The sequence below is a fragment of the Bubalus kerabau genome, chromosome 16, assembly GCF_029407905.1.
Source record: "Bubalus kerabau isolate K-KA32 ecotype Philippines breed swamp buffalo chromosome 16, PCC_UOA_SB_1v2, whole genome shotgun sequence".
In the NCBI taxonomy this organism is placed as follows: domain Eukaryota; kingdom Metazoa; phylum Chordata; class Mammalia; order Artiodactyla; family Bovidae; genus Bubalus; species Bubalus kerabau.
The window spans coordinates 74341430-74455978 of record NC_073639.1 but is presented as its reverse complement, the minus strand read 5'-3'; the positions used below and the strand labels follow the sequence as shown (position 1 = coordinate 74455978).

The following is a 114549-nucleotide window of genomic DNA, read 5'->3' as shown; positions in this document are numbered from 1 at the left end:
AGCCACTGTTGCCACTGTTTCCCCATCTATTTGCCATGAAGTGATGGGACCAGATGCCATGATCTTCATTTTCTGTTTAAGTTGGCTTAAAAGTTTAAGCCAACTTTTCACTCTCCTCTTTCACTTTCATCAAGAGCCATAAGGGTAGTGTCATCTGCATATCTGAGGTTATTGATATTTCTCCCAGCAGTGCTGGAGGTGAAAGCAAAACCCTGACTGTTTAATAGCAAGGCGTTGGGGTGGGGCGGGGTGGGTGGGGGGGTGGCGGAGTCGATGGGGAGGTGGATGGGGCGGGTGCCTGTGTGCAGATCTCTTACTCCCTTGTACCACCCCTGCCCCCAGGCTTTAGCCTCATGGGTGTGAACTGCTTGTTTTCAGGCTTTTTCTAAGATGCCCTTTTCCCAAGGGAGGCCAGGCTCATCTTCCTCCACCTGCAGCAGGCGTAGGATTGGAAGCAGGAGTGCAAACTGTGCTGTCTTCCCGGGAGCCAGCTGGTGAGGAGGAGGCTTCTCCCTCGGAGATCAGCCAGTCCTCATATCCTTGCCCCGCCTCTCCCACCTCTGTCCCACAGGCCGTGTGTCACGCGCATACCCACACTCCCACCCTCCTGCCCTCATCCTGATAGCTGCTGACACCCATCCATCCAGTCTATACTGGAAAACCATTCTGATTGCTTTACTCACTTCATTCAGCCTCAGCACAAATCAGTGGGGTGGGAACGCCTACTGTCATTATCCCCATTTTACAGAAGGGAAGCTGAGGCACAGAGGTCACTCCTCCTGGGGAGAGCAGCCTGGGGAAGGGCCCTAAAGCACAGATGATAGTGGCGAAGATGAAGAAGGTGGCCCTTGGAAATCCTGTCAGCTCCGTCTCCCAAATACATGCTGCTTATCCTCCATCTGACTGCCATCACCCAGCTCCCCTGTGCCAATCTCCCTCCTGGGCAAACTGCTCCCCTACTCTGCCCCACATTGCAACCAGATTTTGAAGATGCAAACAGGATTGTGTCTCCTGCTCCTCTGAACACATCCACGGGGGTGTCCAGCGCTCTGGCCACCTCTCCACTCTCATTTCCTGCTTGCCCACTCCCTCCTGCCCTGCAGTCTGACACAGCTTCCTTTCCGTTCTTGGTACTGTGCACACTCCCTTTGCAGATGCTGTTCCCTCTGCTGAACAGACTTCTCCCCACCTACGCCATCCCACCCCCCTCACCAAGGCCCCTCCTGCCACAGCTGCTGCAGGCACCCGTGGTGAACCCACCCCTGGGGCTCTGCACCTTCCCTTCTGAGCACTGCATTCAGTCTGCACTGCAGCACTCACCTGGTGACTGCGTGGTACCCCAGCCCCCCACCACACACACACACACACATCTGTGAGTTCTGTTAGGTGGGTTTTGCTCACTGTGGTATACCCAGTGCCTGCACACAGAAGAGCAGAATCCATGCTTGTGGGATGAGCCACAGGTGAGGAAGTAAAGCCAGGCACTAGCCTGACCCGGAGAAGGCAATGGCAGTCCACTCCAGTACTCATGCCTGGAAAATCCCATGCACCGAGGAGCCTGGTAGGCTGCAGTCCATTGGGTCGCTAAGAGTCGGACACGACTGAGCGACTTGACTTTCACTTTTCACTTTCATGCATTGGAGAAGGAAATGGCAACCCACTCCAGTGTTCTTGCCTGGAGAACCCCAGGGACAGCGGAGCCTGGTGGGCTGCCGTCTATGGGGTCGCACAGAGTCGGACACAACTGAAGCGACTTAGCAGCAGCAGCAGCAGCCTGACCTAGGCGGGAGCCACATGCCCCGGTTTGCTGGGGGAGGCCCAGTTTTCACCTGTCATCCGGTGTAACAATCATAGTGCTCTTATTTGCGCCCCAGTGTCCCAATTTGGTGACATATTAAATGGTCAACCTAGTTATTAGAAAGGAGAAGGGCTTTATCCCAGAGCTTCTTTTCCAACCCCCACATTGGCTTCCCATTTTTTTCCCTACAGGCCCAAAGCTTTTACATCTGGTTCTTGAGATCTTTGTAATAGCTCCCTACATTGCCCCCCAAGCCCCCAGAAATACATAAGAATTCTATTTGCCCATTTTACTGCAGAAGTATCCTCCTGGAGGGTTGCCATGGTGATTGAATGATGTCACTGCCTTAGAAACTGTTGCCTAGGAGATGAGTGATGTCACTTCCAGGAGATGATTGCCATGGAAACCCTCTTGGTGGAACTAGGGGGTGGCCAGGAACGCAAAGTGGGGTGTGGAGGGCGGATGCAAAAGGGACAAATGTGAAGGGCGGAAGGAAAAGGGAGGGGGAAAGCAGGAAAAAGGCCAGGAAAAGGATGGGGACCATCCCAGAGCAGTTGAAAATAACAGAATCATAGAATCTCCAAAATGCAAAACTACCCAGAGACCACCCCAAGCATCCGGCTCGTTTTTAGAGGTTGCTGAGAGGTCAGGACATGCTCAAACCAGTTTATAGGTGATGTTAGAACTAAGCTCAAGGACTCATGACTCTGTTTGGTTTTTCTTTTTTTTTTTTTTTTTTTTTGGCTACACCACTAGGCATACAGGATATTAATTTCCTGACCAGGGATCGAATCCGTGTGCCTTGCACTGGAAGCATGGAATCTTAACCACTGGACTGCCAGGGAAGTCCCGACCCTCAGTTTCTTAAGTGGCTCATTGGTAGATTTGGGTGTGGAAATGAAGGATTCCTTCTGTTCACTTTTCAAAATTTTGGTCTCAGGTCAGTCATTTACTCATGAAGTCAACAAATTCTTACTCTGAGTTGTGTGCTAGGCCCTGAGAACTTGAGTGGTATCTTTATAGTTACTATATTATGTTTGTATTGTATCCCCCGCCCTAGTTTTAGCCCCACAAGGACAGGTAATTCACCAAGGCATGCACCCCCAGCACCCTGACCAGTGCCTACCACATGGTAGGTAATGGGTTGTTGACAAGACGGGTGATAAACGCCGCCATGTGGTGCAGACCCACAGTACAGGAGCCCGGGGGCAGCTAAAGATGAAGGAATCCACTATCAAGTTCATTTTCCCACAAGCTGTGAGGCGCTTAAACCATTCCTATCTTCCAGGGTCTCTGTAAAGACTCAGAGACCAGGTACTTAGTGTCTGGAACACAGAAGGTGTTCAAAATGGTTGTGCCCATCAGCCTAACATCTGCCTTTTGTAACAGAAGATGATCTACTCAGTCCCACCCAGCTGTGACTCAGTGCCTGGGCCTGCCCCATAGCTGGGGGTTGGGGGGAGGGGGGGTCCTTTTGAGAACCGAGGACTCCCTTGGCCTCTGGCAGGGCCCGACAGCGGAATGCAGCCTACTTTGCAGAACCAAGCAGCGCCCTGAGCTTCCCAATCCCAAGTGATCTGAGATGGCCAAGCATTTACCCGACAATAGCGCCATTATCAAGAATCCTCCCCTTTCCTCCCAAACAAATGGACCTTTGAGCAGGGTTTGAGGAGTTACTGAAAATCTGAGTATTAGCACCAATACTCTTAGAGATGTTCCTTGCCAAGTATATTTCGTTGAACTGTAAGTGAAATATTAAAAGCACTGAAAAGTGCCCCAGAACAAGATGTGTGTGACATCCAGTTTTTATTCTCAACCCCAAGACTGTAGCCCAGTGAAAAAAAAACCATGAACAAGGATTCAGGGGATCTGAATGCTAATCTCGGTTCTGGCACTAACTTTGCAGTGTGACTCTATTCATTTCTCTGGTCTCATTTCCCCTGCGGTAACACTGAGATGACCCTATTTCATTCCATAAATTTATCTTGACAAGCTTTTTATCATTTTCCTTTGATCTTGACAAGTTTTAAAACATCAGAGCATGCAGAACTGGAAGGAAGCCTTTGAGACCACGCAACAGAGATGCTTTCAGCTTTACATCATGTGTAATTTCAGGTCCTCTCAAAGAACCCTGTTTATTACTTGTGGGATTGACTGGAATTATGTGTCCATACTTCCCCACACCATGTTCCCAGACCCAAGAGGATGCCTTGCACATGGTACTTAAGAGTTGAATTAAAATTTATATTCCAAATTAGATGAGGGACCTGAACCTAGAAGGTTGTCAGCTGCCTGGGGCCCACCAGAGGGCAGTTAGGACTCTGAATCAGAGACTGTGGATGAAGACAGCCTTAGATCATGGGCAGAGGCTGTCCTATGATTCCAGAGGTCTGCCAGCTCTGCACCTATTTCCTCCCCCTGTAAGGGAACCAAATTTTTCATAAGATGGCTGTGAAGTGAAAATGTGAATGCTTTTTCTAAATCCCTTTTTGTGAGGGGCATTCCTAATGTAAGAAGTTATAACATTTGAAGTATTTTCATCAAAGCCAAGTGCCTTAGCCACATAAAGCTTGTAGCTTTAAAATACCTGACCTACTAATTGAAGCAAAACTCACTAATGATTTTTGCTAGCAATTAGGTCAACCTGAAATAGCTTCCTGAGGACAACTCATTATCATGTGGGTCTATCAGGATGAGAAAACAGGTTAAGTGTCCGTGCTGATGAGTTCTGTGCCCCACAACGTAGGACCAAGGACAGAGACTGGGCATGGCCACCTTCACCAGCCTAGCGTTAAGCTTCAGTCGAGAAGGCCCTAAGGTGCTTAGGGCCTTCGTGTAACTGAACCAACCCACTTGACAAGCATATCCAGTCCCGAGTACCAGGCTGGCAGTGCCAGAAATCATAAGGGGCTGGAGTTCAAGGGTCCAGTTGGTGACACAGGGCTTCAGGAGTGGCCTGGGGAGGAGGCAGATGGCGGGGGGAGCGTGGGGGGGCTGGGGTGGGGGGAGGTGCACGGGGAGTACACTAGGGGCCAGGCCTTTCTTGTTCTTAAAACTCAGAGGGAGTTCTGTTACCCTATTTTAAAGAATACTCAGCTTTCTTAATAATGATTGCTAAAGATTGTATTGGGTATCCAAGCTGTGTCCCTAGTTAACATTTTATTCCACGTAGTGCAGAAAAAATATTAAGAAAAATGGTGAACACGTACCTACTTTGTGTGTTAAAAAGCAACCAACGTTCTGTGGGGTGGCTGGAGCTACACCCTTGAAGTCAGACACAGACCCACCTTCCAGAGAGGCTGTGCCTCAGAAGACGCACTAGGGTCTTCCGTTTAAAGGAACCAGCAACAGGAAAAGGGGACCAGAGAGGCCACATTACCTGGGTTCAGAGAAAACTACTTAAAATTCATGAGTCTTATGTGTATGCCGCAAAACCTGTGATGGAATCGGGGGGCACAGATTCTATTCCAGAAATGCTTTGGAGTTTGGAGAGATCGAATCAGGGTTCAGAGCGGGGAGCTGCGACAGCTCTTCAAGAGTGAGAGAAATGAAGACCATACACGTAGAGGTAATATCCCCAAAGCAGCATTTTTATTTACCCACTGAATTCCAAAACATTTAATTTAGGAGTCTGGCATTTCATAATCACCCATCTTGATTGACATGGGCTGACACACATGGCGCTGTCAGGATACACAAGGACGATAGCCAAAGAGTTACAAAAAATAAATCCATGATTCTTAAACAATTGCAACCAAAAAAAAAAAAAAGTTACAGGTATCAAAACTTTAGATGCATTGCATTGAAAAGAAGGTTTGTGCACGTCATAATTTAAACAGGCGAACAAGGTGCTACTGAAACCTCACGTTAAAGTTTATTATTAAGCTGATGGAAAGGAGCAAGTGGTCTCTCGTCCCAGCTTCCCTTAATGGTTTTCCATTAGCTAAGAAAGAAGAGGGAGGGGTGAATTCACTTTTGCATGCACAGATGTACTGCTTTAACAAAACACTAGCAGCTGGTTTGAAGTGGACCATTTAAATACCAACTGTAGCCTGTGTGGCTAATTCTCCTCTCTAACTTTCTGAGGCTTTCGCCTGCAATTCACCTAAACAGGCAAGCAAACGACAATGCCTTCTTCAGAACGCACCTGTCTGCACAGTCCAAAAAGGGAGCTCCTGTGGGCTCAAAGCAACCGTCAGTCCAGCAATGCCCATGAATTAATTTATCTGGAACTGCTTCCCGGGGGCGGACAGCAGGTCTGAGTAGCTGTGCTGCCGTACAGATAGGTTGAGCACTGGATACTTAGTGAGTGTGGCGAGAGGGGACTGGTGGTGATGGGGCGGGGGCGGGGCAGGCCAAGGCGCTCAGTTGCCTTCTCCGGCTTCCTCGTCCTGCTGGTCGCTCGTCCAGAGGGTGAGGTTGTCTCGCAGCAGCTGCATGATGAGCGTGGAGTCCTTATAGGAATCCTCGTTTAGTGTGTCCAGCTCGGCTATGGCGTCGTCGAAGGCTTGTTTGGCTAGGAGGCAGGCCTGCTCAGGCGCATTCTGGATCTCGTAGTAGAACACGGAGAAGTTGAGGGCCAGGCCCAGCCGGATGGGGTGTGTGGGCTGCATGTGCTCCTTGCTAATCTCGAAGGCTTCCTTGTAGGCCGCCTCTGAGGCCTCCACCACACTGTTCTTCTTCTCGCCAGAAGCCACCTCGGCCAGGTAGCGGTAGTAGTCGCCCTTCATCTTCAGGTAGAAGACCTTGCTCTCGTACTGGAAGTCATTGCAGTTCTTGATGAGGAACTTGTCCAGCAGCGCCAGCACGTCGTTGCACACCGTCTCCAGCTCCTTCTCAATCTTCTCCCGGTAGGCCTTCACCTTCTCCAGCTTCTTCTCATTCCCATCAGCCATGGTCTTCTGCTCGATGCTGCTGATGACCCTCCAGGAAGACCGCCGGGCACCAACCACGTTCTTGTAGGCCACGGAGAGGAGGTTCCGGTCTTCGTTGGAGAGAGGTTCATTGAGCTCAGTCACCTGCAACAGCCCCGAAAGATAAACACTGAGACCCAAGTTCGAAAACCTGGGAGAGAGATCTTCCCTTCAACCCCGTCAACAAGCCTCCTGAAAAACAGGGATTATGTGGTACTTCCCTGGTGATCCCATTGTTAAGATTCCATGCTCCCAGTGCAGGGGGCACGGGTTCGATCCCTTGGTCAGGGAACTAAGATGCCATATGCCGCACACTATGGACAAAAAATATCCAAAATGAAACAGAATTAGAGAAGCCACTCAAGAAAATCCAACTGGACAAGGACCCTATAGTCTCAAGGGAGACTACAGTCTAACAGAAGAGGCAGATACCAACTCAAAAATATTAGCAGTAAGAACTTTGAGAGATTCATAATTCAGGCCTTGTGCCAAGTTCTTAAAAAGTGAAACAAGCAATTGTCTATCACCACTTCCCTCCTCAATAAATCCCAGACAAAATATAAACACCCTCCCTCTTCTAACTTCCCCCATTTCCCTATCCCCAGGACTCTTCCTCTTCTGCTACAAGACCTTAGCCGGAGATGGTCTCCCCTTCTGCCCAGTCCATCAACCCAACCACACTTCATTCTCCACAGCATCTTCAGCTGCAAGCTGCCCGACATTCCCCAGGAGGCTTGCCCACAAGCTGGGCTCCTCAGTACCACCACACAGATAGGAGTGGTGTCCACACAGGTCTGAAGTAATCCCCTAGTCTCTACTCATCCACATTCCCAGGTCCTTCAAGACCTGGAACCCCACTTGTGTTCTCCAAAGACTGCCTTTAGACACTCACCTACTCATATCGCTTTACTACAAGTATAAAAAGATTTTATATTTTCCTGATAATTTGGCCTTTTATGGAAGCAACCCATATAAATCAAAATTCTATCTCAAATACTATGACAAATCTCAGAATGCCTGAATCCTTTAGAATGACACTTTTCTAGGACAATATTGCATAAAACAAAATGTGAGGCAAGAACAGAATTTGGAAAGCTCCTCAGATCTTCCAGTAAGCAAATCCCAACTAAGGCCACTTGATATTAAAGTGCAAGTGACATCCATAAGGAGTCACTATATAATATACTTCATCCTGTGACCAATAAAACTGCTTTTGTTGGGCTATTGCAAAGACACCTCAAGATATGTCCCCAGAGTATATCATTAAAATTGAGTGCATACCTGAAATATTTATATATCACACAGTGTTTGTATAAGAGGCAGTATCATTACTCAGAAAAATCCTAAGACATCTGGAGCATAGCCTGAGCTAGTTGTGTGACCTTCAACAGAATACAACTTTTCTGGGCATCAAAAGTCAAATTAGTGAAGCCAGCCCAAACAACCTCCAAGGATTTCTTCAGCTCTAAAACCCTAGGATTGTTCTTCCTGAACAGTAACAGGTGTGGTTAAGGCCTGAGGTTGGTACTATAACGTGTGGGTGCATCTGTGGGTCCCAGGAATCCACAGGTCTGATCCTTTCTCCATCCAGAATAAACCGCCAAAAAAGGCTACTGGGTAATATTTGTAATGACACCTTCACAAGAAACACTAGGGCCTAGGAGTGTCAGTGTTTATGTAACGATCACCTGGTCGCCTGCCAGTCTGAATGAATCACTATCAGCATCAGCTGAGTGTGACTAACAGCTAAACAAGCATTGTTCTCAGAACCCCAGCCAGGGCCTAACTAGGAAACAACTGCATATGTTTAAATATAGTGTTTTTTAATACTCCTGGATTACAACTTGGCTAATAAAAGGAAACTTTTGGGAGGAAGCTAGCTTTATTACTTGATCAGGTAACTAAAGAAAATTGGGAGTTTGCCCCAGATTGGAAAATTATAGACTAAAGTGAAATCCGATGGCCTGTTGTAAAACAAGATTTACAGCCAGTCTTGGCTGTTGATACTTACTGCAAATAACCTTCGCTAATGTTTGCTAGTGCGAATTCTCAACACTTCAACTTCCAAAATACAGGAGCCAGGATACTTAAAGACAAGTCTGGTCACCCACTAAGAGGGGTAGATCCTGAGGACAATGCGATGCAGGACAGCAAAGTAGGAACTGCTTGTCCCAACCAACCATCAGAGGAGCCTAGCGGGACAGCCACCTGTGGATTCAGCAGAGATTACTTCCTGCATCTCTAGGATTACAAGTTTCCAAACAGCTAATTAGGAACAGAAAGAGTAGACACGGAATTCTCAAGACAGGAGAGACCTAGACAAGGATTCTCGGCCTTCTTTCTCCTCTGATGCTGGTTCCAGCACTCTCATGTCCATCACATGCCAGCTGTGCCCAGAGCAACAACCCCCCGACACTTAGTCCCCACATGGCCACGCCAGCTTTGAGGGACTCCACCTCTGCTCACTGCCCCTCTGCCGTCTGGTTCTCCTGCCCCACTCCCCACCCCAGGTAATCCTACTTAGATGCTTCCTGAAAACCTTAAGACTGTTGAAGCTTTCCCATTTGGGAAGGCTCTCCTCCCACCTCCTCTGAGGACCGGCCTCCCTGCCAGTCATTCTGTTCATGTCTGTCCTCACCAGGGAGCCTCTGGCTGCACCAGCTCCCTTCACCCTCTGAAAGCATCCAATGACCTGGCTAGTTACGAATTCATTTATCTTCTTGTGACACCATTGGCTTATTCAACAATCCCCAAGGGCCTCCTCCCACTAACTCAAAGGGCAATAAGCTATGTGTTTGTGAGTAAAAATAGACCTGCTGCCAAAAATAGCGCATGAACTATTTGGGAAAACTTAAAGTTCTCAATCTGGGAAACATCCAACCTCAAAAGTAACACTGAACAAACAAGTTTAAAAAAAAAAAAAATCACCCCTGAGCTGCCAGACCACATGGCTCAAGCTGTTTAGATACTCCTCCTCCCCAAGAAGCCTTCTCATCCTTCATGGCCACATACACTCCTACCACTCATTACAACCACCCACACCCGCATGCTACCAACAAGCTTGCTTTTGATATAGAAGTTTACAACAGGGGAAAAAAAAAAAACACCTCAAGAACAATTACATAAACATAACTACATGATAGTCTTTAAGCCTCTTTGGCAGAACCCTGTATAGATTTTTAAAAAAGAAAAGTGAGCTCGAAGAATGAAAGCTTTTTTTAGGCTGATTCTTTCCCAAGTTAATGCCCCCCAAAGTGAGGATTCTGCCTGGTGCCCCACTGGCAAGGCACCCATCATTGGTCTCCACTTGCCCTGACCTGGAAAGACCACCTTCTGTCCTCACCAGGCAGAAGCTGCAGGTCCTGCAAGGCCAGGAAGGGACCCGGCTTTGAGATCACAGCAGGTTGAGTTCAGCTAGTGACTATTCCCTCTAAGCTCACTATTGGTCAAAATAGCTACCCTTGTATCATTAAGAAACCACTGTTGTCTTGCTCTGGGCTTTAAGTAGACATTTTCATGGGCCGTGACCGGCATTAAATACAACCCCATCTGAACAGGGTTACTGCACACTACTGCCCTGAGGCAGCAGGTCTGAAATCTTCAGCAGCTGTGCGGATTCCAACCACAGAAGTGCCAAAACCCACCACTAAGGAGGGGACACCACTGCAGGGTGAGGAGCAGGAGGGGCAGTTTTGACTGGCTTCAGCCTGGACACTTGGGAGAATCTGACCAACCTAAACACTGAAACTTAGGGGGTCTCTAGGATTGTAAAATATACTGAACACAATATGGAGAAACAATCTTTTAAAACTATAATTTAACATAGTCTTGCACTTCTCAAGTCATAGCAGGAATTCAATTAATACTTTGCTTCCTAAGCTTAAAAAAAAAAAAACAAAAAACTGGTCTTTAAGAGACCAAGCATAATCCAGTTATGTTCCCCTGCTGTACCTAAGACCCATAAGAGGCAGATTCTGTTTTTAATTAAACTTGACATAAATGACTTCTACCTAATAGAGGGAATTATTTGTCCCGTAAGCCCACTTATGTGACTGGCTCGGAACCTAAGTGACCAATGATGACAATGGCTATAGAACCAGAAAGTATACGAGAAAGAAACTTGATCCCTCAGCCTCATGGGGCATCATCACTGAGTTAAAGGGAGAGCTCTAAACTTGAGAGCCGAAATCGTCACTTTACAGCTCGACCTTGAGGAAATTCATCTCTTCAAATCTCGTTTGTAAAATGGAGTTAGTAACAGGATCCATCCAGAGTTGTTCTCAAGAGTAAATGAGAACGTACACATGGAATCAAAGCTACCCTTTACTGAGTGCCTAGTAGGTGAAACGGTAAATTCAATAAACCTGATGACCTGTAACATGGAACACACACTTGGGGTATCACCCCCCCCCCCGTCATTATTTCTGAAAAAGTGTGACACTGAAGTCGTATCACTAGTATTAAGTTCCAGACAAAGATGAGAAAATACATTTTTGTTTTCTTTAAAGGAAAGGTGGGGTTTTTGACAGCGGGAGCTCTTCTGGGGATAATTTAGCAACCCCAAATCCAGATGGGGACAGCTGTCAATGCAGCAAAGCTATGTAAACTGCTCACCAAGTGAATGTCTTTTAACTGAGAATATTGCAGGACTAATGCAGAGCCCTCTTTCTTCCTCAGCCGTTAAGACAAAGTGATACTTACATGGGCAACACGGCTTGATGGTTCACGCACATTTCAAATGGTAGTACCAATGTGGCTGTATGATGCCACACTGATCACAGTTCTGGTCCACCTCAAAATCATCCTGTTTCCATATCTGCAACATGGGTTAAGTCCCACCTAGGACACTCAGCCGTGCTCTAACCTTTCACAGAGCACTTGCTCACTCCCTACTTCCTAAGATCTTACAGCTACGGCACTGGGCTGGGCCTCAAAAGCTGCAGCTTTGTTGCCTGCACGTAAGATTTCTACAGATAGCCTTCAAGTCCTTCAGGTATATTTCTCTCCGTCCTTTGTCAATGACTGTGCAACAATATTAGAACACACCACGCCATGCCAAGTAATTTTGACATTTTATAACTTCATGATTGCCACCTCCGTTTCAGTATGACTAAGGGTAGTGACATGACTGAATGATGTCTATCCATGAGTATTCACTAGAAATCTATCTGATCAATTACTTTCCTTAGATCACTTAGTTTTATGCATTAATATTTTTATCTCACATTATGGGTTTATCTTATAGTTCTCATGAGAAACTAGGCTCATTTTATGAGGTGATGAACTGTATAAGATCATTCTAAGCCTGGTCTGAAAAGGATTTGGGTTCCAGAATCTTTCACAACTTTTCTTCCCACTGTTTCACTCTATGTAAGCAGCTAAGTGTGAGATGAGCTGGAAGATACACCTTTACTTAACTTCAAAAACATTTCTTGCCTCTTCAAATTAGGGGATGAGGCAGGGAACTGCAGCTCTCAACTGATGTGAACAAACACCTTTGTTTTCAACATGCGTGATTTTTTTTAGGCCTTACCGACATCCTCCTCCAGGTGACGCTGGTAGCATATGGAACATCAGTCATTACAGGCAGGCAATATTATTAGGTATCATTTAGATGATAAAGGAAACAGAAAACAAGTTAGAAAAATGAAAGCTAAAAACTCATTTGACAGGAACACCAACATAACTAGTTCTGACCCTCAGAGGACCAGGAGACAAGAGATGTGCGCTTCAAGGTCACAGAGTGGCCGCATCAGAGCATTCCCTCACTCAGGCGCCTTACAGCAGTCTACTTACCTGCCCTGAAGAGAACCCCCATAAACCCAGAGAGTTAACAGAATCCCAAATCCTCCCAAAACCTGTATTTCAGGCCTAGGATATTAGTGAAATAGGGACTAAGCCTTCTAAATAACATTAAAAATTTAACGTTCAAACGTCAACTTAGGTAAAATGTGAGAAAGTTTTCCACTAACCTTGCTGAGTCCTTTCCAACAAATATATCCATTAATTTAGATGAGAAAAAAAATGTTTCTTTAATAGAAGAAACAGGCATATTGACCAAAAAAGTTCTCGTTTTAACAGGAGTTACCTTGAGGGACTGGTCTCACAATTCTGAGATGACTAGAGCTTGGATTGAATTTTCAGGAGCCTATCCAACCCACCAATTATTTCTGATACCGATGTTATGTTTCCAATACACGTTTGCAAAATCCTACCTTAACGTCTCATAGAAAATCTGTGGACACAAGTAGGAAGCTACAGGAAAGCATTTTTCAAGCCTGCTTACAAAGAGCAGAAAATCAATTATTTTTTCTCTGCAAACTCTATTCCTTTCCTGTTACATCTCTGCACTCTCTCCTTACTTCTCATTTCAAATTTCCTGTTTCCCACAGCTCCACAACTGCCTTCTAGTCATTTCCCCATAATCTCAATCACTTTGTTTCCAGCTCCTTTTTTAGTCCCCAGAAGGCTTCTAACACTGCAGTCTTCAGGTCCCACTGGCAGGACAGGGGAGGGCCTCACTAAAACGTCCAAAGAGCAGCCTCAACCTGCACAACCCCAGTGCCACTCAGCGACTAGGGAGAAGAGGCGCACTTTAGTGTGGCTTGCTGAGTGGACAGAAGTGGCTTTATCCCAAAGATTAAGCTCAGGACTCCTTGCGAAGAAATGCACTCATAGTCAATCTTATTTCTGTAAAATCTGCTAAATTATTAAATCTTCTTTTTTCTTATGAGACTCTCAGAATTACATAGACTTCAGGTTCCAAACCTACATCGTCCCTGGCGTGGATGAAAAGCTCCTTCTTATCTAGCCCATAACACCCTGCTTGGGCTCAACTGGAGATAACCAATGAGTCAACAAATGGGCGGTGGTGATAGGCGGTGGTGATGGTGGTTTCCAGACACCTGGTTCAAGGTATGATGTGGAGGACATGGAAAAGATAATGCTTCAAATACCCTCCTTACCTGGATAATCCTAAATTTGGACCCCCACAACAGATTTTGTATTAATAACAAAAGCCTTAAAAGGAGCTTTTCACATGACTCTGAAATTTTAGAGAGCCACTGTATTTGAGGATTTTTCAGTACCAAATCCCCTCCCAAGCCAGGATAAAAGGGCAAAGGAGCTAAATAACACAGGACAGTCATTCTTGACCTTAAACCCACTGGCACTTGCCTTGAGGGATGGGTCAAGGGCAGCTCTGAGTCCCACCCCCCGAGTATCTGAGTCTGCAGGTCTAGGGTGGGGCCCCAGAGGATCCGCCCCCGTCTCAGGAGGTTGTGCGCTGGGTGAACAGGGCAGGTTGCCCACTGTGGCTCTAGCCCTGTGACCTTGACGCAGAGAGAAGTAATGTTCATTTAGAGAAGACATGAAATACTACGAGGAGACAGAGCAGTGAGGGGGTCGCTGGAACTCTAGGTCTCAGACACGCAGGTGGTGTCTAATCCAAGGCACTGGGCAGGGTGTGGCCGGCCAGGCTTCCTTCCCCGGAAACGGAGCTGCAGGCGGGTCTCCGAGGATCTCGAGCGGGCAAAGGCACATGGGTTCGGCTCGCCCAGGAGTCGCAACCCGTTTGGGGTTCCAGGCAGATGGGCGCAGCATCCGACATGGGAGGGGGCCCCACGCCCTCGCCTGACTGCAGGGTAGGGGTCTCGGCACACAAAGCGGACCCCGGGCGTGGGAGGATGGAACTAGAGTGGTTCCGGAGAGCAGAACGAAAGCGCATCGGGATTACACCGACTTCGGGTCGTGGCAGCGGAAACCAGTGGAGACAGGGCGCCACTCACTAGGTGATTCTTTATTACAAGTTGGGGTGCATGGAGGAAAGCGAGAGGGGGTGCCCCAGCCTGGCGGAACGGACCGGAGGAGGAATGCGGGTCCCCCACGCTCCCCCGGGCACCCTCCCCCATTCGGGGCTCCAAGCTAGGATGCCGCGCCCCCCATCCGCCCGCGGGGTCCCCGCTGCGCCCCCTCCCTGGAGACCCCACCCCGCCCAGCCGCAAGAAATGGCGGGACGCGCGGCGGGCGCGGGAAGCGAGGGCTGCGGGCCGGCGGCCGCGCCCAGCCGGGCGGCGGGCTCGCCCCGGGCCCGAAGGGGCTGCCGCCGGGCCGCCCACCCCTCCCCTACGCCGGGCCCCCGGCCGACCGCCCGGGCTCCCGGCGCGCTCACCGCCTTCATGGCGGAGGCCATGTCGTCGTAGCGCTCCGCCTGCTCGGCCAGCCGCGCCCGCTGCAGCAGCTGCTCGCGGTCCCCCATGTCGCTGAGCCCGGCCTCGATTCCCGCTCCGCTCGCTCGCCCGCGCGTCCTCTCCGGTCGCCGCGGAGGCCGCCGCCGCGCACGCGCAGTGGCTTGCCGGCCGGCCGAGGCTGCAGGCAGCAAGCAGCGCCTCTTGCCCTCTCGCTGGCTCGCCCGGCGCTCTGTGGCTCGCGCCGCGGACGCCGCCGAGGGAGGACAGGCGGCCGCGCGGGGGGGGGATGGGAGGACGAGAGGACGCCTGCGCAGTGGGAGCTGCCGGGCCGGGCGGCGCGGAGCGGCGCGAGTGGGAGGGGGGGAAGGGCGGCCCGGCCCTAACGGTCTATTTCAAGGTGACGTCACCTTCTATAAATAGCTGCGGCCACCGCCCCGCCCCAGAGTCGCGCAGGCGCCGTGCGAGTGCTGCATTTTACCGCCGCAGAGGTGGGAAGTGCGAGAGGGGAGACTCGGGGTGGGGACTGCGGAGCCGGGCCGCGGGCCGCGGTAACGGAGGCCTCGCAGGCCGCGCACTGTCACGGCCCCAGCCGGAAAGGCGGCTCGGAGTTCAGGATAGACGTCTGGCTTGAGGAGGGACCCAAAAGCAAATACACTTAGTGCTTGGGAGAGCCAGGAGGCCGCGTGCCCGAGGGGCGGGCGGACAGACTCGCGCCCGCCCAGCCTGGCGGTTGGGCTGCTGTGGACCACACCCTGCGCTTGGGTCCGCGCTGGCCGGGCGGGGTGGTGTCCGGTCTTCGGGGACAGCCCCACGCACATTCACTCACGGGGTCCCCTCCCTGGGAGGTGGCCTTGTCGCTTCCACCACGGGAGGAGGGACTGAGAGGCCCCGCTGGAACGGGTAACACCACACACCTGCCAGGAGCTGGCCTGGTGGTATAGGCCCTTGCAGGCATATGCTATTTAATGCTCACAACCCCACCCTCGTGGGCGCTGCTGGCTTCCCCATCTTTCAAAGCCAGAATAGTGACGTGCTGATGGTTACACCGCCTGTAAGTTGTGGCACGATTCCACCTGTGGGAAAGAGGAGAGTGGACCAGCTGTTCACTGAGCCCAGTCCTGGCGCTCCACGCTGAGGACCCCTGGTGCCAGGCCCTGGGGAAGGGAGGAAAAGCCCAGTGACTGAAGCCTGGCCAGACTTAGTAAAACATGCCAAGGGAGGTGCAGGAAAAGGGAGGGGCCTTTTGCTCGCCGAGGATCTTATTGAGTGCCTGCTGCATGCTCAGCACTGGGGAAAGGAGTAGCTACAGAGCAGGATACAGTGCCTGCCTCTGAAAATCAGAGACCTAAGTACTCAAGAGCAGGTGGGCCAGACGTTGAAGGAGGTGAGTCAGGGAAAAGGTCTTAGGGAGTGGGGTCCAGCAAGGGCGAGGGCTTGGCAGTGAGGAGAGAGTCCTGGCAGTGGGACCTGAGGTTGAATAGAACAAGATCATGGAGTGTTTTCAATGCCAGACTGAAGATCTGAGGCTTTACCCTTGGGTGATTGAGAAGTACCAGAGGCATGGAAGAGATATTTTGGGTCCAGATTCTTGCTCTGCAGGGTCAGATGCATTAGAATGGAGAGGAAGGGGACTTCCCTGGTGGTCCAGTGGTTGGGACACCACACGCCCGTTGCAGGGGCCAGGGTTCCATCCCTGGTCAGAGAACTAGATCCCCCATGCCACAACTAAGACCTAGCACAGCCAATACATATTTTTTAAAAGGTGGGAGGGCCTCCCTGGTGGCTCAGTGGTAAGGAATCCATCTGCCAATGCAGGAAACATGGGTTCGATCCCTGATCCTGGAAGATCCCACATGCCATAGAGCCAACTAAGCCTGTGTGCCACAACTATTGAGCTTGTGGTCTGGAGCCTGGGAATTGCAACTACTGAGCCCATGTGCCCTAGAGCCTGTGCTCCAAAACAAGAGAAGCCACTGCAATGAGAAGCCCACACACTGCAACTGGAGAGTAGCCCCACTCACCAAAACTGGAGAAAAGCCAGAGCAGCAGCGAAGACCCAAGGCAGTCAAAAATAAATTTTAAAAATTATTTGAAAAGAAGGGAGAGAGAGGGACTGTAGAGTGGTCCTTTTCTGGACCTCAGTTTACCACCTGTAGAACTAGAACTGTATAAAGTACTGTAGAATAGGAGAAATCCTGGAATGTCAGAGCTGGCAGGACCCTTAGATTCACCACTGTCTGACCCCTCTTCCTGCATCAGGGGACAGTGAAGTCTCAGGGAGGAGGGGTTGGCCCCAGTTTGCACAGCCAGCAGAGCCAGGGCCTCCACACTAGGTCTTCTACTCCTGGGCTGCCTTCTTCCTGCTGTGATGCTGCCGTGAAGACCCATGACACAGCATTTGAGTGTATGTCTGGAAGGAAGCCCCCATCCCAGGTTTCTCCATGCTTTGAAGAGCCACCTTTGCTAACTACAAATGGAATCAAGGTTAACGAACCAGGCTGATCTTTCCCCTAGTCTTTAAAGTGTGTGATGAGTGACTGTTAATTGCTCAGTTGTGCCTGACTCTTTGTGACCCCATGGACTGTAGCTCCCTAGGCTCCTCTGTCCCTGGAATTCTCCAAGCAAGAGTAGTGGAGTGGTTTGCTATTCCCTTCTTCAGGGGATCTTCCCAACCCAGGGATCGAACCTGGTTCTCCTGCATTGCAGGCAGATTCTCTACTGTCTGAGCCACCACGGAAGCCCAGAGAGTAATAGATACTAATTTATCATACATCGGGGGCCCCAAGAGAATGGGTTCCTATGAGAGGTAGGAGGAGGGCAAGCACTGGGGGGTGCTTCCATAGTTCCTTCCAGTCCTTAGACGGATTTGAGCCCTTCTGGCTTCTGCTCATGTTGGACTGAGAGTGATTTCAAAACAGTGAAAATCAGGTAGACTGGGGCATTCTAAGTAACTGATGTTGACATTCATACATGTCATATGGGGAACACTGGTTCTCCCATAAGGCTTTTTTCTTTACTTCTCACAAAACATCACTGTCTCCACCTCCCACCCACCCCTCAATCCAGTGTACTCTGGCTCTACACCCACTCCTCCACCTAGTTGGCCCTGGCTGTGGCCACCAGTCCAGGGTCACTGCACAGTCCTCCCCTTCCTGGCCCTCTTTTCTGCACTTGGCACAACTGCTCACCCCTCCTTAGCAGGTTCTCCTCTTAGCTTTTATGACCTGCCTCTCCTGGCTCCTCTATATTGCTCCAGCCGCCCCTCTTCTGTCTCCTGTGTGGGCTCGTCTTCTCAGCCTACACAGAAATGCTAGGGCTTCTCAGAGCTCTGCCCAGGCCCTCTGCCCTATCCCGGGTGACTTCATCCACACCCGCTCTTGAAAGGAAGGGAACTTCTACCCCATTGCCAGCACTGGGCCAGGGGCTTTGCAGAGGTGGGCATATCTTTTCCCTCAAGATAGTCCCTGTAAGGTCAGTAGGACCTCCATCCCCATCTAACAGATGAGGAAATTGGCTTGAAGATATTCCATGACTTGAATAAAATCACGCAGCTGGTAGTCAGCAGACCCAGGATTCAAGCTCAAATCTATCCACCTCCTGGGCCTGATGGCCCCACAATGTCTTGAGGTGTAGCTGAGAAGGGGTCAAGGTGTGACTCCCCTTTTAGCAGTCATTCAGATTGTGAAAAGCACACACAAGCCTCCCTCTTGTAGCCTACACACTTAGCAGCATCCATCTCCTTCACCCTCAGGAGAGAGCTGCCTGCTCCCTAAAGTCTTGTAAACAGAGACCAAGATGGCCACCTTAGACAGGCTACCTACTCCCAGAGCTCAAAGTCCCATCAAGCAACGTTGCTTTTGAGCAATTTCCAAGAGGGCCGCTGAACCCGGGGATGCGGGCTGATGATCACGGTCAGACACACTGTGTGGCCCCTCGAGCTCGGAGCAGGTGCCCAGAGCAGGGGCCAAGTACGCTGCATCCTTACCTAGCAGGATCTCACCCGGGGAACAGAGCAACACTCTCCCCATTGCTACATGTGTGTGTCGGAGATCTGGAGATCTGGGCTTGGGTCTGCTCTCCCAGTTACCAGATGAGCATCCTTGGGAAAGCCACCTGTCAGGAGAACTGACCACCCTGTTTCTTAGGATTGGGGATCAGCAAGAACAAGTTCCCACCCCGCCTGCACCAGCCATCACAGCTGTAGAAAATTCCATGCCGTGCCCCACCCTGAGCCAGTGGTAACGACTGTTTCTCACGCGGGACTGGATTTCCAAAGCATCACCAGAACCCTCCGCCGGAGCCCAGTGAATAGGTGACCCAGAAAAGGCACGCCCTGCTTTTATTTTTTTTTTCCCCTGCTCTGGGACACTCTGAGCTCCCTGTGAAGTCTCGACACCAAGGGACGTGTTACAAAGAAGCCCTAGTATTGTTCTGGAGAGACGGCGTTCACACTGTCGGCATGGTTACCAGCTTGAGCAGGAGGGGCTGCCCGCCCACAGATTTGTGTCACCTAGATAGAATTTTCAATTTTATTTTTCTCCCAAATGCAAGCCTCCTGCCGCTTGAGTGACCTGGCCGATTACAAGCCAGGGATGATATCACCACCAGCAGCAGCAGCAGCTCTCGCTGTTAATTGCTGGCTCTCTGCCTACCTTGGGGATAAACACTTGACCCCCTCCCCGGACCAGCTCCCCAAGTCCTCACATCATATGCATGAGGAAAAGGAGACCTAGAGCAGTGAGGTGCTTGCTCAGTGGTCAAGGCGGTCACCCCCGGCCTCCTTGCCCACGCCCACTGTCTGCCAACTGGCCAGGCCCTTTTGCAGATACCAACTTCCACCCGCTGTGTCGAAGGTCAGATTTCAGGATCTGAGTGCACAGATTTCAGGATCAGCCAGAGTATCCTGCTGCTCTTTGAAAGCCCTCTTTGGGAGCAGATCAGCTTCCACGGCAGTTTTTGGCATTAAGTGCGAAAATGTCCTAGTAGCCGCAATCTGTGAGCTGGTGGGGAGCTCGGAGCCCCGTTCTCAACAACCCCCATTTGCCCCCCCCGCAAGCTTGTTCAGTGGAGCTTGGCTCTGGGGAAGAAGGCCAAGCTGTCGCCTATAGAATCATAGTTAAAATGAGAGCAAAAAAGGCTTCTGCTTCAGTTCCACAGATGGTCAAGGAGATTGTGTTTCTTAGCCAGAATTTTCTAGATCCTTTGGCTGGAACCATCTGGCTAATTGCCTTCCGTGTGGTTCTCAGGAGGTGGGCCCAGGTGGGAGAGGCTGTGGTGGTCCAGGGAAAGCTGGAGTGCGGTGACTTCCCTTCTCAGCCTTCGACTTCCGGCTATGAAATGGGAGGCTTCTGTCTTTTTTCCAGCTCTAAAGGTCTAGGGTGTGACACCACTGGAAGTTCCATAAATGGCATGGCAGCTCAAGAGGATGAAGCAGTGATGCCTCAAAGGCCCAGTGTCTGGCCCACATCTACACAGGGAGTGGAAGAGGGTAGCAGGACCTACTCCTCAGCAGGCCATAGGCAGCAAGTGGCCAGTGAGCTCCCACTCAGTCAAGGTAAGGACAGTGTTGTTGTTCAGTCAGTAAGTCGTGTCCGACTCTCTGGGAGTTCTGTGGACTGCAGCACACCAGGCTCCTCTGTCCTCCACTATCTCATGAAGTTTGCTCAAACTCATGTCCATTGAGTTGGTGATGCTATCTAACCATCTCATCTTCTGCCATCCCCTTCTCCTTTTGCCTTCGATTTTCCCCAGCATCAGGGTCTTTTCCAGTGAGTCAGTTCTTTGCATCAGGTGGCCAAAGTACTGGGGCTTCAGCTTGAGCAACAGTCCTTCCAACGAATATTCAGAGTTCATTTCATTTAGGATTGACTGGTTTGATCTCCTTGCAGTCCAAGAGACTCTCAAGAGTCTTCTCCAGCACCATAATTCGAAAGCATGAATTCTTCGGCGCTCAACCTTTTTTATGGTCCAGCTCTCACATCCGTACATACATGACTACTGGAGAAACATGAAGGTTTGGTATTTCCGTTCCGATTTTACAGAGGAAGAAGCCCAGGAGGTTAAGATTGTCCCACTGCAGCACAGGGAACGGGGGGCGGGAACCCGGATCCTGACCCACTCCACCACCATCACCATCCTTCCCGTGCCTGCCCTGACCTTGTGAGCACCTGAAAAGTTCTTTCGGTTGTTGAGCTGCGCACATAACTATCATTAACTGCTGCTTGAACCATAACCTTGGAAGTGAGGGTGAGAGCTGATAAGTTTCTACCAAGGTTCTCTGCCAGGCAACTGTGCTCAAAAACAGCTTTTCCTCCCCAGTATGTTAGTAGGAGGCAAGCAGATTGCTGCAGCCTTCTGTCTGCTTCCAGACGACAGTGGTGGGCTGGCCGCGACTCGGGAGAAAAAGGGATCTAGAATCGCCAAAGCCAGGGGAGAAGCCTGACTCTAGGGGGCTGGTCTCTGCAGATGGCCCTCAGTGGCCACTGGGGTCATAGGTAGGAAGGCCGTTTTCACCCTTAAAAGATGCAAACCCCTCTGCCTGGCCCTTTGTGATCTGGCCCTGGCCCACCTTTCCAAGCTACTACCTACTGTATGGACATCCTAAAACCACTGGGTTCACAGACCCTGCCTGCAAGTTTCTGCCGACTTTCCCATTCTTTCACCTCTTCCTCTAAGTCTTTAACACTCAGCTGAAAGCTCACCTCCTCTCAAGATCTTTCCCAGGTCTCCACCAAGAAGCACTCTCTCCTTCCACTCACTCCCACCATGACTCTGGTATCCACCACCTGCATGGACTTCTTTTGGTAGGATTGGTATTTCCTGGCCAGCTACTAGGCATCAAGCCCTGTGTTATGCAATTTAATCTTGTTTAATCCTCATGACAACTGTGATGTGGGAGCGTCCTCTTGTACCCATTTAAACGGATGAGGAAACGGAAGCTCTCATACCCAAGGTCATGGAGCTAATGGGGGCAGAGTCAGGATGTGAACCCTTTCATAGTCAGGCCTTTCTGACTACGAAGTTCACGCTTTTTGTCACTTTTACCAGCTGCTTCCTAAAGGAAGTTGGCATTTCCCGTGTAAAAAGTAAACACCAGAGGACAAGCCTGCATTTCATTTCGTTCACCATCTAGGGGTCCAGGGTGCCGCTCTTCATGAATGCTCAATCAAACCTGATCACACCTTGTGCCTACTGCAGAAATGCCACTACAAAGGACTTCCCTGGTGATTCCGGGGGTTGAGAATCACCTTGCAATGCAGGGGACGAGGGATCGATTCCCGGATCGGGGAACTAAAATCCCACATGCCACAGGGCAACTAAGCTCATGCGCTGCAACTACTGGGCCCACACACTCCAGCTGGGGAGTCTGTGTGCCATGCAACGCAAGGCCCCATGCACCGCAGCTAAGACCTGACACGGCCAGATAAGTAATTTTTTTTTTTTTTTAAAGAAATGCCACCACCAAGATCCCTCTTTGTAAGTGACCAAGGTCTTCCAGGAGGGGAATGTGCTTTATACTGGCTGACAGCTGATTGGCAGCCTCGTGCAAGATAAGACAGGAGGGAGCTGAGGGAGGAAGGCAAGATTGCAGGGCCCAGGAGGGGGCTGCAATGAGGAGGAGGTGGTCTCCCAGTTGAATTTGGCCATCTTGCAGTAACTTGGGGTATAAGATCCAGAGTTGCCTGACGGGGCCTCAAATCCCAGCTCTTCTGCAGTAGCTGAAGTAGTCTGGACAAATCGTTGCACTTGTCTGAGCTTCAGTTTCCTCGTCTGTAAAGTGGGCTTGTTGCTCACCTGGCCCTGATGCCGGGAGGAACAAGGATGAGGAGGAGAGTGGGTGCTGCCTGCCTGGCACTTGTCACTGTGCTGTTACCTCCTTTATGTGAGGCATCAGAGGACCAGCCCAAACCGAAATGCCCGCCTCGTGAAATCTCTGGGCCCTGCAGGCCTGGGGAGCAGTACAGAACTCACTGAATCACAGACTCATAATAGCGGTCCAGCAGTTAAGACTCTGAGCTCCCGATATAGGGGGTCTGAACTGTGGTGCTGGAGAAGACTCTTGAGAGTCCCTTGGACAGCAAGGAGATCAAACCAGTCAATCCTAAAGGAACTCATCCCTGAATAGTCATTGGAAGGACTGATGCTGAAGCTGAAGCTCCAGTACTTTGGCCACGTGATGTGAAGAGCGGACTCACTGGAAAAGACCCTGATGCTGGAAAAGATTGAGGGCAGGAGAAGAAGGGGATGACAGAGGATGAGATGGTTGGATGGCATCACTGACTCAATGGACACGAGTTTGAGCAAATTCCAGGAGACAGTTAAGGACAGGGAAGCTTGGCATGTTGCAGTCCATGGGGTTGCAAAGAGTCAGACATAACTTAGTGACTGAACAACAACAGGGAACTATATCCTACCTGATGAAATGATCTGGCATGGCCAAATAAACAAATATTTAAGTTTTCACTATTTTTCCTGACCAGGTGTTGAACCTGGGCCCCCTGCATTGGGAGTGCAGAGTCTTAGCCATTGGACCGCCAGAGAAGTCCCTAAATAAATGCATATTTTTTTAAATAATAAGGATCTTAGAGACAACTGAGGCTGGCTTTCCTACTCTGAGACCACACTGCAAGATGGGCTGTTAGCCAGCTCTGCCAGCAGATGAACCTGGCTCCAAATCCAGCCCCCACTTGCTCTGTGGCCTGGCTCCTCATCTTTAACAAAAAATTAAAAATAATTCCTTTGCCACAGCTCTGTTTTGAGGATCAGAGACCCAGGCTGGTGTTAGTGTTAACTATGGGGAACTGAAGCTCAGAGAGGGAAGGAAATTCACTCATAGTCACACAGGAGACTCCCAGCAGAGCAAGGCCTAGGCCCTGCCCCCCACCCCAAAGCCAAGGCCTGGGCTTGTCCTTGGGCAGCTGCAGCCTTAACCTCAAAGAAGGCTGAGGAATTCACACAGAGATCTCTCATGGGATTCTGGGTCTCATTGAGCTGAGACCCCAGCTGGGTTGCCTGTGGCTGGAAAATGTCAGAGAGCCCAAGTCAGAGCCTGGGGTCTTATGTCCAGCTGGGGTCTGATCCGCAATATTACCCAGGGCTTGTGATGTCACCCCTCTGAGCCTCAGTTTCTATGCTCCCCGAATCAGGGTAAGGATCCCTGACAGGGTGAGGAATTCTATGAAGGCACAGAGCTATTTTCATAACAGCTGCTCCTGAGTTCTCGCTGGGCATCAAACCCTCTGCTGTCATTAGCTCTGGCTTCCTGGAGTCCTCGTAACAGTCGGTACAGTGGAAACCCAGCTGCAGGTAAATGACCGAGGAGGGACAGAACTCGGGTCTGAGATCTGATCCTAGTCCTTCTTGCTAAAACCCTCACCGTCCTCTTTTCAGACCTAGCGGGCTCCTTCTTTGGGTTTAGCTTAATCCTAGTTTCCTCTGGGAGGATCCCTTGGTCACAGGCAGGCTGGGGTGGGCACCTGCCCTGGCTCACAGCACGGGTCTACCGTTCTGCGTTAAGAGAGTTTCTCCCTCTCCACCACCAGACAAGAATGTCCCGTGATGAAGGAGCTCATCACCCTCATGACTGCCTCCCCAGAGCCTAGGCCTGTGCTTGGCATACTTGTTGTTCAGTCGCTAAGTTGTGTCCGACTCTTTTGCGACCCCATGGACTTCCCTGTCCTTCAGCAACTCCTGGAGTCCATTGAGTCAGTGATGCTATCTAACCGTCTCATCTGTTGTACATGCTTGGCATACAGCAGGTGCTCAATAAATATCTAACGAATGACTGAACGCATTGTGCCAGCATCAGGATGCTACCAGGGTCCCGAGGGAGCCAGAGAGATGGGAGGAAAGCTCCTGGACTCCTGCCACGTCTTACATTAGCGGCATCTTCTCCAACAGCCTGCCCCCAGGGACACCATCTGAGCCAGCTGAATTCCGGGCACTGCTTCACCTTGGAAAGGAGGCCACAGCTCTCTAGAGCAGCCCGGTAATTGACGTCACAGCAGTGCCGGGAGCGGCCCCGTTAATATTTAATGAAGACTCCGCTGCGGCAGAGCTGCAGGCTAGGAGGGCTGCGGGGCCATGCTGAGTCCCCACAGGGTCGTGAGGAGGGCACAGAAGGTAAAGTTTCCTAAACCGGAAAGCCCCCCCATCAGATGAGCATCACAGCAACTAGTTTTAGTCCCCCGGCTTAACTCAGAAAGAGCCAGGGTATCACGTGCCTGCCATGGGACAAGGAGACTGCTGACCAAGCCCCGGCGATAAATGTAGGGGGATTAGGGGCTCCCGGGGACGTTTCCTGGAGATGGTGGGAGGACAGAGCCCTGGCGCCGACCGGTCCCAGACTCCACCCCAGGTTTGCCTTGCAGAGCTGGGCAGCAGCTGCACCGCTGAGCCTCAGTTCTCTGATCTGTGCAATGGGAATCATGATACCCTCCCCGAGAGGCTTTTGTGAGAATTAACGGAGATGAATGCTGTAGATCGGGAAGTTGCTGGTGGCTCAGTCGGTAAAGAATCCGACAGCAATGCAGGAGACACGGGTTTGATCCTTGGGTCGGAACGATCCTCTGGAGAAGGAAATGGCAACCCACTCCTGTATTCTTGCCTAGAAAATCCCATGGACAGAGGAGCCTGGAGGGCTTACAGTCCAGGAGGTCACTAACAGTCAGACATGACCAAGAGTCTAAACCACCAGCCGTGATATAGAGGACCCAGCCCAGCACACAGCAGGACCTCAGCAGACAGGGTGCCTTCTCCCAAACCAGTTGTCGGGGTGTTTCATGCATTCATCGGCTGGAGTGATGTGGGAAGGGAAGAAAGAGCAAAGGGGCGAAGGAGGGGAACTTGGAGCCAGCTGTCTCGGGTTTGGACTTGTCACTGTGGTGGGGCAACGTCCCAGAGAGATGTCAGACGGAGGATGGACGGAGTGCCCAGGGTGGCAGGAACAGAAGGGCCCTTGTGAACTGTCTCTTGTGATTATCTATCTGACCCCTTCACTCGACAGAAGAGGATGCTGAGGGCCCCGGAGGGAGCAGACCAGCCCGGAGGCTTACACTGCAGAGCCGGGGTCTGACCTCGTCTTTAGTCACCCACCTGAGACAGCATCAGCTGAGGGATTTACCCAGGGCCACCCACATGGAGGCAGGTGACGCAACGAGAGGCCCTGTTTCCGTCCTCTGCGTCTCTGGCCTGGACAAAGCAGGGCCTCATCATCCCGCCCCCTTCCCGGTCTCCCGTCAGTGTGTGTTCCCACAAATCCTGGAAGTTTCACAAAATGTAAATCCAACCGTGTCATCCCCTGCGTAAAATCCCTCTGTGGGCCCAAACTCAGGGTTGCCAGAGAGAGTGCAGGAGGCCCCATTAAAACTGAATTTCAAATCAACAAGTAATGGTTTTTAGTATAAGAATGTTCCACATATTGCATGCCTATAATTATACTTAAAAATGTATTTGTTGTTTATCTGAAATTCAAAGTTAACAGGACAGCCTGTATTTTTTTTTTTTTTTTGCTAAACCTAACAATCCTATGCAGACTACCTTCAGGAAAATGCTGGAGTCTTTTAACTGGCCTCCAAGGCCCACTTTGACCCCATTCGTGCTTAGTCACTCAGTTGTGACTCTTTGAGACCCCATGGACTGTCATCCACCAAGAGCCTCTGTCCATGGGATTTTCCAGGTCAGAATACTGGCCATTTCCTTCTCCAGGGGATCTCCCTGACCCAGGAATTGAACCAGGGTCTCCTGCATTGCAGGCGGATTCTTCTGCATTGCAGGTGGATTCTTCACCAGCTGAGCTACCAGAGAAGCCCTGTAAACTCCTCCTTTCCCCTCTCTGCTTCAGACACAGCTCTTTGCTTTTACCGGACAATCCCCAGCTCTCCTTCCCTCTGGTCTTTGCAGCTGCTGTTTTTCCGCTGGAACAATCTTGGTGTTTCCACACCCCTGCTGCCCCACTGTGCTTGACCTGACATCCTTCAGGCCTCCAAAGGATCATTGCTTCGTCATGGAAGACTTCCTGGCTCTCCAGGCCTGGGTGGTACTTCCTCTGGGCTCCCACCGCACCTGAGCAGGTCCCCCATCTGTCCTGGTGCCTTGATGCAGAGTAGGGATTCAGCAGACATTTGTTGCATTGGATTGCTAAATCCCACAGCCCCTCACACTTTGCCTATCAATTGTTTCCCCTTTATCCAAGTTCTTTGCGCTCAGATATCACCTCCTCAGAGAGGCATTTTCTGACCATCCTGGCTGAAACAGGAAACACAAACCCCGTGTCCCAGCCAGCCACTCCCTGTGCCATTACCCTGTCTCATCCAGTCCACAAGTCCTCGGTGTTTTTTTGTTTTTTTTTTTTGGCCGTGATTTGTGGCATGCAGGATCCTAACTCCCTGATCAGGAATCGAACTCACGTCCCCTGCATTGCGAGCACAGAGTCTTAACCACTGGACTGCCAGGGAAATCTGTCATTCACAACGTTTACTGCTGTCGGAAATCACGAGTTATTCACTTGTGGTCATCGTCCATCTCCTCCACCAGGCAGCAGCTTCCCTGAGGGCAGGGCTATAGGGACACATTCCTGTCCATCTCCCTAGCTCCTGTGGGGTGTCTGGCCCAGGGAGGATGCTGCAGACTTACTGATAGCAACTCCTGAGCGTGCCCCTTACTGGTGTGGCACTTGGGGTGCAGAGTGACGGGCGTGAGCTCCCGCCTTCTGTGTCCTCCAAGAGCCTGCCCTTGGGAGGGCAGGAGGGCAGGCCAGGTGGCTGGGCTGTGTTTCAGGGGCAAGAGCTTCAGGGAGCCCGAACTGAGCAGGAAGGAAAGAAATCTGCCAAAGCATTCATTTTCAGCTGGGGCTGAGATTCCAAGCAAGGACACCACAGGGTTTTTCCTTCCTCCAAGTCGATGGCTAAGTACCAGCCGCCCAGCACATCCTCCTGAAGGATCACACAAAACTGAGACCCTAGGCCACAGGAGACGGTGTTGGGGGCACTGGGTCGCTCCTCAGGGGCCAAGGGTTTCTAAATCCCTAACACAAAGTAGATCCTCTGAGCCTGCCTTCTCCAGCACCGAAAAGGTCCAGCCACTGCCTCCACTGTGGGAAATGCACACGCCAGAGCAGCAGCATCTGCTCTCCGATGCCTCATGGAGCTGCCGTTCTGCCTCCTGTGGGGGCAGAGAGCCCGTCACACGTTGAAGTCAGCCTGCTTTCGAGTCAGGTGGCCTCCTGTCGGAAGTGTGGCAGCACTGCCACCTGCGTGACCTTGGCGTGCAGGCCGACCTTCCTCGGAGCCAGCCTCTGCATCTGCAAACAGTGGACAGTGAAGACCCAAGGCTGCAATGAGGAGTCAGGCAGGCCCTCAGCTCAGATTCAAGTGCAGAGCAACATTAAACTGACTGTAATGTTTGTGAGTGTATCTTCTTGAGTCCATGTAGCAGGGTGGACAGCAAGGTTTGCAGTGAAACAAGAACCTTTCCTGGGAACTGGAGCGGCATTTAAGAATTGCCTGGCAGGGACTGGAGTTTTGATGTGAAACCCTTGGTCCATGTTAGAGACATTGATTCTATTCAGCAACTGTTCTCTAAACAGATGAGAGAACCCCTCGGAGCATCCCTTCAACCCTCCTGGGGGCCCCTGGTATGGATAAGCCAATGGTTTGGGGGTAGACCCCTGACAAGGATTCAAGAGGCCTGGGTTGGAGGGCCAGCCCTGGCATGAATATGATTTGTGACCTTAAAACAAAGTCTATTTAAAAAAAAAAAAAGGACCCCTAGATTTTCCACCAAAGACCCTCTAAAGCCTTTATTTAAGTCAGGCAATATAATGAGGGTTCAGGTCCTAACTTGTAACTTGTGTGACTTTGGGCAAATGAATTAACCGCTGGCACTGCTACAGGTTTGATTTTTCCTTCTGTGGAGACGGTAGCCCTGGGGCAAGAGAAGGATTGGGAACGTGCTGCAAGATACAGGATAGATGAGAAGAGAAGAAGCTCAGCAGCCTCCCAACACCCTGGGCAACCAAGAACTGACCCACCTGACTTTGAGCTGAGGTGGGGCTACCTGTTCCAGTTTGCATCCCCTGCAAACAGCCCTCTGGATCTCAGCCCCACCCCAGGTAGAGAGTGACTCAAGTTGTTCTGCAAAGACTGGTCCCTCTGCCCCTGTTGCCATGGCGCTGCAGCACCAGCCTGGCCAATCAGGAAGGAGACGTGTATCTGAGCCTCTGTTGCTAAAGCCAGAGCAGGACACCCAGCCAATGGGAAGGGCGGCAGAGTGGAGCCACCATGGAAACCTCAGCCGTGAGGTTCCAACCGGGTTTTTGTCTCCATATCTTGTATGCGGAGGTGGGGGGCGGGGGCTAGGCTGGGTTTTCTGAATTCCTTTTTTGCAGAGAGCATCCTGCAGCCTGTGGAGGACACCCAGGAGTCACGGCAGGGGTGCATGACAAGAAGACATCTTCAATGAGTCAGAAAGGACCCCAGCTTAGCAGGACATAGCTTCAGATGTCCCCTTCATCACTCTCCCCCCAGATGCTCAGCATTACCTGTGTCTGTGATCTTACCTTATCCCCACAGCTCTGCCTAGCCCCATCTGTCCTAAGAAGCAGTGGTAGGCTGCAGAAGACTCCCCACCCCCAAAGTAAGAAGAGGACAGTGGGGCTAACCTCAAAGGGCGTTTTTCTGCCTTGTAGCTTTGTGGTTCTATGAAAACTGTTCCCCCTGTTCTGCTACATGTGGGGTCGGGCAGGAGGAGAGAGAAAAGGATCAGTTAGACACAAGTGCTGCCCCTCTGTAAAATCAGAGGATGGGGCAAGCAGGCTCTGCGAGTCCTCTGAGCTCACATGCTGGACTCGATACTGATTTTTTTGTTTTTGTTTTGTGAATATTTATGTATTTGGCTGCGCTGGATCCTAGGTGCAGCATGTGGGCTCAGTACGCAGGATCAGCCTTCGGTGCAAACTCTTAGTTGAGGCACGTGGGATCTTGTTCCCTGGGCAGGGATCGAACCCGGGTCCCCCTGCATTGGGAGCACATAGTCCTAGCCATTGACCACGAGGAAAGTCCCCTTGGTGCTGTTTTAACCTTCAGGCTCTAGATAAAGGGGATCTACAAGGAATAACTTTCCAAGGGGGAGCCCTGTAAATAATGCCCGTGGACACAAGTAAGACTCAGGTTGCTTTATGCCCTTAAAATGCCACATGCCTCAACTAAGAGTTTGCACCGAATGCTGAGCCCGTCCATTGCAGAGCCGAAGCTCACAGAGGTGAAGCTGCCCCCTCAGGTCACACAGCTGCCCTGATGTGGAGCCAAGCCTGGAAGGCTAGCTAGCTCCCCAGCCCAGCTCTGCAGCCTGCCACGTGCAGTCTCCTCAAACCAGCCTTCCCACCCCTGAGCAAGCGTGCGTGCGTTCGGGGAGGGGTGCACGCCCACACTCCCGACATCCTTATTTTGCAAACACAGACATAATAACAACAGCAAGGGAAAGTGTGTCCCACCCCTTCCCCCGCGCTCTTCTGGCTTTCACTCTGTTGCCTGGCAACAGCTCCATCCAGAAACCTAGGTATCATCCTAGGCAGCTCCCTCGCCCTCATTCTTCCCACCAAAGACATCGCCCAGTCACATCCCTTTATCTCCTAAAGGCCTCCTCGCCCACTCGTCCGCTCCCCACCCCTTCCCAGCCCGGGGTTCCATCATGGGTTTCCTGGCTTCTCACAGGTCTCCTGCTGTTACACCTGCCTGTCCCACCCCTACTTCCATTTTCTATAACCACAGCCAGACAGCCTTTACAAAATTTAAATCTGATCATGTCACCTGATGCTTCCTTAGAACCTTTATGGATGAAAATTGAAATCCTAAACAGGCCCAGGAGGCCCTGCATCAACAGGCTGACACCCCACCTGCAACTTCCTCTTGCCCTGGAGTGTGCTCTGCCCTCTCTGCCTGGAACATCCCCCAACACACTTCCAATCCTTCTAGTTACTCCAGCTCACCCATGAGTTCTCACTTGCTTGGGGAGACTTTCTGACCTCGCTGAATAGGTTGAATCGCTCTGGTTTGGACTTTCCTGGCACCACGAAGCCCTCTGACCGTGGCACTTCACAGTTGCAGGTTTATATTTATTCATGTCATTATTTGATTCGTATCTGTAAGCCCTGTCCCACTTGATGTAAGATTTGAGTGGCTTTTTCTTGCTCTCTGCCTGAAACATACGGATGGAAGAATGGATGTGGGTATTGTTGGATGATGGACAGGTGTATGACTGGATGGAAGAATGCTCTCACTTTCCCCGGGTCACTTAGATCTAGTCATATCTCCCTCTATTCTGAGCCGTTCCCATTCATTCAACATGCACCAAGCATCTCTCATGTGCCAGGAATGTGACCACAGAGCTGTGACAGCCCAGGGAAAGAGAGAGTGCTCTGCCCTGGAAGCTTAGGTAATAATAGCTGCTTACTAGACCCATACTTCGGAGAAGGCGATGGCACCCCACTCCAGTACTCTTGCCTGGAAAATCCCATGGATGGAGGAGCCTGGTGGGCTGCAGTCCATGGGGTCGCTAAGAGTCGGACACGACTGAGCAACTTCACTTTCACTTTTCACGTTCATGCATTGGAGAAGGAAATGGCAACCCACTCCAGTGTTCTTGCCTGGAGAACCCCAGGGACGAGGGAGCCTGGTGGGCTGCTGTCTATGGGGTCGCACAGAGTCGGACATGACTAAAGCGACTTAGCAGTAGCAGTAGCAGACCCATTCTTGGGCTTCTCTGGTTGTCGGACGATAAAGAATCTGACTGCAATGCAGGAGAACCCAGGTTCCATCCTTGAGTCAGGAAGATCCCCTGGAGAAAGGAATGGCTATCCACTCCAGTATTCTTGCCTGGAGAATTCCATGCACAGAGGAGCCTGGTGGGCTATAGTCTTTGGGGTGGTAAAGAAACATGACTGAGCAAGTAACAACAGACTTAATAGACCGCTGTATGCTCTCCTCCCGGGAAGCTGCCTACCCTTTCCTCTCTACTTGTCCAGCCTGGGAAGTGTCTCCAGGTTCAGTTTAAGTGTTACCTCCTCCCCTGATCACCCGTCCTCAGAAACGCCCCCGGCTCAGAAGTCTGGGCCACTCTTGCAGGGCTTTGTTGGTAAACTGCTACACACGATCCTTTCTCTTTGAGTCTTCTGCTCTCTACCAGAGTCTAAATAAGCTCCCTGGGGGCAGGATTCACCCTCCTGGAAGGTCTCACTCCTTTTTTGAAACCTCATGGGACCCTGAGGGTGACAATGATTACCCCATTTTAAATAGGAATCAGACTTGCCCAAGGTCTCACAGGTAGTAAATGGTGCAACTAGTGCTGGAAGCAGGTCGAATCTAAGACAAAGATTCTTAATTGGTCCCCCTACCCCGGCCCTGGTCAGAATATTTTCTCTCCCAGCCCCTAATGGAGCCGCCCCAGCTGTGCCTGGACAACTGTGATGGGGTGACCCGCTCTATGGTTGAATAATTGCCTGTCAGAAACTATTCTAAGCCTGGGACATGCCCATCTGAAACTGCTCCCCAGTGACCCCAGGATGCAACCAGAACAAACGTGTCTCCTCTTCCACACGGCAGCCCGTCAATAATTCACAGCCGGCTCCTGGGTCTCCCCTGCGTTTCATCCTCTCCATGGAGGGGCTGCAGAGTGGAGAGAGCGTTCACCCCTACTCAGCTGCTGTCCACGGACCAGGAAATTTCAAAAGAAAATTAAGTAGATAATTTGACAAGTGGTGACATTAAGAGGAAAAAAAAAAGATGGAAAGAAAACCTATCTCAACCTCCATCACCCTTGTTTCATAAAAGAAAGGGCATCTTGACACACAAAAAAAGGAGGGCAGACAATCTGAGAATTAATTTAGCTTTACAAGAACTCCCTGTAGTGTCCCGATTTTTCTCATTTTGGCACATTCTGGCTCAGACTTGGGGTGGGGGGGACCAGCCCAGAGCTGGAGCCTGCAAGGACCAAGCAATCGAAGGAAACACCATCAGCCAGAAAAACAAGGATATCGGGACCCCAGAGTCACCCTGTTTCGAGAGGGAAGGAAGAGTTGGATATCTGGCCGTGAGCCGGCCAAGCTCAGGGAGCCAGACAGACTTCCCCATAGAGTCGCTGCTTCATGTCCCGTTTCTATCTTGGCCTCGCTGAGCAAAGGCTCTCCTGATGCCTGTGACCTTGTGGGCACCGTGTGGAAGAAGGCAGCCTGCAAGCAGGGGCTGCCCCTGGCCACGCTGTGAGCAAGTGGACCCTCCTGGAAGTCGGGAGGGCTGTTCCTGCTCTGTGGCAGGAGGCTGGTGAGAGAGACCGGTTGGTTCTGCAAAGGCAGCAGATTTTTCTCTCGGGGCAGTTGTGTGTGCAATCCAAAGGCTGTCTCCCCACTCCTTCACTTAATATTTACCGTGTGCAAACACCGTGAGTACAAAGGTGACAGAGGATGACTGCATCTCTGCTCTCGTGGAACTTAGGGTCTCGTAGGAAAGGTGCACATCCACCCAGGGCAGGCGTGCGTGCCTGCTCATGGCTGTGACAAGGGTGGCAGAGAAGTCTCCCCGTGCCAGGGTGGAGGGGTGCAGGAGGGACCCCCTGTCAGGGGTCTCAGGAGGCTGAAGGGCCATGACCAAGTGAGGAGGCCCCAAGCAGGGGCAAGAGGAGAGAAAGGTCATTCCAGGCAGAGTGCCTGGCATGGGACAAGCAGCAGTTGAACAAAGAACTGACATGAGGGGACTTCCTGGTGGCCCAGTGGCTAAGAATCCACCTTGCAACTCAGGTTCAGTCCCTGGTCGGGGAACTAAGATCTCGCATGCCACAGAGCAACTAAGCCAGTGCAACACAACTAGAGAGTCTGCGTGCCACCATGATATATCCCACATGCTGCAGTTAAGTCCCAAGCAACCAAAAAATAAATACTTAAAAAAAGAAGAAGAATTAACATGAGGTTGGTGTGATTACAGAGGGTTGAACAAGAGGGAAAGTTGTGCAAGGTGAGGCTGCAGAGGGAGGTGGGCCTGCCAGGCTGCTCCCAGGGGTTTGGTCTCTCCCCAAGTGGAATATGAAGCCCCCGGAGGGTGCCATGCAGGCAAATTGGCCAGATAACTCCAGTTATTACCTGGAGGCAGAGAGGAAACAAGAGTTGTGTCTTTCAAGAATCAAACTAGTGCCAATGGTGGTGAAAATCGCAGTAGAGGTAACAGTGGAGAAGGAAATGGCACCCTACTCTAATATTCTTGCCTGGAAAATTCCATCACAGAGGAGCCTGGCAGTACAGTCCATGGGGTTGCAAAGAGTCGGACACAACTGAGCGCGCGCGCGCACACACACACACATTCACCTATGAGGTGGGCACTGTTACTACTCTCACTTTACAGTCCGCAAAACTGAGGCCCAGAGAGTTAAGTAACTTGTCCAAGGTCACAAAGCTTGTAGAGGGTAGAGCAGGCAGGTAACTGAGCGACCTCTGAGCACCTTAAGAAATGACTGCAGTAAAGAAATCAAAGGACAGGGGAGTGCCGTCTTGCAGGAGAGTCTGGGGACAGCAACTCAGGATGAACCTGACGTGAAACTCAGGCCCTTGTGTTGGGTTCTGTGATCGGGCACTCACTGAGCACCTACTGCATGCCAGGCACCTTGTTACTGTAAGTACTGAGGCAGGAATGGAAAACAGTCCCCGAACTTACATCCCGCTGAGGAGAGGAGACAGCGCGCGAAGGGGCCAGTGATGCGGGGGATTCCGGTGACATCAGAGGTTGCGAGGGAGATGATGGGGGCACGACGGGCAGTGGAGGGCAGGGCGAGGGTGTGTCTTTAGACACGGGAGTCAGGGAGGGCAACAGCTGACACCAACAATGAGGAGGCAACGGAGCAACGATCCTGGGAGGAGGATTCCAAGAAGAGGGGAGAGTCGTGCAAAGGCCCTGAGGCAGGAGGGGAGAGTCATGCAAAGGCCCTGAGGCAGGGGCAACCTTGGGGCATCCATGCAGCAGAAAGAGGAGGCACTGCATCTTTCAGAACGAGGAAGAGCAGGTGAAAGAAGCGTTCAGAAGCCCAGGCCCCATATTGCCGTGTGGGTCATGGCAAGGAGTTGGGATTCCATTCCATTGATGGGATGCAGGAGGACCAGCCAGGGGCTGCTGCTTCAGATAAAGGTGGAGATGGGAAGAAGGGTCACAGTACATTTTTGCTAATGGATTAGATGTGGGGGTGGAGAGAAGGAACTAAAAGATATCTCCAAGGCTTTCAGCCTGAAAACTGGGCAGATGATGGTTGTTATTGTCATTCAGTTGCTAAGCTGTGTACAACTCTTTGCAACCCCATGGACTGCAGCACGCCACCCTCCTTGGTCCTCCACTATCTCCTGGAGTTTGCTCAAATTCATGTCCATTGAGTCAGTGATGCTATCTAACCATCTCATCCTCTGTCATCCCCTTCTCCTCCTGCCCTCAATCTTTCCCAGCTTCAGGGTCTTTTCCAATGAGTCAGCTCTTCCCATCAGGTGGCCCAAGTGTTGGAGCTTCAGCTTCAGCACCAGTCCTTCCAGTGAACATTCAGGGTTGCTTTCCCTCAGGATGGGCTGCAGATGATGGTACAGTGACTAAAACTGGCACGGCTGTGGGAGGAGCAGGTTTAGGTGGTGCAGGGAGGATGCAGCTAAATCAAGACCTGTGTTTTGTTTTTTGGTTGCTTCTTTTTGGGGTCACACCGCATGGTTTGTGGGGTATCCCTGACCAGGGACAGAACCCAGGCCCTTGGCAGTGCAAGCGCAGAGTCCTAACCTGGACCAGCAGGGAATTCCAAAGAGCTGTGTTATGGATACATCCAGCTCGTTATGCTCTCGGGTCTCTAGAGAGGGCCAAGAAGGCAGCTGGACAGACAGGCTGGAGTTCGGAGTCAAGGCTAGAGGTCTCAAGTGGAGACTCACAGGCATGCTGATGGTGGTCAGAATTACAGGACCGGGTCACTGGGGGAATGAGACGCAGAAAGGAGGTCGAGGGTGCCTGGGCTGGGATTCTCCAACAGGAAAAGCTTGGACAGCAGCCCAGAGGCCAACAAGGGAGGTCACAAAGGAGACACAAGGAAAGCCCACCCGACCCGGGTCTGCACCAACTACCCTTGTAACCTTGGGCAAGCTGCCCTTCACCTCCAGACCTCGGCTTCCTCTCTGAAACCAGAAAGGGGGCCCCAGCCCCACCCCCACTCAGCACTGAGGTGCCTCCAGCCTGTGGCCCCTTGCCGGATGAAGAAACCGAAGCTCAACCTTGCCCACCTCGCTTCCAGGCCTCCTACAGTCCCGCTTACGTCAGATGAAATACAAAAATATAGCAAAATCCAGCCCAAAGGGCCACCAGCCAAGGGGCGGGTGCCAAAGCAAGATCGTGGTGACCTGGATTAGAATCCAGACTCTCCCACTTGTCAGCTGGGTAACCCCGATCCCCAGAGGGTCCTCATCTGTAAAACTGGCCAGTGGTCCCCAGCATGAGGGGTTGTTGCTAGAAAGGAGCCAGGTAGCGAGTAGAGCACCCACGTGGCTCCAGGCACGCGTGCCTCCGGGCCAGCTCCTTTCCCCGTCTAGGGAGATTCTTTCCCTGAATCAGAAGAGAGGGGTTCCAGGTGCCTCTACCCTTGCAGGATAATGTGGTCCTGCTGCATTCAGGCCCGGGGCTGCGGGCTCTGCGTCACCCCTGCCGCTCACCTGCAGGCACATGGCTGCCACGGCAGGAATCAGGCGTCCGCAGAGACCAGCTGGTCAGTCATCTGCTGGATCCTGCCTGGGGCGCCACGGGGACTAGAAGGAGGGAGGGGACATGGGCTCCTGGTCTGGCTGTGGCTATGGACTAGCGCCACTTTCCACGCATCATTAGCGTGACTGGCAAAGCGCAGTGATGTGACAGCAGGGAAACACTTTAGCAGAGAGCAAGCTGGAGCTCGGGCCAGTGTGTTCAGCCTGATGACGGCTCCTGGCTCGGTATTTCCTGGAAGCACCCCGGGGGGAGGGCGGGTGGGGGAGGCAGAAACTGCAGCCACTGGAGCCTGGATTCCTGGCCCGGCTCAGTCACAATTAGACTAATGACTCCACTTAGGGGGCACCTCCCCCATGCCAGACGCCGCGCCAGTGCTCTGTGTAAGGGCTTGTCAAACCCCTGCAAGGACAGTGAACGTGTTCTACTGAAAAGATGAGGAAACTGAGGCAGGGGGAGGAGAAAGACTTGCCCAAGGTCCCCCAGCCTTCAACACACCCCTGGAGGATGCACCAAACAGGTAGAACCTTTGTGAAGCCTGTAAGGTCCTTTGTGATCCAGCCTCTGCGACGACATCGTCCCCCACTACCCCTGAAGCTTCTTTCTGTCACAGGGTCTCAAGTCTCCTCCAGCCAGGAGCTCCCCTGTTTACTGTCTCTGCCCTTTGCAAGCCCTGCCATCCACCAGGGTTCCATGGAGGAGCCTCCATGAGCCCCATTCTCGGTCAGGTATCTGTCAGATCCCGCACAGTGGCGTCTGCATGGCCTTTGGAGCATTTTTCCCACCTATTTTTATTTCACAGCCGTCACCATATATATTTGTGTGGCCTCTGATCGTGCCCTTCTCCCTCCTGTATCCACTCAAAGCCTGGCACATAGATGGGTCTTAATGTAGTGATGGATGGGAAAGTGGAAGCTGAAGGTGTTAACAGTGAATGAGTGAACAAACCACACACACCTCCCTCCTGCAGTGACGGGCTGGCTGTGGCTCTGCCTGGAGACCAACCCCCTTAGCGCCTAAATCATAAAACTGGGTAGAAATAGCATCTTCCAGTCACAGGGATGCTGCCCGAGGCAGCGAGCACAGTGGGAGGTGGACCCCAGCTCCCTGTGTGGGTCCCCACACCAGGCTGGCTCCTCTCTGTCGTCCCCCAGTCTCAGACCCCAGCGGTGCAGCCAGGCGCCCGCTCCTGCAGGAGGCGGTGGTGAGGGGTGGGCCGACTTGCTTCTTGTCTCGCAAGGGGAAGTGTGTCCCATTTCACTTCTGCTTTGAGGCAAGACACATCCTTTGTGTTAGACCACCCTGGAGCGTTCTCATCCTCCCAGCACCAACCGCCAACGGCGGCCAGTGCGGTGGCCAGGCCCTGGGGAGCCCGGAACCCAGCCCGCACCCGTGTGTGGGAGTCCAGGCTGGCAGCCCTGTCCTCCCTGCTTCCAGGACGCGGCCGCCCCACCGTGGAAGCCTCTGTGGGCCGCTGTCTCCCACGTCTCCACCCTGGGGTGGCGAATCCTGAGTCCAGTCCTTCCTGTGTGCGCGCGCGCTCAGTAACCCAGGCTGAGTCCCTCCAGTTCCCCGAGGAGCGGGGGTGGGGGCGGGGGTGCTGTCCTCAGGCCCCAGCACCCGGACAGTGGACGCACACCGGCTTCGAGGGGTCAAGGTTACCTTTCTTCTGCCTTCTTTCCTTCCCTTCCCAACCGGCTGGTGGTAACCTCTGGGCACATTCAAGTCAGAACTTCTGGATGGGCACAACAGCCCTCGCCCAGCTGCCCTGTACAGAATTACGCCCCCTCTTCTATTTCTGTCATGCTTTACGCATCTGCTGCCCTCCACCAAGAGCGCAGGGCCGCCTTGGTCCAGCTTTGCATAAATGTTGGCTGAACGAATGAATTCAACCCATTCTAAATGAGCACCCGTGTGGGGTGGGCACCTGCAGTGAGGGTACACGGTGAGGGAGATCTGCTGTTCTCGAAGAGTGTATACAAAGCTGGAGAGGCAAGCCACGGGTACCACGAAAGGGAAACACAAGAGCCACCCTGAAAACCAAGCCCCAGGTTGCTTATCCAGGCTCCATTCCCATCCCCCCACCTGGATAAGCAACCTGGGACGTGAGATTCCATTCCCACCAAGGCTGCTGAAGGACCAGGAAGGGGGCACCAGCCTTCTCAGCGCTTGGCTTCCTGCCGGCTGAGAAGGGAAGGTCTGGAGTCCCACAGGCCCCCAGGTTTCACCCAGACTCGAAGCAGAGGAAGGAAGTGCTCAGAGCGCCAGGGGCCTCCGAGAACGGCGCTGCAGCTCCCCTTCTACTCCCACCCCCATGGGGAAGGGGGCTCCTTCTCGGAACATGGGTGTGAGGATCCATGGAGAAACAGGTGGCTCTTGCCGCAGCCACAGAAGCGGGCAGAGGTCAAATGTACGGGCTGGGGGCACTGAGTTCTCCGCGCCCGCACATTCCAGGCCAGGCCTGGGGCCAGCCTGAAGGCAGGGGCTGCCTAGAGCGCTTGCAGGCTGACGTCAGGGGCTTCAGGCCAGAGCGGGGGAGCCTGGGGGAGAGGAAAGGCCCTGCCCACTTCCCACCAGAGCCACACTGCACCTCGGCGGAAAAGTCAGCTGGCACAGAGGGCCCCCAGGATGGAACGGTGGCTGACGCCTGCCTGTCCTAGCTCCCCGGGAGGGGAGGGGCGCAGGGCAGTGGACAGGGCCTGGCTGGGCTCTGGGGTCCCACAGACCTGATTCCAGCCACGGTCGGCTGTACGGCCTGGGTGTGTGGCCTCCCACCCTCATCTGGTCATGACAGCGGTTAAGATTACAAGATGGACAGGCGTGGCAAGTGTGCTACACTGTCCAGAACACAGGAACGCACAAGAAATGGTGCCACTATCATTTCACACATCTCAGGTCTTCCAGGTAACCAAAGAGGCCTTTAACCGGTCTCTGCTGTCTTCTCCCCGACTCCCTGCACGTGAGCAGCGCCTCGGTGTCTCAGATGTGTATCGTGTGCTTGTTTCTTGTAGAACCTGAACCTTCCATCTTGTTTTAATGGGTCTCTTCCAACAAACGGGCTTCCCTGGTGGCTCAGACAGTAAAGAATCTGCCTGTAATGCAGGAGACCTGGGTTCCATCCCTGGGTCAGAAAGATCTGGCAGAGAAGGGAATGGCAACCCACTCCAGTGTTCTTTTGCCTGGAGAATTCCGTGGACAGAAGAGCCTGGTGGGCTACAGTCCATGGGGGGTCAGAGGAGTCAGACGTGACTGACAGACTTTCACTTCACTTTCCTACGAATGGAGACGGGCTTCTGTGCCTCTCTGATGTAGAACTTGGCAGTGTTGGCCCAGCCTTTGGGGGGGGGTCCTGTGCCTTTGGGGTCCCATACCCTGGGCAGTCCTTGTGGCTCTCCATCTGCCCCTACTGCCATGCAGCCGTCACTTGTCATTCACCCTGCTCCCGAGTCCTCTGCCTTCTGGGGTGCGACCTTTGCTCTGCTTTGGTCTGAGAGCCAGATTTCCAGGTGGGTTGGGGCTGCAGGTGAGGAAAGTGGGAAGAAGCCCACAGGAGGGGTCTGGGGGCAGGGCTTCTCAAATGGACCATCGAGAGCTGGGTCACTTGAGCATCACTTACAGTGCAGAGTCCAGAGCCCCCAAATCAGAATCTCCAAGGGAGGCTGTGGAGCCTGCAATTTAAGGCGCTCCTGGGCACAGGAGCCTTGAGGAACCACGGCTGGGACTAAGGCGGCCCCTTCTGCTCTGAAGCCCCACTGCCTGAATTCTTGATGCTTCAGTAACGGGATGCATTTCTTTCCCTGCCACATTTTCCACATCCCACCCCCATGCGGTTCTTCACCCCAGGCTCATTTCTATATCCGGGAGGCTGACGGGGGCTGCCCAGGTGTATAGGGGGCCTGTGTGCACCCCCTGCCCCCGGTGCAATCACAGAGCTGGGAAACGTCTCCAGAACTCCCAGCCTCGGACCACCACCCTGTTCCCAATGGGCAGGAGCCAGGAGGCCCTTCTTTCCCTTCTCAGCTCAGAGATGACTTTCAGCAAACTCATAGCCACACGCCCCAGGTGGATTCTGGAGTCCTCCCCAGCATCCACGGCCATGTCATCAGCCTCCAGGGCCCCAGCGACGGAGCATGACCACCCGGCCCAGGATGGGGTAGCTGCCGCCGGGGACCAGGCTGGGGACTGAGATGCTGCCCGGGGCACTTTATTCCTGCTTCTGCTCTGTACAGGTATATACAGCGGTATGAGCTTATGGTACATTATTTCACAAAATTATACATCCTGTGAGCACTCCTCCTGTGCGGGAAGTGGCAGATCCCGCTCTGACAGACTGCGGATGTTCACAGGGCCGCCCTCAAGCCTGCTCCTGGGGCACAGCGGCTCCTGCAGCTTCCCTCCGGGAAGAGGATGGACGCTGGTGGGGGACAGGCACCCCCACAGCCCCCACCCCCCCGAGCCTGCCCAACTGTCCCGCCTACGAGTCTCACGGGCAGGGGGACGCCAGCCCCAGCCCCCGGCCTGTCACGGGGCACTGGCGTGCATCTTCTCCAGGCAGCTGGCCCAGAAGGCCACCAGCCGGCTGTCGCGGTTGCCACAGAAGTCTGTGAAGTCCTTCAGCAGCCGGTCAGCGAACCTCTCGTCGCCGGTGGCGCTGGAGCGCCAGGTCTTGGTGAGCATGGTGTTGTAGGCCCAGTTGTAGCCCACGCGCTCCTCGCAGAACAGGGTCTGGCTGGCGGAGCTGGTGGAGTTGCGGCGCCGCCGCGGCTGCCCCGAGAACTTGCGCTTGGAGTAGGGCAGCTGCAGGAACACTGTCCCTGCAGGGACAGGGCCGGGTGGCGGTGCCGCCAGGACGGAGGCAGGCAGGGGACCCCGGGCCAGCCCGTGCACACCATCCTACCCCACCCTACACGCCGCGCCCGGGGCGCCTCACCTGTGACATGGATGTACTGGGGCTTGTTCTCGGCTGGGAAGTTGAAAGCGGACGCAGAATACTTATCTTGAACAAACCCAAACCTAAAGGAAGGTCAGGGAGACACGCTGCTGAGGACCTCCTGGGCCGAGTGTGGCTGACACGACCCTCAGGTGGCCCGGCCTGGGACAGGGGACCTGGAAAGTCTCCCATTGGAACGTCCCTGCTGCTCCTCTCCATCCTCACCGCTTCCCACCCTCCGCCGCGCCCACCTTTTCCCCTCTGAGGAGCTGAGAGCCCCTCACCTGCCTGGCCCTCCTTCCTCCAGCCTTCATCCCCCCAGCCACCCCCCTCCATCACACTGGCCCTGCCTCCCTCTCCCCTCCACCACCCCACCCCCGAGACCCTCAGCTCCCCGGGGCAGGCCCTTGTCTTCACTCCACTGAGTTGCCCGGCCTCACTCCCCTTCCTGTCTGGGCTCCTGCTCTAAGTGCAGTGTTTCTCAATAAAGGCTTCACATTGAGAAATGCCGCAACTGGAGCCATTTTCCTTAAGGCGAGAAACACATGGGGCCCTGCCTCACTGTTCTGGAAACAGGCAGGAGGGGCTGTTTTCCATCCATGGCAGGTTCTGTGCCTGGTTGTTCTATTTCCACGAAGCGCATTCATCACAGCTCTGCCTGCTAAGTGCTGTGGAGGACGTGCTGGCGAGTGCGGCCCCTGCCCTGAGTTGAGGGGTTTATGTAACAAGAGCTGTGAGGAGGCAGCACTAAAGCAGGCATAGTCCTGTCTCCTCTCTGGACTGAGCTCTGGGGAGGTGCTGTGTTGCATCCTCGGCAGAAGCTCCCGGTTTCACACAGGCACCTGATAACTCTTTGCTGAAGGACATGTGAAGTCGGATGTGTAGATTAAACCCTCGGCTGCTTGCACCGTGAGCTCATCACCATGAGCCGGTTCTAGCACCTGTGGGCACAGCGCCGGAGTTCGCGCTTCCTCCTCTCAACTTTCCCATCAAGGCTATCTGCTCAGCATGGATCAGCACGACCTGCTGACAAACTCGGCGGGGGTCTTCCTAACAGTAACCACCATCTCCTGGAGGCTCACTGGGTGACAGGAATGTCAGGGAACCCCGCCAACAACCCAGGAGAACACGAAGGCAGAGTAGCTCATGACTCCTCGGCCGGATGCTTGGTGGAGGGGTGGGCGGGGCAGAGGTGAACCAGGCCTGTATGCTCCTTGCATCAAAGTCCTTTCCCACTGACCTCTTCACTCGACTGCCCCGAATCGTACACCCTCCTCCTGAGGGGAGGAAGTCAGGTCCTTGGCACTTATTTCACATCCTTTACCAGGCATCAAAGACAAGGGCAGAGGAAGATCTAAGGCAGGCCTGGGCCAGTTTGGGTGGAAGAGGCTGAACAGTCTGGACTTCATCTTGTGGTTGTGGAGTGTGTGTACAGTGGGGGTGTGTTTGTGCATGATGGGGTGTGTGTACAGTAGGTGTGTGTGTGTGTGTACACGGTGGGTGTGTGTGTGCACGGTGGGAGTAAGCATGGTGTCTGTGTGCATGGTGTGTGTGTGTGCACGGTGTGTGTGTGCACAGTGGGATGTGTGTGCACGGTGGGATGTGTACACATGGTGTGTGGGTATCTGTGTGCATGTGTGCACATGTACAGTGAGAGTGTGTGCATGCACAGTAGGTATGTGCATGTACAGTAGGTATGTGTGTGCACAGTGGGGATGTGTGTGCACAGTGGGGATGTGTGTGCACAGTGGGGATGTGTGTTCATGGTATGTGGGGGTGTGTATGCATAGTGGAAGGGGTGTGCACAGTGAGGTCTGTGTGCATGGTGTGCGTATGTGTACAGGGTGTGAGTGTGTGTGTACAGTGTGTGCGTGTGCATGGTGGGTGTGGGTATGCACAGTGGTGTGTGCACGGTGGGTGTCTGTGTGCATGGTAGGGGTGTGTGTGTGCACGGTGGGGCTGGGACAGCTGAAGGCACCTAAATAAGGTGATATGACCCTAAAAGCAGCACAGGAGGCTTTGATTTTCTATGGTTAACACAAGGCAGCCACCAGACACTGAGCTAGTGACATTCTGGAGACAGAGCTGGACTGGCCTGAGCCTAGGACAGGCCTTCCTTGGTACACATAGTAGATATCAGTAAGTAGCCACTGAATGTATCTATTGCTTTTTAAGTGTTCATTGTCTTCTCAACATGGGTCAAAGGGCTCCTGAAAAATTCTACAGGTTTTCATCTCCTGGCAAGTTTGGCTCTGGGTGGAGGCTGAGGAGACAGCTCTCTGCTCTCCCACCAACACGAATGAGAGGGAATCAGGCCTAAAAAACCCCTCAGCTCCAGGAACTGGACAGGAAGTGCTCATCTCTGGAACCGCAGCAGAGGGACCCGTCGGAGATACGCAGTAAATCTGTTCTTGGTGGACTGGCTCTGTCTCCCAGGAAAGGGAATGGACTAGCTTCATTGTTTGAGACAAACACCGAGGCCTCCCCATGCTTCCTTCTTGCTAGGAACAAACCTGTGTGCAATGGCTTCCTGGAAAAGGTGCATTCGGTCCCAGTATGTTTCTGGTTCAAAGCCTGAAAGGAAAAAAAGAATAAACACTGAGTTGCTATTCCAAGGTTTGCAATCATCCCTGGGTCCAGCCTCTGTGATCCCTTACTACTCTTGGCAATTCTCCCACCTTGAGCCCGAGCTCTGCTTTTCCACACCACCAGCTTTCAGAAGGACTGGCCTCCACCCCAAGGAGGGACGTCCTAAAGAGAATGACAGCCCCCAAGCTCCATCAAGGTCTAGAGAGGGGAGGAACACAAGTCCTCAGTGACCCGCGTGAGCTGCCAGAACTTGCTATGAGACTCATTCTAATGAAGTCTATGCCAAAAGCATAAAGGAGCAGGATATTAAATCCAAGCAAAGGACAAGCTTTAAGTGCATGCTATTTGCTTCCAAGGAGAGAAAAACGATTTACCAATCTTCCAGTTTAGGGGTGGGGAAACTGAAGCAAATCAATATAAAAATGGTTTTTGGAAAAGTGATCAGCCGGGGAGGGGAGTGGCGTGGGGTAAACGGGTGCCCGCCCCCACCGCCGACTTCATGCTGCGGCCTGGCTGGCGTGAGAGGAGCAGGGCAAGGAGGTGGCAGGGCTGAGGCAGTTGTCACACGGCCGAGGCCATGGGCTGGGGCTGCTCTTAGGGTCGCATGCTGAGCGCAAGAGCAGCAACCGCTCAAGACGGTGTCCCAGAGGCCAGGGGCGCCTGCAGGGGCTTGACTGCTCTTTCCTTCTTTGGAATTTTATATGTATGATAGATGTGAGGATTCTGGGTAACCAAAGAAAGAAAAAAAAAGACCTTGGCTTTAATTGGTAAAAACAAGACACAGCACGTTCTTGTCATGTTTTTAAGATGTTGAATTCCTTATCAGAAGGGGAGAGGACAGGAGCAGAGATGGCACAGAAGCAAGAAAATCGATTTTCAGATTCAAGTCCTTATTCCTTTCAACTAGGATGCCTTTCTTTCCGTTGTAACCATGGCAACCAACAGAGGATGCTGGTCTTGCAGACTGGGTTACAACTGGCAGGGAGAACCATCAGCTCATCCGGGGCCAGCCCTGTGAGCACTCCTGCCCAGTTACAGCAAAGGTGGGAGACCCCAGAAGAGTCTTTGGATGGTGCGGGTGAAGATCTCGCCTTCTCCGCAACACATTAACAACAGCAGTAGGAGGCAGTGCCTGGCTTAAAGTCATCAGACACGGATATAATCATCTGGCATTTCAGGAGTGCAGAAGACGGTCCCTCTGCAGCCATACCACAGGAGGAAACAAGAGCGTGGGGGGTGGGGGGAAGTCATAAACTCTAAGGATCACGGGATCTATGGCCTCCAGGGGTCATGCAGCTCGCCTGGATCCCCAACTACTGCTTAAAATGCTGTCTGTACAAAAGTGTCTTCCAAGATGTAAAAAACATACAGATGTACCTTCAGAACAAAAGTTCTTTGCACCCCGGCATGAGGGTGGGGGAGAACGGTTCTCTGCCACCAAGTACGCCACAGACTCACGAGAACTCAGGGAAAAGCACCTCCTTTGCCTCAAAGGTTTCTTCTTCCACAATGATCATTTCTACACCTAGGAAGCTAAAGGGCTTGGATCACCAGCAGTGACTCCAGCTTTTCCTTATAAAAAGGTCACCTGTGAGCTTATGGGACGCTTTGCAGGAACTAAGAATATGCTCACTGCAGTGTGCTTGGTGGTGAAAAGTCCGTGCCGTGTGAACGCAGCTCACCCCTCGATCTGTGCACACCTGCCCCTGGAGTCAGGCGGGTGAGGCTGGCCCCGTGGGCTCCGTTCTGGGGGAGGGCTGGGACCAGGGGCCCCTCGTCCTCCTGCTCTGCCTTCCTGTGCTGTGGGACTGGAGCCCTCCGGGTACTGAGGCGCCTCAGCCGTGCACACAGCGCACCATGTCCCGCTCTGCTTTCGGAGCCTCCCCTCTCCAGCCCTGCAGCGTGGAACAGCAGGTGCAAGCCTCCCGTGCAGCTCAGCTTCCTGCCACCCACGCCAGTCAGGCTGGAGTGGAGAGAGGAGGGCACGGGAGAGCCCAAACAGCAGTGCCCCTCCTACCCACCATGCTACCCCGGCCGCACGAGGGTCTCCCTGAGCTGGCAAGGCAGCTCTGGCCAGAGTCATTTGAGAAACAAGGCCATCTGAGGCTCAGAGACATTAGGTGACTTGTCCAGGGCTGGCCAGCCACTAAGTGAAGAAACCAGGATTAAATGCTGGTCCCTCGCCAGAAGCCCCTTCTTTTCACCACCCACGAAAAGCTGAGCTCCCTCCTGGCGCCTCGGGAGGCAACCCCGGCGGGTGGGGCAGGGGGCGGGCTCTGTGCAGGTGACAGCCCTCGGGAGGCGGGTGTCTCTTACTGTCAAACAGGTGCTCGCTGCCCTCCTTGAGCAGGCAGCTGACGTTGAGTGGGATGAACAGCTGGGCTCGGAGCGGGTCGCCGTACAGGTAACTGGGCAGAGCAAAGGGCCCCTCCAAAACCGGCACCAACAAAAAGCCACAGGAGGTGGCCTTGCGATGCCAACCTTGGACCTGGTGGGAAGCACAGAAACACAGAGTTTCCTGTTATGCACAACTTTTTTTTTTCCTATACCAAGCAGCATGGCAGAATCTTAGCTTTCCAGACCAGGGATCAAACCCGAGCCCCCCTGCAGTGGAAGTACCGAGTCTTAACCACTGGACTTGCCAGGGAAATCCCACATATGTTAACGTTGTTTTAAGAAACAACGTTATTTTAAAAAACCTTCCCCCCAAAATGAGGCAAAGCCAATTAAAAAAAAAAAGAGGCCGACTTATTTATACAGAAGATACATAGGTGACAGGAAATTCTCAGAAAATTATCTGTTAAAAAAAAAAAGTGACAGGGCCTCTACCTGCACAGAATGTCTCCACGGTACCCGGAAAGTGTCAGGGCAGCAGATGGAAGTTCCAAAGAACAGGGGAGGGTGGGAGAGAGCGTTCCTTTTTGCTCTACACCAGGGATTCTCAACTGGGGCAATGCCCCCCTCCCCGGGGACACTAGCAAAATCTGGAGACATTTTTGGTTGGCACAGGAAGGGGAGCCACTGTGGGCAGAGACCAAGGATGCTGTTGGTCTCTACATCCTACAGCGCACAGGCCAGGCCCCCTACTCCTGACAGAACAACCCGTCCTACATGTCAGGAGCCCCAGGGCTCAGACACCCCCTGATCTACACCTTTTCCGACTGTTTGAGTTTTTCACGGTGTTTAATTTTTTGAGAGAGGCTATTGCAACGGTCCAGGTGAAGGTAACAGGAGCCTGAACTGAAAACAGTTGTTTAAGGGATGAGAGTCCCTACACAGGCCCAACCACACACAGGGGGCTCACCATCTCAAAGAGCACGGCGGCGGTCACAGCCATCCAGTGCAGCTTGATCTCGAAGGCCGCGTTCAGAGAGAAGTTGCCATGGTAGTAACAGCTGCACCACTCCAGCCGGTCTGTGCGGTTGTTCACGTCCACGTCCAGGGTCACGGTCCTCTGCTCCGGGACAGTGGCGGCTATGTCCACGTGCAGGCGGGGGGCGCCCAGGGAGGGAAAGGAAGGCAGAGGGTGAGGAGCAGCAAACAGCCGAGCACATCGACCTGAAACCGCAGGGTCGAGACGCTTCCTGGAGATCGTCTAGTCCAGGGCTCGGAAAATGTTTGCTATGAAGGTCCAGGTAGCAAGTATTTTAGGTTGTGCAGCTATAAAGTCTCTGTTCTCACTACTCAATGCTGCTGTTAAGAGTGCAAAAGCAGCCAGACATTACCTAAATGAATGAGCACACTGTGTTCCAATAAAACTTTATTTACAAAAACAGGTAGATTTTTAGGGCAGTGAGACTACTCTGTGTGATACTATAATGGTGAGTGCTGCTGCGCTGTGCTAAGTTGCTTTGGTCACGTCCAACTCTTTGCGACCCTTTGGACCGTGGACTATAGCCCGCTAGGTTCCTCTGTCCATGGGATCCTCCAGGCACGAACACTGAGTTGCCCTGCCCTCCTCCAGGGGCTCTTCCTGACTCGAGGACATAACCCGCATCTCCTATGTCTCCTGCATTGGAAGCAGGGTTCTTCACCACTAGCGCGACCCGGGAAGCCCCATAATGGTGAGTACATGTTGTTACACATTTGTCTAAACCCATAAAAGGCAGAACACCCAGAGCAGACTTGAAGGGAAACCATGGACCTGGTTGATAATGATGTGCTGGTGTAGGGTCATTGACTGTAACAAACATCCCACTTCAGTGGGATATGTCGATGGCAGGGGAGGCAGGGGCGGGCAGGGAGTATACAGAAGCTCTGTACTTTCTGCTCAATTTTGCTGTGAACCTAAAAGTGCTCTAAAACCAAAGTTATTCTAAAACAAACAAATGAACAAATAGGCCTGTTTGTTCATAGCTTGCCTCCTCTAATCTAATCCAGCCCCGGATCTACAGATGAGGAAACAGCAGCCCATGGAGGGGAACTGCCCTGGCCAAGATCAGAGTCAGAACCTCAGCCAGGCTGAGCCCCAGAGCTTCCGATTCCAGAGACCAAGCAGCCTAGACCAGAGTGAGGAGGGGGTGTTGCTTTTTGGTTTCAACCCAGGAAGGCAATAGTTCTATAATCTTTTCTCAAGAAATGGAAACTCTTACTGAAATCTAACGCTCTATCCCAGGCTTCCCAAGTGGCCCTAGTGGTAAAGAACCCTCCTCAATGCTGGAGACACAGGTTCGATCCCTGCGTTGGGGAGACCCCTCTGGAGAAGAAAATGGCAACCCACTTCAATATTCTTGACTGGAGAATCCCCACGGACAGAGGAGCCTAGTGGGTCACAGTCCATGGTGTTGCAAAGAGTCAGAGATGAATGAGCATATATATGCAATGCCCTGTCCCAGTGACTGGGTGCTGCCCACTGATGCCAGGTCAGCACCAAAGTAGCTCATCTGATCTGGGCTCCTGCTCACAAATCCTTCTCAACCAAGATGGGTGTTTTAGAGACGGGTCAGACGTAGAGTTCCTGACCAAAGGCCTGAAGCTGGCTCAGAAGTAAACAAAAGCCAGGGCTCCGCGCTGTCTTTCTGGGTGAGGCCGGACCCGGGGCTTCTATAAACTGAGATCAGCCCCGTTTCCTCTCTCCCCCTCGAATCCAGTGGCATTTCTCCATGGGCAGCAGCCCACTCTAACAATCATGCGAGCTCCTGAAATAGTAAGAGTGTTTTCCCAGAAAACATGCACACATGAAAGATTCCGCCTGGTTCCAGAATTATCGAACCCCTGATGCCCAGGGTGTTCCTGAAGAAACTGTCAAGAACCAAAATGATAACACTTCTCCCAGAAGCAGAAACCCTAACAAAGGAGTAAGTGCAACACACGGGGCCCGGCGCCCATGCCCTGGGGGGGGCCTTGGTGATGGGTGGTGCCCTGCCCCTACCTCTCACACAGGGCACTGGCCATGCTGGCTCTGAGTGACTCCGACAATCTGGAAACCAGCAAGGTTTCCATTCCACCAGCCAGGCAAGAACTCGAGTTAGCCGGGCACTTCCAGGCTGACCAGGTAGAAAGAGGAATTTCACTGGAGTCTGGCCTGTGTTATGTTTGTTCCCCTCCTCCTGGGGGCTTTTCGGGGTTGCTCCAACCTGCCTGTTGGAATCTCATGACACTTTGCCTAGAACTCATATCTCAACTCATCAGTCTGGTTCTCATAATCAGGTCACCACCACTGAATAAGCATGTATTCACCCCACCTTAGGGAAGGGTCCTGGGGTGCATGCCCCAAGGTAAGCACATTTAGTGGGGAGGACAGACGGGAGGTCCATGCTCAGAGTGAGTGCCTGGAATGGACCACCCCTGAGACCCCTTCCTCTTCTGAGGTCCTGAGATGCTCTGGTGTGGGGACAGCCTCTGGCAGGGGTTAAACCAGCAGAGAATAGTCGCTCACACCCGCTGTGTCCTGACCCCCACCCCCTGGGAAAAGTGACCACACTGTCTGTCTGGTCCATGCAGGACTAGCACCGGGCCCTGATCTGACAACTGCTGAGCCCCGTTGGTTGGCTGGGACAGTAATGCGCGTGCTCCACTCAGCCGGTGGAAGCTGCACAGGAACCCACAGCATTGACAGTCACAGCATGACAGCCACGGCGGCCCTAACCCTGGTTCCCACGGCATCGCCCTTCTGGCTGGCTACGCGCCAGCACTCCCCGGGCCCCACCGGCCCAAGCACCTACCCAAGAGCGCGGCAGCCTGGCTGCGGCCCCCGAAGCTGCGGCTGAAGGAGCTGTGCCTGCTGGCGTAGGAGGCTGGCCGGCTGGGCAGCCAGGGCAGCAGGAAGGCGGGGATCTCTGAGTGCAGGAGCTCCTCTGCCACGAAGGCCACCTCGAACCACTTGCGCTGGAAGCTGGCGAAGTCGTCCACTGCCGTCGTGTGCCAGGTGGTGGGCTGCTGCACAGCCACTGCGGAGGGCGGTAGGGGGGCCCTCAGCACGGGTGCCTGTGTTCTCACCGATTCACGCCTGACGCAGTGAATCTGAAAACACGGCGCTAAGAAGCCAGCCATGAAAGGCCGCGGAGGCCGTGAGGCCACTTGGGTAGAAATGTCCAGAACAGGCCAGCCTTTAGAGACAGACAGCTGACTGGTGGCCAGGGCCTGGGTGAGGCAGAGTTTGGGAGGGAGCACCCATGAGAATGGGGTTTCCCTTCAGGGTGATGAAAAGGTCATGGAAGTAGACAGAGGTAGTGGCTACTCGACACTGTGAGCCCTATGTGCCACTGAACTGTCCCCTTTAAAATGCTTAGTTTGGGGGAACTTCCCAGTGGTCCAGTGGTTAGGCACTTTCACAGTGGTGGTCCTAGGTTTAACCCTTGATCGGGGAACCAAGACACCACAAGCCACGTGGCATGACCAAAAAAAAAAGGCAAAAATAAATAAAATGGTTAGTTTCATGTTACATGACCTCTATTTCAATTAAAAAACTATTTTATCCTCCAGTGTTGCTCAAGTAAGTACAGATGCTCAGCGAGGTTGACATGTCCATCAACCAAGGGGACAGCATCACCCAAGGAGCCTGAGAAGCCCTATAGCTGGAGGGGGCGCATTGCCAGGAAATACCTGCTTCGTAGGCAATAGTCAGCCTCACCTCGCTCAGGATCTCTGTCCATCACAATCTTGTAGAAATAGAAGCCGTAGATGAAGGTCCGCCAGGCTTCACCAGAGGCGTGTGTGATGAGCTGCTCTTCCAGCATTTTCTAGGAGGAAAGTCAGCAAAACTCTGAAATTCCTGCAGGGGAACCCCTCAGACCCCACTCTCCTCGCCACCAGCTATATCGGATGCACTGTGTTAAACGCTGTGCCTGATACAGATTACATTATAAAATGCAAACGCATAACACAGTGTCATTAGATATTTCAAACACACAGACAAGTACAAAGAAAACCCAGGTCATACCATCAGCCACCTTCGACTAATTTAACTTTTTGCTGCTGCTACACTGCTAAGTCACTTCAGTCGTGTCCGACTCTGTGCGACCCCATAGACGGCAGCCCACCAGGCTCCCCCGTCCCTGGGATTCCCCAGGCAAGAACACTGGAGTGGGTTGCCATTTCCTTCTCCAATGCATGAAAGTGAAAAGGGAAAGTGAAGTCGCTCAGTCGTGTCTGACCCTCAGCGACCCCATGGACTGCAGCCTACCAGGCTCCTCCGTCCATGGGATTTTCCAGGCAGGAGTACTGGAGTGGGGTGCCATTGCCTTCTCCAGACTTAAAGAGATTTTTGTTTAAGATCCCGCAAGCCATGCAGCGTAGCCAAAGAAAACTAAACAAAACTTTAAAATCTCTATGGATTCTCCCATGTCTCACTCCCTTCTTCTCTATCCAGAAATAAATGGTTAGTGTAATATAATTCTCATGTATGTTTTTAATAATTTCATTATATGGACACATATCGGTCAAACGTCACTGATTCTCCATGGGGGCCTCTGTGTGGACAGGACGGTGTGCACTGACCTTTCCCTTGCCCACTTCTCGAGTTTAATCCCAGTTCCGAACGATGTCATTAAATTCAGCAAGGGCTGCCTCAGTGCCTACCACATGCCAAGCAATACTCGGGCACTGGTGTCGTGGAAACACATGGTCGGAGCTGCCCTGTTCTCAAGGGGCCCGGTCAGGGCAGAGGATGAATGAGATGCAGACAGACCACACTCGGCTGTTCCCGGCGCTCTGGGAAGAGCAGGGAGCCAGGAAGGCGCTGAGGCAGAGAGAAGGCTTTGCCTGGGCACTTTTCACAGGGACTCCCCTCCGAGGGTCAGAAGTATAGATTCTGCCCAAAACACCTCAGTGCACATGGCAGATCCTGCCTAACGTTTAAGTCAGGTATAGAAGTGCCTTTCAAAGCAAGATGGGCCCGTGAGGCATCGGTCGGCCCCTCCCCGCCCCGTGGCCTCACCTGCATGATGTTGATGGCCATGGCCCCTCCCCGCCCCGTGGTCTCACCTGCATGTCTTCGATGGCCATGGCCCCTCCCCGCCCCGTGGTGTCACCTGCATGATGTCAATGGCCATGGCCCCTCTCCGCCCCGTGGTCTCACCTGCATGATGTCGATGGCCATGGCCTGCGTCTGTACCCCCTCCACGTTGTTCACCAGCCAGTGCACCACCTCCGCGCTGATGAAGCAGCTCGGCGACAGGCCCTTCTGCTCAGGGAGCAGCTGGACACCTGTCCTGAGTTCCAAGGAGGCAACAAAGAGAGAGAGAAGGTAAAAAAAGAAGAGATTCCCCCACTGAAGTGAGGACTCTCACAGTGCAATCTCTCCCCACTCTTCCCAGACCCAGAGAAATCCCTGTGGCGGGATAAGAAGGTGTGACGGGGGAAAGGAGAAGCGGGAGGGGAAGACCTGGCCTTCAGAATACCTGTGACTCAACCACTGTAGTCCCGCTTTACAAACAAGGTAACAGGGCTCAGAGAGGTCACGTAACTTGGCCAAGGCCACACAGCTGTTGAGGAGTCAGGTATAAACCCACCAAACCCCACTGCCTGAGCGGCACCCTGGCTCATGCCATGGGATCCTCTGACCCCCTGCATTCAGCCACTTACGAGGGGTGCTTCATGGCCTCCAGGATCTCCACCAGGGTGGAGGAAGATGTCAGAGAGCTGGCCGCCAGTTGCTGAGCGCTGCAAAAAGAGAAGGAAGCCAGGATGATCTGGACACTGAAGACACTGAAGCAAAGTATGGACAGCTACATCCTGGGGATATCTCAGCGGGGCTATCCTGCTTCCAAAGCGTGTGTGTGTGTGTTAGTCGCTCAGTCATGTCCAACTCTTTACGACCCCATTTACTGTAGCCCACCAAGCTCCTATGTCCATGGAATTCTCCAGGCAGGAATACTGGAGTGGGTTGCCATTTCCTTCTCCAGGAGATCTTCCCAACCCAGGGATTAAACACCGCAGGCAGATTCTTTTCCATCTGAGCCACAAGGGAAGCCCTTTCCAAATAAGTGTGTGTGTGTGTGTGTGTGTGTGTGTGTATAGATATGTATTTAAACCCCATCCTTGGGTCCCCGTGTCCCCCAGGGACTATATACGACATCATGGCTGCCCTCAAGCTGGGCTGGTTGGGCTGATCTGATAAACCTATTTGTGGGGCAGAAACAGAGACTCAGATCTACAGAACAGACTTACAGACCCAGCGAGGGCAGAAGAGGGGGGGATGAATTGAGACAGTAGCACTGAAATATACACAGTACCACATGTGAGATATTTAGTTAGCTAAAGGGCAGGTGCTCCGTCACACAGAAGGCTCAACCCGGTGCTCTGAGACAATCTAGAGGGGTGGGATGGGAGGGAGCTTCAGGAGGGAGGGGACCTGGGTACACCTATGATGCCTCACGTGGCTGCAGGGCAGAGACCAACACGACACTGTAAAGCAGTTACAGATAGTTATCCTCCAATTAAACAAATTTATTAAAAAAAAAAAAAGAATTCAAAGTGGTTTTGTGTCCTAACTTGCTTCCTTTAACAAGCATCTCCCCTTTGAATAATCTATGTCAGGCCCAACCACTTCCAAGATATTTCCCTGGAGGGAAGCTCTGGGCCTCCCACACACCACATCCTTCTTCCCTGGTGCCTCAGTGGTAAAGAATCTGCCTGCAGTGTGGGAGCTGCAGGAGACGAGGGTTCGATCCCTGGGCTGGGAAGATCCCTTGGAGGAGGGCATGGCAACCCACTCCAGTATTCTTGCCTGGAGAATCCCCATGGATAGAGGAGAGCCTGGTGGGCTACAGTCCAGGGGGTCACAGAATTGGACACGACTGAGCAACTCAGCACGCACAGAAGCACCAGGTACTGTGGTCAGAGCACGGGGGCCAGAATCCCATGGTCATCACCACCAGTGGGAGGGCCTCTGGTTTCGCTTGGCTTCAGTTTCCCCATCTATAAGCTGGGAGGGACACTGTTCCTGTCCTCCAGGGTTGCTGAGAGGTTAACGTGTGTAAAATACTGAGCAAGGACTGACACCCACCAAGTCCAAAGCAGTCAAAGATACTAAACACAACAGTAACAGCCACCCTTTTGAACTTGGAGACGTGAAAGATGCTGGTGAAGGGGACTTCCCTGGCAGTCCAGTAGTTAAGACTCCGAGCTTTCAATGTATGAGGCACAGGTTCAATCCCTGGTTGGGGAACCGAGATCCCACATGCCACATGGTACGGCCAAAAAAAAGAACTGGTGGAGGTCAAAGAGCCAGGAGGCATCAAGGGTCCACATTTGAATCCCATCTGCCTGCTCCCAGTGCCCAGAGCTATCCATCACCTGCTGCGCGAGCTCTTCCTTGACGATATGACGGATCATAAAGATGCTGAATACTCAGCAACTGAACCCAGGTCCCTGGGCACAGGACACACAGGCACGGGTCACACCAAACCTGGGGCTTATCCGGAAGCTCCTTAACCTCCACCCCCTCCCTGGGTGCCCCTGTCTTGGTCTCCTCTTCCTACTTGGTGGGTCCAGGACCCACCAGAGCATTTCAGAACCTCAGGGGTTAAAGGAGCCTTTAAAGAAAGACCCTGGAAGTGAACTTCCTTCCAATGCCTGAGTCCCTGTGACAAGCATTTGGACAGAGGCCACCCCGTCGTGTGAACATCATCAGCGGCAGAGCTTGGTTCCCTGAGGCAGGACCAGCTGCCTGGGGTTCTCTGCCGTGAGATGGAGTACGTTCTCTGTAATTCAGCCAGGCGTTCTGACTCGTGTAGGTCCCGGCCTTCTCCAGCCTAGACATTCCCAGTTCCTCTTCCAAAAGCAGAAGAGAACCTGCTGTTCTACCCTCGTGAGCGACAAGGAAGCAGAAACGTGCATGCCTTTCCTGTGCCCCGGAGCTGAAGCGTCCACCGGGCTTGGTGGGCACGTGGGCCTAGAGACACTAGAGGCCAGACGAGCCCAGATCCCGCACAGCACCTGATGTGGTGTCTCTACAGGAGCCTGTGAGGAGGGCAGGGCACGGACCACCAGCCCCGTCGGAAGGTGCCGGTGAGGACTGACTGGTCTGGGCTCCCAGACATAACTCGTAGCCGAGTTAGAACTCCGGCCCGAGATCCAGACCCCCGGCCTCTGCGGCCTCTGAGGTCAGAGCATCCCCACCGCCCAGGAGCACAAGTCTCATCCTGAATCTCATCCTGAGTCTCACCCGCTATCGCTGGAGTTTGCGGAGGGGAAGCCCTGTTCCCCCAAGCTCTGCGAGTTCCCGAAGGTCTGGCTGTTGCCCCTGTCCACGGACTGGCCTGTGCTCACCCCCAAGCTGCTGCCGTCCAGCACCGGGGCGGCCGTCTGGTCCAGAGACACCTGCAGGAGATTTAAAAGTTAATGCCAAAACCCAAAAACCTTTCAGGCTGTTCACATGTACGGTCCTTCCTGTCCCTCTCCTTCCCAGTCCCTGCTGGTCCCTGGGGGAAGAGCTAAAGCATCCAGGGACCGAGCTAAAGCATCCAGGGACCACCCCCCACCAGGCATGCACCCCCTGCCATCAGAGTAAGGGGAGTTCATGCACCCCAAACGGAGGCCATGGGAGGCCACTGTGCACAGTGAACCCCCCAGACCAGCACCTGACTCAAACCACAAGGTTTACACTAAAGAAAACCCCCAGAGGAGGAGTGAAGAAGCTGGTGTCGTCCCCCAGGGCTGGGAGGAGGGAGACAGCACGGAGACAAGCAGCTCTGCCCCCCAGCCCTATCCTCCTCGCCCACGTCCGTCCCGGGTGCGGTCAGTCTTCTTGTTTATCCAGGTTCACACGTCAGGCACACCTGAAGCTCCCTTCTCCCGCTTCACCCCTAAGGAGAGGCCTCGTCCTGTGGCCTCCCCTCCGCTGACTCCCAGAGCCCACCAGATGTGCCCATGAACCACCTGGCTCCCACTGACCCCACCCCACACACACCCTACCTGCGAGCGCTCCAGCTTCACCCTCCTAAAGGACAATTCTAACCCCATCACTCCGTTACCCTGATATCTTTCCAGTCTCCCCACAAGCTATCGGACTGAGACCCGACTCGCAGAACTGGGGGCTTCCGCACACACCCCCCCACACCCACGGCTGCATTTCCAGCAGAGTCAACCCTGGTGTTCAATCCTGTCTGTGTGCCCTGCCGGGACGCCCTTGCCCACCAATGCGGGCTACGAACGCTGTGTTCCAAGTGCTGCTCCCTTAGTGAAACGCTCCCTGACTCACTCTGGTCCCCAAACAGAAATCTCCTTCTCTACTTTCAGTCTCAGACCCTCGCCTGGGGCTGGCACGTGTTGCTTCATGTCATGGTTTTCTGTCTCATTCCCTCTAAACAGCCTGACGGGCAGGACGATGACCTGCCCACCTAGAGAGGCTGCACGGGACAACGGACATCTGGAGAGAATGGCAAGCCTTCAAGAGCGCTTCTGGCAAGATACAAGATGCCTGGCCTCTCTCACACAGGGTTCTCGAGTACTTCCAGAAGAATAGTATCAGATACTCTATTAGACAATAAAAAAAATATCACTCCTAAATAAAACAGAGCATCTCAACCACGGTACTGCTGCCATTAGGGGTCAGATAAGCTTTTGTTGTGGGAACTTCCCAGCTGGCTCAGCTGTAGAGAACCCACCTGTAATGCAGGAGACACAGGTTTAATTCCTGAGTCGGAAAGATCCCTTGAAGGAAGAAATGGCAACCCACTCCGGTATTCTTGCCTGAAGAATCCCATGAACAGAGGAGCCTGGCGGGCTACAGCCTTGGGGTCGCAAGAGTGCCTGAGCACCCATGAAGCCTTTGTTGTGGGGACTGCCGGGTGCACTGTGGGCGCTCAGCAGCATCCCTGGCTTCTGCTCACCAGACCCTAGCCACGACCCCCTTATCATCTCCCTCCGCTCCAGCTGTGACAAAAATGCCTCCAGGTATTACCAAAGGTCCCCTGGGAGACAAAGTCATCCATGGTTCTGAAAGAACCAGTGTGCTCTTCTACATCAGGCTCAATAAATTGCCAAAAAAAAAAAAAGGACCACATAGACTTTGCCAGCCGCATAAATACACAAAGAAACGCAGCAAGAGGCAGCTTGCAATTACCAACCACCATCTGCCCTCAACCAGCAAGACTTAGGAAGAGGTTTCACGCCATGAAACTAAGTTAGAAGCTAATGGAGGGGACCAGACCCAGCTCTCTGGCACAGGTGCCCCTTCTGGGCCTCTCTGTGGGTTATCTCTTGTCTACCACTCCTGAGTCAGAACCCCACCACCAGCCCACACCAGGATATGGTTAAAGAGTTATCTTCTAAATCAGAAGTTGGCAAATATCTTCTGTCAAGGACCAGATGGTAATTATTTTAGGCTTTTTGGGCTATAAGGCCTGTTGAAACTGCTCAACTCTGCATGAAAAAGCACAAAAGCAACCATCAATGATGTGAATGAAGGGGTGTGGCTGTGTTTCGATAAAACTTTATTGACAAAGCAGATGGTGGGCCAGACTAGTGTTTGTATGATTACATGGTTAATCAATATAAAATAACAAGTTAAAAAAGATAAAACTTCCCCTGTCCTTATGACACTTACCAGGAAAAAAAATAAGAGTTCAACCTTTAAGTCAGGTTGCTACATCATATGGACAAAAACACCTAAAGGGGAAGATACTACCATGTGACTGAGTCAGTGGCAACCACGTGGGCAAAGACGGGGACACTGATACCCCTTGGTCGCCACCAACAGAAGGTACTGCATCTCCAAGATCAAATTCAATTTCAACTGCCCCTCAAACTCGGCTTCAGCCCAATTCCAGGTGTTTTCAGAACCAAGCTGAAGGCCAGATCAAGGCTTCAGCTGACAGACAGGCATGCATGGGCTGCAGGGCCCTGGGGTTGGACTGACCTGCGGGTAAAAGGCGGATGATGCTGTGCGCGGGCTGCGGACAAACTCCATAAAGAAGGCCCCGTCCTGAGGTCAGAGCGGCAGGAAGCGGCGGCAGGTGCAAGGGGGTGGAAGATGGCACGTGGCCCAGCGGTGACCCATTGCAGGAGGAGGAAGGGACAAAAGAAAAAAAAAAAAAAAACAAGGAGGGAAGGAGAGAAAGAAGGGCACATGAGGGGAAAGGGAAAGAGAGAGAGAGAGAGAGAGAAAGAGAGACCCATCCACCCAGGAGGAAGATATCCAGATGCAAAGCGTTAGCAGAAACCCACACCTTTCCAGGCACAGCATCCCAGCCATGTAGGTGCAGCACCTGGGGGAAGGTGTGTCCAAGCACCTCAGGTCTCATCAGAGCCAAGCTCGGACGCCTGCTCTGAACGTCCTTCAGACCCATGCCGAGGGGACGGGAAGGCCGCAGGGCAGCTTGTGTGTGGGGGGGCACAGGGCAGGACTGGTGGCAGGGTCCTGGCCTGGTGGGGAGACCCCCAGGCTTCTGGGTGATATGTGGACACCTGAAGCTTGTGCTTCCACCTATTACTAAACACAGCAGCAGATGGGAGAAAAGGATTCAATGCAGGAAAAGTTCTTGCTAAATTTTCCAAGCGAACCAGGGACACAGAAGCAGCAGTACCTTCTCCTCTACTGGTTGTGTAACGACACCACGAAGCTGCTGAAACATTTATAGTGTCAGACACGTGTGTGCTCACCAGGAGGAGCTCCTGGAGTGGCCTCCCCGCCATCCCTGCAGGGTTCAGGTTGCCGTGGACTTGAAACATAAACGGCAGAGAGAACTTTTCCGATCACACCTCCCTCCCTCCTTCCTTCTTAAGGTCAAGACATATCCTCTTGTCTCTTCAAAATCTTTGCACTTTTTATGTCATCACTGAAATTTGGAAGTAGCACTTCATATACTGAAGGTCTCTGCTTGCCTACAACTTTTCTTTAATTCTAAAAGGAGAATCACTGAAGCATTTCACTGTCTGTTTTACCAGGACTGCTATCCTGGCCCACCAGCCACAACAAGCTCCAGTAACGAGCGGCGGAAACGCGGATGCCGGTACCCTCCACACGTCCTGACATGTAGGAGTCTCCCTGGAGACAGTGGGGGCCGTCTCCTGACCCCTCTGCCTCCCCTGGACCACTTGGAAATCTACACCTGGCAGACCCATGGCCACCTGTGTGGACTTCACTGTCTAGCCAGATGATAAGGGGAGTGCTGTGGACAACAGTCTCCCATTTGGTCACTGGCATGTGTTAACCCTAATCCTTGTGGTTCTGTAAGCTCTCACTTCTCAGTTCGGTCCCCACACAGCTTCTAGTCCTGGGGACAGCACAGGCACTTGTGTGTCCCGTGCTCTGTTTGCACCCCTCCTCTGCCAGAGCACACAGAAGTGGAGATGCTGACATGAGGCACCTGAAGACAGACGAAAAGACTTCCTTCACTGACGGTCGTTCCTGACGCACAGACTCCACTGGGGACTGGACCCAGAGCCACTGTCTCAGAGCTGGGCTTGCAGAACAGCCTACAAAAAAATCTGGTCCCCTGGCTGTTCCAGTCTGTGAGTTGCGAGCTTTTCAAATTTTAAATGGTGGAGGAAGAGTCCACACGATAACCTGGGTCCTGCCTCTCAGCCCACAAAGACTAAAATATTTCTTAAGGTTTGCCGTCTCAGGTCTATGAATTCCCCAAGTTGCCTGCAGCCTTGGCTGCTACTTTTCTCAAGATTTCAATCCCTCCATCCTAGTCATCTAATTCTAGGAACTTATCCTGAAGAAATAATCAGATGTGATCAAATAGTTATGTGCAAGGCTGTTGCAGCATTATTTGAAATTGTGATACACTGCAGAATAATTATAAAAACCTTACGGAATACTTACCAAAAACTTTTTAAAAATCAGAAACCACATACATGTTGTTTTAAACCAATAAAGGTCTAGTCACATGATGAAATATTATATAGTGATTTTTTTTTTTAATCATGCTTTGGAGAAATAATGAGATGGGGAAATCTTCATGATGTGGTAGAAAAATAAATAAATAGGCAGATGGATATATAAGTTGGCCACAGTGTTGAAAAATAAAAAAACCTACTGAATCTGCTTAGTCTCTGAGTGAGAGAAACCAGATGAGGGAACGTGCGGCCACATGAGAACGATCTCAGGTTCTGAATTTCTGGGGAGAAGGAGCTGACAGAGTTGTACCTATTGGTCTTCGAAGGCAGGACAAGCCTGCCCTGTGGAGTTTTCAGCCCCTCTGCTGTACTCGCCAATCCTGTGCAGGGGCCAAAGTCCCAGGTTTTGGTTTCTGTCTCCCAGGACACTCCCGTCTGACTACTTCTCAGGAGTCTATGCTGACTGATGGGCGTTTCGTTCACCAAAGAGGGAGCTCTCCTGGAATCTGCTTCAGCCGTTTTCTATCCTCCCCCTGCCCACCCACCCCCATCCCTTCTTACCCTCACCAGGGAGGGCTGAGGATGGAGCTGAAGGGAAACCAGAGGCCAGCGTCACAGCTCAAGCCAGACCTTCAGGCTTGACTGACCCAATTAACCTGACTAATACACCTGCTTTCCTCAGGTAGTCAGCTTCCTTACAAGTCCCGCCGTCAACACAGTGATGCTACCAAGGGTTCACCAACTCCTCAGCACACTTGGTTCTGGCTCCGAGGGCTGTCTGCTACCTTCCACGGCGAGGCCCTGAGTGCACAGGCTGGCCCCCTGCCCATCCGAGGGGCTCCTTTACCTTTCGCGGGCTGTCCACGTAGGTGGGAGTCATGGCTACACCGCCACTCTCGGCCGGCAGGGCGGAGCTCTTGACCCCGTGTGCCGCTGCCTGCTGCTCTCCCAGGCACCTGAGAGGAGGAAACACACACACAGGCGGTTCTGCTCAGAGCCCGAGCAAGGACCAGCGTCAGCCACGACGAGCCGAAGGCTGCTCTGTGGCCCTCATCTCTGAAACACGCTTTTCTCTTTGTTTCTCCTCAGACCCTGTGTGGTGCCCTTAATTTCATTCACTGTCCTGAATGATTGCCAGCTGCCACCGAAAATCAGAAAATAGCTCAATTTTAAAAGCATCTTGGTGGTCCAGTGGTTAAGATACAGAGGATGTGGGTTCAATCCCCTCGTGGAGGAAATAAGATCCTGCATGTCACACAGTGCAGCCAAAAAATAAACGAGTAAATAAAAGTATCTTGGCACAGCTTAGGGTTTATGTATTCCTTTGAAAAGGCAAGTGACATGGTTTGAGTCGCTCCATCCGTGAACACCATGCTTTCAACTCTCTGGGACAGAGCTTTTCCTCAGTTTTTATTAAACAGACCACCAGAAGCACACTCTGAAAATTAGGGCTGTGTTACCGTTCAGCACAACTAAATAGGGTGGACCGTGTCAACTCTTCACACATTTTGAAGATTTGTTAATCTTGCAAATGCACACATTTAATCCCTCCCCACCCCCTAAAAAAAAGCCACGCACATAACAGGCATTATCTCAGACACAAGACAACTATGGTTTTCTTATGACATCTCCTCCCATCTTGGTTCTGGAGTCCACAAATGCCTACTTTCATATTTATTTTTCTAATTTCTTTTCCATACTAAAATAAACCATGAATCATTGTAACTTAGGGCTTCCCAAGTGGCTCAGTGGTAAAGAATCCACCTGCCAATGTGGGAGATCTGGGTTTGATGCCTGGGTTGGGAAGATCCCCTGGAGAAGAGAATGGCTTCCCACTCCAGTATTCTTTCTTGGAGAATCCCATGGACAGAGGAGCCTAGTGGGCTACAGTCCATTCAGTTCAGTTCAGTTCAGTTCAGTCGCTCAGTCACGTCCAACTCTGTGACCCCATGGACTGCAGCACGCCAGGCCTTCCTGTCCATCACCAACTCCTGGAGTTTACTCAAACTCACATCCATTGAGTCAGTGATGGGTCAGTCCACGGGGTCACAAAAAGAATCAGACGTGACTTAACGACTAAGCAATAACAAACTGTAACTCAAATGAGCCCCCAAATTAGACTTTTCAAGTATCACTGAATCTTTATTTGGTAAGTTCCAGGAGGCTCACATCCCAGTCTTAAATGCTTTGGTGTTACCGTGACACACCCTACTCATGGTGGGCACTGTGAGGCTCAGACCCTCGTGTGGCCGCACTGCATCAGGAGCTGCCGTGTTGTCCAGCGGCCCCCCAGCAGCCCTCCAGGGGGGGCCCATGCCCCTCCCCAGGCAGCCCCATCACCAAAGGGTGTAAACGCCTGGCCCTGGTCTAACCCGGCTCACTTCCAGGGGGAGACCGGAGGTGTCAGGGGCTTTTCCTGCAGCGGGGCCTCTCCCTCGGTCCTCTGCCCCCTCCCTCCCCTGGGAAACCAATTCGTGACGTTTCTCTTGTCTTCAATTCTGACACGTCTGTTACTGATGGTGAGGTGAACTCATATCGGAGATTAAAAACTGGTTTCCATAGTAACCTGCTACACTTTCTCTTTTTGGCTTTTATCATGGAAACTTTTCAAACCCATATGAAAATACAGGATAATGTAATCAAACCCATGATCTACCTGGACCCCAGGATCATTTATGATGGAGCCAATCTTGTCCCATCTATACCTACCCACCCCGATTATTTGGAAGCAAAACTCACATATGCTATTATTTCATCTGTAAACACTTCAGTGTGTATTGCATCTCTAGAAGAAAATAAAAGAATAACAATCCCATCAACACACTTAAATTTTTAAAAATTTTCTAGTATCATTATTTCTCTAATTGTCTCCAAAAAAACTTTCTACAGTGTGTTTGCTAGATGCAGTTAAGGTCCCTACGCTGCAGTCAGTCATGTCTCTCGAGCATCCTTTGAGCCAGAAGCTCTTTTCATCTCTCCATATCCTGCAATTTATCTGTGGGAGAAAGGAGCTCACTGGTCTTGTAAATTTACCATCTGGATGTGCTCATCACATCCCTTTATTGTTTACCCCGCTCCTCTGCGCCCAGCACTTCCTGAGAACTAGAAATTGTATCTAGAGGTTTGAGCACATTTAGGCTTGATGGGCAGGAACTTCTCAAGCATGCTGTGTGCTTCTATCTGGAGGCCTTGGCGTCTGGCGATGTGAGCAGTCACTGGTGATCTCTGCTAGATCCGTAAGCGCATAGGAGCCCACACGTGGTAATGTTCGAGCACTCCTTCTGGACCCATTAGCTTGAATACTGGAGAGACAGACACCGCCCCACACCAATCGCTTGGCTACTCGGAAGGGTGATTCATATATGAAGAGCGGACTAAAAGTTCAACTCTGCCTGAGCCCCGTACATTGTGCCGTCTCTGTATCACATCATGGCATGTTCCTCTGGGCCTCGTCCACACACACCCACTGGGATGTCCTCCTATGCTTCCTGGGAGCCATGGCCATTTCCCTGGCTGTGCCCCAGTGTTCCTTCGTCTGATGCACGTGACAACCCTCGTGTACTGAGCTGCAATCTATGTGCTGACCTATGGACCAGGGGTTGGGGATTCAGAGACACCTGGGACCTATCCTTGCCCTTGGAGGCTCCACAGCTCAGGGGAGGGGATGCCACCAAAAAAAACTGCTGTGCTGTGCACGCCCACACGAGACACGTATGGGACACGCTGCCTTCTTCCCAGAGGCCACGATGACTGCCACGTGGGATCGCTCCCTGCTCTGACTCCCTGATGTCAGTTTCTCTCCATCAAACGGAAGCCACAGAGCCCATACTGCCCACAGCCCTTCTCCCGTGGCCCCTGCCTCTCACGAGAGCCTGACGCCATGTGAGCGCCTCCAGGCAAAGACTCAGGGGAACCGGAGGAAACCGAGACACGTGATAAGACGGCAGGCCTACAGGTGAAACTTCTAAAGCTCTTCTTCATACTGCTGCCACACAGTTTTCCATAATAAAACTGGATCTGCTTGGTGTAGCAAAAAATAAAGAAAAGCACAAGGTAAAAAATGCCACGTGAGCAAACATTACATAAAGGCCTGGCTCGCTCTGCTCGGCCTCCAGCTCTGAGAAGAGGCACCACGTCGCCTGGGAGCAGCCATCTGGGGGAAAATACATCTCAGGGCGCCCTGTTCTACCTCCTGCTATGGGGTCAGCTGAGCGCCCCCCACACATTAGGGGACACTGTCACCCCAAGGCATCCCTCCTCTTTCCATCTGAGCAGAAAGAGGCTCCATGGAGTGCTTGGAACAATGACTCACTGACACATTAAAATAAGACTCCCCCACCCCCAGCTTCACACCCCTCCCAGCAACATATGTTCCTTGTTCTTTTTTTCCAGCAGGAAAGGTCTGTGATTAGCTAAGGGACAATCTGCAGGCCGAGTTGTGGGGTCTTTCCTGGGTCAGATTTTCTAGAGGCCCAAGCACCCTCAATCATGGGCCTAACCTATCCCAGCTTTGCCTGTCATCTGTCCGCCCCCGCCCCCCCACCGTCACCCTGGCCACTCTCTTCCCTCCCCACTGTATCCCTTTCTCTCTACCCCATCCTCGCCTCCAGCCTCTGTTGCCTATCGCCTGGACCAGTGAGGCCTCTGCCTCCTGAGACCATCCACCAGGCCTTCCAATATGCAGGACCCATCATCTCTGAAAACACCACTTCTGCCAAAGATGCTGCATTAATATTTCACGATATTAAGGAACTGCTGTGACTTCTTAGGTGAATTATGATATTACGGCTTTAAGAGTACTTGTCTTTCAGAGATGCACACTGAAATCTTATAGAGGAAGAGATGAGATGTCTGGAGTTTTGTAAGAAATAAAAAAGAAGAGAAGCAAGTGGGATATAAATGAAACAAGATTGGCCCTGAGTTAACAATCATTGAATCTGGGTGATGGGTAAACGGGGATTTATTATGTGAATCTACTTTTTTTTTTTAATGTTTGAAATTTTACATTAAAATAAAGAAACTTTCAAACGACCGCTCTTGCTATGGGAACATGTAGGAACAGCTTCGAGTCTGACTTCCCACGCTGTCTTTGTAATTGTATCTCCCGCTGGGCCACAAGCTCGCTCACATTACCTTCTGAAAGCTCAACATATGTGGGCTCCTGCAGGCACAGCTCGGAACCCCCCAGCCCACTGGATAGACACCGGGGGGCGCAGAGGGGACTTGATCTGGCTGGAAGGGTGGAGGGGGAGGGGTTAAGGCGTATGGCAATGTCTTCTCCTTTTCCCCAAGTCCCACCTCCCCAGAAATAAATGCATCCCTTCCTACAAAGACATCTTAAATCCCACATCCCAAAGCAAGATGGGATCCCTCTGGGGTCCTGAGAGCTGCAGCGCCCGCTCTTCATGAAGGGACCACACTCACTAACGCCTAGAGAAGCTGGTCGGGTGGCGGACTGAGGGACCAAGTCAAGCCCAAGCACAGACGCTGCGCTGGCTCCACGGTGAACCAGGGCACAAGCCCACCTAAAGGGCCAGCCCGTCCACCGCGGCCAGGCTCGAATGGGGCCCAGTGCTAACTGAGTCTCCACTAGCTCAAGCAAAGCAAATACTACATGTTATATGTCACGTATCTTTCTATGACATTATCTATATTTTTCATATAACCACGTGTCATGTAGGTATATGTTTATCTATTTTTTCATATAGGAATTCACTAAGAAATTAAGATTTTTTAAGGTGTTTTTTTTTTTTTACTATTTACTTATTTATGTATTTTGGCTGTGCAGCACGTGTGATCTTAGTTCCCCAGTCAGGGACTGAATCCATGCCGCTTGCAGTGGAAGCACAGAGTTTTAACCACTGGACCACCAGGCCCCGGAAGTCAAGATTTTTATATGAACTCTTCAAACAAACAAAAAAATTGTTCAAATATTGCTCAAATATTCTAAAAATATTCTGTGTTTTTTGGGTAGAGAAACTACTCTTTAATGGTGGCTATGTGTCATTGTAAGTTTATACCGATGGACAGAGGAGCCTGGTGGGCTACAGTCCATGGGATCGCAAAGAGTCAGACACGAATTATGACCAGACTAAACCACCACCACACCCACAGAGTGTGCAACACCAAGAGTGAAGCTCAATGTAAATAAACAGTGCACTTTGGGTCCATCAGTTGCACCAAATGGGCTGCTCAGTGAGGGACGCGGATACTGTGTGGGGAAGGGTGCATATGGGAACCCTCTGTACCTTCCGCTCAATTGTGCCTTGAACCTAAAACTGGATTAAAAATAGAAAAGTCTATTAAAAACAAAGACAAACAAAAAATCAACCCACTAACAAAAAAAAAAAAAAAACATTGTGGGGAAAAAAAAAAACAATTGTACATGTATTTCAAATCAAGCTCCAGACTACAAGTTCATAAATTCTGGCCTATTTCATGACATTCAACACTTACCATGTATTAACCTTTCTTTTCACCTGCCTGTCTTTTGTCAATTACTGGCTCCTTGGCAGACAGCACCAACATTTCACCGCACTTGGGCCTATGGGGCATGGAGGTGTCTCCCTCCACCGGGCACTTACTTCTGACTGGCCTCCATCTCCAGCAGGGCAGACAGAGCTGAGGTTCCCTTCTTCCCAACCGGGGGGCCGGCCGACTCGAGAGAGTGCGTGGGGATGGGCCCGGCCATCTGCAAACCTTTCATGGTGGCCCCTTTCTAGAGCAGAGAGAAGGAAACAGGCCATCAGATGCTGCTGTGTCCGCTGTGCCTCAGGTACTGGGAACCCATTAGTACAGTCCGGGAGGATGAGATCCAGGAGCTGGAAATGCCAGGAAACAACTTTTTACCAAACCAAAAGTCCCAAGTAGCTGTCAGACTCAAACTGTCTCTTTGAGGCGGTTTACTTACATTTTACTTTTATCACAGTTTGAGGAAGTAAACAATGTTACATCTACGTTATGGAAAAAGAAACTAAGTCTCAGAAAAGTGAAGTTCAGTTCAGTTCAGTCCAGTCGCTCAGTCATGTCCGACTTTTTGCGACCCTGTGAACCGCAGCACACCAGGCTTCCCTGCCCATCACCAACTCCCAGAGCGCACCCAAACCCATGTCCATCGAGTCATGATGGCATCCAACCATCTCATCCTCTGTCGTCCCCTTCTCCTCCTGCCCTCAATCTTTCCCAGCATCTGAGTCTTTTCCAATGAGTCAGCTCTTCACATCAGGTGGCCAAAGTATTGGAGTTTCAGCCTCAACATCAGGCCTTTCAATGAACACCCAGGACTAATCTCCTTTAGGATGGACTGGCTGGATGTCCTTGCAGTCCAAGGGACTCTCAAGAGTCTTCTCCAACACCACACTTCAAAAGCATCAATTCTTCCGCTCTCAGCTTTCTTTATAGTCCAACTCTCACATCCATACATGACCACTGGAAAAACCATAGTCTTGACTAGACGGACCTTTGTTGACAATGTCTCTTCTTTTTAATATGCTGTCTAGGTTGGTCATAACTTTCCTTCCAAGGAGTAAGCCTCTTTTAATTTCATGGCTGCAATCACCATCTGCAGTGATTTTGGAGCCTAGAAAAATAAAGTCAGCCACTGTTTCCAGTTTCCCCATCTATTTGCCATGAAGTGATGGGACTGGATGCCATGATCTTAGTTTTCTGAATGTTGAGCTTTAAGCCAACTTTTTCATTCTCCACTTTCACTTTCATCAAGAGGCTCTTTAGTTCTTCTTCACTTTCTGCCATAAGGGTGGTGTCACCTGCATATCTGAGGTTATTGATATTTCTTCCAGCAATCTTGATTTCAGCTTGTGCTTCCTCCAGTCCAGCATTTCTCATGATGTACTCTGCATATAAGTTAAATAAGCGGAGTGACAATATACAGCCTTGACGTATTCCTTTTCCTATTTGGAACCAGTCTGTTGTTCCATGTCCAGTTGACTTGACTCCAAAACCAAGGTTCTTTCCACTACACAGCTCTCCTGGAAATGATGCTGTGTACAGAAGACAGCTGAACTTGAGGTTAAAAACAAAAAGTAAAAACACAACTGATGATGAAACACTGCTCAGCAATGGAAAGGAATGAACTGTGGAGTCAAGCGACAAGTTAGATGAATCCCAAGTTATGCTGAGGGAAAGAACACAGCCTGGAAAGATTATGTGCTGTATCATCCCATTTATAGGATATTTGGAAAAGACAACTGTAGAGTGATGGAGAACAGACCAGTGTCCACCAGGGTTAGAGATGGAGGGATAGTGTGACTCTAAAGGGTGCTGGGAGAGCTTTCCTTGGAGTGATGGAACTATTCTGTGTCCTGACGGTGGCGGTGATGGTGGTGGCATGAAGCTATACGTTTATAAAACTCACAGACCTGTGTGCACAGTCACACAGGCGTGCACACGGGCCGAATCATCCCAGATCAGCCCTCTGTTAGCTGGGTGTCCTGAGACACATCCTCCCATCACCGCTACAAGCCTCAGCACCCTCACTGGGGAGTGAGTCACTGAAAGGAGGCCCAAGGGTGCGGGAAAACTCTACAAGTGACTGAAGTGACATGGCTGCTGTTGAGCAATCCGGCACCAGGGCACACAGGCAGCTGTGCCTGACGCCGGGAACCCTGCAGGGAGCTCATGGAGGGCTTTGTCTTCGGGTGGGGAGCTTTCCCCCGCTTCCCCCACCACCAACCACTTCATCCTGCACTGAAGAAGAACCCACTCTGCTGGACTGAAGATGATCTCTGGGCGGCTGTGGGGTAAAGAACTGGCCGGGGAGGGGCTGCTGACGCGAGAAGAGGCGGTCGCTGCAGCCCACACCCGGCTCAGCCCGCGAGGGGCCCCGGGGCCTCACCCGCATCATGCGGTCCGAGCGGTGCCGCCGGCGGATGCGGTTCAGGCCCTCCACGAAGCGGATGAAGCCGTCCAGGAGCTGCCACTCCTCCTCGTCGGCCCGCGGCCGGTCCCCGTAGATGTCGCAGTGCGCCTCTCCCTCCGTGATGCGCTTGGTGGCGGTGACGCAGGCCGGCAGCAGCAGGAAGCGTGTCCTCCAGAACTTCAGGGACTCGATTAAGCTGCGGAGGGATACAGTGGGAAAATCGACGGAGGTGAGACGAAGCCAGTGGAGGTGAGACGAAGCCAGTGGAGGTGAGACCAAGCCGGTGATAGAAGCACCTCCAGCGAGGTGCATCCATCTCAGCAACCCCACCCCCACCCCCACCTCCAGAGTGGGGTGTGGAGGGTCCATCTGCCTGGGAGCACGTGCCAATCTGAGGTTGCAGGCTCCAAGGGAAGACCTCCAAGGCTGCTCTTCCCTTCTACCCCAGAGACGCTGGAGTGCTTGTGTGCGCCCGGGCCCAGTGTCATGGCAGCCTTTTATCATTACAACCATAAATCACACATAAAAATGAAAAGTTAAAAACAAGACATCAGAAAAAGAAAAGCTTTTTATGTAGAGAATGCATATACAACAAGGTCCTACTGCACAGCACAGAGAACTATATTCTATAGCTTATGATCATAAAAAAGAACGAAATACTAGCCAGGTCAGGGAATCAACCTAGATGTCTGTCAGCAGACGAATGGATAAAAAAGCTGTGGTACATATACACAATGGAATGTTACTCAGCCATTAAAAAGAATGCATTTGAATCAGTTCTAATGAGGTGGATGAAACTGAAGCCTATTACACAGAGTGAAGTAAGTCAGAAAGAAAAACACCAATACCGTATACTAATGCATATATATGGAATTTAGAAAGATGGTAACGATGACCCTATATGCGAGACAGCAAAAGAGACACAGATGTATAGAACAGTCTTTTGGACTCTGTGGGAGAAGGCGAGGGTGGAATGATTTTAGAGAACAGCATTGAAACATGTATATTATCATATGTGAAACAGATTGCCAGTCCAGGTTCGATGTATGAGACAGGGTGCTCAGGGCTGGTGCACTGGGATGACCCTGAGGGATGGGATGGGGAGGGAGGTGGGAGGGGGGTTCAGGATGGGGAACACATGTACACCCATGGCTGAGTCATGTGAATATATGGCAAAAAACACAATATTGTAAAGTAATTAGCCTCCAATTAAAAAAAAAAAGAACAAAATACTGCCATTACTGTGACATGGAGGGACCTAGATATTATCATAATGGATGGAGTAAGTCAGAGAAAGACAAATATCATATGACATCACTTAAATGTGGAATCTGAAAGAATGGTACAAATGAACAAAACAGAAATTGAATCACAGATGTAGAAAACAAACTTAACCAGTTACCAAGGAGGAAAGAGAGTGGGGAGAAACAAATTGGGAGACTGGGATTGACATATACACGCTACTATATACAAAATAGGGCTTCCCTGGTGGCTCAGTTGGTAAAGAATCTGCCTGTAATGCAGGAGGCCCGAGTTCGATCCCTGGGCCGGGAATATCCCCTGGAAACGGAAATGGCAACCCACTCCAGTATTCTTGACTGGGAAATCCCACAGACAGAGGAGCCTGGCAGGCTACAGACCATGGGGTCGCAAAGAGTCAGACATGACTGAGTGACTAAACCACCATATATAAAATAGATAACTAGTAAGAACCTACTGTACAGCACAAGGAATTCCACTCAATACTTTGTAATGATCTATATGAGACAAGAATCTAAAAAAGAGTAGACAAATGTATGTGTATAACTGATTCACTTTGCTGGATGCCTGAAACTAACACAGCACTATAAATCAACTATACTCCAATTAAAAAAAAAAAAAGAAAAAAATGTACATTTACATGAAACTGTCACACTGCACACCTTACATATATACTATTTTTGTCAATTATACCGCAATAAAGCTGAAAAAAGACTTTTAAAAATCCTAGGATAAACCATGGCGGGGCTTCTCTGGTGGCTCAGATGGTAAAGAATCTGTCTGCAATACAGGCGACCCAGGTTTGATTCCTGGGTGGGGACGATCCCCTGGAGAAAGGATTGGCAACCTACTCCAGTATTCTAGGAGCCTGGTGGGCTACAGACCAAGGGTTGCAAAGAGTCGGACACAACTGAGTGACTACACTTTCACTTTCACAGGATAAACCATAATGGAAAAGAATATTAAAAAAAGAAAGTATATATATAACTGAACCACTTTGCTGTATAGCAGAAATTAATGTGACATTATAAATCTACTATACCTCAATGAAAAAATAAAAGTAACAAGCACTCAGGAAGATGTGAAGAGCACGGACATTCCACCAAAGGGCACATCTTCACCAGGTTTTTTTGCTCTTTGTTGTTCCATATGGTAAAACACATGTAACACCATTTAGCATTATAATGATCTTAAAGAGCACATTCAGTGGCGCTCAGTACATTCACGCTGCTGTGTAATCGTCCCCGTCCATTTCATCACTGAGTTTTTAACCCAATCCACATGTGTTTTTCCCTCCACTTTTTTTTTCCTAAAAATGTCCTCATTTTACAATCAGGAGGAAGGACAGAGGCATTAGATTACAGACATGTGGCAGGCCACGATGGGAGGAAGCCAACTCGGGCTCTCTGACCTGAAGTCCTCGGAGCCGGCAGAGCAGATGTACTGATCTAAGTAATTCCACTTGTACTCCTCCAGTCGCTCATGCGAGAATTCCACCCAACAGGAGACGAACTCTGAATCGGAGTGGGAGGGGCAGAGGCTGTAGGTGTAATGGATCTGGGCGGACTCGTACGGGTACCTGAAAAACAAAGGTCCAAACAAGGATATCCGCCAACTGTTCTGTACCTTTTCTTTCTCAGTATACTTGGCATTCAAGCACAGTGACCAACTCATCTCAGGGGGCTGGTAATGGAGATTTCTCAGTTTTTAAACCAGAAAAACATCTACTTCTGCAGTATTGATTATGCCAAACCCTTCAACTGTGTAGATCACAACAAACTAGAAAATTCTTCAAGAGACGGGAATACCAGACCACCTGACCTGCCTCCTGAGAAATCTGTATGCAGGGCAAGAAGCAACAGTTAGAACTGGACATGGACCAACAGACTGGTTCCAAATTGGGAAAGAAGTATGTCAAGGCTGTACATTGTCACCCTGCTTATTTAACTTATATGCAGAGTACATCAAGAGAAATGCTGGGCTGGATGAAATACAGGCTGGAATCAAGATTGCCAGGAGAAATATCTATAACCTCAGATACGCAGATGACACCACCCTTATGGCAGAAAGTGAAGAAGGACTAAAGAGCCTCTTGATGAAAGAGAAAGAGGAGAGTGAAAAAGCTGGCTTAAAACTCAACATTCAGAAAATGAATGGCATCCGGTCCCATCACTTCACAGCAAATAGATGGGGAAACAATGGAAACAGTAAGAGACTTTATTTTCTTGGGCTCCAAAATCACTGCAGATGGTGACTGCAGCCATGAAATTAAAACAAGTTTGCTCCTTGGAAGAAAAGCTATGACCAACCTAGCTACTGCTGCTGCTAAGTCGCTTCAGTCGTGTCCGACTCTGGTGAACCCATAGACGGCAGCCCACCAGGCTCCGCCATCCCTGGGATTCTCCAGGCAAGAACACTGGAGTGGGTTGCCATTTCCTTCTCCAATGCATGAAAGTGAAGTTGCTCAGTCATGTCTGACTCTAGCGACCCCATGGACTGCAGCCTACCAGGCTCCTCCGTCCATGGGATTTTCCAGGCAAAAGTACTGGAGTGGGGTGCCATTGCCTTCTCCGACCAACCTAGACAGCATATTAAAAAGCAGAGACATTACGTTGCTGACAAAGGTCCGTCTAGTCAAAGCTATGGTTTTTCCAGTAGTCATGTATGAATTTGAGAGTTGGACTAGAAAGAAAGCTGAGCGCTGAAGAATTGATGCTTTTGAAGTGTGGTATTGGAGAAGACTCTTGAGAGTCCCTTGGACTGCAAAGAGATCCAACCAGTCCATCCTAAAGGAAATCAGTCCTGAATTCATTGGAAGGACTGATGATGCTGAAGCTGAAACTCCAATACTTTGGCCACCTGATGCGAAGAACTGACTCCTTGGAAAAGACCCTGATGCTGGGAAATATTGAAGGCAGGAAGAGAAAGGGACAACAGAGGATGAGACGGTTGGACGGCATCACCGACTCAATGGACATAATTTTGAGTAAGCTCCGGGAGTTGGTAATGGACAGGGAAGCTTCATGTGCTACAGTCCACGGGGTTGCAAAGAGTTGGACATGACTGAGTGACTGAACTGAAACCTTCTTATTCTTCTATCATATTCTTTGTTTTTAATTGGAGTGTTAAGACTCATGCTAAACATTGTAAGCTGAATCAAATCCCTTTCAGAAATAGGTGAACTGCAACCATAAAACACAACCCTGGAAAGCAGACTTTCCTGGTGGTGCATGGAAATCCGCTGCCAATGCAGGGGACACTGGTTGGATCCCTGGTCCAGGAAGATTCCACATGCAGCTGAGCAACTAAGCCCATGTGCCCCAACTACTGGAGCCCAAGCACCTAGAGCGTGTGCTCTGCAACAAAAGAAGTCACTGCAGTGAGAGGCCTACACAGAGCAACTAGCCCAGACACCAGCCCAGCCCCTGCTGGCCTCAACCAGCCCTTGCAAAGCAATGAAGATCCAGTGGGGCCAAAGATAAATACATAAAAATTAAAAAAAACAAACCCTGGGAAACAAAATAGTAACTCCAAAACAACAACTACTCACTCAGTCTCCCCGGTTTGAATATACATGTAATTCAGTATGTGGACAGTATGTGTTATAAACATCACTTGGTAGGTGGACATGATCTAGGACAGAAGCTGAAAATGTTAAACCCCCAGGACTCACTTGGGAAGGTAGCGGGTCACTGTGATCATCTTGTCTTTCAGTGTGACTTTGTGGAAGGTTCTGCCCATGCTCAGCCAGTACTGGTCTTCCTCTTCCGGGCGGTTTCGGGACACAAGGCCTAATAAGGAAAAGAAGAATTTCCTCCATCTGGTTGAGGGTCCTTCCTTTAAAAGGCAATTGCTTCTCTTCCACATAGATTCAGAAAAGGAGAGACAAAAGAGGCAACACTTTCAGTTTGACAATTTCGTGGAAAAGAAATAACTCTTGGTTGGAAAAAAAAAAGAAGTCCTGAAGGTGGAAGATTTTTCTGTTACTGAGCCAGACAGCAAGGGGTTGGAGTCGGGGGTACCGACAGCATCCGGATGATACACTCGAGGCTGAATGACCTGATGCCTCGTCCTCTGTGAAGGGAAGTTCTAAGCTGGATGTTAACTGACTAAAACAGAACTCCACCCTTCTCAGGCATGAGCTGCCCCCTGGCATCTGAGACCCTCGCCCCTGGGGCAGCCAACCCAGCCCATGACGCCCACTCTGCTAAACCATGTTTCAGACTTAAAGGATCACTTATTGGGGACTGCCATGGCAGTTCAGCGGCTAAGACTCTGTCCTTCCACTGCAGAGGACATGGGTTCAATTCCTGGTCGGGGAACTAAGATCCCACATGCAGTGCCGCCAAAAAAACAAAGGAACCACTTATTTATTTGCTCAAATTTCCTTCTCCAAACATCTGCTCCTGTTGTTTCTTCTGCCTTCTCTTCCATCTCATCTCTGCCTTCTCACCATCAAATTCCTAAAGATTGTTTAAGGTCACCATCAAGTGCCACCTTCTTCAGAAAGCTATCAGACCCCATCAATGGTGAATTCTACCCTGGATATAGCTCCTTGTGGGTGTGGGTCTCACTCCCGACAAAGTAAAAGTTCCAGGAGGCCAGGGCCCAAATCTTGTTCATCTTTGTATTTTCAGTAGCACCTTATAAAGTGCCTGTTCAGGGAAAAGGCAACCTGGATGGGACCACTAACATGGAAAGGGAATTAATACCACTGTGTTTAGGATAAGAACAAAATCCTTCACATGGTCTGTGCAGCTTGGGTGTCCTGATGTCTCTGGCCATGTTGCTGGCTTACTTGTGGTACTCCCCACACTTGTCTTTTAGGTGCCCATAAAGTCTCATGAGGCCTTTGCACACACTAATCCTGCTGCCTAGCGTGCTCTGCCCTCCACTCCTCTCCTCTCACACTAAAAACTCCTGCGTGTGTTTCAGGTCGCAGCTCAAACATCACCTCCTCAAGAAGCTGCCCCTGACTCTCCAGACCTCCAGACCAAATCCAATCCCATATTAAATACTCTCAGGCAAGCATTTTGATTTTTCCTTCATGGTCTTTATCATAACATGGCATTGTATTTCATAGTTTGACTAATGTTATTTTGTCCTATAGAGCAGGAGCTTCAGAAATACTAATGAATGAATGAGTGAACTAATGAAATAATGAGTGAATGAATGAGTGACATAATAAAATGAGTGAACTAATGAACAAATGAATTAGTGAAATAAGGAATGAATGAATAAAATGAGTGAGTGAAATAATGAATGAATGTGTGAAATAATGCATGCATGACATAATGAATGAATGAATGAATGAATGAACACCATCGTAAGTTCATAGATCCATGCTGTCCTATACCAGGCACGGTTGCTTCCATGGTGGAAGATAATAAGACGAAGCTGAAGTTATCCTAGCAATCAGAAGGTTATTAGTAGAGTCTATAATATGAGAAGGCAGCATCACATGATACATATCACAAGAGGCTTTTAGAAAAAACCCAGAGGAACCCAAAGCTTCATGCTGAACAATGGGCCCTGGACGCAAGGACCACTAAGCCTCCATTGACAGGTCCATGCTTCTTTGATCCTCTGACTGGAGGAGCTTTAATGGAACCAAAGCTGGCCTGAGGTTTGGTCCTGGCTGTCTAGGGAGCAGGGTGGGGTGCTCATTAGCTACAAGGAGGAAGCAGGGGACGAAGAGATGCTCAGTGATGGCTCCAGGAAGTGACCGCCGCTCTCTGGTTCCAGGCCCCCACATGTAATTCTCGCTGCTGGACTTGTTTCAGGGGAGACCTCCAGAGCCCAGCTCAAACTCAGCCAGCACCACTGAGTCTCTGTACTCACTAGCCTCCACCACTTGTGGATGACCCATCTTGGCTTCCAGTCACTGAACTGCAATGAGCTGCAGTGACAAGAATAGGGAAGGAGGGGAGAACAAGCATAAACTTCAGGTTCAGGTAACATTAGAGGACCTACTGTGTCAGGCACTGTGCACGAAATAAACCCAGGCCTCTGGGACAGGAATATTCACCCTGTAGTTTGACAGTTCGGCCCCTGCTCAGCCACCTGGGACCCAAGGAACTGCTCAAGCCAGGCTGGAACATTCCTGAACTTAGGTATACCCGCTTCCTTAAAAGGAGAGCTGGAGATTAAAGAGAGTTTTAAGATAAGTCTGAACTTGGAGGAGACATTAATTCTTGTATAAAGTAAAAAATTTTAAGGGAAAAAAAATGGGTAAGCAATATAGCAGAGAATATCTGTATAAATATGCCATTATATAGATGCATTAATATGTTATTATCAGGATACATAAACATATGAATATATATACATAAACATATGAAATTACTAGATCAAAAAAAATGTGTGTTGAAAAACAATGACTTTAAGTGTATGTATTCCCTACTATCTTAAGAACTTGTTTCCACAAATTGAATAGAGGAGAAAACTCAGGGTCTGCAGTGGAACCTCACCCCGGCTGTAGAGTGGGCTGCTGCTGAGTGGCGGTGGGCCAGCAGGGCTGGGCTTCTGTGCGCGGGGCTGAACGATGATCTGGTAACCCTGCATGAGCCGCTGGCAGATGAACTCTTCAAATACCTGCTGGGCCGTCATCTGCACGCCCTCCTCATCCCTCCTGAAAAGACAGACGGTGTTCACAGGACATTCCAGGAGCACAGTGAGAGAGTTCCCAGTCCTCAGCTCCATCCCCGTGAGCCCTTCCGTGGTGGTACGTGAAACTGAAGGTTTGCAAACCAGTCTTGGGAGAAGCAAAAGCCAGGCACCTTCTCTCTGTCACCGACCTGTCGATGTCAGCCTCCGGGAGGAGATCGTAGCAGCCCTCCGTGTAGTCGTTCTGTAGGCCCTGGCGGTCGGGGAAGTAGTCCGTGGTGAGGGGGAGGCACGCGGGAGTCGTGAGTGACTTCCAGTCCACACCAACTGTGCAACAGAAGCCTGGCACTACAGGGGGAGCAGACAGCGTCAGAACTGCCTCGTGTGAACAGGGAGGAAGGTAGTGAGGTCACCAGGCAGGTGTGGGATGTGGGTGGGGAGTGGGGGGGAGAAGGGCAGTATGACAGGTGATCAAATTGCCAGGAAAGGGAGGGAGAGAGAAAGGGAGGGGGGAGGGAGAAAGAGAGAGAAACAGAGGCTGTTAGACAACGCAGTGCTTATCCGATCCCACCATGCAAATGGGAGTCGCAGCTGACACTTTTCATTTTCTGCTGATCGTGAGCTGCAGCCATGAGTCCAGTGAGGTTACGGCAGGGGCAGGCCAGGCAGAGTTACACATCGAAGCAAATCAATGTCCTGAGAGCGGAAGAGAGGCTCAGGCCAGGAGCCTCCCCAAGGCGGCGGAGGGGCCGGGTGGGGAGAAGAGGGGGGTGCAGCTGATTCTGGAGGGAACAGCACAGGGGAGCAGAACTCAGGATTGAAAAGTAAGTCACAGATCCATCAGGGCAGGAAGAGGAGTCAAGGGAAGACATCTGGGAAAGTTACGAGGCTGGAACTTTAGGAGCCGGAGTTTAACAATCTAGAGATAAGAGCTGTCATGGCAGAGTGGGCCTGACCCTCTGGGTCGGTCAGAGATCACCTGCACTTTGGTGAAGCGGGGCTTCCCCACCTCAGGGCATGAGACCTACTCTGGTCAGGATAATTCTGTCATGGGGGTGGTCCTGGGCACTGCAGGATGTGAGCAGCCTCCCGGTCCCTACTCACTAGATGTCAGTGGCATCGCCTGGTTGTAAAAACCAATGGTGTCTGCAGACACGGCCACATGTGCCCCGATGAGCAGAATATTCCTTGCTGAGAATAACTGAGTTAACGCAGGGGGGCAGTTAGCTTCTTCAGTCAAGTAAGTGAACACTGTTTTTCAAATCTCCATACAAGGGAACAACTAGAAGCAGATACACTCCACGCTTCAGGCTCCGTGTCCCCAGCGAGACCCTCACACGCCTCATCTCCCGTGGCTCCTCGGCCTTGCGCCCGCTGTCCCCAACACCCCTCCTCTGAGCAGGTATGGCGCCATCATCAACCCCTTTAAACACCTGGCCGAGCTGAATCCCCCCAGGGTCACAGGACCAGAAGCCTCTCTGCTCAGGGATCTTTCTTCCTTAAAGTGACCAATGTGCCCCCAGGAAAACAGTGTCCCTGAGCCTGGGGGCCAGGGGCCAGGAAGACTTTAGAGCTGAGTCCCAGGGCGGAAACATGCCCCGCGTGCAGCCACAAGGCTTTGGGGAAGATGACCTGACCTGCAACAAGCCTAACTCCATGGTCTCCACTCCAGGTCCCGGGTGACTTCTGGTTGGTTGGTCTGAATTTTATTTTATTGTGGTAAGAGCACTTAACTTGAGATCTACCACCTTAACAAATTTTAAGTGTACAATTCAGTATGCTTAAACTTGGGACAGTGCCATGCAGCAGGCCTCTAGAGACCTTACTCACCTCACAAGGACTGAAGTTTTACACCCACCAACTGGCAACACCCCGCACCCTGCCCCCCTTCCCCTGGGACCCTGGCAACCACCACTGTGCTCTCTGAGTCTATGAGTCTGACTCCATACAGGCCTTGTTAACTCCTTAATACCCCAAGAACTCAAAACACAGCGAAAGGGAAGCAGGGGAGGGAGATGAATGAATTGGGAGTCTGGCGTTAGCAGATACAAACTGACATTTAGAATGGATCAACAGCAAGGTCCTCATGTATAGCACGGGGAACTATATGACATACCCTGTAAGAAGCCATGATGAAAAAGAATATAAAGGAAAGAATGTATGCATGTGTGTAACTGAGTCACTTTGATGTACAGCGGAGTTGCACAACATTGTAAATCAACTACGCTTCAATGAACAACAACAACAAAAGACCCAGTCCACAACATCCTAGTTAGCACCCCAGTTTCCCATATGGCAAACGAGGGTGAGTTTGTGTGAGCTTCCCGGCTAGAATCAGCAGCAGAAGGTGGGCGCCAACTGGAGCCCCCAAAGGGCGGCCGGAAGTGCAAGGCCCTCTGTTGCTGTGCCTTCTCACCGTTCTGGCCCTTGCCAGTTCCCTGACCCTTGGCACTAGAAAAACCTTTTAGAAACGGGGTCCATGGGCACACATGGAGACTTCAAACCCCGTGGTGAGAAAAGCTCCCAGTTCTTAGCTGGATGCTGCTGCTGTTTCCCTGGGTAACGAGTCTGGGTGGCCTCTTTTCCACCTCCAGTACCTCCAGGCCCTGCCAAAGCCTCTGAGGTGGTTCCAGCTCAGAACCACACAGTGACAAACACAGATGACAAAATCCAGTGCTGGGCTTGCAGAGGAGAAACAGGCTCATCTATTCAAGGCTGGCAGCTTTCTAGAAAATAATCAATCTGCCAACTATTCTTTGGAATATATTCCAAGGATCTGAACCAAGAGAAAAAAATACACCCACGGCACCATGCATTCATTATATACTATTAAAAAAAAACCCAAAAAACTAGAAATCACCCAAACGGCCACCAATAGACATGATTATCCAAATCACAATATAGTAACATGTTTGATATTGACATGAAAAATGACCAGCATGCCAGACCTGGAGAACCAGTGCAATGATTGCTAAGTTACTTAAAAGTGGGGACAAAAAAGATTTGGTGATGTACATACATCCATCGGTCACAGTGAGGTAAAGCAATGTTGATCAAGCAGTAGAGTTTCTTTTTCTGGTCTTTTGCTATTGCTGATATTTAGATGTTCAGCTATTTCAACAGACAAGGATGATCAATGTAAATGCAACCCAGACACACACTTTCAACTGCAGGGATGTAAATAGCTTCAGGTCTTATTCCTCCTGACTTCTCCCCACAGCCATCGTTAGGCATCTCAGAGCCAAGGCCAGCGCAGGGAATACAGCCACCCTTCCCGTGTGGCCTCCCCGCCGCTCCCTTTCCATCAGAGAAGCTACAGACTTTCCCTCACCACGCTGCCTTCCCGCACCTGAGACGTGAACGTCCAGGCTGTTCTCCCCCAAACAGGGCTCCCTCTTGCTCCCCCTCAGTGCCCTGACCATCCACTCACACCCCCCGCCTCCCTCCATCAGTCGCCCCCTCTTACTTGGGTCTGGAGAGGTAGACACACTGTCCTCTGGAGAATCCTTATTCTGCGTCCGAGGATTCACATCTATGGAAAGATAAAAAGAATCTGTTTCAGTGAGGCTCATTTTGCAAAAAAGTTCTGACCAGTTATAGTTTTAAAAAAAAAAGAGAGAGAGAACCTTCCACACCAGTCATTAAATTAGGATTTCTCTGAAATTTCCCTCTTTTCTCCAGAGCAGATTTTATAGTTCCAAGACTCATCTTCTGAGGAATCAATGGATCTATGAGAGCTGCCTCCCCCAGGCCCAGAATCACACTCCATGTCCACCCTGGGAAAATCCTGAAGCAGTTACCACCTGAACCCATGGTTCCCCTGCTTCAGGTCGCCAGGAAACTCGCTCTAAGCGTGGTCCCGTAAGCCCCAGAGCAGCCTTCCTTTGTACAACTTGACCCCGAACAGCCGGGAAGGTCAAACTCTGGGTTCCTATAAAGCGGCTCCTTTTAGCAAAAGAATAGAAACATTGCCCTTATCATATTCCTTTTTTATGAAGTTCTTTTCTTTTAGTATTTATTTGGCTGCATAGGGTCTTAGTTGTGTCACGTGGGATATTTTTGTTGCAGCACATGGGCTCTCTAGTTGTGGGGCACGGGCTTAGTTGCTTTGCAGATTGAACCCACATCCACTGCACTGCAAGGCAGATTCTTAACCGCTGGACTGCCAGGGAGGTCCCTTGCTTTTATCATATTCTGAAGGCACTTTACAAGAGCCTGGCAGCCAAGTAACATTTTCAGCCCCCAAGCACAGGGATCAAAAGGATCTTAGCCCTAAACTTTTATTCAACATATCTTCTCATTCAAAATGAATGATGGAAAGATGGACTAGAAATAGGAAGGAAATAATTATGATACTTTAGGAATTCTCTCACTGCCAATCCAATTTCCAAGCCTTAGCTATAGGCCACCAGAAACATCACTAGCTGAATCCACTCGTGACTGGAGGCAAACTTTATTAACTAATTTTATAAAATTTCAATTCCGTTGTCTTCCTCAAGTCAAGTTTCAGAAAGGCAAGTTAACTTACAGAAAACGAAGACATGAAATAGTAACTTCATTGTTTCTTTCAGTTTTACTGTTTTTCGTATTCATTTGGTATACTATCTATCCTTTGAGGCTTTCCAAAATCTGCCACCCATCTAAACTCATGTTCCCCTACCCCTGTAAAGGCTCTCTGAATACTGCAGAAATCAGAAACAGCAGCCAATGCAGGAGACATAAGAGAGGCGAGTTTGATCCCTGGGTCAGGAAGACCCCCTGGAGGAGGGCATGGCAACCCACTCCAGCACTCTTGCCTGGAGGATCCCATGGATAGAGGAGCCTGGCGGGCTACAGTCCACGGGGTCGCAAGGAGTCGGACACGACTGAGCACAGAAACAGCAGGACAGCTGGCTGCTGGCTGGAGAGACCAGGATAACACCTCCACATCTCTGGGTGTTAAGTTGCTACGTGTATAAAATGTATTGAACGACTTACTCCCTACAGGAATGATCAGATAACAAGTGCTTCCAAAAAGCATAAAGCCTGTATCAATCAATAAAAGCTCCTACCCTACCTGCACTTAGAATCCCTCACCTTCTAACCCTCCTCCTGACCAAATACCACCCCTTCGCATCTGAGGTAAGCCACTTCTGTAAGCCAGTGGTCCTCAAACTTTTTGGCCCCAGGGACCAGTTTTGCGGAAGACCCTCTTTCCTCGGACTGGGGAGGAAGGGAGACGGTTCTGAGATGATTCAGCACATTGCATTCATTGTGCGCTTTATCTCCATTACATCAGCTCCACCTCAGGCCATCGGGCACTAGATCCCAGAGGCTGGAGACCCCTGCGTAAGCGACAAGGCCACCCTTCTCTTTTCCAGTCTCAAACCACACTGTTCCCTCTGGGTCTCTGATCATTTTTATGGGGGGGGGGGTCCCCTTCCACATATAATTGAAAGCTTCCAGGCCTGGTGTGGCCCTCAATAGTGATCTCATAAGCAGCCCTCAATCACGACTCACTGACAGACCAATGATAAATGTGTTCCCGACTAACATGTTCTCAGCTAAAAACGTAACGTGCAGCCCATTTATAATTCCATGCATTATTAGAAGCACAGCTTCTAAATAGGTCACCCGAAATTGTGGCTGAAATGATCCCAAATAGACATGGCCCTGCTTTTCCATCCCCATGTCGCTCCCAGGGGTGGGCCTGCTCAGAGCGTCTCCTGGGCGAGTTACCTGCACCACTGCCACGGAGCAGGCTGACCGAGAGCTCCTCCGTCCCAGTGAAGCTCAAGAAGGACGTGCCGTCACCGGGCTGGCGGGAAGTGCTGTGCCTGCAGAGAACAAACAGAGCCCAGCCGCCTAGCTTAATGTGGATCATCACCTCTTTTATCCTGTTCACCCTGTCTCTGGGGGGTTTTCATCAAAAACAGGCCTGAACATTCGGCCACATGGGCTGGCAAACACTGAGATCCACATCGCAGCTGCCAGGCTTCAGGATTCAGAGCGCATGCCAGCTCTAGACTCTCACCCTGGCACCCCAGCTGCATCCCCATCACCATGCCAGATGCCTGCCCTCTCCATCCTAAGCCTGCCCCTGCTGATACCCACAGCGGGACGTGAGGTGCTTCAACAGAGGTATCACATTAAGCCGGTAAAGAGGGTCACGCCCTGCTTGTGTCCCACATCCAGCCCATGGGATGCTGGGACAGCTGGAAAGGGGCCAAAGATTGCACCTTGCAAGAGTAATGCATCACAGAAGATCCAGTATAGCCTGGGCTAGAGCACGTCAAGGTTTAAATGACTTTCTTCCTAGGCTGACTCTCTCTGGATGCCTTGTAACACATTTAGAACCCCGGTTCAAAAAGACTTGTTTCTATAAACACAGGCCTTGGTCTCCATTGTTTTAACTTATTTACTTTTTATCAAACAAAATTTTAATAATATAGAAATATATAATAGTCTTTGATCAAAAATATCACTTGAAAGTCAGTAGTACCCGTCTTGTGATTTGCAATTTGTCAACCATTGCTATTAAATAAATTCTTATACAGTGGTTATTTTGAGATCCTAAACAATACAATAAAATATGAAAAACAATTAAAAAGATAAATATTTGCAGTGAAGGCATGACTCTAATTCTTTTGGGATACCTTGCTTTCTGCATTAACCCAACAGTGGGATTCCTCAATGACCAAAACGACAAAAGTCACAGACTGACTGCCCAGAACACACAGCAGGAACCACCCGCCCTGGAATTCATTTTCACCCTTGACTGAGGATCAGAAGTAACTCATGTCTGCGGTTGACACAGCGTGTTTTGAATTAAAGCAGAAGCCAAAGCAAGGGCCTGGGGAACATCTTTGGCAAAAACACCCCAGGCTGTCTCTGTCAATGGGCCCAGGGAAGGGGACTGACAAAGGGTGGTGCTGCAGCCCCACCACGTCCCCGAGTCTCCCGGACGTGACGCGTCATGGGCAGCCCGTTCCGCCATCACCCTGGCACCTCCCAGAGCCCCAGGCCCAGCCTCACCTGCCGGCGGCCTCGTGGTACGCCAGCTCCAGCAGCTCCGCGGAGGAGTGGGTCAGGTCCCTCTGCCCGCTGCCCTGCAGCTCTGCCATATTCTGTCGGGTCTGGTGATGGATCTGAATGGCCTCTCCCGACGGTCCTATCCAGACAGAGACCCATTGACCTATCGTCCCCCCAGAAGCCAGAGCCACACTCTACCTCACACTGTCTCTCTTCCTGCTGCTAGGACACGAGCGCTGGAGAGGCTGAAAGGCAACCACAGCACAGAGGAACATCCTGTCCTCAACCCTCTGGCTCCCAGACAGGACATCGCCTTCTCTGAGCAAGGCTTGTCCTCCTGTGAGGCCTCAGCCTAAGAATATTGCAGGGGACCTCCCTGGTGGCGCAGGGGATAAGAATCCGCCTGCCAGTACAGGGGACGCAGGTTCAGTCTCTGGTCTGGGAAGATCCCACACGCCTTGCAGCAACTAATCCTGCATGCCACAACTACTGACCCCACGCTCTAGAGCCTGAGAGCCACAAGATTAGTTCAGCAAAACGAGAAGCCCCGCACACTGCCAACTAGAGAGTAGCCCCCACTCACCACAGCTAGAGAAAGCCTGCATATAACAATGAAGACCCAACACAGCCCAAAATAATAAAAGAAAGAAAGAATATTGTGGGAGGCTTTGTTTCACACACATCAAGTGAGATACAGTAGAGAAAGACAACAGCATAGGAGGCAGGGGCTCCTCCCAGGAGGCTTAACACAAGTCAGACAAGAAGAACACATGTGGCTGTCCCTGCCTCCAGGTGCAGAGAAGGATGACATCTCTGACTGAGGCCAAGCAGGGACGGGTGCTGAGGGCCAAGACTAGGAGTTCCTGGCCAGGGCTCTTTCCCAAGAAAAACTTACCCACGGGGAAAGTGTGCATCCAGCGCCTCCTGTTGGACGTGAGCTTCATGGGCATCCGTGAGGGCGCAAAGGGGTTAATCAGTGCCCGCTGGGGCGTGTACCCCCCGGGGCGGACGTGCAGCATGGACTCTGCGCTGCCCACGTGGAACCTGCCCGGTGCGCTGGAATCCCGCTGTGGCGGCTCCATCATGTTCTCCAGGACATCTGCCAGTTACCGTGGGGATGAGGGGGGAGCACAGAGAGAAAGCACAGGGTCACGGGGAAAGCAGGACTAGGCAGGAGAGTCTCTGAGGCCGACAAGGACCTTGGAGGGTGTACATGTGAGGGAAATGGCCAAATTATAGAGAAATGAAATACTGGGTTTGTTTACTTATTAAACACTTAAGAGAAGGAGGTTCTGGTCCCTAAATTACTAGCCTGGTGAAGCTACACCCAAAGCCAATGGGGAGGACCACACATTGCCTGGATACCCTGGACTCTGAGCTGGATGCAATGACTCCATGGAGCTGTCTCCTCTGGGGATGGGGTGGGTGTATTCTGTATACGGGAGGAACAATACAGGTAGGTATTTGGTGACCAGAAGCAGGGACCCTGGCAGAGACAGCCAATGTGTTCAGTTCACTAGACCCGTTTGATTTTCCTCTGAGGCTCACAAGGAGAGGGCAGTTTCCAGCCCCTTTGCACTGGGGCTACATAACAGTTCCAGTCAGCAGAGCACAGGCAGAAGTGGCCTGCTCCACCTGAAGGTCTGGACCACTGACACCTCCACTCACGATCTCCATTCTCCTCTCCCCTGCTGTGGAAACTCTGGAGACCTGTGTTGATGACCATGGCATCCCGGGATAGAAGGAACCCCAGGGCCTAGGTGACTGGGTGGACAGAAACCCCCTCCCACTGATGCAGAGGCCTGGAACATGAATAAGCAATCAATGTGACTGTGTTTAAAAAAATAATAAATTCATGGGAGGAAAAAATGAGGAAATGAGTGTATCCAGCCTTGACCAGGCATGGAGATTGCACGCTATTTAGACCCAATCCGTCCCACGCAATGGCAGACAGGTCCCTAACCTGGGTGGATCAAAGAGTCGAAACCTACAACCAGGTCCCCTGGGGAATGTCGCATGCCCACCAAGCAAACACCCAGGTTAGAAAGTGGGTCCAGGGCCTTCCCTGGTGGTCCAGTGGCTAAGACTCTGTGCTCCCAGTGCAGGGGGCCTGGAGCCGATCCCTGGCCAGAGACCTAGACCACACGTGCCACAACTAAAAGAGATCCGAACAACGAAGACTGAAGTGCCCGAGTGCTGCTGCTAACACCTGACGCAGCCAAATAAATAAGGACACAAAAGATGAAGACGGCTGCCCAGCCCTGCCCTCTGACCTCGGGTGCTGGTGTAGCCCAGGGAGCTGCTGACTTCGTACTGGTGCAGGTGGGGCTGAGGGATCACCAGGATGTTGGCGCTCCTGCCCAGCGAGCTGTCGTCAGACGCCTGGCTCCTCACCTCCTCCGTGGGCAGCGTCCGGCCGGGCAGCGAAGGGCTGGACGAAACGTCACAGGAGCTGGCGCTCTTCCGGCTGTGACTCTCCCGCTCTCGCACAGACCTGGCAGGCGGAAGACCAAGTCACTGTCTCCAGCCCGGGCTACACGGAAGACCAGTAATGATAACCCTCCATGGGATCTCTGGGTGGGAGGTGACGCAGGAGGTACTCTGTCCTGAGCAGCTCCGGGAAGAAACAGGGGAAATGATGGACAGTCCTCCCGTGGCCGGAGTCCTGGGATCAGAGCCTTAAAGAAGCGATCCCTCAGTCTGACGCCACCTCATCCCACCATCAAGCTCAAGTCACGGAGAATGGAGTTTTGACTTGAGGTCACCCAGGAGGAAGCACACAGCACCACCTGAGACATCTCCTGGCATCAGAAATTGAATCTAAATCTCATTGGGCCTCCAGAGACAATTGCCAGTTTACAGGAGACTCAGAGACGACAGGGCAAGTTAAACATAATAAGGGAAATAAAGAGCCAGAGGAAGAAAAAGCAAAACACTCTACAGTCACAGAAAGGACACAAGATGAAAGCCACGTGTGCACCTTCTTCAGATCCCAACCCAAGCAAACTAACCGTAAAAACTGCATTTTTGAGACAATTGGGAAGTCTGGAGAAGGACTGGCTATCAGAGGATATTAGCAATCAGTGTGAATTTTGTTACCAGTAACACAGGTACTGTGATCATGTTGGGTTTTGTTTTTTGTTTTTTTAATTCTTATTTGTTAGAGACACACACTGAAATATTTACAGGTTAAAAAAAAAAAGGGTATCTGAGATCTGTTTTAGAATACTCCAACGAAATTTCAAATGTGGGAGAAGTGATAAAACAAGATTGACGACATGCTGATAACTGTTCATTTCACTAGTCTCTGAAAGTTTCCTTAATAAAAGTTTAAAAAAAAACAGCATGCCTTTATTAAAACATGAAACTCCCTGAGAGGGGAGCCTCTGGAAGTGGCAGGAAGAAGGATCAGAAGGAGAGAAGTCCAACGGAAGCAAAAATTCAGAATGAAAGAGTCAGCAACTGCCCACAGGGATGCCCCTGTGATATCAGAGCTATTCTCTCTCTACCTGGAAAAGTTTTAAAGTGAGAGCTTAAATGGAGCCTGAAGATAGACCCCAAGGGCAGACTGCACATTTCATTATTCCAACAATAAATATTTGAGCACCAGCACATGCTCAGCCCAGTGGACGGACAGAGCACCGATTAGGGCACGGCCTATGCCCTCAGGGAACACAGTCTGAGTCTCTGGGACATCGGGTCTTGCCATCTTTGGTCAGAAGAAAGAAAACCAAGGATCCTGGACCCTGGACATGTTCGTAGATGCTCAGAAGAAAAGCAGCACCACGCCTGAGGCAGCACCCACGTGCAGCGAGCTGCTGCTAACAGCGCCACCCTGAGCTCTGAGCACTCTCGGGACCAGACATCAGGATGGGATGAGGGGAGTGGACACAAGAGCACGTGGCTAACCCTAACCCGTCTGTCATGATGTGAAGAGACAGGGGGTTTTTCCAGCCAGTGGTACTGAGTTACAGCACACTTTCCATACTAAGAAATACAGAAAATAGACTGGCAATGCGTGGTCAACGAGGGGAAAAAAAAAAAAAAGCTAGAACTCTGTTTCCCACATTCTAAAAAAAAAATCTACACAAATCACTAAGCATAAAAACTAAGACTATAGGGACTTCCCTGGTGGTCCTGGGGTAAGGGCTCCAAGTTTCCATTGCAAGGAGGTGTGTTGTTTGATCCCTGGGAATCGCATGCCACAATGTGCAGTCAAAAACAGACAGACAGACAAAAACCAAGACTAAAAGAACTAGGAGAAAATATAAAATACACATCTTGGATCTGGGATGGCTTTCTTACACTAGACCCAGAAATGAGTGTGTTGGTAAATCTAAACACATCACAATGAAAAACTACTGTGTGACCCAAATACCAGGGAGCAAATTTCAAACACAAGAGTTAGAGAAAGAAAAGTATCTTGCCCTCTGGGAACAATAAACCTAAGAGAAACTCTGGACGCTGGGATCGATCTATTGCTCTATCTAACTTGGTGGCTAGGACGATAAAGAATCTGCCTGCCATGCAGGAGACCTGGCTTTGATCTCTGGGTTTGGAAGATCCCCTGGAGAAGGGAATGGTTACCCACTCCATGATTCTTGCCTGGAGAGTCCCATGGACAGAGGAGCCTGGTGGGCTACAGTCTGTGGGGTCCCACAGAGTTGGACACGACTGAGTAACTAACACACTTTCACTTTATCTATTAGGGGCTGCTCAGTGAAATGAAGATTCTAGAATTCACAAATTGCTCCTCTTGACTAGAAAAAGCAGAATGCTCTCCTTATTTGTGAACACTTCATCATAGCAAACATAGCTAACCAAACAGCTAGGCCAGAGAACGGGAAAACAGACTCCCTAACGATATACATACTAAGGCTTCCATTTGGCTCATTTTAATTTAAGATATTTTCAAGTTTGCTCTAATGCAGGTCCCTCTGGGGCCTCGGGTTTTCCTAGTTAGTTTCTACGTCCACCCCCAAAGCACATCTGGCAGAGAACCTGCAGGTGCCGAGGCGCTGAGCCCGGGAGGGGCCGGGAAGCCTGAAGACTTGTGCGTCATAAGCATCGTAATCCACCTGGATGGGAAGGGCGTTCTCAGATTCTTTGGGGGTACCGAGAGCTGAAACACATAAATAATATCAACTGTCATCAAAACGCACTTCAACAAGAGGCCTTCGGATGGTCTTCATCAAAATCTGCAAGGTGTAGGTAGGTCATCATCAGCATCTCCGCGTGAAAAAAATGAGATAATAACCCATGATCAGGTTGCGAAGATTAAATGATTTTTGCATCAAAACGATAAAGAAATTACTATTTACAAGCACTAAGTAAAGCCAGATGATGGCACCATTTCTTTCTGTGATCCCATTGTTAAAAAATAGCATCTTAGTTGGGTGGGGAGTGGGTGGGAGGGAGGCTCAACAGGGAAGGGATTTATGTATCCATACGGCTGATTCGCACTGTTGTACAGCAGAAGCTAACACAACATTGTAAAGCAATTATTCTCCAATTAAAAGAATAAAAAAATCAATCATAAAAAATGGTACCTTAATGGATATATTGCAGAAGGAAATGGCAACCCACTCCTGTACTCTTGCCTGGAGAATCCCATGGACAAAGGAGCCTGGTAGGCTACAGTCCATGGGGTCGCAAAGACACGACTGAGCAACTATGTGTGTGTGTGTGTATATATATATATATATATACACAATGTGTATATTTAGTCCTTTAAAACTTTCCACCCCATTCCCATAACCAACCTATGGAAAATAAACACAAGATTTTGAAAAAAAGAAAAGTTTTGTTATCACCCACTTTGCAGTGGGTAATGACAAAAATATATGCAGTCATTAAGGGACCTTCCAAAGGTCACACAAGGGGAATTCAGGTCCCAAACTTGGCCATGAACTTTTTATTCAACCTCACAAAATCCTGTTGCCATGGCTCAGTTGACTTTTCCTAAAAGTGATGAAAGAAGGAAAAAAATACTCACATGTATCACGGCCATTTTTTGCTTTCTCACAGGTGGGCTGTAAAGTTAAACAGATAGTTAATCACTCCTGGAATTTGCCCTGCTGTTTATTTATTCAATGCAGAAGACTATAAAATCTTAAAACGAATTTCTCAATTGCTGCTCATGACCACTGGGGAACAGGGGTATTTTAGGGCCAAAATAACAATATCAGTGACAGTCCCCAAACTCTGCTGGTCAGTGAAACCTACCTTCTTTCCTGCCAGTTTAATTCGTGGTGTGAAACTATTACAAAAGAGCTGGCTTTTGGATGTGTAGAAACTGTGAAAGAAACAGACAGGGTCACTCATCTAAACCCCTTTCATTTTTTTTTTAGTTTTTAAAAAAATTTTTGACGGTGCTGCATGGCATGTGGGATCTTACTTCCCCTACCAAGAATCAAACCCATGTCCCCTGCAGTGGAAGTGCAGCGTCTTAACCACTGAACCACCAGGGAAGTCCTCAAACCCCTTTCATTCTAAACCTCCAGACACAATTGGAATCCCAGGCATCGATCAGCCCTCCTAGGAACGCTCACTCAGCCCTCACTGGTCTTTCCAATTCTAACTTTGCTTTGTAATTACTAGGAAACATTGGTTACATTTTAAATTATTGATCTATTCCTTTTCCCCATAAATTGTTTCATGTGTGCTAGTCTTGATTTCTAAGTGGTCTAGAACCTCCTCCTCGAGCTGAAATCAGCAGGAACACAGAGGCCTGGTTCCAGTCAAGAGGAGGCACAGGGAGCTTCCTACAAACAGAGGGGCCCAGGCCCAGGCATTAGTCATCTGTGGGCTGTGGGAGTCGGAAACTGGTGTGGAAATAAGTCCTTCAAACTTGGTCTCGTGCTTTTCATCACAGACTGTAATTATGTCAGGGCCATGGCTTTGCATGTAGAGAGACCTGAAGAAAATATTACAACTTAAAGTTTCCACACTTTCTTGACAAAGGATTTTATGGTAAGAGCTCAACAGGTTTGCAGAAAAAAACGGCAAGGGAGCTAACAGAATCCCTGATCACCTACGGTGAATCCGGCTCTTGCTCACCTGTGGTTTATCCAGTGAGGGATGTTGTAGTCATCCCCCAGACGGGAGTCGTGAGGGGCACTCCGATTGTGCAGCTGAAAGGGAACAGAGCATGGACCAGGTGAGCTGGGAAGCAGGCGGGACCTGGAGCCACCCAGCTTCTCCGATTCTCACTATTCAAGACCACCCTGCACTGGAGGCTGGCTTTTAGCAAGCAGTGCGAGATCAATCACCTTGAACAATGGGACAGCGTGCAGCGGCTGCTCCCCCATGCACACCAGGTCCACACCGATTCCTAAGGAACAAAAGGGAGAGTTGGGGGGTGCACGTGATTTAAGTGGGGTCAGGGTTCGAGACACAGCTGACGTATCAGCGCTGCCCATGGCAGGTCAGAAGGAAATAGGTGCATTCCGTCTTTCTAACTTTCACCAAGTCCACCTGCAGCTGCCACTAATCAGCGCTTGACAATCCGCCTCTGACTGCCTTGCAGGTCGTGATCTGTCAAGCAGACCACCATGCGGCCATGAGCACAGTTTCAAGGCCAGAGAGGAAAGGGAACCCTGCCAGCTCAGTAAAAAGCAAAACAATTCCATCAGTTAACAGAGTCTCTTTACTGGCCGTAGGGACTCATGTTCCCAACTGCGTCTTGCTATTGGAACACAAATCAAGCTGGGGGAGGGGCGCAGCTTGGGGACATCGCGGAGGGAGTACCAGGTGATGCTCTGGCGCTTCCCAGGACGGGCTGATGGGCACTGGATCCTGGAAACAACCCCAAAGGGGTTCTCCAGCAATAAGTACGTTTGGGACACTCAGGGCGCCAGTTGTGTCCTTTAGAGGCAAGCAAGACACTCTGACACCTTCACACTGGCAACAAGGAACTGTGCCTGACTGCATTCCCAAGCCAACCGACCATGGGACTCTTCATCACCTGACGTTACTCAGGTCCCCAGTCCCGATACTCAGAGCCCTAAGGCTAAGCCAGGCTGTAAACACAGGGACGCAGGGCAGCGCCCGGGGCGCAGTACCGTTATCTATCATCCGCTGCTTGGTCAGGATCATGAGCAGCCGGTCCACTTCGAACACGCCCACCCCGGGTGTGATCACCACAGACATCTGCCCGGTTCGGTCAAAGTTGCGGTTGATGTAGTGCTTGTCAAACACTTGAAACAGAGCAAAAAGTCCTCCGGTGAAGATGCTACAGCTTCTCAGAAACCAGCCCATGGCAAGCGTTCCTGTTCTCTCAGACCCGATTCGTCCACGTCCCTATCAGAACGCCTGCCACCTCCTGGCCTGAATTCACGTCTGTCCTTCCCCTTCGATGTTAAGAGCTTCTTGTGTACAGCTCTATGTCCCTGTCACCTTCGTTAATCCCCCTCTTCAAGGGCGTATACCTAGCTTGTGCAGCCTTGTGTGAGAAGTGAAAGTGTTAGTTGCTCAGTCGTGCCCAACTCTTTATGACCCCATGGACCATAGCCCGCCAGATTTCTCTGTCCATGGGATGTCCCAGGTAAGAATATTGGAGTGGGTTGCCATTTTCTCCTCCACGGGATCTTTCTGACCCAGGGATAGAACCCATGTCCCCTGCATTGCAGGCAGATTCTTTATTGTCTGAGACACCATGCCCAAATTTCATGTGGTTAATTTAAACCATCCATAAATGGATCTGTATTGCAACTTAGAAGAATCAAATATTAATTAAGACAGTATTCGCTGCTAAATGTTACATGGCAGCCTGGAGGGGCAGGGAGTTTGGGGGAGAATGTATGTGTGCAGCCGAGCTCTTCTGCTATACATCATGCTATTAACCATGGTTCCTCTTGGGAAGGCTCTGACAGTGGAGGGAGAGGGGAGATTTTTATTTTACTTGAAGTACTTTTCTAGTATTTGAATTCTAGGAACATGGGTTCCTTCTGTCATTTAAAAAAAAGAAGGTAGATTTATAAAAATTACTTAGAAGCAATTGAGGGATGGAGTGGAAAATAATAAAAACACAGTTTTTAGGAAAATAAAGGACCCAAGGAGGATTGCCTACAGCTCTTTACCCTTGGGACAGCATGAGACAAGCAAGTCAACTGCCAACAGAAGTCCCAAGACCTACATGGTGGCCATTAAATCCATCCAATCAGGACTTCTCTGGCAGTCCAGTGGTTAAGAATCCGCCTTTCAATGCAGGGGACATGGGTTCGATCCCTGGTGGGGGAACGAATATCCCACATGCCACGGAGCAACTAAGCACTGCAACAAAAGATCCCACATGACGCAACAAAGATCCTGCATGCTGCAACTATGACCTGATGGGCCAAATACATAAATATATAATTTATAAAGTTACTGCTTTCAGTTAATCTGCGGGGTGGCAGCTGGGGGCATCACCAGCTCGGCCTGGGTCTCTGCACATCAGTAAAGAAACGTACACGGTCACGTGGTCAGCGAATGCCCACACACCACGGCTGCGCCTCACTCACCGTTGAAGGACAGGTTGATGGCCTCCAGGTAGTTTCCTTGTGCTGAGGTAGCATTGTCTCCCTGGGGAAAGCCCTCTGTGGCAGAAGACACAGACAAGGAACAACACCTCGTGAAAGATGGACCCGTAAGAAATGAGCGGAAGGTGCCTGGCCCCACAGGCCCCGGCCCTGCAGAGGGGACACGACTGAACCTACTGCACGCACAATGACCAGCAGGACCCCACCCTGCAGAGGGGACACGACTGAACCTACTGCACGCACAATGACCAGCGGGACCCCACCCTGCAGAGGACATGACTGAACCTACTGCACGCACAATGACCAGCAAGGCCCCCCCACTGCAGAGCACACATGACTGAACCTACTGCACGCACAATGACCAGCGGGACCCCACCCTGCAGAGGACATGACTGAACCTACTGCACGCGCAATGACCAGCGGGGCCCCCGCCCTGAGACACACACCTGGCCAGAAGCAGAAGCCACACTCGGCACTGGGAGGGAGGCAAGCAGGAACTTCTGCGTCCCCCAGCCTCCACCCGACCCCTCCCCTCCCAGCACACCTCCCGGCACCTCAGTGCAGTACCTGCCTGTTCCAGTCGCACCAGCACTGGGTACTGGATGAAGAGCTTTTTGATGGTCACGAGGAGTGAGGTCCACTCTTCCCTCCTCTCGTTCTGCACCACCACCCTGAAAGGAGCACCATCACAAGGTGGGTACCAAGCAGCAACGACACATGGGACATCGGGTGCCTTACAGGGTTTCACGGAAAGGGGAAGAAGGGACGCCTGGAGCTGGGGTCATTTATCATACAACAGTACATGATGAAGTCAAATGTGTTTAACAAACATTAGCAGACTGGACTTCTCTAATGGTTCAGTGGTTAAGCATCCACCTGCCAATGCAGGGGACAAGGGTTTGATCCCTGGTCCGAGAAAATTGCTTATGCTGCTGGGCAACTAAGCCTGGCGCCACAACAAAGAGTCGCCCCCACTAGATGCAACTAGAGGAAGACTGAGCACAGCAACGAGGACTCAGTGCAGCCAACAATAGTTAAAATGTTTTAAAAAACAGCAACATTGAGAGGAGGGTTACAGAGACTTTCCACATATTCCCTCCCCTAACACGTGTTTTGTCCTCCCCTCCCGCTACTCTGATCAATATTCCTCATTGGAGTGGGGCACTTGTTGCGATTCCTAAACCCACAGGGACACATCATCATCTGAAAGTCCCCTATTCTTTAGGAACAAAATGCTTTAGTATCTGCAATTTGCTCTAAAGTAAAATTTAACACACACACACAAACACAGGTGAAGCAAACATGGAATGATATTAACTATTTAATCCAGGAACTAGGGGTATGGGTTCATTATATTTAGTTCATTCTTCTTTTCTGCGAGAATTTGAAATTTTTCACAATAAAAAGCTTGGGAAGTTCAAAAGCAACGTGATACCCTAAATTGGATCCTGGAATAAAAAAAGGTGCGTAAGTGGAAAAACTGATGAACTCTGAGAAAAGTCTGAGATTTAGTTCATAGCAATGTACCAGCGTGAGGTTTCCCAGGTAGCTCAGTGGTAAAGAATCCACCTGCCCAGCAGGAGATGGGGGTTCGATCCCTGGGTTGAGAAGGTCCCTTGCAGAAGGAAAAGGCAACCCACTCCAGTATTCTTCCTAGAGAATCCCATGGACAGAGGACCTGGTGGGCTACAGTACATGGGGTTGCAAAAGAGTTAGACAAGACTTAAGCGACTGAGCACACACTAGTGCTCATCTCCGAGTTTTAACAGATGTACCTTGGTTAGGAAATGTTCAGAGGAAACTGTGTAAAGGGTATATGGGAACGCTCTGTGCTAGCTTTGCTACTTCTCTGCAAACCTAAAATTATTCCAAAGTCAAAAGGTTAATTTTTTAAGTTAGATAAGAAACAAGCAAGGAGGAAAAAAGGCAAAAAAAAAGCAAAGCACCCAAACATACTTGTAAAAGTCTTCATAGAATCGCCCCTTGTGATCCTGCCTAATTGAGGCTCGGTTTATTTCAGGAAATTCATCTGAAATAGAGAAAACAACATACGTAGATCAGATTGAAGAAATTCAGTTTCTCTGCTCCCCCTTCTGGATTGAAGAACTACATCACACAAACACACACAAAAGATAACTATATTTCTATTAAGCTGCGAACAGTTTTCAATTAGCAATAATGGCACCTCAGATAAACCTCATGGGCTACGATACTGCCACGGCGCAAAACTAGGTTGGTTTTAAGATGGATCACAGCCCAGAGACCTCTTGCATTGACTAATGGACTGAGTCATTTTCCACTCTATCCTATCTTTTAACCGAAAAACTGGGAGAGATGGAGCAGGAAAGAAAAAACGATACAGAGTGAATCAGGATGGACATGTGGAAAGCTTAATAAAAAAATAACTTTAGGAACAGTTAGAGAGATTGGGATGGACATGTACACCCTGCTCTATTTGAAATGGATAACCAACAAGGACCTACTATGTAGCAAAGGAACTCTGTTCAATGTCATGTAGCAACCTGGATAGGAGGGGATTTGGGGGAAGAATGGATACATGTATATGTATGGCTGAGTCCCTTCACTGTTCAGTTGAAACTATCACAACATTGTTAATTGGCTCTGCTGCTGCTGCTGCTGCTAAGTCGCTTCAGTCGTGTCCGACTCTGTGCGACCCCATAAACGGCAGCCCACTAGGCTCCCCAGTCCCTGGGATTCTCCAGGCAAGAAAGTGAAAAGTGAAAGTGAAGTCGCTCAGTCGTGTCTGACTCTTAGCGACCCCATGGACTGAAGCCCACCAGGCTCCTCCGTCCATGGGATTTTCCAGGCAAGAGTACTGGAGTGGGGTGCCATAATTGGCTCTACCCCAGTACAAAATAAAAAGTTAAAAAAAATATAACTTTGTAAGAGAAAGAGTTACTCACCAAGAGATTTCGCATCATAAAAAGTCCTAGAAAACAGGACCACTGTCACTTCATGACTGCAGTTCTTCTCCTAGGCAGGAATACAGAAAAAGAGGGCTCAAGTTCAATCCATTTACTTCACCATGAAGCAGCCTGCGTGAACACAGCAGTCTCAGCTCTGGGAGGCAGAGGCTCAGGTATTGGGTAACCTCCTGTAACTGTAGGCTGCATAATACAGAGGACAGAGTGCTAGGCTGACTCATGGCCCTGAAATTGACCACTACATGACCTTGGGAAAGTTATCTGAAGTCACCGCAAATCACTGGATTTCCCTGGTGGCCCAGTGGTGAAGACTCTGTGCTTCCACTGCAGGGGGCATGGCTTCCATCCCTGATTGTGGAACTAAGGTCCTGCAAGCTACGCAGTGCAGCCAAAACAAACAAAAAAAAAGACTGCAGATCACCAATAAGGTGGGGATGTCTCCTTGCTGTGGTGTGAAACAGACCAGCCCCCTGTCAGAGGATCCTGGTATTTACACCTGCTTCTCGGTGTTTTTTAACCTTTTCAGGACTGTGGTTTAGAGAAGAACAGAACCTAGGGTAGTGGGATGCCAGAAGCAGACACTCCTGCTTACTTCCAGGGTCACGGGATGGGGACTGGATGCTGCTTGAGATGCAGGGGTTGAAATCAAGGCAGAGAATTACCTTTGGACTGGGATGGGGACGAGTGAGAATAAACATTTCCATGCAGTCCAAGTTCAATGTTCTAGAAGTAGGGTGTTTACAGACGGCATGAAATTTGGCCTGCACCAGGGAGTCAGCAAGCTCAGTATCAGTTCCTCCTGGTCTTTGAAAACAGAAACCCACACTAACCAACCTCGACTCAAACTCAGCCTACTGATTGCACGATTCAGCAGTCATCATATAAGGAAGACAACATAACGCACATTGCACGTCACCATACGGTCTTCACAGCTATCTCTCAGGCAGACAGAAATCCCTAAATACAAGCCACAGGACCAAGGGCACACCTTCACTAGCCACCAACTCATTTATTGGACACCTAGCCTCCAAATGCAGCTTCAAACTCATCTGATTGGGGTGCAAGTTTTAGACAGAAAAAATGTCTGACGGTGGGCTGGCATGGGCATGTGAGCTTCTCAACTCATGTGTGATGGCGGAGGTGACATACAACGGGGTGACATGGCTCAGGATTACAGAAACACAGACAGGATGGCCTGGGGGTTACGATCCCAGGAGAGCACTGGGGGAAAGGATGGAACAGGACTAGAATCCTTGTTCTGCTTTTGCAGGCTACTGATCCCAGGCAAGGTACCTAACCTCTTTCAGCTGTACCTTCCCTATCTGTGAAGAGCGACAAGAGAGAGGATTAGTGGGATAACGTAGGTAAATCACTTACAACAACATCTGGTGATGGCGGCTGTTGTTTAGTCACTCAGCCATGTCCAGCTCTGTACAACCCCATGGACTGTAGCCCACCAGGCTCCTCTGTCCATGGGATTTCCCAGCAAAGAATACTGGAGGGGGTTGCCATTTCCTTCTCCAGGAGATCTTCCCGACCCAGGGGATCAAACTCATGTCTTCTCCACTGCAGTCAGATGCTTTACCGTCTGAGCCACCAGGGAAGTCCTTGGGTAGTATTGCTATTTTAACAATATTAAGTCCTCTGATCTATGAATATGAGATGTTTTTCTTTGATTTGGGTCTTTCCTTCAGCAACATTTTGTAGATTTTAGTGTACAAACCTTGCACCTTCTTGGGTAAATTATTGCATAGTGTTTTATTTCTCTGATGCTCTTGTAAATGGAATTTTTATTTATCTTAAAAATTTTTAATTCCTTGTTTTAATTTCCTGTTCAGATTGTTCATTGTTGATGAAATACAAATGATCTGTGTGCTGATTTTGCAACTCTGATAAATTTGTTCATTAGCTCTAATAGTTGTTTTTTTTAATGGATTTTGGGGGGGTTTCTACATATAGGATGTCATCTGTGTAAAAAGATAGTTTTACTTCTCTTCCAACATGGGTGCCTTCTTTTTCTTTCTTTTGTTGGCCTAGTTGCTCTGGCTAGAATTTCCAGTACGACACTGAATTGTCGTTGTTCCGTCCCTAAGTCGTGCCTGACTCTTTGTGACGCAATGGACTGCAGGACACCAGGCTTCCCTGTCCTTCACTGTCTCCCAGAGTTTGCTCAGAATCATGTCCACTGAGTCAGCAATGTGATCTAACCATCTTGTCCTCTGCCGACGTCTCCTTTGGCCTTCAATCTTTCCCAGCATCAAGGTCTTTTCCAATGAGTTGGTTCTTCACATCAGGTGGCCAAAGTATTTGAGCTTCAGCTTCAGCATCAGTCCTTCCAGTGAATATTCAGGACTGATTTCGTTTAGGATGGACTGGTTTGCTCTCCTTGCTGTCCTCCAGCACCACAATTTGAAAGCATCAATTCTTTGGCGCTCAGGCTTCTTCATGGTCCAACTCTCACATCGTGTACATGACTACTGGAAAAACCATACCTTTGACTCTACCGATCTCTGTCGGCAAAGTGATGTCTCTGCTTTTTAATATGCTGTCTAGGTTTGTCATAGCTTTCCTTCCCAGGAGCAAGCGTCTTTTAACTTCGGGCTGCAGTCACCATCTGCACTGAATACTAGTGGTGAAAGCAAATATCCTTATTTTGTTCCTGAACTTAGGGGGAAAGTTTTCAGTCTCTTACCACTGAGTTTGATGTTAGCTCTGGGTTCTTCACAAGTACACTTCACCATGTTGAAGTGATTAAGGTAATTTAAATCTACAGTCTCATCAATTAGCTCTGGTGCCTCCATTAAATGCAGATTAATAGAAATAGTTTGTTTTTAAAATCTGCACTGAATAATGTTTATACAGCAAGACTTGGTGCATGAGAAGAAACATACCTTCCACTTGGTAAAGAGATCAGCAAGGAAACCATTCACAGCTTTCTCAAAATACAGATCCCCTGAAAAGAAACAATAGGAAGAAGGTGAGAATTCTCTTTATTTCTTGCTTACAAATTCTTCCCTCAGTAAAGTAATAGGAATAGGACTAGTCAAAGAGAAGGTGCTCTATCCTAAAAGTGGTTTCGACCTAGACTTTCTATTGAGCCAAATTTAATATTTACCTCATTCGCTAAGAGGTCATGGGTTCAGGGTAAAACCCATGATTGAAAAAGATCTGATAAAGTTGTGAAAAGACTGAAAAAGTTTTGATGCTTGAAAAAGAGTGTATCTTCAAAACGAGAGAACCATCTGGCTGGTAAATGTAAGTATTCTCATAGTGATGCTTCATGTTTGTTCGAAGGTGATCAGGTAGACCCTGGGCAGTCACTAAATTATCCCTTGCAGTTTCTGCTGTTCCTGAGCAAACCCTTGATGACCTACATGAAAAATTCATTGTAATTTTGCTAAACACAAGCTAGAACTGCACAAACCATGAGGCTGGGGTGTTGGGCACAGCATCTACACCTCAGGGCAGCTTTATCATACTCCACTTACAGTACAGTAATTCTAATAAAATGAGACAAACCTGGTGATTTCTGTGAGTGACAGAACATGAAATGAAAGTTATCAAAGAAGATGCTGGTTCCTGGCCATAAAGTCACTACCTCTATGACTTTTGATTCTGCACTTATAGAATAATTGAAAATCTGAGAATACAGATTTTTCATTAATGCTTTACTACATTTCATACAATTCACTGCACATATAATATGTATATTTATTTTTAACATTTGAGGATTTATAAAGATTCAGGACATATCTTCAGAGAATGTTCAGAGATTACGGTAAATTATACCAATTTGAAGGAAACCAGAAACTTCTCCCCATTAGCATTACAACCCACACTTAGGAACAGTACCATAAATATCAAAATCCCACATTTCACAGCTCATCTGAATAAATATGTAAACCATAGCCGACGTAGAACGGAATACCACCTGCAATAAACAAAAACATAATTGCATTAAAAAGCAATGACGGATAGAATTTCAGTTCCGCAAAATGAAAAAGTTCTGGAGATTTGTTTCAGAATGATGTGAATATACTCAAAACTACTGAACTCTACATTTAAAAATGGTTAAGGGAATTCCCTGGTGATCCGGTGATTATGACCCCACCCTTCCACTGCAAGGAGAATGGGTTTCGACCCCTGATTGGGAAACTATAGACCATATGCCTTGCAGCGCAGCCAAGACAATAAAGAAAAAAAGGAGTGAATTGCTATAAAACTGGGGGAAAGATCACTGTAAAATACCAATGCATGCCCACTAGAGTGGCAAAAATTTTCAAACTTTAAAACTGGGTATTGGAGAAAGTAAAAAACAGGAGGTTTTATATATGGCTAACTAGGAGTATAAATTGGTCCAAAGAATTTGAAAGATAATTTGGCCTTATCTTACAGAGCAGAACCTATGACATGACAAATACACTCCCAATCAGTGATTTAAGATATAGTGAGTGCAAACAAGACAGCTAAAAAAGAAAGTGGGAGGGAGGAAGGGGGAGAATACATTTTCACTCCTCTTTAATAAAACTTAAAAGTAAGCAAAATGAGGAATACACTGCTTAGGGTAAAATATATATGTATTGTCACTATTGTAAGACAGAGTGGTTCTCTCTCAAAATTGCCCCAAGTTCCCAACTATCTTGCCTGCCCAGGGGACATCTGGTGATGTCTGGTGACATTTCTGGAGGTTGTGACTTGCAGGGAGTGGGGACGGGGGTGGGAGCTACTGGCATTTAGTGAGTAGAAGCCAGGGACACTGACCAGCCCACAGTGCCTGGTACAGCCCCCCCACACTACTGCCCTTTCGGGCCAGGTGAGCCTCTCTCTGGAGGGCTATGCTTCATGCTGTAACAGATTGAACAGCATCCTCCACACAACCCCAGTTGTGACAAACAAAGATGTCTCCAGACTTTGCCAAAAGCCCCCTGGGGAGGCCTGATCACCCTGGGGTTGAGAACCACTGCTCTCAAGGGAGGCTGTGGGTGGGAACACAGAAGAGCAGACAGGTGCTTTCACCAGGGTGCGGAAAGCCCTGGAGCCACAGCTACTGGGCCCTGATTCCCACCAGTGTGGGGAACGTGCATAGGCGCTCAGATTGGAATTTCCCAACTGTACCAGAGTCACAGGAGATTCCCTGGCAAAGGTCCTTTTCCAGGTTTACCAACACAATCTTCAACTCAGCTTAACTTTTGCTGTGTATTAGTGGGCACAGAAGTCTGTGACCTAGACACTCCATTTTTACATCTGATATTAAACAAAAGAAAACAAAGATCACCCCCAAACCAGAGAGATCAAACTGTAAAACCCTAGAATTTCAGGAGTCCCTGCTTTATTACAGTATTATTTCAGTTGGGCAGATGGTAGCTTGGTCACGAGCTTGATCATGAGATCAGGTTTTTGCTGGTTTCCGTTTTGTTTTTGATTTCACGACTTACAGACATCACAACATGGGGAAACAAAACCAAAAAAGCGTCATATCAACCTCACCCTGGTATCTTCGCTGATATAACCACACATGACCTTCTCATTCTTGACCCACAGCTCACCAGCCTGTGCCCTGAAAGGAGAGCACACACATTATTACAAGTCCTACATAAACCAAGAAGAACTTGAGGTGCCTTCAGGGTAGCTCCCTCTACTCTGTCATTCTCACCCAAATGACCTGGTCAGTTACAGATTTCCAGAGTGCCACAGACACAACAGAAAGAATTTTCAGCATGCACTGAATTTGTACAATAGGAGCTCTTGATTTGCGGGTCTGCAGACAACCTCTGAATCTGAGGAAGGGCTTTGGGGAACCCACGAACCCTCTAAATGATGCAATCTTTCCTGAGCACAGAATTGTACACTTTGTCAAATCTCAAAAGGGCCCATGTCACAAAAACAGTTAGAAAGCACTGATGAACAAATCTGCTAATCCTAGCTTTGAGATAATGAGTTTCAACAAAAACAAGACCCATTGCAATATCACAAGCAGACAGGAAGTATAAAGGCATAGGATCCCTACTCAGTGGAGGCCATCTTTTCTTGGGCAAGCCATGCAACATTCTGGATCTTAGTTCCCCAACGAAGGATCACACTCATGCCCCCTGCATTGGGAGCACAGTCTTAACTACTGGACTACCAGGGAAGTCCCAGTGGAAGCCACTTTACTGAAAACTTTTCATGTCATTATTAAGTAATATGGTATCTTCTGACCTTGCATCTTTTGTTTTTTTAATTCATTTTTGTTTATTTTTCAGTCATTGTTGTGAGATTAAGCTGCTGCTTTCTTTTTTGGCTGTGCTGGGTCTTTGTTGCTGCATGGGCTTTTCTCAGCTGCAACGAGCAGGAGCTACTCTACAGTGGTGTGCGGTCTTCTAGTTGCAGCGGCCCCTCTTACTGCGGAGCACAGGCTCTATGACGAGCGGGCTCCAGTAGTCGCGGCTCCTGGGCTCTAGAGCACAGGCTTGGTGGTCGTGTTGCACGGGCTTCGTTGCTTGGCGGCATGTGGGATCTTCCTGGACCAGGAATTACACCTGTGTCTCTTGCATTGGTGGGCAGATTCTTTACCACTGAGCCACCAGGGAAGCCCTCCTCTTGCTTCTTTATCCTGTTTTTCAAATTGTCTACAATGAACAAGCACTGTATGTAAAAATACTTAGCACATGCCTGATACACAGCATGTGCTGAACAAGTGGTACTTGACAGTGTTAATTCCACGACCAGGACACGTGTGTTGAGACTGGCCATCAAAGAATCAGAGCTCAAGTCAGAGAGAATATTCCAGAAGATCCTCTGCAGTTGGGCAGATCGAGCAGAAAAACACCCAAACTGGGTGTTCCAATGGGCTTTAAGTGTGCCTAGCAATCAGATCTGCCTGCCCCTGGACCTACTGTGTGTTTTATTATATGGACACCCACACAACTCAAAGGCTGTATGTAGAACAGTTACTGCACTGGATCCTGCTCCTGTTTACAAGCTGATGAATCAAGAGGGACACACTAGTTACCTGATGCCAGCAAATTCCACCTTCTGAGTGATATAGGCACATGTGCTGACCTAAGTGGAGAGAGAGAGAGTCAACAACACATCGAGGCTATAAAAGGGCACAAAGAAAGTCTCCTGGCTTTCTAATCTCTTCTAACCACCCGATACTCAATTAACATGGGAGCAATAGATTTATCCCACAGGGAAACCTGCTGGGGAGGGTATAACAGTAGGTTCTTAAGGGCTTGGCAGGTACAGACAATAGTAAAGACTGGGTGGATAGTAAGTGGCCTGCTTCACCTGTGTACTTGTCATAGACGCTCACATATGCACCTATATTTACATATAGAACATCTACTTCTCATTTTATAAAATGGAACCTTCTCCCACCAAATAAAAAATAAGCAAAAACATCTCTGTCTAAAAATATACAGTGTGGACATTTTACTTAGGATTTGCTGTTCCACAATTGCCAAAGAGTCCAAAAGGAGAAGTTTCCGCACCAGCTCGCAATTGTGATGAACTGATCATGTTCAGTGGAAAATGCCAGTTAAAAATAAACAAACAAGGAAAAATGGGAGGAGGGGAAAGTGAAAAGCAGTCTAACCTGGAAGCAACAAGATCTCGGTTCCAGCCGAGTGTCAACTGTTTACTAGCTTTCTCGTCTTGGGCACTCACTCAACCCCTCTATCTCAGTTTTCATATATATAAATTCAGGGTAATAAATGCCTATCCACAGGAGGAGATATGAGAAGCAAATGAAATCAGGCGAAAACTTGAAAATCAAAGTCCCATTTAAATGTAAAATCATATTATACTTTCCCATTCAGATCAAAAAATGCAAAGTAAAACTCTGTGACAACAAACAAGCAGAAGAAAGCATGAAAAAAAACATGAAAAGAGAATGGAAAGAGACAGACAACATCTCCACAATAATTGTCTGTGATGCTGGAATTGGAAATGATTTTATACTCTTCTTCCAACTAGACATAAATCTCCCCAGTGACATGGATTATTAACATAATAGAAAAAGTAATAGACTTTAAAAACAAAAAAAAAAATCACATCTTACCAAACTTTTCTTTAGTCGCCACATATCCCCACGGCCAATATATTGATCCTTAAAGGTTAATTCCACAAGGTCAAGGGTCACATCCTAAAAAGGATAATCAGATGTATGTCTCTGCATTACTCTGCCATGCTTTATAGGTGTAAGATAGTGTTCACTCACCACAGAGAAACTTTTTGACAAAAAGACAAGCACTGAAGACCATTCAGTGGTGAAAGTGAAAGTCGCTCAGCCATGTCCGACTCTTTGTGACTCCATGGACTATATAGTCCATGGAATTCTCCAGGCCAGAATTCTGGAGTGAGTACCCTTCCCTTCTCCATGGATTTTCCCAGCCCAGGGATCAAACCCAGGTCTCCCACATTGCGGGCAGATTCTTTACCCAATGAGCCACAAGGGAAGCCCATTCATTAGCGGAACCCTGAGAAATAGAATTTTATCCTGCCTGAGAAGGCTTTTGAGGACAGGGAAGTGTCCAACAGATATGACAGCCACTGTACCATGGTCAAATGCAAAGCATACCAGAGTAGACAGTCAGTGTTTTAGTCTTGATTTTGGTACACAAATGTGACACTGAGCTATGGGTTTTATTTCCCTAGATAATATTGATTATGTCATTTGGACAATGATTTTTTTTACCTCTTAATTTTATAGCATCATTGCTCAAAGTAAAATGAGAACACAGAAAGAAACTTAAGTATTTTATAGAGAATTTTATATTTAGCTTCACAAACATACACATATGTACAGAACCTTTATAGGACAAGCTTTTAAAAAAGGAGGACTTTAAATGCAACGTACATTCTGCCCATAGCCTAAATGACCTCGGTATGACCACACTGAATAGTCTAACTCTACACTTGGTGTGTTAGTTGTGCCATCATGTTTCACTCTTCGCGATGCCATGGACAGTAGCCCACCAGGCTCTTCTGTCTCTGGAATTCTCCAGGCAAGAATACTGGAGTGGGTAGCCGGTCCCTTCTCCAGTGGATCTTCCAAACCCAGAGACTGAACCCAGGTCTACTGCATCGCAGGCGGGTTCTTTACTGTCTGAGCCACCAGGGAAGCCCTAAGTAACTCATTATTTCCTTAGAAACCTACTGTTGAGGCAGGGCATTAATCATTCCCCATACTGCTGCTAAGTCGCTTCAGTCGTGTCTGACTCTGTGCGACCCCATAGATGGCAGCCCACCAGGCTCCCCCGTCCCTGGGATTCTCCAGGCAAGAATACTGGAGTGGGTTGCCATTTCCTTCTCTAATCATTCCCCATAAGATATTCAAATCCAGAACAAAGACATACCTTAGGATCTACAACATTCACATACACATCTTGATAAGGTCTTAGCCGGAACACCTGAGTCACAGTCTGGTCCACACTGATAGTTTCTGAAACAGAGAAGAAATCTGGATCACATAATGTATTCTGAAAAACCAGGTAAATACATTCTAATCTATAAGTGGCTTCTCAGGTGTCTCAGTGGTCAAGAATCTGCCTGCCAATTCAGGAGAATCAGGAGATGTGGGTTCGATCCCTGGGTCGGGATGATCCCCTGGAAAAGGAAATGGCAACATGCTCCAGTATTCTTCCCTAGAAAATTCATGGGCAGAGGAGACTGGCAGGCTACAGTCCATGGGGTCACAAAGAATGAGATACAACTGAGGGCATGTGTGTGCGTGTGTGTGCACGCACACACACGTACACACACACACACACAATCTATAAATACCCAAACATTCAACAAACAACACAACTGATCCCTTACCAAGGGCAAGACATGTTTTCTGTCTTCAGGAACTTAAAACTGCTTTTCAGGTAAAGTAAGACCTGAACCCAAGCAATTAAAAAATGAGAGAGAGACAGACTGAAATATATATATACATGTATATGTATATGTATATTTAGAGAGAGAAAAAAGAATTTAAGAAACAACATAAGAAAGTTCAAAGGGTTGTGAAAATTTAGAAGAGGAAAGAGATCCTTTCTCTTTTGGAATAAGAGTAGTGATGGTAGTCAAGGAAGAAACAAACTTTCCAATGAGCCCTGAAGTCTGCTAAGCAAAAACCTTAACAGGCAGCAGAAGAAGAGGTGAGAGTAAAAGGGACACTCAGGATCTAGGTTTGAAAACACGTTTTCCCATCAAGTTAAAACATAAAAAAGTGGTTGACATCAAAATCCTTTAGAGAAGATTAAAAAAAAAATTTTTTTTTTTCTTTTCAGTGCCTTTTAAGGAATTATTTTACTTGCTATCAGTTAAGATTTTAGTTCCTAGATCAGCATGGTATAGTCATTAGAAGAAAGGATTTGGATCCAGAATGAGTAAGTATTGACAAGATCACTGCTCTGGCTCCTTCACTTGCTAACACCAGGTAAACTTGCGCATCCCACGGAGACAAAGGTTCCTCCCTCACTCAAGAGCTGGCGGGAAGATCAAGAAAGATAGATGACAAACAGCTGCAGTACAGTGCCTTGCCCAAGTGCCGGGTAATCAGCGGTATATGTTCCTCCCCTGCTCCAACCCAGTGCAGACACGTAACAAATATTTTGTGAAAAAATATAATATTGAGGAAAACATGCTTTGCCAACAATTTTTTTGGAGTTTAAGTGTAGGGCTTCATCTACTTTCCTTTTGATTCTAAATATAGTTTTTGTTTTCTTGTTAATATTTACTTATTTGGCTGTGGAGGGTCTTAGTTATGGGAACTCTTAGTTCCCTGACCAGGGATCGAACCCAGGCCCCCCGCATTGGGAGCACAGAGTCTTAGCCACTGGACCACCAGGGAAGTCCCTAAACATAGTTAAAAATTTCTAGTGCCCTCAAGGTGCTGACAAATGAGATTCCTTGGCAGTTTTGGTATCTGACAATATTTTTATTAGCAGAAACACAATTTGACAAGGAGAGACGTACTGTGCCCTCATTGTGAAGGGGGGTTTCTTAAAGTTTCTGAAACAATAAAGTGTAAAAAATCTTAGAGAAGAGAAATGGAATTCTTACCTTTCTGCAAATCCTCCTTAAGTGACTTGACTTGCAAAAGCAGAGGGCTGGGGGAAAAAAAAAAGCAACAAAGAGAAGAGATGTTGTCAGCATTAACTAATCAGCTTTCTTTACCACCCAGAAAACACAAACAGATCACTCTGGACATATTCTAACTGGCAGCACAAGAACAGGAGAGAGTTCCTTTAGAAACAAACTCTACACTAGTACAGTAAGTCCCCTACATCCAAACCTTCAACCTGTGAACTTTCAAAAACGTGAACGTGCGTGCCAGCCCCTTTGAGCCACCCACTGTACTGGACGACTGTAGTTTCCAAGGTACTGTGCTGTGAGATTAGACATGTTTTATTTTTTGTGTTTTTGATGTATGTATTATTTGCGTGAAAAAGTATTAGGCTGGCCAAAAAGTTCATTTGGGCTTTTCCATATGGAAGAACCCGAATACTGGCCAGCCCAATGTTCTGAACCTATTACAGCACAGTACTATACAGCCGATTGTGTCAGTTGGGTACTCAGGCTAACTTCGCTGGACTTAGGGACAAATTGGACTTACGGACAAACGCAGCCTCAGAACAGAACTCATCTGTATGTCAGAGACTTACTGTATTCAAGGAAATGAATAAATGCTACAGAATTGTTCAGAGTTCTCCTCTCAGCTTTGTAAACAGAAAGAATGGACCCCTTTTAAAAAGATTGATTGGTCTAGCAAATCCCGGAGGACAGGAACATTTTTATCCCAAGGCAAAGAGCCATCTCGCCCTCCATCCCCTTAGATGACACGTCACCTGGAAACAGTGGGCTGCCCAGCTAGCCCCCTGCTCCTGCTCGGATGCTCACCTGTACTCATCGTTGGGGTGGGCAATCTCCACGATGTCTCCAAGCTTGATGTGTGGAAATACTTTGGGGTTCACGACCAGCTCATCATCTGAAAGACAATTCAGGGATCTTAGGCAGCAAGCAACTCACTCTGTTGTGGATCCACAACTCAGTTGTGGTTCTCACGCTGGATCCTTACAACCCCATCATTCAGTACGACAACCTCATCTCACAGAGGAAGTTCCATTTAAAATTGAGATTCAAGGCTTCCCTAGTGGCTCCATGGTAAATAATCCACCTGCCAATGCAGAAGACATGGGTTCGATCCCAGGTCCGGGAAGATCCCACTGGGAGCCACTAAGCCCATGCACCACAACTGTTGAGCCTAGAGCCTGGGAACCACAGTACGGAGCCCACACGCCACAACTACTGAAGCCTGCATACCCCAGAGCCTGTGCTCTGCAACAGGAGAGGCCACTGCAACGAGAAGCCCATGCTCCACAACTAGAGAGCAGTCCCCACCTGCTGCAACCAGAGAAAAGCCTGCGCAGCAACGAAGACCCAGCAAAGCCAAAAATAACGAAAATTCTTTTTAAAAATAAATAAATGAAATTTAGCTTGACTGAAGGATTTGTACAGGAAGCCAGAGTTGGTGAGCAGCTGAGTGGGATGGTGTTCGGGGACCTTTGTCTCCAGAGCTTTACCTGCCAGCCCCACTGCTCCCAGGGAGAAGGCAGCTCTTCCTCTCTGGGAATTAGGCCTCTAGGGCAATTCTTTCCTTCCTCAAATGGCGTGCATCTGGCATACACCAGGATCAAGACAGCCAGGGGCCCACATACAGCACAATCCCTTCTATTTAATATTCAAAGAATTTTTCAAAATACTGTCTGAATGTGACCCTCACAATAAATCTCTAGATCTAATAGAAGCAAGGAAACAAGAGATAAAGCAACTTGCCAAAGGTAGAGAGCTAGTAACGACAGTGCACGAGGACTGGTTACTAGTCCAGGGTTCCAAAATCCACAGTCTCCCACACCCCTCAAACCAAATAAAACACCCTGGACTTGGAGGGCAATGCTTGATCAGGGAAAAAATTCACATATAGCAGAATTGAATAGACAACAGAAATAACTTGACAGAGGACAGGATGCAAGGATACAGTGTATACAGCATATCTATAATGTATGAGAGTCTTCTTTTTCAGTCTGCAGCTGGGTACAGGAGACTTAACTATAGAGAGGATGTGATTTTATATGTTTACCTATCCCTGCCCCACGCTAGGGCTCGGGGACGGGGGAGGGAACTCTTTCAAATATAACAAACTCAGGATCATAAAGATACGGTATTTTTTGTTGTTGTTTTTTCTTTGTCTCTGTTTTAGCTTTTAGGGAAAGATGGTCTTTTTTTTTTTCTTTTCTTTTTTTGGCCATGTCACATGGCTTGTGGGATATTAATTCCCCAACCAGGGATCAAACCCAGGCCTTCAGTAGTGAGAGCACAGAGTCCTAACCTCTGGACCATAAGGGAATTCCCAACATATCCTTCTATTATGCTAAAATTATGACAAATAAATATGTCCAGATTTCAGATATAATCAGAACCAACAAGAATTCAGCCTAGGAAAGCAAAGTACTGAGTTAATCCACAGTTGCTTTTTTTTGGCGGGGGGATACAGTTTCCACTGACAGGTGTAAAGCAAATCCTCTATGAAGTCTTCCTCTAACTTTCACAGTCTAACAAGTATTCCTTCCTGTTTAATCTTATCATTTCTTTTTGCATGTATGTCTCAACAAGCTGAAAGCTCCTTAGGGAAAAGGAACCTTGTCATATTCAAAATCTTTATGCTTGGTATATAGATAGGTGGTTTAGTCGCTAAGTCGTATCCGACTATTGCAACCCCATGAACTACAGCCCACCAGGCTCCTCTGTCCATGGGACTCTCCAGGCAAGAATATTGGAGTGGGTTGCCAGTTCCTTCTCCACTGGTATAGGTATGTACCTAATAAATATTTGTTGGATGTATTTTTTTCAATTTGATTTTTATTTTATTTATTTATTGACATACAGTTGACATACAATACTGCATTAGCTTCAGGTGTTCAGCATATGATTCAGTATTTTTGCAGAATATATACCATTATGAGCTATTATAAGATAAAAGGTGTATTCCCTCTGCTACATAATATATCCTTGTTGTTTATCTATTTGATACATAGTAGTCTGTATCCTGGAGAAGACAATGGCACCCCACTCCAGTACTCTTGCCTGGAAAATCCCATGGACGGAGGAGCCTGGTGGGCTGCTGTCTATGGGGTCGCACAGAGTCGGACACGACTGAAGCAACTTAGCAGCAGCAGCAGCAGTAGCAGTCTGTATCCATTAACCCCATACCCCTCATTTGTCCCTCCCTTTTTTCCTCTCCCCTTTGGTTACCACAAGTTTTGTTTTATATGTCTGAGAGTTTGTTCTGCATATACATTCATTTGTTTTGTATTATTTTTTTAGTATTTGTCTTTCTCTGTCTGACTTAATCACTAAGCATAATATTCTCTAGGTCTATCCATGTTGCTGCAAATGACATTTCATTCTTTTTTATGGCTGAGTAATATTGTAGGATGTATTTTTTTCTTTATAGTCCTGCAGCAGACTGGGTACAGCAGGGATCTACCACTGTCTTGCACACCTGAAAAAGAACACTTGCATACATTGTATTAATAGATACACTGTGTACACTGTATCCTTTTTTCCTTTCCTGTGTCAAAAGTTATTTGTTTGTTCAATTCTGCTCCACAAAGGTTTAGGCAGCTTCCACTGCATACAAAGTACAATGTTAACAACAGAGTGTGGTTTTAGCAGAAATTATGTTTTAAATATAGCAATGCCTGGTATATCCTTTTCCTGGTACTTACAATGGCTACATTTATTTAGCAGCTCAAAGTAGCCTGCTGAATACTGTACATACATCACTTAATTTGATTCCTTAAGATCTTATGATATAGAAACTATTATTCTACCTTTTAGGCAGCCCTTACCTTTGGGAGGCTTATACATCTATAACACAGGAGCAGATATAAAAGTGAAAGTGAAGTCGCTCAGTCATGTCCGACTCTTTGCAACCTCATGGACTACAGCCTACCAGGCTCCTCCATCCATGGAATTTTCCAGGCAAGAGTAGTGGAGTGGGTTGCCATTTTCTTCTCCAGGGGATCTTCCCAACCCAGGGATTAAACCCAGGTCTCCCACATTGCAGGCAGATGCTTTACCATCTGAGCCACCAGGGATTTTGAGCAAATATTTAGTAAAATGCAATTTTTAAAACACTGTGTTGTTAATTCCAACTCCTGAAGTAAATAAGGTTATTAGGACAGAAAGGAAATTTATTCCTCTAGGGAAAAAAAAAGTCATATAAATAGGTACTTCCTTATTCTGCAGATTCATAATCTCAACATGCTAAGAAAAATGGAGAAATTACCCTAAAGAGCTGGAATTTCTAATTAAGGTAAACTAGAGGCTTGCCCACGGAGAAGGCAATGGCACCCCACTCCAGTACTCTTGCCTGGAAAATCCCATGGACGGAGGAGCCTGGTAGGCTGCAGTCCATGGGGTCGCTAAGAGTCGGACACGACTGAGCGACTTCACTTTCACTTTTCACTTTCATGCATTGGAGAAGAAATGGCAACCCGCTCCAGTGTTCTTGCCTGGAGAATCCCAGGGACGGGGGAGCCTGGTGGGCTGCCGTCTATGGGGTCGCACAGAGTCGGACACGACTGAAGCAACTTAGCAGTAGCAGCAGTAGCAGAGGCTTGCCCAAGGTCACAGGGAAATTAAGAGGCAGAGCTGATACCCAGATTCAGGTTTAATGGAGGGCAACATGCTGTGTCCTGCCCCAACTCATGGTGCTTCAGAGCCAGGCAAAGGTTCTTGCTTTGATCATACCTGTCTTATGCACACCTACTACCTCTCTTTCATTGAACATAAGTTTCTCTTATCTGCCGAACCAGTGCAGACTGAAATTTTATAGAACATACACAGTAAATATGTAATAAAAAACACAAACAAATCAACAAGGACCTAGCACACAGAACTATATTCAACACCATGTAATAACCTGCAATGGAGAAAAATACATGAAAATATATATATATATATGAATTCCTTTGCTATACATCTTAAATACAACACTGTAAATCAACCACACATCAATTAAGAATAAAACAAAAACAAACAAATGAAGAGTAGTAAGCTGGAAATACAACATCCCTGAAAATGCAGAATGCAAATGCTTCTAGAAGGGGCTTGTGCTCTCTGGTCCTGCTACCCTTTCAATACTTCAGTATCACACCTGCTGCCTCACTCAGTTAAGCTACCGGCTGAGCCTCCATTGTCTCCTGAGTCAGAGTGTAAACTTCAAGGCACAGGATATATCAGAACCTCAGCCAACTTACACAACCCCAAAGACCAATCAATACTGACCACTGCCCCCGAAGCCCTTCTTGTGGATGACGAGTTTGTAGACCTTTGTTGTTCTCATCTTGCACTGTTGTTTCCTTCAGCTGTTCCAAGTTTGGGGGAGAGAAGTCATCTTGCCTCCCTGCCAGTGAAATACAAACAAAAAAGGCTGGAATGTCCGAGTTTTCTTTGCAACCGCTCTTTGATTTTAGGGCAGTGAAAATACTGCTCTTGCTCAGCTGAGAGGTGGCACCAATCCTTGGATGAAATCACTCCTCCAAATACCAAGAGGGATGGAAAACAGAACCAACCAATCTGGGAACGAAGAGGAATTCAAGTCAGGGTCTACTCCAGCCTCCGAGATATGCTATCACACCCTGAAGGAAAAATTTGGAGTGAACCATTACCTTGCCTCTGTATAAATCAACAACACTCAAACATTACAGAGACCTTAAAAGAGGTTTGGTACACTCATTTTGTAGATGAGGAAAGTGAGGGCCAGCGCAAGGGACATGCCCGAGGTCTCTGAGACAGAGAATTCCTACTGTTCCCGTTCGGCCACCGATGTCTTGGGCGAGGAGAGAGGAAAGATTGCTCCCCAAACCTCCATCTGCACAAACTCTCCGCGGTTCCTACCCGTACCAGCTCCCCTCATGTCAGAACTGATGTCACTGAGGCTCAGAGACGGACAGAGACTTGTCTAAGGTCACACAGCAGGTTGGGGGTGGGGCCAGGATTCGAACCGGGGCCCTGGCCCTCTCCTCCTGATCCCCAACTCCGGCCCGGCGGACAGGTCCACTCACCCGCAGCTCCGGAGCCCCTTCCTGCTTGAGGCCGGGGTTCCGACGGCCGGACCCTGGCCGGGTCCCCGCGCCTCCTCCGGACGTCCCTCCTACGCCCGCAGAGTCCGCGAGGATCCCGTGCCGGATCTCCAGGCGCCGGCCGGCCCGCCCCGGCCACAGAACGCTCACCTGAGAACCCGCGCCGCTCCGGTGGCTCCGCCCCGGGGCACCGCCCCCTTCCCGCCCACCCGCGCCGGGCCGCTCTGGCCGGGCCTCCGCCTCGTCTCGGTGTCCGCGCTACTTCCCCATCCGGGGTTCGCGTCGGGGGCGGGGCCTCACGTGCGGCCTATTGGCCGGGGTGAGGACGGCGTTTCCCGCTTCTTAAGAGCCGTCGACCGGGGCAGGAAATCCTTTTCCTCCTAGAAGTTCCGAAATAGACTCGAGCCCAAGAATTGACTTCCGACCTAGTGATTTCCCCAACAGGACAAACTCGGACGAGCGTCCCGGGATCTATAAAGGATGTTACGGACCTTCGCGGGGCCTCCTAGGGCAACAGAGAGGCACAAAATAGAGTTTCTGGGGGAACTTTTGTAAAATGTAAAGGGCTGAGCATGTGCGACTTAGTGCGATGGTCCCTGCTGGGAAGTATCCACTTTGGGGGAGCTTTTCAAATTCTTCCAAGCCCCAAGTGGTGTTCACTGCCTGTGTTTATTGGTAATAGCTACCATGGTTTATCACAGACATTCTTATGTAATCGTCACATCCCTTTATGGAGGCAGATACTATTTCATTTCATAGACAACTGGAACAGGCCGAGGACAGAAAAATCCTCGGGAGGAAGCGAGTACG

At 49.8% G+C, this 114549-nt stretch overlaps 2 protein-coding genes and 1 pseudogene across 9 annotated transcripts; all 3 read right to left on the bottom strand.

Annotated features, from left to right (window-relative positions):
• Positions 1-5367: 5367 nt before the first annotated feature.
• YWHAH (tyrosine 3-monooxygenase/tryptophan 5-monooxygenase activation protein eta) lies at positions 5368-15178 on the bottom strand. Of its 2 annotated transcripts, none has more exons than XM_055549778.1 (2): positions 14882-15178; positions 5368-6816 (listed from the first exon to the last, which is right to left on the bottom strand). In XM_055549778.1, exons 1-2 carry the CDS (start codon positions 14966-14968, stop codon positions 6163-6165), a joined length of 741 nt encoding a protein of 246 aa, XP_055405753.1. In that variant the 5' UTR covers positions 14969-15178; the 3' UTR covers positions 5368-6162. The 2 variants fall into 2 exon arrangements, with proteins under 2 accessions (XP_055405753.1, XP_055405752.1); XM_055549777.1 differs by lacking the exon at positions 14882-15178 and adding an exon at positions 9297-9805.
• A 25662-nt stretch (positions 15179-40840) lies between these two features.
• DEPDC5 (DEP domain containing 5, GATOR1 subcomplex subunit) lies at positions 40841-113904 on the bottom strand. 7 transcript variants are annotated; one of them, XM_055549760.1, is made up of 44 exons: positions 113722-113904; positions 112943-113060; positions 108491-108578; positions 107654-107700; positions 105961-106046; positions 104664-104747; positions 103614-103663; positions 102110-102179; positions 100475-100553; positions 99514-99575; positions 96602-96671; positions 95634-95706; positions 94245-94348; positions 93660-93734; positions 92220-92354; positions 91428-91489; positions 91216-91289; positions 90382-90451; positions 90152-90188; positions 89158-89278; positions 86430-86650; positions 85052-85255; positions 84160-84295; positions 82864-82961; positions 80612-80677; positions 77337-77493; positions 77010-77170; positions 74213-74330; positions 71951-72118; positions 69256-69475; positions 66986-67119; positions 66650-66679; positions 61249-61357; positions 58474-58539; positions 55780-55934; positions 53196-53273; positions 52690-52822; positions 51244-51352; positions 50336-50560; positions 47476-47645; positions 46488-46659; positions 44096-44156; positions 41583-41665; positions 40841-41466 (listed from the first exon to the last, which is right to left on the bottom strand). In XM_055549760.1, exons 2-44 carry the CDS (start codon positions 112998-113000, stop codon positions 41174-41176), a joined length of 4812 nt encoding a protein of 1603 aa, XP_055405735.1. In that variant the 5' UTR covers positions 113001-113060; positions 113722-113904; the 3' UTR covers positions 40841-41173. The 7 variants fall into 7 exon arrangements, with proteins under 7 accessions (XP_055405735.1, XP_055405736.1, XP_055405739.1 ...); XM_055549761.1 differs by lacking the exon at positions 66650-66679 and having other exon boundaries at positions 77337-77520; XM_055549764.1 differs by lacking the exon at positions 66650-66679.
• On the bottom strand, positions 95707-95907 carry LOC129630461 (uncharacterized; annotated as a pseudogene).
• Positions 113905-114549: the final 645 nt, after the last annotated feature.

Bases quoted from the DNA above. Each gene is read 5' to 3' on its own strand.
- YWHAH (XM_055549777.1), bottom strand. From the start codon at position 9,395: ATGCTTTCAGAGGGTGAAGGGAGCTGGTGCAGCCAGAGGCTCCCTGGT. The intron at 6,817-9,296 runs GTGGGAGGAGAG...GGGCTGTTGCAG, and splicing joins GAGGCCGGTCCTCAGAGGAG to GTGACTGAGCTCAATGAACC.
- DEPDC5 (XM_055549760.1), bottom strand. From the start codon at position 113,000: ATGAGAACAACAAAGGTCTACAAACTCGTCATCCACAAGAAGGGCTTC. The intron at 82,962-84,159 runs GTGAGGCTGGGC...TGTTCTCTGCAG, and splicing joins TACCACGAGGCCGCCGGCAG to GCACAGCACTTCCCGCCAGC. The intron at 44,157-46,487 runs GTAAGAGACACC...TTTTCCTTTCAG, and splicing joins CAGCGAGCACCTGTTTGACA to GCTTTGAACCAGAAACATAC.